This window comes from Durio zibethinus, chromosome 10, assembly GCF_047325235.1.
Source record: "Durio zibethinus cultivar Kanyao isolate XHJ-2024 chromosome 10, ASM4732523v1, whole genome shotgun sequence".
NCBI lineage: Eukaryota > Viridiplantae > Streptophyta > Magnoliopsida > Malvales > Malvaceae > Durio > Durio zibethinus.
This window is the reverse complement of record NC_143171.1, coordinates 7,508,631-7,649,511: the sequence shown is the minus strand read 5'-3', so window position 1 is coordinate 7,649,511 and position 140,881 is coordinate 7,508,631. Positions and strand designations below refer to the sequence as shown.

At 31.4% G+C, this 140,881-nt stretch overlaps 13 protein-coding genes, 2 non-coding genes and 1 pseudogene across 32 annotated transcripts; 7 read left to right on the top strand and 9 right to left on the bottom strand.

The window, feature by feature from the left end:
- Window positions 1–28,651: 28,651 nt before the first annotated feature.
- On the bottom strand, window positions 28,652–29,524 carry LOC111293269 (DNA-3-methyladenine glycosylase 1-like; annotated as a pseudogene).
- Window positions 28,737–28,808, top strand: TRNAD-GUC (transfer RNA aspartic acid (anticodon GUC)). The gene has a single exon. It is a non-coding gene; the product is annotated as a tRNA-Asp (tRNA).
- Window positions 28,844–35,231, top strand: LOC111292762 (sugar transporter ERD6-like 6). The gene is made up of 18 exons (XM_022885318.2): window positions 28,844–30,263; window positions 30,352–30,414; window positions 30,521–30,610; window positions 30,837–30,896; window positions 30,981–31,046; window positions 31,145–31,210; window positions 31,295–31,370; window positions 31,824–31,888; window positions 32,007–32,099; window positions 32,291–32,371; window positions 32,472–32,556; window positions 32,999–33,045; window positions 33,149–33,211; window positions 33,291–33,350; window positions 33,521–33,586; window positions 33,689–33,748; window positions 34,606–34,720; window positions 34,830–35,231. Exons 1-18 carry the CDS (start codon window positions 30,069–30,071, stop codon window positions 34,940–34,942), a joined length of 1,464 nt encoding a protein of 487 aa, XP_022741053.2. The 5' UTR covers window positions 28,844–30,068; the 3' UTR covers window positions 34,943–35,231.
- A 244-nt stretch (window positions 35,232–35,475) lies between these two features.
- Window positions 35,476–37,665, bottom strand: LOC111292656 (uncharacterized). Its single transcript, XM_022885142.2, has 4 exons — window positions 36,945–37,665; window positions 36,017–36,106; window positions 35,854–35,921; window positions 35,476–35,760 (listed from the first exon to the last, which is right to left on the bottom strand). The coding sequence occupies exons 1-4, from the start codon at window positions 37,596–37,598 to the stop codon at window positions 35,625–35,627; spliced, it is 948 nt and encodes a 315-aa protein (XP_022740877.2). The 5' UTR covers window positions 37,599–37,665; the 3' UTR covers window positions 35,476–35,624.
- A 24,070-nt stretch (window positions 37,666–61,735) lies between these two features.
- On the bottom strand, window positions 61,736–63,708 carry LOC111292867 (GATA transcription factor 18-like). The gene is made up of 2 exons (XM_022885478.2): window positions 62,890–63,708; window positions 61,736–62,781 (listed from the first exon to the last, which is right to left on the bottom strand). Exons 1-2 carry the CDS (start codon window positions 63,340–63,342, stop codon window positions 62,482–62,484), a joined length of 753 nt encoding a protein of 250 aa, XP_022741213.1. The 5' UTR covers window positions 63,343–63,708; the 3' UTR covers window positions 61,736–62,481.
- Window positions 63,709–70,399: 6,691 nt separating this feature from the next.
- LOC111293040 (ADP-ribosylation factor-like protein 2) lies at window positions 70,400–77,719 on the top strand. 2 transcript variants are annotated; one of them, XM_089766652.1, is made up of 15 exons: window positions 70,400–70,670; window positions 70,771–70,910; window positions 72,118–72,255; window positions 72,646–72,742; window positions 72,842–72,976; window positions 73,599–73,689; window positions 73,792–73,897; window positions 74,007–74,149; window positions 74,229–74,308; window positions 74,410–74,754; window positions 75,381–75,595; window positions 75,686–75,796; window positions 75,946–76,108; window positions 76,387–76,467; window positions 76,824–77,719. In XM_089766652.1, the coding sequence occupies exons 11-15, from the start codon at window positions 75,531–75,533 to the stop codon at window positions 76,959–76,961; spliced, it is 558 nt and encodes a 185-aa protein (XP_089622778.1). In that variant the 5' UTR covers window positions 70,400–70,670; window positions 70,771–70,910; window positions 72,118–72,255; window positions 72,646–72,742; window positions 72,842–72,976; window positions 73,599–73,689; window positions 73,792–73,897; window positions 74,007–74,149; window positions 74,229–74,308; window positions 74,410–74,754; window positions 75,381–75,530; the 3' UTR covers window positions 76,962–77,719. The 2 variants fall into 2 exon arrangements, with proteins under 2 accessions (XP_089622778.1, XP_089622779.1); XM_089766653.1 differs by lacking the exons at window positions 70,400–70,670; window positions 70,771–70,910 and adding an exon at window positions 71,732–71,980 and having other exon boundaries at window positions 72,842–73,689.
- A 269-nt stretch (window positions 77,720–77,988) lies between these two features.
- Window positions 77,989–81,643, bottom strand: LOC111292794 (uncharacterized). Of its 2 annotated transcripts, none has more exons than XM_022885373.2 (9): window positions 81,486–81,639; window positions 81,118–81,189; window positions 80,678–80,752; window positions 80,348–80,431; window positions 79,346–79,415; window positions 79,177–79,268; window positions 78,917–78,958; window positions 78,738–78,818; window positions 77,989–78,386 (listed from the first exon to the last, which is right to left on the bottom strand). In XM_022885373.2, exons 1-9 carry the CDS (start codon window positions 81,510–81,512, stop codon window positions 78,261–78,263), a joined length of 669 nt encoding a protein of 222 aa, XP_022741108.2. In that variant the 5' UTR covers window positions 81,513–81,639; the 3' UTR covers window positions 77,989–78,260. The 2 variants fall into 2 exon arrangements, with proteins under 2 accessions (XP_022741108.2, XP_022741110.2); XM_022885375.2 differs by lacking the exon at window positions 77,989–78,386 and adding an exon at window positions 78,393–78,532 and having other exon boundaries at window positions 81,486–81,643.
- Window positions 81,157–82,596, top strand: LOC111292795 (uncharacterized). Of its 2 annotated transcripts, none has more exons than XM_022885379.2 (3): window positions 81,157–81,268; window positions 82,032–82,214; window positions 82,295–82,596. In XM_022885379.2, exons 1-3 carry the CDS (start codon window positions 81,218–81,220, stop codon window positions 82,373–82,375), a joined length of 315 nt encoding a protein of 104 aa, XP_022741114.2. In that variant the 5' UTR covers window positions 81,157–81,217; the 3' UTR covers window positions 82,376–82,596. The 2 variants fall into 2 exon arrangements, 1 of the variants encoding a protein (XP_022741114.2); XR_002690545.2 differs by lacking the exon at window positions 81,157–81,268 and adding an exon at window positions 81,778–81,928.
- A 1,196-nt stretch (window positions 82,597–83,792) lies between these two features.
- On the bottom strand, window positions 83,793–85,509 carry LOC111293085 (protein RADIALIS-like 4). Of its 2 annotated transcripts, XM_089767284.1 has the most exons (3): window positions 85,112–85,509; window positions 84,675–84,742; window positions 83,793–84,142 (listed from the first exon to the last, which is right to left on the bottom strand). In XM_089767284.1, exons 1-2 carry the CDS (start codon window positions 85,381–85,383, stop codon window positions 84,721–84,723), a joined length of 294 nt encoding a protein of 97 aa, XP_089623410.1. In that variant the 5' UTR covers window positions 85,384–85,509; the 3' UTR covers window positions 83,793–84,142; window positions 84,675–84,720. The 2 variants fall into 2 exon arrangements, with proteins under 2 accessions (XP_089623410.1, XP_022741542.1); XM_022885807.2 differs by having other exon boundaries at window positions 83,793–84,742.
- A 4,620-nt stretch (window positions 85,510–90,129) lies between these two features.
- Window positions 90,130–90,201, bottom strand: TRNAQ-CUG (transfer RNA glutamine (anticodon CUG)). Its single transcript has one exon. It is a non-coding gene; the product is annotated as a tRNA-Gln (tRNA).
- Window positions 90,202–90,399: 198 nt separating this feature from the next.
- Window positions 90,400–97,068, top strand: LOC111293023 (uncharacterized). Of its 6 annotated transcripts, none has more exons than XR_016345705.1 (16): window positions 90,400–90,672; window positions 90,805–90,966; window positions 91,123–91,302; window positions 91,399–91,456; window positions 92,054–92,104; window positions 92,403–92,485; window positions 92,836–92,923; window positions 93,197–93,322; window positions 93,411–93,485; window positions 93,652–93,720; window positions 93,991–94,106; window positions 94,627–94,739; window positions 95,596–95,670; window positions 95,752–95,872; window positions 96,057–96,123; window positions 96,930–97,068. XR_016345705.1 is itself a non-coding variant. In XM_089766648.1 (16 exons), exons 1-16 carry the CDS (start codon window positions 90,407–90,409, stop codon window positions 96,964–96,966), a joined length of 1,692 nt encoding a protein of 563 aa, XP_089622774.1. In that variant the 5' UTR covers window positions 90,400–90,406; the 3' UTR covers window positions 96,967–97,068. The 6 variants fall into 6 exon arrangements, 4 of the variants coding, with proteins under 4 accessions (XP_089622774.1, XP_022741456.2, XP_089622773.1 ...); XR_016345704.1 differs by lacking the exon at window positions 96,930–97,068 and adding an exon at window positions 96,263–96,574; XM_089766648.1 differs by having other exon boundaries at window positions 95,591–95,670.
- Window positions 97,069–97,309: 241 nt separating this feature from the next.
- On the top strand, window positions 97,310–108,585 carry LOC111293024 (FAD/NAD(P)-binding oxidoreductase family protein). Of its 3 annotated transcripts, none has more exons than XM_022885722.2 (16): window positions 97,310–97,572; window positions 97,687–97,848; window positions 98,097–98,276; window positions 98,509–98,566; window positions 99,025–99,075; window positions 99,351–99,433; window positions 100,406–100,493; window positions 100,974–101,015; window positions 101,108–101,182; window positions 101,337–101,405; window positions 101,758–101,873; window positions 102,410–102,522; window positions 107,280–107,359; window positions 107,549–107,669; window positions 108,054–108,120; window positions 108,232–108,585. In XM_022885722.2, the coding sequence occupies exons 1-16, from the start codon at window positions 97,310–97,312 to the stop codon at window positions 108,365–108,367; spliced, it is 1,704 nt and encodes a 567-aa protein (XP_022741457.1). In that variant the 3' UTR covers window positions 108,368–108,585. The 3 variants fall into 3 exon arrangements, with proteins under 3 accessions (XP_022741457.1, XP_089622776.1, XP_089622777.1); XM_089766651.1 differs by having other exon boundaries at window positions 97,440–97,572; window positions 97,679–97,848; XM_089766650.1 differs by lacking the exon at window positions 99,025–99,075.
- A 2,759-nt stretch (window positions 108,586–111,344) lies between these two features.
- LOC111293101 (Clathrin adaptor complex small chain family protein) lies at window positions 111,345–114,449 on the bottom strand. Of its 4 annotated transcripts, none has more exons than XR_016345703.1 (9): window positions 114,311–114,448; window positions 113,815–113,940; window positions 113,647–113,689; window positions 113,386–113,447; window positions 113,115–113,211; window positions 112,415–112,485; window positions 112,239–112,299; window positions 111,834–111,925; window positions 111,345–111,677 (listed from the first exon to the last, which is right to left on the bottom strand). XR_016345703.1 is itself a non-coding variant. In XM_089766646.1 (9 exons), the coding sequence occupies exons 2-8, from the start codon at window positions 113,881–113,883 to the stop codon at window positions 111,880–111,882; spliced, it is 477 nt and encodes a 158-aa protein (XP_089622772.1). In that variant the 5' UTR covers window positions 113,884–113,940; window positions 114,311–114,448; the 3' UTR covers window positions 111,345–111,677; window positions 111,834–111,879. The 4 variants fall into 4 exon arrangements, 3 of the variants coding, with proteins under 3 accessions (XP_089622772.1, XP_089622771.1, XP_089622770.1); XM_089766646.1 differs by having other exon boundaries at window positions 112,211–112,299; XM_089766645.1 differs by lacking the exon at window positions 112,239–112,299 and having other exon boundaries at window positions 113,815–113,918; window positions 114,311–114,449.
- LOC111293100 (uncharacterized) lies at window positions 113,962–115,105 on the top strand. The gene has a single exon (XM_022885833.2). The coding sequence runs from the start codon at window positions 114,228–114,230 to the stop codon at window positions 115,026–115,028; it is 801 nt and encodes a 266-aa protein (XP_022741568.1). The 5' UTR covers window positions 113,962–114,227; the 3' UTR covers window positions 115,029–115,105.
- Window positions 115,075–121,003, bottom strand: LOC111293099 (vacuolar sorting protein 39-like). 4 transcript variants are annotated; one of them, XM_022885828.2, is made up of 13 exons: window positions 120,547–121,003; window positions 119,850–120,061; window positions 119,631–119,762; window positions 119,407–119,550; window positions 119,102–119,214; window positions 118,309–118,732; window positions 117,702–118,031; window positions 117,598–117,636; window positions 117,157–117,378; window positions 116,786–117,028; window positions 116,075–116,521; window positions 115,822–115,926; window positions 115,075–115,659 (listed from the first exon to the last, which is right to left on the bottom strand). In XM_022885828.2, the coding sequence occupies exons 1-13, from the start codon at window positions 120,974–120,976 to the stop codon at window positions 115,459–115,461; spliced, it is 3,042 nt and encodes a 1,013-aa protein (XP_022741563.2). In that variant the 5' UTR covers window positions 120,977–121,003; the 3' UTR covers window positions 115,075–115,458. The 4 variants fall into 4 exon arrangements, with proteins under 4 accessions (XP_022741563.2, XP_022741564.2, XP_022741565.2 ...); XM_022885829.2 differs by having other exon boundaries at window positions 115,822–115,920; XM_022885830.2 differs by lacking the exon at window positions 117,598–117,636.
- A 963-nt stretch (window positions 121,004–121,966) lies between these two features.
- On the bottom strand, window positions 121,967–124,235 carry LOC111293102 (protein AE7-like 1). The gene is made up of 5 exons (XM_022885838.2): window positions 124,028–124,235; window positions 123,641–123,746; window positions 123,331–123,430; window positions 123,085–123,130; window positions 121,967–122,369 (listed from the first exon to the last, which is right to left on the bottom strand). The coding sequence occupies exons 1-5, from the start codon at window positions 124,137–124,139 to the stop codon at window positions 122,269–122,271; spliced, it is 465 nt and encodes a 154-aa protein (XP_022741573.1). The 5' UTR covers window positions 124,140–124,235; the 3' UTR covers window positions 121,967–122,268.
- Window positions 124,236–140,881: the final 16,646 nt, after the last annotated feature.

Genomic DNA, 140,881 nt, shown 5'->3' with positions numbered 1-140,881 from the left:
AAGTGGTTTTCACAGGTCTTTTGCACTCTCCTTCTTACTAAAAATGAACAAGACAGCAGCTTTTCTTTCAATATCATGGCACATGGGGTGACACCACATAATCTGGAGGATTTCCCTCTTCCATGGCCCTCTACTCAAAGAAACTTCCTAGTTGAGGTTCAAATTTGTCGTGATTGTTTATTGTAAAGGACTTTCAAGATAAAGATGATCAAAGGTATACAAAGTTGGTTTTTCTTTTGACATATTTCGATGCCCAATTCAGTTTTTTTATAGATTAGTACAGAGATTAAGTAAATGAAAGAGTGAAATAAAAGTAAAGAAAGAGAACTGACCTTCGTGGAAGTCATCTTATCTTTGTATATATATGGGCATGACACTATTATCTCGCGTTAAGCCCATTGGCCCTTGTAACTCATCGACGAGAGGAAATGGTTAGCCGCTGGGAAATTTGGAGAGCCAGCGGCGCCAAGCAGTCAAGCTCATGACCCACTCTATTCTGAAAAAGAGTATGAGCACTAGCTAGCTACAGGCTAGTTTCTGAGAGTGAATTGTAGGAAAGATTTGTCCTAACCAAACGTGCAGTTTCACATAAATGCAAAAGGCAGTTGAAATGGAGTGGTCCATTTTCGATGTTCTTCAAGGCACTTCATACAGCGGGAGATGATAGATTAGATTTTAGACCCACCTCCGCCCGAAAAGATCCTAGGTGTTTTCTGCCTTACTCTAATTAAGTTTCTTTTAGTTTGATATATATAAAGGGAGCATTACTTTGTTTCTTTTTTATTGGACTTTTAGTGCATAAAGTTGTAAATACGTTTGCCCTCCTCTTAGGGTATCTTGAAGCAATAAAATGATTGAAAATATTATTGATGAAGAAGATGATATAAATATTAAGATGTAAAATTTAAATTTGTTGAATGTTTGTTAAAAATTATTGTGAATTAAATTAAATTTTAAAGATTGTGTATTAATTATCTTTTTAAGTCCAAATAATTATAAATGTGTCTGTATTATTAATTGATAGTGTTAGATTTTAATTTTAATAATAAAAATTCAAAATCTGACAAATTTTAATTAAAAATGATAAATGTAATAAAAAATTTAAACTAATAAAATTCGGCATGCAGGTGCTAAGAGGTGATCAAATTAATCAAAGAAGGGCTGAAAAAGGTCCTGATAAACCGATTAATGGTCATTAATTACTTGAACGCTGGGGCATAATCTAGGTACTTTGGATTATTGATTTTCCAGTTTGAGTCGTTTGCTTTGTAATATTTGTGAGTTTGTCTCCTTTGTTTTTAGTTATCAAATCGGATTCAAGTATTGATTCGATCGAATGAATTGATGAGTAGTATTGAAATCAATTCAATTTTATAATTAAATCAATTTTATAATTAAATCGTTTTAAATTGTTATTAATCGAAGTTTTACATAATAAATTGATAAATCTGATAATTTTTTTTGAATCGGACTAGTTCAATATCAGTTAATAAGTTTAGGTAAAATATAAAATTTTTTTTTCAAATATTCAAAATAATCTAACTAAACTCTTATATTACTATTTCATCTAAATAAACTTCAAATTCTTATTTTCTATCATCAAAACTTTTGGATCCTTATATTAATGATATGTTGACATATATTTGAAATATGTGGATAATGATATTTAAAAAAAAAATTATACATGTATAAAAATAAGCGATTTAAAAAAAATGATTTAACAAAAAATTTTATTAATTGATATTATAATTAAAAATAATTATAAAAATAATAATATATAAAATTAATTAAAAAATGTTAATAAAAATGATTAATTATTTGACCATGATCTAAAATAAATAATAAAAGAAAACGCATATATGTAAAATTAATAAAAAAAAATCCACATTCATATACAAAATATAAAAATGATTTTAATTTCCTTTTTACTAATTTTCATAAAAATATAAATATTTCCTTTTTATTAATTTTATATATAGATATTTCTCTTTTATTACTTAAAGATTAGTTATTATATATTAATAAATAATATTTATATTTTAATAAATATAAATAATAATAATTTATTACTTATTATTTATTATATTTATTCAAATATAAATATTATTTCTAACTATTAAAGTGTAAAATATGATCTTAATAAAATGTTAAACAATTTCATTTCTAACTAGTAATTAATTATTTTATAAATTTTATATTTTAAAATTTGTAGTTTATCATATATCTTAAAATTTATAATTTTATAATTGAATTATTAAATTATAACTTTAGTTTAAATTTTAAAATTTTAAAATATTTATATTTTTAAAATATTATTTTATTAAACTGATGATTGACCACTCGGTGATTGAACCGTTAAACCATTAACTCGATAATTTGAAATTTTAAATGGTTTAATGTCTAACCTGATTCTAATAATTATGCTTTTGTTACCATTTTCTTAAAAAAAAAAAAAAAACAAAAACAAAACAAAAGCCCCAAGTCACAAATATGATAAATTTATTTTAATTTTACAATTACACATTCATTTTCCAATTCTATCGACATGATCAATAATTCAATATCAGATAATTAAAAAAGTAGAGGGAAACCATGCGTGTCTTGATTTAGCCGGTGCCGAAAGCAAAAAGAACATTAATTTGATGGATGCAGACATTTATTTTGACTTAGTAGTATTAAACAGCTACATAAAAAAATTATTATTTATTGTGAAGTTTTTAAATATAACATGTAAAATTAATAAAATGATACATATTTTGAAAATATATTAAGAATAAAAAATTAATTTGTGAATATATAATTTATATTAAAAATTAATAAAAAATGAATTAAAAAAATAAATATGCAAGAATTTTTAATTTCATTTGTAAATTTAAAAAAATTAAACTATTAGTATTTATCAAAAATTTAACTCTCATATTTATTGATTAATTCACAACATAATTATTTTAAAATTATTAAAAATGTACTTAATTGTTGGTTAAATATATCTTTGCGTGCACTCAAATCTTATCCTCTAGCAAGTTTGATAGATATATATCTCATAATCCTGCCCTATCACTCATGAATAGAGGATATCTTAGTCGCTTATCTTTTATTTTCTTTTAGAAAATGAAAGATTTGGAGCAAGCCAAAAAATAAATAGAGAGATTAATCACAGGACGTGCAGAACAAGAAATATCAAATCAAGACAATTACGCTCTTGGCATCTTGTAATTTTTTTTTTTTTAAATAAGGCCACTTTCATTGATTTATCCACTGGGCATTTATCTAACCATTGTCTGGTTTCCATGGTTTCCACAGCGATCCTTGCTAACTTCTGTGAGGCCTAATTTGCTTCTAGTTGTGCATGTATACATTTCCATTTAAGAAAGCTGGTTAATCCCAAATATACTTCCTTCATCTAGTTCCCGATCAAAGATAGGTTAACTTTTTGTAGGTGTGTGATCTGGCTGATGATCCCCAGTGCATCTCCCTCCAAAACAATTTTCTGCGATACCATTCCAGCTGCAAACTCAACTGCCTTGGTAGCTGCTATCCCCTCGATTACTTCTGCATCTTGTTCCCATTTATAACCACGGATAATGCTCCCAGCACCTCTCCCCGGTTTTTTTTGGCTATGAGTCCGATGCCTCCTATCCTCTTTCGTTTATCCAATGCTCCATCAAAGCTTCTTTTCACTGAATCTCCCATGGGCGCACTCCATCTGGCTACTGTCCTTGTGGTCCTAAGACTATGTTTTACATGGGCACAAGTATACTTGTTTTAAGTATCAGTCAACAAAGTCTAATGTTTTTGGTTGGTCTCAACACCCCATTCTTGATGGCTTCGTTCCTGTTCGACTATATTGCTCAACATATCACAATGATTTTGCCAAGCTTTTCCTTATTCATGCTGTTTACCTGGAAGAATATCCACTCCTTTATGTTTTGCGCCTGGGATTCCTGCCGTTCACATCCATAACCTGCTTGTGTCCATATATTCTTCACGAAAGAGCAGCCTTTTATGGCATGCATTCCAGTTTTATCCTGCATTTTGCACCTTGGACATGTAGCATAATCAATTATTTTCCTGCACTTCAATCTTTCATACACTGGTAGTATTTCATGCCCCATTCTCCATGCAAATATTTTAATCTTGCTCGGAATGGATATTTGCAATAGTCTGCTCCAAATAAGTGTACTGACATTACCTGCGATCACCCCGCCTTCTCCCTGTAGTGGGGTTGTTGGGTTTTCCTTTGAAACCAATAGATGGTAATCACTTCGTACACTGTAGTGTCCAGATCTTGTATAATGCCATACCCGCGCATTTGGTAGCCCTCAACTGCTGATAGGGATGGCCATGGTATCAGTAGCCTATTCCTCCAAGAAGCATTCTCTCAATTTGTCTTTATCACAGCATGTACGATCCTTATTTATTAAGTCGCAAACTCTCTCTGCAGATGGGATATAGCCCTCCTTAGGTTCAGGACTAAACTGTGACTCATTGGTGTCCATTTGTCTGCCCATACGTTGACACTTTCTCCATTCCACACCAGCCACCGAGTCCCAAGTTGTATTACCTCCTTTCCCATCCAAATACTCCTCCGTGTATGAAGGTGAATTCCCTAACTCAGCCGCCAGGAAAGATGTTTTTGGGAAATATTTGGCTTTGATGACTCTATACATTAATAAGGAGGTACTATGTAAAAGTCGCCACCCTTGTTTTTTGCGAACAAAGCTTTGTTGGAGCACTTCATATCCCTAAAACCCATGCCGCCAGCCTTCTTTGCCATGCACATTTGTTTCTATGATTTCCAGTTTATTAATTCTTCTTTGTCCAAAGTTTGTCACCACCAGAACTTGCTAATGATCTATTGATGTCATGGCTCAATCCTTTTGGGAACACGAAATAGGACATTGCATAGGAGGACATCGATTGTAGCACCAATTTAACAAATAACTTATTTCCCCCTTCAGAGAGCTATATGTAATTCCATTGTTTTATTTTCCTTTTCATATTCTCCAATATTCAATGCCCTTTTTTCCCCTCCCAATGAACATTAGCAGTTCAAAGTATTTCTTCGGGTTTGCTGTGATTTGTATTCTAAAAATATTCTTTATCATTTCCTTAACCCTATCACCGGTGTTTTTATTAAAAAATAAACCAGATTAATTATAGTTGATTTGTTGCCCAGAACCTCCTTCATACATCCTTAGCAAGTCTCTCATTTTCTTGCCTTCTTGTTGGTTTGCTTTAAAGAACAACAAACTAACATCTACAAAGAATAAGTGAGTGATTTTTGGGCCTCGGACACTTGCCCATACACCTTGTAGTAAACCCTCTCTTTGCTTCTTGGAAAGAAGCACCGATAAACCTACTGTGCATACCAAAAATAGGTATGGGAAAAGGGGATCCCTCTGCTTGAGCCCTTTCTTCGGGTGGATTGTTTCTAACACCAACCCATTGGCATTGTAAGTAACAGATTTAATGCAATTCATTATAAGTATTCTCCACTTTTCGTCAAAGCCCATTTTTCCCATAACAACATATGTGAAAGGCCACTTTACTCTATCGTAAGCCTTGCTAATATCTAATTTGAGAGCACACCATCCTTCTCTACCCTTTTTATTTAGTTTCATAGCATGTAAGAGCTCGTAAGCAATAATAACATTATCAGAGATCAGGCGACCTAGGACAATCACTCCGATTCTCGCTAATACAATTTGATATATCCGTTTTAATATATTTGCTAATGTCTTAGCTATTATTTGGTATAAGACATTGCATAAACTAATGAGGCGATACTAGGATATTCTTCTAGGAGTTTTGATTTTGGGAATAAGGACTATGTGTGTGTCATTAATACCTTCCAATCCTCTCCCTTCATTCAAAATATTTAGATAAAATTCAGTGACATCTGAACCTAAAATTTGCCAATATTTTTGGAAAAATAGAGCTGGCATACCATCAGGTCTTGGAGCCTTTCTGAGATGTATCTGCTTCAAGCTACATAGATTTCCTCCACTTTAAATTCAAACAAGAGCTACTCATTAATTTCATCCGTGACACATAGTGATATTGTTGTCTCTAGAATTCCCTCTAGCTCTGTTATGCCTTGAGTTTTAAACAGCTGTTTGAAATAACCCATTACTTGTTAAGATACCTGCAGTTCCCCTTCGTGCCACACTCTAGAGTTATCCTCCACCCCATGTATTCTGTTTATACGTCTTCTTTGTGCCGCCTGTACATGATAAATCCTTGTGTTCCTATCACTTCCCGAGGCCAATTTGTTCTTGCTTGTTGTTGCCAAAATATTTCTTCTTCCTCTAACAGATGTTTTAATCTTTCCCTCAATTCCACTTCCTCTGCCAAAGTTTTCCCACTTATGCCCTGCTTTTGTATTTTGCTTAAATCATCAATTGTTTGTTCAATTTTTGTGTTGAGGTGATGGAATTTGCTTTTACTTCATGTTTTAAGCCTGTCCAGTGTGTCTTCCACCTTATGCCACAATACCTTATCCTCCCCTTTTGCCCAACTTTCTTCAATTATGGTTATACATTCTAGTTCCACCGTCAACACAGCTTCAAATTGCCCTTTTTTTTTTTTCTCTTATCTGTGCACTGCCAGCTAGGCTTTGTTCCCTTCGTGTCCACCAAGATGGAGATATGATTTGATACAGAGCACGTCAAGCGTTTTACCATGTAGTTTGGGAATAACTCACTCTATGAATTTATGGCCACTACCCTGTCAAGTGTTTCATAAATCCAGGCTTTTTCTATCCTCCCACTTTCTCATGTAAAGTAAGGCCCCATAAACCTAAGGTTATGCAATTCAGTGTCCTTTAATGCAGGTCTAAACTCTACTATTATAATATATAAATCCGTGAACATACCGTCATATATATATATTAAATGAGTTGTCACTAATATTTTTTTGTTAAAGTGTGATTGATCATCTGATCGAATCTATCTTAGTTAAATAAGAGTCTCAAGATTAGCTTAGGTATCTTTAAATAGTAAATTTTGATCCACAAAATTAAATTTCAGATTCAAGAGTACGGTTATACATGAAAAATGTTATAGCACCTTCACAGTGCCCATTAAAGGATAGTACCAATTTACTTTTAAATTATTCAAGTCTTAAACATGTTTATAATTTACCAAAATATTTACTATTAAAAATTGATATTAAAATTACTCCAATAGTTTGGTAGTAATTTAAGATAATTCTCTCACCTCAAGAGTATTTATTGAGACTAGTGTCCCATTCTGAAGAGGTTTCGTCGTCGAATTCATTTAAATTTTAGTTAAATAAATAATCAAAAAACCTTCCAATAGTTTGTTAAGATTTATTTTAATACAGATATCCTAATAGTTTAGTGATATTTCTTTGTAAATTTGTTTTTTTTTTAGAAAAAATATTAAATCTTTTAATATTTTAATAAATTTTAATATGTAAATCATTTAATAGTTTGGTAGGATAAAACACAAAGTATTTTAATAATAATTTTTTGTACAATTAATTTATGAAATTCTCTAATAGTTTAATAGAATTTATAAAAATTTAAATTCATGAAAAAATCTCCAATAATTTGGTAAGATTCATGAATTCGTTTTTAGAAATATTTTTTATTATATATTTTTTATTTTTATTCTTTTTTAAAATGAAAGTTATGAAAGTATTTAAAATAAAATCATTTAATTTAAAAACAAGTAGAATACTTAATAATAATAATAAATTAAACAAATAAAATAAGTAAAATGAAATAGAAAATAAATAAGAAAATATATTAAAATAAAATAAATAAAAATGTAATTGAAAAACAAAATAATAAAAAAAACCAGCGATCGGATCGATTTTAGAAGCTGGTCATGCATGGATCCACGCAGGTTAAGACGTGGGTTATACTAAATAAAATGGTTTCGTTCGGTGCTAGTATAAAAGTCAAGGTTTTTAGTTTTTTTTTAGAATTCTTTAGCCTTTTCTTTCTCTAAAATTTCTTTTACTCTAACTTCTCTTTAAAAATCTCAAACCTAGCCACCGAAAACTAGGTTTGGTTGTCAGTTTTTGGAAAACTGGTTAGAACTTGGTCGAAAACTTCAAAGTTCACTAAAAAATTTAACCAAAATATTCAAACCTTCAACTTAAAACCCAGATTTTTTCAAAATTTTTTCAAAACCCACTTTTTCAAAAATTCTTTTTTAGGTATTCCAAACAACAAAAAAAAACCAAAAATCCAACTTAAAAACAACATAAACAAAACCCAAAACCTAACTAAAAAATAACAAAAAACCCAAAGCCTTTTTTTTTCTTTTTTCCTTCCCTCTTTTTATGTGATTTTCGCACCCAATTTATAGCTTGTTCCAGTAGAAATTCTAGGGTTTAAATTGATTTAATTTAGGCTTGAATCTTGGGATTCATTCTACTTGATTAGAGCAACTGATTTGAGGCCTTAATTCCAGACGATTTTGGTTCCTAACTTTACACAAATAGATCCTAATTTCAGAAAATTGTGTTGATTTTTCTTGCTATTTTATTTTCTTAAATACCTTGTTAAAACGTAAATGATAGAAAGATAGAAAAGGAAAAATGAAATTAAAAGTAAAAATAAACTAGATAATAATAATAATAATAATAATAATAATAATAATAATACAATATGGGTTAGACTAGAGCCTGTATCTAATCAACAAATACAGGCTCAAAACCTAAACGAAATAATACAAAAATCCAAAAACACAAATATGAACCCCTCTGAGGTCTAACGATCCAAAAGAAATTCGAATTGACAAATCAATTGCACCTTGGATGGAAATAGGTGTCTACAATTAACCCTTTTTATGCACTTCTATGAAACAAGAATGATGCAAAGACATCGACAACCATTACATCTGGCCTTGAAAGTCAAAATTTTAAAAATGATAAAGGTATCATCAAGATTGAACTACGAAACAAGAAATTAAAATAATATGTACTGAGCCAAAATTAAAATAAGTGACCGAGATAGAATTGCAAGTCAGAAACATAAAATAATCTGAATTGAGTCGATATCAAAACATGTGACCAAGATTGAATTACGAGTAAGAAATATAAAATGATCTAGATTAAATCAAAATCAACATAGGTGATCAGGATTGAACTACGAGTCAAAAATATGAAATGATCTAGACTAAGCTAAAATCAAAACAGGTGATCAGGATTAAACCAAGAGTTAAAATTATAAAATGATTTGGATTGAGTCGAGATCAAAACAGGTGACCGGGTTTGAACCATGTATCAGAAATATAAAATGATTTAGACTGAGACGAAATCAAAATAAGTGATCGAAATTGAACCGCGAGTTAGAAACATAAAATGATCTAGACTGAGCCGAGATTAAACTATATGATCGAGATTGAACCGCGAGCGAGAAACATAAAATGATTTAGACTAAACTGAGATTAAAATAGGTGATTGGTATTGAACTGCAAGTCAGAAACATAAAATGATATGGACTGAACTGAGATCAAAACATGGTAAGTAATAACGGTAATGCGAACAAATACATGTCCTATCTGAGATGCAAATGCATGAAAGTTTTGATTGTGATATTAAAGTTCTCCAGACTCTTTTTTTTGCATCCTAGTCTCTGTATGCTTCTTGTGAAAGAAATCAAATCTGTTTTTTGTCAATCAAAATTGGCACTCGTCTTTCCTTTTAAAGGAATTTTCAAAACCAATACCTTTGTCACACCTTAAAGGTTTCATCTTTTGCCTTTGTCTCTTTCCACTTTTCCAAAGTAAATGCACAATCCATCATGACATTATTCAATTCCAAAATATAAGATGCAAATTATACATTTCTCTTATTCATGGAAAAACCTCAAATAGAAAGGAAAAGACAAATATTGAAAGTGAGACATAATTATAATGAAATGAACATCATTTATTTGAAAAAGAAATTGATTACAAATGATGGCAATAGGATAAAATAAAGACATATAGGGATGGCTATTTGGGGGTAATAATGCTCCTAAACAAATAATAAGATAATCATGACAATATATCTTGAATTTTTTTAAAAATTTAACCATATGTGCACTTAGCACTTCAGAACTCTTAAAAAATTAATTGATATTGACTTTGATACACTTCACAAATGATGTCGTATCCTTTTTATCCAAGTCACCTTTACATGTTTTCAACTTAGAAAAACCACTCTTTAGTTTAAGCCACTTTTTTTAGTTTTCAACTTGAACTCTTTTTTTTTTTTTAATTTAGTTTAAGCTGCCTTTTCGGGTTTTCAACTTGAACTTTTTTTTAAGCACAATATCTCTTCACAGCTTTAAAATTTATGGAATTAAGAAGGTTATCCTTATCAATCTCTGATAAAATTAGGGCTCTTCTTGAAAAGGTCCTTTTCATAACATACAGTCATTTTCAATTTGGAGTCTACTTTAATTTGATATAATGCTGGCTTAAGAGGATTTTTTTCAACACCAACTATTCTTATCAAAATTGACGAGGTTAGACCTTTTTATCGTAAGCCCTTATTATCCTTCTTTGGTATAGTTGACCGTTTTACAGCATCGCTAATCTTTTTTTTTTCAATGAGGTTTAATTATTCATAGCGCTCTTGAACCCATTTGGCTTATTCTAATTCCATTTTTCTTAAGATTCTTAAAGATGAGATTTCTACTTTCACTAATATTATAGGCTCAATCTCGTAAACTAATGAGAACGAAGTTGTCCTAGTAGAGGTGTGTACTGATATTCGATAAGCATGCAAAGTGAAGGGTAATTTTTTATTCTAATCTTTATATGTTTCAATCTTCTTTTTCAGAATCCTTTTGGCATTCTTATTTATAGCTTCTACTATTTTATTCATTTTTGAATTGTATGAAGCTAAATTATGGTGTTTAATCTTGAACTAAGCATATACTTTTTACATTATCTTGATGTTTAGGCTCTTTGCATTATTTGAGATAATTATTTTTAGAAGTTCATATATATATAAATTATTTCTCTCTTAATGAACTTACATACTACTGATCAAGTTACATTTGTAAAAGAAGCTATTTTGACCAATTTAATGAAATAATCAATTATCACAAAAATAAGTTTATTCTTTTTTATGCTTTTGGGCTAATGGGACCAATGCCATCCATTTTTCACATGAAAAATGGCTAAGGTGGTGCCAAAACACACAAGTAGTAGGTGAAGCGTGAATCTTATTAGCATAAATTTGACATTTATGACACTTTCAAGCATAATCAGTGCAATTACTCTCCATTGTTAGCTAGTAGTGTTAGGCTCTCATAATTTATCTTTTAATCATGTGTTCATTTACTTGTGCTCCATATACACCATCATGTATTTTTTTAATAATTATCCTCATCTCAGAGGCTTGTACACAGTGTAATAGTATCTGATCTTTGCTTCTTTTATATAGAACCTCTATATTTAAGAAGAATCTTATGACCAATCTCTTTAAGGATTTTTTATCATTCTTCGTTGCCTAATCTGAGTATTGATGACTTCTTAGGTATTGTAAAATGTCATAATCCCAAGGATTTTCATCTCTTTCCTCCTAAATGTTGGCATAATATACTGGTATATACTTAACATCTAACTTGACGGGCTGTATTTCAGCATTATTCCCAATTCATATCATTACAGCCAAAATGACCAACGTATCTATAATTTGATTTTCTTTTCGAAGTAAATGTTCAAACTAGATTGTTTCAAACTACTTGTACAACTTGAAATGTATTTATGGTATGGAATAAGTTTTGAATCTCTCGTTTTTTATTCATCATTCAGTTGATAGATAACCAAAGTTGAATCCCTAAACACCTTTAATATTTTGATATTTCTATCTAAAGCAGCTTGCAATCCCATAACACAAGCCTCATATTTGGCCATATTATTGTGCAATTGAAGTTCAATATTGCTGTAACAAGGTAATAACACCTTGTTGAAGATATTAAAATTACCTTAATTTCATGCCCTATGGCATTAGTGGCCTCAACAAAATACATTCTCCACAACTTTCCATCATTGTTATCCTTCTCTAATCCAGAGGTGGTCATTAATTTTTCATATGAAAAATTGAATTTCATGGGCTCATAGCTTTTAGTAGCACGGTCTGTAAAGAATTCGATAATGACACTTTTTTTGGTCGCTTTTTAGCTCACATATATTATATCATACTTGGAAAGCATTACTTGCCATCTTACGATTCTCTTTGATAATGATGACTTCTTAAAGATGTACTTAATTGGATCGAGTTTAGTCATAAATCAAGTAGTGTGGTAAAGCATATACTGTCTGAGTCTTTTAGCTTTCTAAACCAAAGTGCAACATATTTTTTCCAGTGATGAATACTTTGACTCATACTCCGTAAATTTCTTGCTCAAGTAGTAAATAGCCTTTTCCCTTTTATCTGATTCGTTTTGTTATCCTAGTACACATTTTATTGACTTCCATGTACCACCATATATAAAATTAATAGTCTTCCCAAAACGAGTGGTACAATATTAAAGGATTTGATAGGTATTGCTTAATTTTATCAAAAGTTTTTTGACATTCTCCATTTCATTCACTAGGATTGCTCTTTCATAGGAGTTTAAATATAAGATCACATTTGAAGGTAAATTAAAGATGAATCGAGAAATGTAGTTTAATCTACCTAAAAAACCTCAGACTTCCTTTAGTGTACTGGGTGGGGATAAGTTCTGAATGGCTTGTATCTTGTCTGGGTCAACTTCAATTCTTTTTTCACTAACCACAAAACCCAATAATTTCCCTGACTTAGCTTTAAATGTACATTTGGATGGATTTAACTTAAGTCGAAACTTTTTCAACCTTTCAAATAATTTTTTGAGGTTAACTACATGGTACTCATTTTCTCAAGTTTTTGTGATCATATCAACTACATACACCTTAACCTCTTTGTGTATCATATCATGAAAAAATGTCACCGTAGCTTTTTGATAGGTTACCTTAGCATTTTTTAATCCAAAAAGTATAATCTTATAACAGAAGGTTCCTCATATAGTTACAAATGTCGTCTTTTCTATGTCATCTTAAGCCATCATTATTTGATTATAGCCGAAAAAACCATTAATAAAAGAGAAATCATATGTCAGGCTGTAGTATCCACCAATGTATCAATATATAATAGAGAAAAGTTATCCTTCAGGCTAACCTTATTTAAATCAAAATAATCTACACATATTCATACATTTTCATCTTTCTTTGGGATAGGTACTATATTGGTCACCTATTCAGGATATTTGATCACCTGTAGAAAGCTCACATTAAATTACTTTTTTACATTCTCTTTAATTTTCAACAACATTTTTTATTTTATTTTTCTCAATTTTTATTGAACTATCTCAGTGCTGAGCCTAGGCATGTTTTGTAAGATCAAGTGAACATATCTACGAATTCTTAAAGTAGATTCTCTAATCATTTTCTATCAACAACTGAAAGTGAGTTATCAACTTTGACTTTTTTTTTATTCTCATCATCGTCTAAATTGATCATTTCAATAACTTTTTTATTAGGCTCAGTAGATTTATTCTCCTCTTTAACTAATATCATCAACTTTGGAGGCAAGGTATATTCTTTAGAATATTTTTCAATGTCAAGTTCATCAATGTTAATTGAATTTTCAAAATTAAATCCTTGATTATTATCATGAATATTGTCATATTCATTTGAAGACCTGAAATTGAATGAAAGAGGAAGTATTAACGAAATGCTTTGATGAAAAAGTGGATTGAATAGAAAAAATGAATAAATGCATGCTCGTATTTTTTATTAAAATAATGGATAATAAGAGGCCCATACATAAGAAATCATCCAAATGCTTTTGGGTGTAAGCAATTGGGAGTTGCAATTACATTGAGAAAGTATCAATGATAGCAAGCATTTAGATGACACTATAGTTTTTTAGTTCAAAGTTTGTTAGGCATAGATAAACCAACACTCTTTCCCTTCGAATATTTTCATTTATCATCTAGATGGATAATTCAGCAAAGCTTTTTCAACATTTTCCTTAGCCTCTGGGTACATCTATCCCTCAAGACTAAATGTTTCATACAAGTAGGGAACAACCATTGGCATATTTCTCGCCATCTTTTTTCTTCTTCTTTCATTTTGTACTTCACATCCTAGGCTCAATCTTTCACTGTTGTTTGTAATTTTTGGTGGTTTTTTTATCCTTTATAAATTTTTGCCTAGTCTAACTCTAATATTTCAACTTTTATTAATTATCTAATTGATGACGATCTTACTAAACATAAGACCTCTACCCACAATCTTAATAAGTTTGAAAGATCGATAAGAGCATTCTACTGACTCTTTTGTAGCTTTTATGTATAAAGCATTCATGGGTTGAGTCACCAACAAGTCTTCTTTTCCAGTCATAATCACCAATTGATCTTCTATGTTGAATTTAACTTTTTGATGTAAGGAGGAAAGAATAACACTTATCATGTGAATCAATAGCTTTCCTAACAAATAACTATAAGATGAAGAAATATCCATAACCTGAAGCTTTATGTTAAAGACACAAGTTCCTATTTGTATAAGCATTTTAATATCTCCCAATATTTCACGCTTAATTCTGTCAAACTCTCAGACCATCATGTGACTATTTTTTATATGGGACATATCAATAGGCAGTTTTACCAAAGTAGACTTGGGTATAATGTTAATGGCTAAACCATTATCAATAAAGAATTTGGCTATAATGTAACTCTTACATTTAATAGTTATATGCAATGCCTTTGTACTTTATCTACCTTCAGGTGAAATCTCATAGTCACTGAAGGTTATATAATATGGTACCACTAAGTTTCCTATTAGATGATTCACATATTTTATTGACATATTATATGCCATATAAGCTTGATTTAACACCTTCAATGTGATTCTAAATTTAACAGTAATGACAACAAAGAGATTCTGGCTGACATTTTGTTCAATTGCTTTACTATAGAGTACTCATTATGCTTCATTAACTTTAAAAACTCATAAGCTTCTTTTTTGGGTGCAGATTGTGAGATATCTTTCTTTGAAATCAATTTTGGTCCAACTTATTTTTCCACCATTCTTTTCTTCCTCATTTTTATTGCACCTTTAGAGTATAACATCTTTCACTTTTGGTTATGCCACCTACACCAGTTATATTGGTAGTATTAGATTTAGGCATGATTTTTTCTTGTCCTTGGACTATCATATTGCATTTATACTTTCATGGCACAGCTTTTTCATCCTTGTAAGGGAATGGACTTGTAACTTTAAAACCCACTAGCTTGGAAATAAACTTGTCTATGATTGATCCACAATGTATGGTAGTTAGCTTTGGTACATATTAATCAATCATAGCTACTTCAACACCCTTTGAAGCTTCTATTTCTTCATACAACTCGATCTGGTAAGAATACATTAGCCTCTGTATCTTATCACAAAACTATTTACACGTTTCAATTGAATACCTTTGAGCCCTTCTGTGATACTTGTATCTTTGATTTAAGACACATCTCTTGATAGGTATATAAGTCTACCAGTTGTATCATTCTAGTCTCATATAAAGCTTTATATAAATGAATGAATGGCATTTTGATTTCTTCTACTCTTCTTTTTATTTACCCTTTATTTTTTGTCAGAGCTTTGATTGCATGGTTGGGCAATGGGTTACCACTGACATTGGGTGTTATTTTTCTACTAGTATCGAAATTTATTTTAAGTGCTTTTGTGAGATGGATCAATCAAGTGATTTTTATAAAGCGCTTAGTATAATTTTGTATAACTCATGGGAATAAGATAAATGTGGTTTTTTCTTAATTTTTCATGGCTCTCGCATACCACTATTTGGGTTGGTTAAACGGACATGAGGTCTTGTTGTAGTCTAGGTGTTTAGATTATAGGTAGGTGGTCTGATTATGGGTTGATAAACAGATGGGTAAAAAGGTCATGGTGTTAGTTGATAGGAGGAAAATGAAGCATGATTTATGGCTAGATAATATGTGGGATAAATCGATTGAGAGTATTTTCTATATTGTTATCCTTCATAACTCACAGCTTGAGTCTTACTTTCTTTTTTTTTAGGCATTCTCTTAGTAGCAGAGGCCTCACTCTTCAAGCTTAGCTTTTTTTATAGCATTTTCAATGATCTCCCTTGAAATCACCATATTAGTAAAATTTTTATTCGTATTTCCAATCATTTTTTTATAGTAAGGTGACTTCAAAGTACTTACAAACAACACTATTATTTTTTTTCTGTTAATGATGGTTATACTTGAGCAACTATATCACACCATCTTTGGGCATACTATTTAAAAGATTTAGTTACTTTCTTCTTCAAACCTTGTAACAAAAGGTGATCAAAAGCTATATTTATAATATAGTAGTATTGATTGATAAAAGATCAATCAAATTCTTTCAAGATCGTATAAAAGCCTTGTCTAACTAGATGTACCATCTCACAGCAAACCCAGTTAAACTATCCTTAAACACACGCGTGAGCAGTTTCTCATTATTAGTGTGTATTATCATCTTATGATGATACATCGTGACATGTGTGATAGGGCACTTGGTACCATCATACTTTTTAAACTCTAAAATTTTAAATTTTAGGGAGATCACCATATCTGGTACCAGACAAAGTCTGTGGCATCCATAGAACCATAAAGTCAATGCCTTCCACAGCTCATAATCTCTCCTCAATCATATTCATTATGAGATAAGTTTTAGGGTACCCTAAAGACTCAACTGTCTTTAATTTTTCCTCTGCTTCGTCTAGATTAGGGACTTGGGTTAGCTCAACTGCGTTTTCTACAAAACTGAGATTAATGTAACTCTAAACATTTTCTTAATTAGGTGTATAAGGCATTCTCAGATAGTTGTAGCTTGGGATTGTTGGTTATTATGATGAGAAGTTTTGAGTGAATTAGGTCTAATATGGACCATAACCTGAAAGATATAGTGGCTTGGTGACTTCATGTAAAACATCTTTCTCTACTGTTTTTCCTTTGTTTATCTTATTCAAAGCTTTAGGGATCTTGCTTAGTTTTATTTTGATTTCCTTTTATGTCTTTTTCAACTTCTTAACATGGCTCACATTATCTTGCTTTATTTTTCTAGATTGATCCCAGGTGTTATATGGATGTTGAGCTATATTTGAACCTTACATACCATAATATAAAATTAGTGATCTTGTTATGAGCTAACATGACTAAACAAAAATTATGAATGAATGTAATGCAATGCATGGGTAAGAAAAATATTTGCCCTTATTAAAGACTTCAACAAAAGTCTGTTTTACATCAAGTTTGATACTTTCCACTTGTAAAAATGCTTGATTTATTCATATTGGTCTTTAGCCTCCTCAATGAAATTCAACAGTCACTGTTTATGCTTTCCCGTTAGTATAACCAAAATTTTCAATGTCTTTGCCTCTTTCATCATTTCTCTTGCCCTAATTACTGCTTTGCTTATTTCGATTGCAAGATATTCTATGTATTTTTGCCTTCCAAGCTTTTTTTTTTTGCCAAACCAGACTTGATTGAACAATTCATTATACTTCTCCATGATTGCCATGATATGATTCCCTTGCATACTTAATTTCTATTCTAGTGCCTGGATATGCCTCCTAAGCATCTCATTTTCTTGTTGAGCTTCCATATAATTATCCTCCATTTAGGAATATTCTTTTCTAATTTTTATTTCTTACAAGTCAAATTAGCAATATTTATTTCTTTAGCATTCACTTGTATGCGTAATCTTTTATGCTTTTGTCACAGTTTCATCAATTTTGAAAAGGCATCATTACGCTCTCTAACAGCCTTTTGAGTCTTGCTTTCAACCTTTAATCCTTTGTGTCGTTGATGAAGTTCAACCAAATCCCTAACTATTGTATCACACATTTTGGAAATCTCTCAGACTTGGACTTTTAGCTTTTCTGCTTTATCTTTTCATGATCCCTTCTTTTTCTAAAGCCTTAGAATTTTTTATTTCAATTTCTCTTTCTCAACTTCAAAATCCTTCATTATAAGTTTTAGCTTCAAAGGCATCTTGTCTAACTCTTGATTCACTATCTGGATATGATTTATGAATGTAACCTTTTTGTCCCTCTTGGCTCTCCACACGAAATATCCCTCAGTGACTTTATTAGTGAATGATCCAGGGTTCACTTTCCTAAGCTTCTTTCAGGCCCTGATTATACTATCTATTTTTTGAAATGCTTTAGGTTCCCTATACAAACAATCAAATTGGTTGAGCCTGTATGTTAGAGGGATGAACTGTTCAGCTTCATACTATCTCTTTACCATTAGTGATACATAACCTGATACCCCCATAATCCTAAAAATGAAACATTTATCTCATCTCCACATTAATACAACATGGGTTCTTGACTCATCTATGGGACTAGCCATTTTAGTTGATAAACCGTGAGCTTCTGCAGTAAATATTCTTATTCTTTCTTGGTATTTGATTTTGACCATTCATTCTTGCAAAACTTTTTAATAGGATTTTGATTGTGAAAATAGAGTTTGAAAAAAGTAACCTTTTTGCATTCGAATGGCTCTTCATCCACAAATACAAAATGGCACGCAACTTAGAAAACACGTTTTATTATTTTGTTTTCAAAAGCTTAATGATCTGATGGTTTCTACCAAAATCACTGATGAAAGATTACATCTTCTCTCAATCTACTCAATAGATCAACCACTTTTATCTCAATATAGCCTAAGACTTTAGGAAAGATTACCATCCTATGTATTGCTAAAGCAAACACATTCATTCTTTAGTCCTTATTAGGATGTTTAACAATGAACTCTCAGAGAAACTCCAATGGAATACCTTTATGCCTTCATTTTTCTTAAACATGTGAATCTATGAGCTCTTTTCCCACCCCTAAAATATAAGCCAACTTTTTGTGATACCCTAACTTTTATTTCTTTATATATATATATTCTATCTCGATGCTAGAGACGTATACCCATTAGAATCAAATACTCTTTTACAATTGGCACCAAATTAACTTCATTAAAAATGAAACAATGATAAGAAGGGTCTCTAAGCTGTACCATCACCTTAATGAGTGAGTGTTTAACTTTTACTAGCAAGAGATATGTAACATGCCTAAACTTCTAACAAAAAGCTTGCTACCTGAAAAGAACCATGTTATTCCATATGTCTAATAGGTTTTTTAGGTCATTTTGTTTAGGGAGCAATTGAACTTCCTTTGATAAAGTAGAGATATAGCCAGGTGGTAAACAATCTCCTTCTTTTCGTTGCCTCTTTTCTAACTCTATCTTCATTTCCATAGGCGAATCACATTTAAAGAATACGAACGAGGCATAAACTTGACCTTTTATGGGTTCCATGAAATCTTTTGTTGGAAATACTTTTAGGGCATGAATAATATGCAAACTGTATGTATGTTTATGAATATGAACAAGAAGAAAAATAGACAAAAAAATCGATTAGCCACCTCGATAAAAAATAAAAAATAAACACGATAAAGCAAGTAAACTAAGAACATGACTTTAAATTTTGGATTAACTACAAAGGGCAAAGGGACATGGCTCTATCTATTGGTTAAGCTCTTAAGGTTAACTACATGTAGCTTGGATTATTTCTAAAAGGTTCCCAAATTGTTCATTACATCATTATCCATTACATACTAGTAAAGCACTCAAATCCTTGCCTATTATAGGCAATGAGCAAAAAATATTCAATTTGAGTAGAAGTATTTCACTAGTTCATGCGAAGACAAAATCTTACGAAGGCATAGGTACTTTACTCCTCCTAAAAATAGAACTCGGGTGTAAAGCTCATGTTTTGCATATGCAAATGAATAACTTATATATGTAAAATGAATAAATAAATAGCTAAATAAAATATAAAGAAAGAAAAAAAAAACTTAAATTTATTAGGCTAGGCTTGGTTAACAAAAAATCATTTACTGGCTTGACTTTCGATTGTCCCCAATGAAGTCACCAAATTGTCATAATGTATAGATCCGTAGACCTACCGTCAGACATGGATTAAAAGAGTAACCACCAATCTTTTTTTGTTAAGGTGTAATTAGCCATCTAATCGAATTTGTCCTATTTAAAGAGGAGTCCCAATATTGGCTTAAGTATATTTAAATAGTATATTTTAGTCCACAAAATCATATTTCAGATTGGAAGTACAGTTACACGTGAGAAAGGTTATAGCACTCTCAAATGCCCATCAAATGATGTATTAGTTTGATTTCAAATTATCCAAGCCTTAAACATGTTTATAATTTACCAAAATATTTACTATTAAAAATTGGTCTTAAAATTACTCCAATAGTTTGGTAGCAAGTTAAAATAATTCTCTTATCTCAAGAGTATTTATGGAGACTAGTGTCATACCCTGAAGAGGTTCTATTGTCGGATTCATTTAAATTTTAGTTAAAGAAATAATCAGTAAAACTTTTTAACAGTTTGGTAAGATTTACTTTAATGCAGATCTCTTAATAGTTTGGTGAGATTTCTTTGTAAATTTATTTTTTTTAGAAAATATATTAAATCTTCTAATAATTTGATAATATTTAAGATGCAAATCTTCCAATAGTTTGGCAGGATAAAATACAAAATATTTTAATAGTAATTTTTTTATTAAATTAACTTATGAAATTCTCAAATAGTTTGGTAGAATTCATAAAAATTTAAATTCATGAAGAAATCTTAAATAATTTGATAGAATTCATGAATTTATTTTTAGAAACATTTTTATTATTATATATATATATATTTATTCTTTATTTTTTATTTTTAAATGAAATTTACGAAAGTATTTAAAATAAATAATTTAATTTAAAAATAAGTAGAATACTTAATAATAATAATAATAATAATAATAATAATAATAATAAATTAAAAAAATTAAAATAAAATAGAAAATGTAATTTAAAAATAAAATAAAAAAGAAAAAAAAATCTATGATCAGGTCGAGTCCAGAAGTGGGTCATGCGTGGATCCACGCAGGTTGGGAGGCGAGTTATGCTGAATGAAACGGCGTTGTTCAGTGCTAGTATTTTAAGTCAAGGTTTTCAGCTTTTCTTCATAATCTTTTAGCTTTCTCTCTCTCTTTTTAGGATTTCTTTTGCTTTACCTTCTTTTTAGAAACCTAAGACCTGGCCATCGAAAACTAGGTTTGGTCACCGGTTTCTAGAAAACTGATAGTAACTTGGCTGAAAACTTCAAAGTTCACCAAAAAATTCAACTAAAAAATTCAAACCTTCAACCCAAAACCCAGATTTTTTCAAAAATCCCCACTTTTCAAAAATTTTTTTTCAAGGATTTTGAATAACATCAAAACCTAAAATCCAACTCCAAAACAATAGAAATAAAAACCCAAAACCTAACTCTAAAATAATATAAAACATAATATATTTTTTTATCTTTTTTTCTTCCCCCATTCTATGTGATTTTCATATTCAATTTATATCATGTTCTAGTAAAAATTTTAAAGTTTAAATCGATTTAATCCAAGCTTGCATCCTTGGATTCATTCTACTTGATTAGGGCGATTGATTTGAGGCCTTAATTCCATACAATTTTGGTTCCTAACTTTATGCAAACAGATCCTTATTTCAACAAATTGTCTTGATTTTCCTTTCTATTCTATTCCCTCAAATTCCTTGTTAAAACGTAAATGACAAAAAGAAAGAAAAGGAAAAATGAAATTTAAAGTAAAAATAAACAAGATAATAATAATAATAATATAATAATAATAATAAATACAATATGGGTTAGACTAAAGCCTATATCTAATCAACAAATACTAGGCTCAAAGCCCAAATGAGATAAAAGAAAAAGCCAAAGACCCAAATATGAACCCTTACACGATTCGACGATCTGATAAAGATCCAAATTGACAAATCAATCACACCTTGGACGAAAATGGGTGTCTACATCCACCATTTGCCTTTTCGATCTTACACTACCTTCTTTCTTTTCATTGCTCTATATTATCTCATTAAAATCTCCTAGGCAAAGCCATACATAACATTTTTGTTCCTCTAAACACCTTAACAAATCCCATGCAACATGCCTATCCCTTGTACATGGTTCATCATAAAACCTTGTCATTCTTCAAGTTTTCCCTTTTGCATCTATCATGTTCATATTAATGTAATGTTTTGAAAAATTACGTAAATTTAGCATTATCTCATCCATCCATAACATTGTTAAGCATTCATTTCTTTCTTCCTTTTCTATGCTGAACATTCTTTGCATCTTGTATTATTTTCTAACTTTTTACAGTTTTACATTGTTAGATATGGTTTCCATTAGGAACACCACATCGGGGTCTTCTTTCTTTAGGGTCTTCTAGAGCTTAAACTGCCTATGGGTTCCCAAGTTCATGGCAGTTTCAAGCTAAACACCTTATTAGTTTCGGAGGGACTAGTAACCAGTCACTATCGTTTCACTTTGGTCACCTCCCTTATTCACCTCTATGTCCCATTTACTCCGTTTTCCAATATTGTCAACCTTCAAATCCATTGTCTTCTCATTGCATGTTTCCTTTTCCCTATATCCACAATCGTTCTAATCCCTACCTCTTTTATTTCACGAGCTAGTTGTTTCCATTTAAGGTGTTGGTGCTTTTTATGTTCTATTATGTGCATCAAAGTCCTTAATTTTGGCTTCGCACTCTCATGCATGTTCCTTAAATAATCAGGGTCCCTTCCTTATGCTACTGTGCCTTCTTTGTTTGGCATTATTTGATCATTGAGTTTGTCACAGATTTTAGTCCATGCAACTTTACTCATGATTTGATCACTTTCCCTCCCTTGATGGCCCAATACATTATATTTCTCCAATGTGCCCACTATGATTCCTTCTGTGAGCCTTAGTCCATCTTTGTTCAATAGTATTTCAGTTTCTTGGCCGATGCCATCTTCTATCCTATCCTGATTTTTAGTGCACAATCTTTGGGCCCGTATTTCATATTGTTCTTCATTCATAACACCGAAAAATCCATGAATTTTGCTTGCCCTATCCCAAAAATCATCCAATTTATTGTTATCGTGATTACTTGCCATATTTAATTTTTGAGCCACTATTTCGCTAGTTACCGTCATTGTATATGTATTATCACTTTTCGAAACACCCTCTTAAGCATGTGACCTACTTCTTATGGTCCCTTTCTCCTATGATGTTAATTTGTTCTTTAATGGTGAAGCTCACAGCCATCCTTCATACTGTCTTGTTGACAGTGTTGCTTGACCTTTCTCCCATGTCACAGTCATTTTCAACATGCCCCAGCCTTTTGCATATGTAACAGAAACTAGGTAGTCTCTTGTAACTTAACTTTTCCCAGACTTCCAGTGTTCTAGCCAACCCTGTATTGAGTAGAACTAACCTTTTCAAAGGTTTAGTTATGTCAACTTCAATTTTTATTCTCAAAAACCTTGCCCAGCCTCTATTTTCAAGACTTGTCAATTGCTTTTAAGGTGCCTACCTTGTTCCTAATGCACATTACAATTTCTTAATTCCTTATCCTCAAAAGCAAACCTTATATCCTTACCCAGAAAAAAGTTTTTGAAAAGACGTAATCCTTGGGTTTCAAATCCTGATCATATTTGCTTAGTAAGATCATGATTTCTCAAAACTTCATAGTCAACCTTCCATAACTCTCATTTTATCTGCTGTTAAGGAAAACTTAAACAGGAATAAATTATTTTCTAGTTCTACTATATCAATCTCTTTTGCAATCTTGCAAATGAGATTCAACATTCTTTTCGCTAGCGCCCCTTGCCTGTAATGATTACTTTTTTTTTTTGTTTAAACAAAAATTAAACATAAACCTAAAACATATATATCCAAAACCATTAAAAATTTTGATGCAAAACTTTTGTTGAATGCCTTCATTTTGTGTTTCTTGTCAACTTCTTTCCCCAACATAGAACTCCTAAAAGAAAATCTTAATTATCTAAACTTAAAACACAATAAAAGACTATAAAAAACTCTTAATTTTTTTTTTTTTTTTACTCTTTCTCTCTTAATTTTTCTGATTCATTCTGATCTTCTAAATGGAAAACCAGACTTTTTAAACAATGTAAAAACTCCCTTAAATAAAGGCTTAACAACTTTTAAAAATATAAAAAGCTCTTATCAATAAAAACTCAATAATTTTTTAAAAATATAAAAAACTCATCTCAATAGAAGCTCAATAACTTCTAAAAAATATAAAAGACTCATCTTAACAGAGGCTTAACAACTTTTAAAAAATATAAAAGACTCATCTTAACAGAGGTTCAACAACTTCTGAAAAATATAAAAATATTCTCACTTTTGCTCAACAAATTCAGCTTAAAAGATTTACGAATCTTGCCTAGAGGACTTGAGATTATGCCTGAAGGTCATACAAATCTCGATAAAAAAACATATTCAACTCACAAGACTTATGAATCTCTCTCGAAAGACTTAGAAACCAATCATGGAGGTCTGACAAATCTCAATATTTAAATGCTTCTCTAAATAAAGGTTTTATAACTTTAAAAATGTAAAAAAGATTTTTATCTGAAGAAGATCAGTGGTTCATTCAAATATTCAAATCGAAAATTCGAGATTCTCATCAAAAGATTCTTGAGATTTGTATAAGTGTTCAAGATTTTCATCAAGGATTCAAAGATTCACATTTGAAATCTTAGAGATTCGCATCCAAGATTCAAATATTCTCATTTATAAAATTCAATGTCCGAAGGATTCGCATATGGGATTCTTATCTTGTGGTAAAAAAACTCCTCTAAACAAATGTTATAAAACTTTAAAACTGAAAAAGTTTCTTAACCAAGATTTACCAACTCTTCTTAAAATCATTCTCTTCATCCAAAGGTTTCAAACTTCATCTTCACAATAATTTTCTCATACAAGGATCAAAATCTTATCAAAAGGTCTTATTTTTGCGAACTTTAGTTTTTTTGAAATTATGCTTAAAGATCTTAAAAATTTACCCAAAGGTCTTACAAATCATGCCTAGTGGTCTTGAGAATTATGCCCGAATGCTTTACAAATCATATTCGAAGGTCTTACAAATCATGCCTGAAGGTCTTACAAATCATTTTTTATATTTAAAAAAACTTCTCTTTAACAGAGGTTTTGAAATTTAAAAAAAAAAATCATTTCTTTTAAAATAAAAATATCTCATCTTAGGAAAGGCTTCACCCCCTAATCAAGGCTAAACACTTTTACAAATCTCATTTTGAAAATTTTCTTAGCCCAAAACTTATCACTTTTGTCATAAAAATTTTTTCTCAACTGAAAATTGAAATCTTATACTCAACAAATTCTCCTCAATCGAGGGTCATAATCTCATATTTTCAAATTCTCAATCTTTCAAAATCAAAATCCAAAGTTAACTCAATATGTAATGAATAAGATGAATATCATGAATCCTTAGTTATGGTAAATAGGTCCTCAAACTTTTTTTCATTTTCTTTTACGGAGCTTTAGAACTAGCTAACAAGCTAGTTTTCAACAATAATCTTCATCCCCTTTTTTTAACTTAAAGCATTCTTTTTTTCAAACCATTTATCTTATCCATGGATTTTCTTCAAATTTTTTTATCTTGACCATTCTCCTTGTTCCAAAAAGTCATTCTTACCATAATAATCTAAAATCACCTATCTCTTATCCACACAAATTTATGTTGATTCAAATATAAATATCTTTACAACAAATGCCCTAATGTTCATGACAACTAAAGAAATTGCCCATATAACTATTCCATGATCCAAGAAATGCATATTTTTTTGAAAACATGTGATTGAATTTCTTAGAAATTGGTGATTATTGTATAGAATGATGAAAATGAATCTTAACTTGGTCTATTTAAGGGAATGAAATGGTTCGACACATTTGAGGTCTTAAAGGAGATTTTACCATTGGACAAGAAAAAATAAATCAGTATATCTTTATTTGGCTCACCGATGAAAAATCATCTTTTAAAGCACAATCCACTTTTGTACTCTTTTAATTTCTTGATATAGTAATTTAACATATGTCAAGACTAGCAATAATAAGTTCAAAATTTTTGGAAAAGAAAAAAAGGTTCAAATTTTAAAACAAATCTTCATATTAGGTTTCATCTTTTTGAATTTCTCAAAGATTTTCATTTGGTTCCTTCCTCTAATGACATTGCTTGAGTTTCTTTTAATCTTGCTCTAAACTGCCTTTTTGGGTTTTCACCCTAATGCTCTATTTAATCATTTTTTTCTTTTATCTTTTTTTTTTTACTATTCCATCATACAATTGAAAACTCAAAATTCATCCAAAATCAAAAGGTAATGGTGATTTCCTAAGGAAAAGCTTGTCAATTTAAATATTCACACTTGATTAAAATGGGCTTTTTAAAGGATATAACGTAGACTAGGGTTTAAGGTTCTGAAAAAAATGATAAATAAACCCAAAAATGTGTTTAAGGGTAATCAAATCAAGGACCATTTCTTTTTTCAATGAAAATTTTCTTTCACCTTCTCAAAACATGCATTTTCATCTTTTTTTTCTTTTTTTTGTTCATTTCTTTTTTCTACTTTGTTTTTAATTTTTCCACATTTAGATAAATTAAGCCTAAAATTTTGAAAACTTACATTTTGACTGTAGGCATTATTTCATTACCCTTAACTTTGCATCAATTGCTTTCTCAAATAGATCCTCTTTCATACTTCTCTTCTAGTGTAAAGAGTGATCCTTGGTTAAGATTTTTTCAAAAAGAGTTTAATAGGCTCAATGAGGGTAATAAATGGATATTTTCTTTTCGTGAAAAGAATATGAAATATGCAATTTATCATATTAGATATGGATATTTTCATTAAAAAATAATTCTCATAAGAAGATTTTTCTTTAATTTTAAAATCATTTGAATATCTCATATGCACAATGCTATAATTATTTTTTTTGTCTTTCTCTTTCTTTTTTTTTTGTTTTTGTTTTTTTTTTTTTTTTTTGCAACTCAAACTCAAATTACTACATCAAATGAAGTCCCAATGTAATAATCTTGATTTTCACAACTCACATCAAAAGATAAAATCAATGCCATCCATAGGAAAGGATTTTGAAAAACTTGGATAATTTGATTTTTTTGTAAACTTGCCCCAAAATGTGGGCAAAAGAAAATTTTAGGACAATGAAATAAAAAAAATATTGCATATATCAAGATGTGGAACAAGGATATTAAAGGATATTAAAGGATATGGCCTTTTCAGTGATTATATGTTAAGAAAGAAATTGGAGAGGTTAGGTTGCATTTAGGCTAGCCATGATACTTATCAAATTACCCAAAATTCATAATCTTTAAGAGAGTCCCTCATATATTAGCTTACAAAGATTTTGTAAATTTCATTACTCATAACCTTAATTAAGATTATCATCATTGATATCCCTCTCAATCAAGTGAAAATCTAGTTTGTGAGACTTGAGAAGTCAAGCTTTAGAATGGTTTAATTCTCAACTGAATTGGAGTATGAACTAATTATAACTGAGTATGTTCATTCTTGACAATAATTACTAATTCTCTCGAGATTATTTTCACATATAATGCAGAAATTTATACACAGACAAAATTGAAAGCAAAACTTTGGTAAAAACTCATGCATATGTCAAAGCAAAACTTAGATAATAAACTTAAAATTTTGAAATCTTTCCACAAATTGTTTGATACTTCACATATTACTCCATAAGCTCCATGGTCAAAGTGTCATTATTGATAAGTTTTTCAATTTTCTCTTTCAATTGCTTGCATCTTTCAGATGAGAGTGTCCGATTGCACCCATGTGATAATCACATTTACTATTCGGATTATAATTTCTTACTAATGGATTTGAAGTTGTTTCTAAAGACACATGGATGAGGAATTGATGCTTTATTAATAAAGGTAAGAGGTCAAGAATTGGGATTGGAATTCTCTCTTGATTTTTCTTTGACCTTTTTAGCTTGCTTCCTGATTGGGTAGCAAATTGAGTGATTTGTTGAAGGTCGCTCTATAAATAGTTTACCTACCGTCCATGCCTTTCTCCTTTCTACCCTATTTCCTGTATCCAGTAGTTGTTTCGACCCCCTCATTTTCCTTTTATGTTAAACTTAAATTCTGCCATAATCCATCTAGCTCTTCATCCGTACTCATGATGATCCTTACTGTTTCTAACTTGACTTACTCAACTCATGCTAGGACTGCTTCTCAAAATTCACTTTCTACACAGACTTGAGATCTGCTCGCTTGTATGATGAACAAGACTTACTTCCACAGAGCGTAACTCTCAAAAGATTATGATATTTTGGCCTCTTGTAATTAACAATATATAAGATAGTGAAAATTCAACATAAAAAGGGTTTAAATAATTTTCTCTAATTTAAAAGGTTGTTTTGGTGATTGGATTTCTCACTTATTGGGAATGTTTCTGGGCATTTTCGTGAAAATAAGGATTTAGTCTCAAATTTTTTCTTAAACTTTTAACTTCATCTTCTTGTCAAAAACCTGTGCTTGGAACTGACTATGGGCAAAGTCCAGCATTGTGCTGCGTTATCTTTGGGGTGAATTGTATTTCGCTTGGGCTAATTTGGGTTTGTCATCACTTCGATTCTTGGATTCTAGGGAGAATTTAGTGGGCTTTTGATCCAAACTTTTGGACTAAAGATAGAACTTTACTGGGTTTTTAATTTCCTAGAGATATTACAAAAAGTAGTACTATATTATTGGCGAACGTTATATCAACTTGTCGTTGTAGTATAGTGGTGAGTATTCCCGCCTGTCACGCGGGCGACCCGGGTTCGATCCCCGGCAACGGCGTTACTTTTTTTAAGGCTTTCTTACCTCTGGAAATTGGGAGGCCTTGCCTAATCTCCATTTTGTTAAGCTTTTCCATTTCCTTGGTTTTAGCTTCCACAAGCCTCCACATATACAACAACCAACTGATCTCTATGGCCTCCACTTCTCATAAATCCGCTCCATTTATAATGGCTTCGATAACTCCAATCCAAGATCCCCCACAGGCAAAACGTCAGGTTTGAGACCTATGAAGGGAAAATATCATAAACACATAGACTGACCAACGCCCAATGCATTTGACAGCTGTCAACATTTGGAACAACGTTTCATCGTTCGTTGTAAGGATGGAAGTATCCGACGAAACCCCAGTTAAAAACTTGTTGAAAGATACTGGGGAATCTAGAGATAGCTTGCTTTGCGAGCTGAGACCCCAATCTCTCGGAGTTTTTGCGGGGTAAAAGAGAGGACGGTGTTTGGGAGAACGCTGAATTCGTTTCCACAGAGGGAAATGAAGCGAGTGTAGAATGAGTTGGGGGCTAGTTGTTGGAAGAGAATGGATTTGGAAAGAGAGAGAAAAGGGGAGTTACAAGGAGAGAGTTTTGGTGGGGATGGGTGGAAATGAGGGTCGCAAGAATAGGGTCCGAGGTACGGAGACGGTTAAGAGCGAGGTCGACTTGGGGTTTTGTCGATAGAGATTTTGGGATTTTGGGAGAAATTGCGAAGGGATTCGGTGGCATTGTCGACGGGGATGTTGGAGGTAAGTTTTCGGATTTTGCGTGGTAGGAATGGGATTTTGGAGGATGTTGAGGGGTTTCTACAAATTTTTTTGACGGTGCTTCTGGTGCAGATAGTGGTGGTTTGCGGCGAAGGAGGGTTCACGATTGTAACTTATGAAGGATTTGGTAGAATGCGGGTTGGGGCTTTGAAATCATATGGGATATGTCGTTTTGCACTCAAATGACTGGCAAAAAAGGCGCCCCTTTGTAGGATCTAGTCTTTGAAATCGTTGATTATTGCCAAAAACGACAATCCTCAACCAAAAAGCATGGATAAGCCTCCGACAAAACTCTTTAATTACAACTATACCCGCCACGTTGGCACCACGTGTTTTTTTTCCCTCACAAAATGTTACTTTTAACCGGCTCAACACTCATCACCATTGTCATCCTAATCATTTCGTTTTCAGCTTCAATCAAAAGCTTAGAGCTTTAAGTTTTGCTGCAAATCGATCATCCCAATTCGGGACCCTTTTTGCTTTGTTTCGTCAACAGTGAAGAGGCGATGAGTTTCCGGGACGATAATGAAGAAGCTCGGGATGTCAAGAAACCGTTTTTACATACCGGAAGCTGGTATCGGATGAGCTCCAGGCAGTCCAGTGTTATGGGCTCCTCCGCCCAAGTCCTTCGCGATGGATCAATCTCCGTTGTCCTCTGCGTTCTCATTGTCGCGTTGGGCCCTATCCAATTTGGCTTCACCGTATGATAATTCTCCATCTTTCTCTCTTACTCTTTTTCGTTTCCAATTTCATGTTCAACTGTAATTTTTTTTTTATTTTAAAATACAGTGCGGATATTCTTCTCCTACGCAAGATCAAATCATCAGTGATCTTGAGCTTTCGCTTTCAGAGGTCTCAATTTGAATCACCCAAACTCCTTTCTTTTTTTTTAATTTAAATTGGTTTTATTCTCTTTTTTTTGCATTAAATTTCCTTTTCTTTTCTTTTTTGGTCGCAGTATTCTATTTTTGGTTCATTATCAAATGTGGGGGCAATGGTTGGGGCGATAGCGAGTGGCCAGATTGCTGAATATATTGGCCGAAAAGGGGTACACTTCTTAGTTCTTAATTTCTCTTATTTACCCTTTGATTAGTGCAAAGTTTCAGCTTAGAAGTTAGAACTGAGAAATTATAAATTTAATCCATTAATTTCCCAAATTTATATTTATATTTTACACTGATAAAGCATCAAATATGATCCTTGATGTTTGTTTATGTTTTTTTTTTTTTTTCACTTTAATGATTGAATGCTGCATTATCATGTTGAATTTACAGTCGTTAATGATTGCTGCGATTCCTAACATAATAGGATGGCTGGCCATATCGTTTGCCAAAGTGAGTGACTTTTGGTAACTTTATACTTGTTGCTGTGTCTCCTTTGCAATTATTGCTAACATATCACGCCATGTGCACTTGTAGGATTCGTCATTTTTATTCATGGGAAGGTTGCTAGAAGGGTTTGGTGTTGGTATCATTTCTTACACGGTAACTTGAAGCTTCCGGCTGTTCTTTTCTTGGAACTTTTTTTCATTTTTAAGTAATGCTTAAAACAGCAGTAGCATCATCATGTTAATTATGTCTAGGTGCCTGTGTATATAGCTGAGATATCACCCCAAAACATGAGAGGAAGCCTTGGATCAGTAAACCAGGTTTGTTCCACATTAATATCCATATTGGTATCCCATATTTACTTTTATCAACTTATTAATCAATTGAACTTCTTTATTGTATAGCTGTCAGTTACTGTTGGAATAATGCTGGCTTATCTGTTGGGACTGTTTGCAAATTGGAGAGTGCTTGCAGTTTTAGGTAAGTAGATTAAAATTTGTTCAATCGCCCTTCTTTCTCAGACAGAGAAGTGTTGAATGCTGTTGGAGGGACAATATTCAAACTTTTCTTACTATTTGAACAAATTTGAAAATTTTGAATATTTCAATTGTGTGCACTTGTGAGTACTTGAATTCTTGCATGTGATTGAAGTTAATTGAGATATTTGTTTTTTAGAAAAATAAATAATGCTTGTTGAAATCTCTTTTTCTCAAGGGAATAAAGCTGGTTTAAATTTAATAGAGATAGATTGTTATTAGTCTCTAAAGCAACTAGTTCTTCTCATGACAATGTAGTTATGGCATTTTTTGCATATATATTAGATTGCTGTGGTTCAGTTAAAGAGGAATGATGGTCAGTATATATCAATAATTGATCAAATTGGTTGTTTAATGCACAGTTATCATTGAAAGACTGCTATTCTTCTTCTTGTAGGAATATTACCATGTACAATATTGATACCTGGCCTATTCTTCATACCAGAATCTCCTCGATGGCTGGTATGAAACATGCAACTGCTATCATATTGATTGGGCGTTTTATGACCTCTTATCTTTTCCAGTTTCCTTTGTGTATATTATCTTGCCTGTTATTGTCTTGTAACTGGGTGGCATCCAGGCAAAAATGGGAATGATGGAAGATTTTGAAGCCTCTTTGCAAGTTCTGCGTGGCTTTGATACAGATATTTCTGTTGAAGTTAATGAAATCAAGGTATTGAACTGAATTACTGGCAATCTGTCTTTTTTCTCACTTCAGTCAAGGCTCATGCTATCTGGATTGAACAGCAAACCAAGTTGTTAGACAAAAGCTCTAGTTGACTAGATAAGGTTGTACAACCTTGTAGGCATTCTTTTCTAGTCTCCTCTTAAAGTTATGTTAAGCTTTATTGGGCACTTCTGCAGAGAGCTGTAGCATCATCAAGCAAGAGAACAACAATTCGATTTGCGGATCTCAAGCGAAAAAGATATTGGTATCCTTTGATGGTAAATTCTTTTGCTTTTGAATTTGTTATTTCATGTATAGCATTTTTCCCCTTTGTACTAAAAGTATTGAACAATTTTAATGGTAATTGGTATGCTGCAGGTAGGGATTGGATTACTGATGCTTCAGCAACTCAGTGGTATCAATGGTGTTTTATTCTATTCCAGTAATATCTTTGAAAGAGCAGGTTAGAACAACATTTCTTTGATGTTTAACAATGACTTACTATAGATGGTGGATAAATAAATGGAGACCTCAAAAGGTGTGATGGTATACGAATGCAAATTTGGTTAAGACAAACTTGTCATCTGAATAATATCTAGGGGATGTGCCGAGTAAAGCAGGAAAGAATACATTTGTCATCTGTGAGAGATTTTCTAATGTTCTCTCTATATATCTTCTTGTTGTGCTCATATGCTAACAATAACGGGGACATTTTGTTAATTACATAACTTTACCAAAATTGAATTTCCCATTTCTATCCATGTGCTCGCATTCTATAACAACCATAATGCATTAATGGTTTATATTGGTTTGATGTCTTTAACGTTGCAACAGCTTTGATTTTCATTTATTGATTTATTTTTACCTTCTGTTTCATTATTTGACTTTGCTATAAAATTGTCTAGGGGTTTCATCTAGTAATGTTGCAACATTTGGGGTTGGGGCTATTCAGGTAACTTGTTAGTTATGCATAGTCTTGTTTTGCCTTTGCTGGCGTTAATGCAAGAGAGTTTAATTAATATGATTAATCTACTAAGAGTTTGTATTCTGTGTAGGTCATTGCAACTGGTGTGACCACGTGGTTGGTGGATAAAGCTGGCCGTAGGCTGCTTCTTATGGTATGTTACCTTATATTTGATAATGAGCTAAAGTGAAGATAGCAATAAATAAGATCAATAATCTGCAATAATTTTGCAGGTATCCTCATCTGGAATGACTCTGAGTCTGCTCCTTGTTGCAGTTGCATTTTATGTCGAGGTTGGTGATGTTACGTCCATTTATTTCTCATTTATCTTTCTTTTGTCAAAATTTCTAAGAATGCCAATTCCAAGAATTAAGCAATCCTACTTGTGAAATTCTTTCTTAATCACTTTAGTACTGCCTCTTGATACCTTCTTCACCCTCTTCTTTTTCTTCACTGATTCCAGGGCATCGTATCTGAAGATTCTGACTTATATAGCATAATGGGAATACTGTCACTGGTGGGCCTTGTGGTAAGATTTCTTTTACACATGGTGGAGTGTGTGTATATATCATGTACTCTAGTTCTGTGAAGTAGATTTTAGTCTGATTTACATTTTTTATTTTCCATCCAGGCCTTTGTAATTTCCTTCTCACTTGGTGTTGGAGCGATTCCATGGGTCATAATGTCTGAGGTATTCAAATTTCTCTTGTATTTTCACTTTACCATATAGGAAACATCTTAATTAATGGTAGGATTCTGCATGATATACTACTTGATGATGATTGATTAGAGCAAGTCTCATCAGTGATTATAGAAGTTCTCTGACTATGGATAATAAATAACTGACACCAATGAAAGAAGGAAGATCTAATATCCTTTTAAGCGACCCCCTTAATATAACTATTTAGTTGAAGGAATGCATCCGCCTAACAAAACCCAAAATATTTGTTTTTGTGAGCATTACGTCTTTCTTGAGAGATAAAGCAGAGTTGGAATGGTTGAGGGTAATACCTTATCTAGTGACAATATTACATGTTTATTTGATACTGCTGCTAAACCAGGAGCATGTGCTGCTTTCAGTCATTATTTGTTTGTTTATCCTTTTCATTTGAAGGTTCTTACCATGGGTAGCATGCATGTAATGCATTTAGATGGTCTTCTTTATTGCCTGTAGTAAGATTTCGAGTGATAGGAAGCAAGAAACGAAGCTGGGATACACTTGTGTATCTTAAGGCCATGCTGTAGAAACAGCATTAAGATTCCCACATTTTGGTTGCTACGGTCTCCTCACCAGATAAATAAAGTGCTCTCTTATAATATGTTGTGGATCTCTTGTATGCATCTATGCAGTATGTCGGAATTTCTTGCTCAAGTTGCTACAACTATAGAATCAGATATTTAGCTTCTCTAAATGGAAACGGAATGGTTGAATTGTGCTTTTTAAGTCATTTGGTACTGTTAATTATGTGGTTATAGTTTTTGTGAACATAAAGTACATTGCTTCTATTGTTGCCAAGATGCTAATTTTTCCTAAAATCCATCGTTCAGATTCTTCCAGTGAATATTAAGGGTCTAGCTGGCAGTGTTGCAACGTTGGCAAATTGGCTGACATCGTGGGCAATTACTATGACTGCAAACTTGCTTCTGACCTGGAGTGGTGGAGGTCTCTCTCTCTCCTTCTCTCTCTCTCTCTCTCTCTCTCTCTCTCTCTTTCCAGTTGCATGTGCAAATACAGTTAAAGAGCCTATAATTAACCTGCTTCTTATGAGCAGGAACTTTCACTCTTTACGCAATTATGGCTGCTTTCACCATTGCTTTTGTGGCACTTTGGGTCCCTGAAACAAAAGGAAGAAGTCTAGAAGAGATTCAGTCCTCCTTCAGATAAAAATGTGTTTCACCCTATGCATTTTATCTTTCCCCTATTTGCGTTTCAAGTAAATGAGTTGTATGTGTGCAGTTCACGCCCATCATCGGATTTAGCACTCTTGTACCATGCATCATCTCCCCGGTCTCTCTATAACAGTTGTTTGTCGATATGTTGTAAAAGACATGAGCAAAAGAACGCTGCATTATTATTTTTTAGCTGAAGGATGAAAATTTTTTTTGAATAAAAATTCAATAATTATAACATTTTATGACAATGAATAACGCTTTAAAGTTTTTATTTTGGATCAGTTAAACTTTTAAATATTTATTTTAATTTAATTGAGCGTTTGTCGTTAATCAGTTTTTGTCTAAGATACAATGGATAAAAATAAATGTTTAAAGATTTAATTAATTGAAATTAAATGATTGAGGTTGAAAATAAATATTTAAATATTTACTATAGAGTTTTAAAAGAGACAGATAATTATTTAATTTTAATTGAGTGAATTTTTTTATACTTATTATTACGTTAAAGAAAAAGAGGAGTTTGTTCCAATTTATTTCATTGTCATTTTTTTGCCAGAATAATGAGAAGAAATTTCATAATGTAATCCATTGCAACAGCCTCCTCCCCCCCCCCCCCCCCTCCTCTTTCCCTTTTTCCTGTTTTCATCACACCAAACTTTAAATAAATCTGGTAGTCATTTGTCAACTTTTTCAGCTTGCAGGGAAGCCAGAAAATGCTTAAGACACCTATTGTAGACACAGGGTCGCTCCAGATGAACCAAGTGGCCTGCCTTCTTTATGCCTTGGAATGTTGTATTATCTCCTAGTTGCCTGTATAGAAATGTCCAATTAGTGCAAAGCTATCTAAAAGATTTTTTTTTTTTAAATCTCAAATCTAACTTTTATTGAGATAAAAAAAAATACTCTTTCATATTGTGAGCAAGCTCCTGCTTGAATATCTGATCTTCTTCACCCCATAAGAGATGTATTCTCTGCAAAGGTACATCAGGAATGAATGAGAGTAGGCAATTTGAATCCTGGAACATAAACATGGGAACTTCTAGGAACAAAAGGCAAATGTAAATACCTGTGATAAAAAGGGGATGGTGGCATCTTTTTTGCTAATGACCAAGGCCTCCAGGAGTTCAGCTCTCTCTTTCCTGTTAGTAAACATGACCTGTAATTCCATCCAGGCCAGTTGATCAGAAGTTTCCCAATATAACAAAAACAATTACTTTGACTTCTGTTTCCTTTTATTAGTGAAACTTTGTTTTTTAATGCATAGATCCTTTATTAAGTTTCCCATTTAGCCAACTTTTCAAAATTTTCTCCATTAATTTTGCAAAGGCCACGTGTTAGTACAGATGGGGCCAGAGGGGATGTTGACCGCAGCACAGCAGACCTGTCGCTGTACCAATTCACTCGGTATAGTAAATTTGGTACAGTTAGTTGAGCTAAACCAGGGGAGAACATTTATCCCACTCTTTATCTTCAGAATCTGACTCTCTCATGTCATTTGCCAAATTAATTTTCTTCTTCTCATGAGGGGGAAAATCAATTCCTCGTCGGTTTTAATCCAAATTGACCACTCAAATTTTGTCCGTAAATTTGTTCTTATAGTACAACACTATCCTGCTTTGACAAGCTTTGCATTCTGCTGGTTTTATTAATGAAATTATGAAAGAAATAAAAATACAAAATGTAAAAACATCGTCACACTCCATTTAGCTGTCACTTGTCAGCCATGATGGTAGATGTTTTTTCTAGAAAATTTTATTGTAATAAAAAGCATTAGTAAAAGTAACAATGAATGCAAGTTCTAACTGTAACTAATGATTTTAGCCATGGAGATATTAATTCATGCCATGAAAATCATGTGATCACCAGTCACGCAAATGTTCAATATTCCCAGAAATTTAGGTGAGGAAATATATTTCATGGCATACACTAAAAGAGTTCTGCAGAATTAGAAAAAAGAATAAAGATTTGCTGATAACAAGATTAATGGTACAAACCTCAAGGTAGTCTTTGTGAAGCCGATCAGGGAACCAAAGCTTCTTGTAAGCAGCAACTGAAAGAAGAGCTTTAAGACCCTTAACAGAATTTGGTAACAATAATTCTGAAGAAGAGGAGAACCCTAGCCTGTTTAGACTTTCCACACTTATGGAGTCAGTCATGGCCAAGATCGAGCCAGATACCACCACGGCCTCGACCAAATCAGGGTACAACTCAGCCATCTTAAATGCTACCATCCCTCCATAGCTGAACCCCACAACAATACACTTTTGAACACCAAGTTTCCTTAAGCCCTTAACTAAGTGCTCGGCTTGAAAAGTTGGTGACCGGTCTGGTTTATCAGTAATGGAGCCACCAAAGAAGAGAAGGTCGGGTACATAAACTGAGTACTTCTTTGTTAAAGCACCAACTTGGAATTGCCATGTGACTATGCCTTCTGCAGCAAAACCATGCACCAAAACAACGACTGGTTTCGTTTGTTTCTCCAAATGGGAGATCTTTTCGGTACCCTTTTTTGGTTTCTTGATTGTTTCACAAGGAACCCAAAAGTTCATGACCGTACCTGGCTCGATCTCCACTGGGTAAGATCTAACCCCTGCCATCTTCATCAGTCCATGTAACAGCGGCTTCTGTGCTGCTACAAGGTTCACCATTTTCTCTTTCTTTGGTTTTGCTTTCTCTTCCTATTTTTCCCTCTTGTATTAAAGCACTCAGTCAAAAACGTGAGAGAAGACGGGATTTAAACTACAAGGAAAGTAGGTTTTGGTTATGGGTTGTTATCAGTATCATTAAAAACGGTCTATTTACAATATTAGAAATTTCAACGCACTTCATTCAAATTAGTGGCTTGGTAGCTAGCTTGAACACTCTTTGAATAATGAATGGGCAAAGCGAAGGCAGCACAGATGTGCAAAAGGCCCACGCTCGAAAACCTCATTAACAAAATAATCCAAATCATGATTCTCTCTATTTTCTTACACGAAATCTTTTCTTTGTAATGGGGCGTGTTAGATACAGGTTTTTTAATTTATTATCCTATAAAGCTGTTTGATTTTTTATCACCTGCACTACCTGCTCTCGTCCGCGTGTCTCTAGGATTTTTGACAGCTTCCATAAATTCAGAAAAAATTTTGAAACGCAGACTTGTATAAATGAGTTTATATTAGATATAAATTTTTTTATAAATTTTATTAATGTCAATAAATTTTATAATGTCATCTTATTAATAAATAAATATAAATTTTTATAAATTTTAAAATAAATAAAAATTTGAATTTTTTAAAATTTTTTTATTAATAAAATGGTATTAAATAATTTATTAATAATATATAAAATTTATATATTAATAATATATTAAATATAAACTCATATATATTAATTATTAAAAAGTAAATTTTAATTACTAAAATTAAAATTTTAATATTTTATTAACATAATCAACCAAAATTATAAAATAAATTAACTATCAATCAAATGCCTTAATTGGACCAAGTCCTACAAGAGGCTTCTCTCCCTCTTATTTTTAAAATGATGAAAAAAAAATATGTAGAATAAGCTCCTTATACATATATCATTAATATCAATAAGAATAAGAGATAATAGAGATGTGACATTAGTTATTATCTTAACTAAAAATAAGAGATAATAAAGATGGGTTATGTTGTGAAATTAAAAAGCTCCATTATTAGTGTATTTGATAATTTCTTATATATGTATATGTATGTATATATATATATATATATGTAGATATCTTATTTCGTATAAAAAAATTTTTTTGAGATTAAAAACAGGCCTTCAAATGTAATTGCATCTAATTGGGAAGCTTCAAGCCCAATAGAAAAATTTTTAATCTTAATTTGATTTAATTTAAATTTTTTTTGTTTAATTTTGCTTGTTTAAAAAAAAGTAAAAAATCTAAAACAAAAAGGTCAAAAGTATAAAAAAAACAAAAGAGTAAAAAAAAATAGAAACATGGGATTCAATCCCAAAAATTAAGTTTGAGTAAAAGGAACCAAATCACATAAATAAATCAAGTAATTAAAGGGATTTAAAAAAAATATATTTGACAATCAATAGAACCCTAAAACTTCTGACTCAAAAATTCTTATAAATCCTATTCTAACATAAATAGAAAATAGGGCAATAGAAAGATAACTTTTAGTTTTTTTTTTTTTTTGGGATTTTATAGTTTTAGTTTATGGGTTTAGTTTTTTTTTTTAATTCTATGATTTTTTTTTTTGGATTTTGGGTTTATGTTCTTTGTTTTGGGTTGGTTTTCTAGGAAAATTTGAGGATTATTTTGACTTTAGAATTTTTTGAGGGTTTGGGGAAATTTTAGGCTTTCTGGATTACTGTTTAGATTTTGAGATTTTTTATTTTTTGATTTTTTTGGTTTGTAGTTTTGGAAAATTATTTGGTTTTGGTTTGATTATGGAGCTTTTGGATTTTTAGGTTTGATTATGGGATATTAGGTTTAGAAAGAAGTTATGGGTTTTTGGATTTTTTTTTCTTTTATAGGTTTTTATTCATATTTTTAGGTTTTTTTTAATGATTTTTTTGTGAAAATTTAAATTTTTTTTGGAGTCACGGCAACCACAGTGGTTTGGCAATGGTCGTTTTTTTGGGATTGCATGTTGTTTCTAGAGAACTTGAATTTTTTGGTGGCCGGTTAAATTTTTCGATGTCATGTTTTGGGTTTTGATCGAGATCTGAAGGGCTTTAAAGCTTTCGATGGGGGTTGTCTAGAGAGAAGTTTGAGCGAATAGGGTTATAGAGAAAGAAAGAGTCTGAAGTCTAAAGGAAAAAGCTTGAAAATTGGTTTTTATACCCAAAGCGAAATGGTGTCATTTTGGCTACAGGTTGACTTGCATGGAACTACACCTTGACCCATCTGGCAACACGACCCAATTATAGATTTTTTTTCTTTTTTTTTAATTTTGATTTTTTTATTTGATTTTATTTTTTTTTGGTTTATTTTATGTCTTATTTTTTATTTTTCTCCTTTATTATTCTAATTGAATGATTAGATTAAATATGAAAAAAGAAATTTGGTAAACTTATTTGTGATGTTTTATTTATCTTTTTACATGATTATTTATTTATTGCATGATTACATATTTAATTATATTCTTGCATGACATATTATATTATTGCATGATGATATTATTTTTGCATGATTATTATTATTGTGTGATATATTATTTTATTTTGTATAATAATTTTTGTATGATAAATTTTGTTCTTTTTTTATTTTTTTCTTTCTTTCAAATTAAAAAAAATATTTTTCAATCTTACCAAACTATCAAAAGATTTAAAATCTTGAATTAAGTCCTACCAAATTATTGAAAGACTTAATGAATTTTCTTAAAAAATATGTTTTTTTTAAAAAAACCTACCAACAAATTGAAGGATAATTCTTGACGAAAAATCTTACCAACATATTGGAAGATATTTTTGAAAATAAATTGTTTTCACAAACAAATAAATTTTCAATCCTATCAATAGATTGAGAGATAATTTTTGACAAAAAATCTTTGCAACATATTAAAAGATAAATAAAGTTTTTTTTCAACAAAAAGATAAAATGAATCCGACAATAGAGTCTCTTCAGAGTATGACACACGTCTTCATGAATGCTTTTGAGATGAGAAGATTATCTTAAATTACTACCAAACTATTAGAGTAATTTTTAGATCAATTTTTAATAATTAAATTATTTGATAAATTACAAAAATACTTTATGGCTTGGATAAGTGAAAATCAAATTATTATCATCTTTTGAATGAACGCTATAAGGGTACTATAACATTCTCACACCAAATCACACTCCTAAACTTAAAATCTAGTTTCGTAGACTAGAATATATCTTTTAAAGATAACTGAATTAAGTTTGGGATCTTTCTTTAAATTAGACAAATTCAATCAGGTAGCCAATCACACTTCAACAAAAAAGATTAATGGTGGCTTTTAAAATCTATGTTTAGCGGTAGGTCTATGGATTTATATGTTATGACAATTTGACGACTCCACTGGGGATCTTGAAAGTCAGACCAATAAATGATTTCTTGTTATCCAAATCTAACCTAATAAATTTAAGAAAAAAATTTTCTTGTTTGCATTTTATTTATTTATTTATTTATTTTATATATCTGTCACTCATTTGTACATGCATAATATAAGCTCTATACCCGAGTTTTATTCTTTATGAGAGAGTAAAGTACCTGCACCTTCGTGAGATTTCATGTCTCTACATGGGCTAACGAAAAACTCTCACTCAAATTGAATCATTTTTCACTTGTAGCCTATAATGGGTGAGGATTGAGATGCTTTACTAGTCTATAATAGACAATAATATAAAGAATAATTTTGGAAACCCTTAAATTGTCAAACTTTTAAACCTATCATATAACTAAACTCTAAGGGTCCTAAATTAAGTTAGAACCATGCCTTTCGTTGTGTTAGAAAATTTTAAATAGGACACATGATGGGACATTTATTCTGCTTGTAAATTTATATATTTTCTTTTATATATTATTTGCATACTAACCATTTTCGTTATTTTTTTATATATATATCATGTTTACTAACCCCCTTTCTTTTATTGTATATACATGCATTCACATCATTAAATCTTCCTTATTGCATGCATGCATTTCTACATTCAATCTCACGCATAACTAGATGGCTCCATAAATATCACTCTAAATATGCCCATTAATTGTGATAAATCAAGGTTCAAAGATAACTAAACTAACTCACCACCAGTGTAACACCCGAGCTCAAGTCAGACAAATGGAATAAGAAAATGCAAGCTGTGTTACGAAGTTAAAGAAGGCTCAAAAAGAAATTAAAAGAGAGCTAAGCAAAATTCTTAAAACACTGAATAAGTTAAATAAGGGAAATACTGTAAAAGAAGATGTTAGACCTAAATACCATCTCTTATAGAATATTGTTGGCCTCATGTATCCTCCTAGCTGTGGTCCACATCATATCCAATCCACTTAAAGCACTTCATCATAATAATTCACATTTCTTGCATGGTATACTTACATAGGAATGCCATTAGTACCAAATTAAGGGTAATTTCAAACTTTTGCTAATCTTGTATTTACTGAAAAGGTAGTAAAACCAGTTTTAATCCCCAACTTAGATGACCTTAAGGAGAATGAAAAGCTAAAATACAAAGCAAGTGAAAGTTTAAAAGACTCAAAGTCTAAATATAAGATGAACCTACTAGAAAAAAAACTACGAGCTGTTGAAGGTATAAAATTTTATGGCTCCATAGATTCGATTTGAAAGAAATTAATTTAACTAAATCTAGAATTTCTCTCCTAATTTTATTCTCTTAGTAATTTTTTCTTTTTTTTTAATAAATTAAGCCCTAAGTCTTTCCAAAATTATTTAACTATTAAAGTTAAAATATTAGATAAAATCTAATAATTAAATTGAATCCAAGATTTTTCATGCAAAATCTCACATTTTTTTTTTATTTTTACCCTTTTTTGTTTTTTTTTTTTTGCCAATTGATTTTAACTCTTTTGACTAAAAAAATAAAAATTAAATAAAAAATTAAAATACAAATAAAATTTAGGACTTAATTTTTTGGTCCAAAATTTTCTTTTCCAATTAGGGCTTAATTGCAAAATCAAAATTAAAATTTAAAGCCCAATAAATTTTAAAAAATCTTCAAACAAAATAAGATATCTACAGTTACCCCTCTTTGTGTATTTTCTGTAAAAAATGAATTGTACAAAAACAAAAGACATCCATTTTATCTAGGTCAAGAAAAATTGGAAAAGAAAATTGTAAAAGCTCTTCCTCAAAGGTTTAAAACTTTTTTTTTTTTTGAAAAATGCTCCCTTACAACTAAGTACAAGTTTAAATAAAATGAACCAAATCATAGAAATAAAATCAAGCAATTAAATGGATTTTAAAAAAAATATTTGACAATCTCTAACAATCAACAAAAGCCTAAAAAAAAAAAATCTTTGACAATCAATGGAACCTTAAAACTTCTTACTAAAAAATCCTTATAAATCTTATTCTAACACAGACAGAAAAAAGGGATAATAAATAAATTCGAAAGAGAGCTTTTTGGTTTTTTTTTTTTTAGGATTTTATGGTTTTAGTTTATAGGTTTAGTTTTTTTTTTTTTTTTTGGGATTTTATTCTTGGATTTTGGGTTTGTGTTCTATGTTTTAGGTTGGTTTTTTGGGGAAATTTTTGGCTTTCTAGATTATTGTTTAGATTTTAAGATTTTGGTTTTTTACTTTTTTTGGTTTCTAGTTTTGGGAAATTATTTGGTTTTGGTTTGGTTATGGAGCATTTGTTTTAGGTTTGATTATGTGATATTAGGTTTAAAGGGAAGTTCTGGGTTTTTATATTTTTTTTTTCTTTTCTAAGTTTTTGTTCATATTTTTGGATTTTTATTATGAATTTTCTAGCGAAAATTTGAATTTCTCAATGGAGTCACGATGACCAAAAAGGTTTGACGACGGCCGTTTTCTAAGATTGCAAGTTGTTTCTAGGAAACTTGAATTTTTCATTGGTCGATTGAATTTTTAGACACCGGGTTCTAGGTTTTTAGCCAAGATGTAAGAAGATTTGAAGTTTTCGATGGGTGCTGTCTAAAAAGGAGCTTGAGCGAATAGGGTTAGAGAGAGAGAGGGAGTTTGAAGTTTGAGGAAAAAAGCTTAAAATTTGGTTTTTATACCCAAGGCAAAACGGCATCATTTTGGTAATGAGTTTTCTTTTTTCTTTTTATTTTTGATCTTCAATTTAATTTTATTTTTTCTATTTTATTTTATTTTTGATTTTTTTCTCTCTTATTATTCTGATTGAGTGATTAGATTAAATATAAGAAAAGATATTTGATAAAATTATTTGTGTTGTTTTATTTATCCTTTTATATGATTATTTATTTATTGCATGATTACGTATTTAATTATATTATTGCATGATATATTATATTATTACATAATGATATTATTTTTGCATGATTATTATTTTTGTGTGATTTATTATGTTATTTTGTATGATAATTTTTGCATGATAATTTTTGTTCTATTTTTTTATTTTTTTTAAATTTTAAAAAAATATTTTTTTATCTTACCAAATTATTAGAGAATTTAAATCTTAAATTAAGTCTTACCATACTATCGAAAAATTTGATGAATTTTCTTAAAAAAAATATTTTAAAAAAATCCTACCAACAGATTGGAAGATAATTCTTGACAGAAAATCTTACCAACATATTGTAAAATATTTTTAAAAATAAATTATTTTCACAAATAAATAAATTTTCAATCCTACCAACAGATTGGACGATAATTCTTAACAAAAAATTTTACTAACAAATTAGAAGATATTTTTTAGAATAAAAGTTTTTTACAACAAAAAGATTAAATGAATCTTATAACAGAGTCTCTTTAAGATAAGACACTCGTCTTCATAAATATTCTTGAGATAAAAAAAAATTATCTTAAATTATTATTAAAATATTAGAGTAATTTTAAGATCAACTTTTAATAATTAAATTATTTGATAAATTACAAAAAGACTTTATGGCTTGGATAATTGAAAATCAAATTGATATCATCTTTTGGATGGGCGCAATGAGAGTATTATAATATTTTTCATACATAATTGTAATATCAAATTTAAAATTTGATTTCGTAAATTAAAATCTACTTTTTAAAGATATTCAAATTAAATTTAAAATTTTTCTTTAAATAGAATAAATTCAGTTAGGTGATTAATCATATTTCAATAAAAAAAATTGATAATAACTTTTAAAATTTATATGTAATGATAGATTTACGAATTTATACGTTATGATAATATATATATCAAAGCTCTCAGTGATGTTTTTTTCATATATATACTAGAGGTTATTGTTCATATTTAAATTACTTTTATTATTCAAATTAAAAATTTAGTATTTTATTAATAAATCATAATATCATTTACCAAAGCTCTCGAGAAGTTAATTGTTAATCAAAGGGCTTAATTGGACCAAGTCTTACGTATATTTGTGATATATATGCATAATTCCGAAGCGTCTAGTCAAAAACGGAGCTAATCAAATTTTCGTCTTTACAAATATCTAATTGCTTTGATAAAAATAGAAACGCAATCAACCAGAGATGCAGCTGGTTGACAAACTTTGTACCGAACCTTATCATGAATTAACGCAAAAGACGAAGACAACTCAACAACTAATGTTCCAACAACCACTGGCCAAATATTATTTTTTAAGTTCATTGTTTTGGTGGACAGTGGAAACCGATAACCTAAAATTAATCAATGCTGACCAATAACAAAAGCCGAACCGTACTTTTAGCCAGTGGCCTTTGAACAGGTCCCAGTCATCCATTTCAGTGACTGATCAAGATTAAAAAGCCCAACTAGCTGAGCCTTAAAATAAGAATGTTTTACTATGCCTGGTCTTAATGACCCAAAAGGATGTTTGTCTCAACTTTGTGTATATAAAAATATTTTAAATTTTATTCAATATTAATGAATTAGATTATATTAATTCATTAATAATTAAATATAAAATTTTTATTAGCCCTTACGATAAATAACAAAACATTAAAAAAATAATTAATAAATTAACATCACATGATTCATTAAGCCACTGGGCCTAGGTAAGGCTATCTCTTTCCTCATAGCAAGAAAGATTAAATTCTCTAACTTTGTCGGAGTTGCAAATTTGACTGCAGCAGGAATCGGTTCCTTCTAAGTAATTATTGTGCTACAGATAATTCAATTGAGATGGGAGTATTGAGGAGAAAATTCTTAAAACGTCAGTTATTAAAATAAGACCAACAAATTACAGGTTGAACCCCATATAGATAATGGTTGCTTTTATAAATCAGGATCAATTTATACTAAATATAAGTATGAGCAAATAGCATTAGTAGTTTCTAAATTTTGAATTAAAATTTTATTTTAGTTTTTAAACTTTAAAAAATTTTAATTAATTCTTAATTATCCAAACATGTATCAATATAATTTTTTTCATTTATAAAGTCATCTAAATTAATAGTAAATGCCAGCTGGTATTATGTGACAATGTTGCTAACATCTCATGTTGCAGATAAAAGATGCAAATAGAATTTTCTCAAATTTTAAGAATCAAAATAGAATTCTCACTTAATTTTAATTTAATTTTAAGTTTTGAATATTTATTTTTAATTTTAAACAAAAATCTATCTAATAAGTTATATTATAACAAAACATATAATTTTAAATTGTATTTGCATATTGTTGCATTATATTTTTTTGTTATAATATAACTTATTAAATAGATTATTATTTTAAATAGAAAATAAATATTCAAAACTTTAAATTAAGTTAAATTTTCAAATTATTTTTTTAAAAAATTAATATATTTAAAAAATAAAAAAAATATGTGTCATAATTAAACATATTATTTTCTATCCAAATAATTTATTTTTTAAATATTAAATATCTTTTATTTTTTCTTTTTAAATATATTTTATAAAATAAGTTCTATAAAAAAAAAGTTTTAGATTATATTTTTATTTTATATGAATATAAAGTTTTTAAATTTTTAATAGATTGATAAATCTATTTTTGAAAATGATCTGAAAATTTTTATATAATATTTTAAAATGATATAGAGTTTTTATTTAATTTTTTAAACCAATATGATATGTAATTTTAACAAAATTATTATGAAATTTTCAACTTAATTTTAATTTTTAAAAAATATATTTTTCTATTAAAAATATTATTTTATTGATAAATAATATCATAATAAAAATTTAAAAATATTTTAAATTATAATATTTTATAAAATATATTTAAAATATATAAAAATCAATTTTTTCTTGAATTATTTTTATCTTTTCCTTTATTTATTTTTATAAAATATATTTGAAAAAGGAATATAAAAGATATTTAATATTTTAAAATATATATTTTATGAATAGAAAATAATATTCTTTATGATTTATGAGTAAAATAATATATTTATTATGATTTATGATTAAAATAATTTTTTTTATAAAATGATATTGAATTTTTAACTTATTTGAATTTTAAAAAAAAACTATTTTCTATTAAAAAAATATAATTAATAAATTATATTACAATAAAAAATATAAAAATATAATTTTAAATTTAATATTTTATAAAAATATATAAACTTTTGAGATAATTTCCTCTTTGGTCTTAAATTATGAGAAAATTTTATTTTTACCCCTAAATTTTGAAAGAATCCTATTTTGGTTCCTTATCCGTCATGTAAGATGCTAAGTGAAGTCATGGTATTTACCATCAATTTAAATACTTCTACAGATGAAAGAATTAGATTGGTACACATTTGGACAATTGAGGATTCAATTAAAATTTTTTAAAATTTAAAGACCAAAATAGAATTTGGCCTAAAATTTAAAAATCACATATGCTAGTTACTCTCTATGTCTTATATGTTTTTTAGATCTTTGGATCAAAATAGCTATTAATTTAAACTGATCCATAGATAGAAAGATCAAAATAATATAATTGTGAGCAATTGAAGATCTAATTAAAACATTTTAAAGATTAAGAATTAAAATAAAATTTGATTCAAAATTTGGAAATCATGGTTTATAAGCCTGTAAAATTAAGATTGTGAGTATATAATCTGTAAGGCATTGACCATAGCTTGGAGTTAGTCACATGAATTCCATCATAAAAATTAAGTCTAGCCAGTGGCGTAGGCATATATAAAATTGGGTTTAATTGACCTTACTCAATTTTAAAAATTCATAACTTAACATAAGAGATTAAAAATTTTTTGTGTAATTTACTTATATTGATCCCATTAAAATTAAATATATATTTATATTAAAAAAAGATAAAAAATTTTCTTAAAATGTCTTATATTTATATTATATTATATAGAGTTATAAATTTTTTATTTGTTGCAATTTGACCATTAATAAAATGTAAAATATGATAATTTTTAAATAGATTAAAATTTTGAATTTTACTTATGCGAAAATATTGTTTACTTGCTAATGAAATCTTATCTCAATAGTAAGAAAACCTTCAAACCTTTTAAGTCTCTAGGCTTAAGTTCCCCAAGGGTAAGTTTTGTCCAAAATTACATATTAATTGATTGGTTTTTAATTTGATTTGCTTATTAATTTTTCTTTTTGATGTATATTAAAAATGATTTAATTATGATTGTAATTTTTTTAAATACATACAATTTTATAAAGAAATGGTTTATTTTTTTATCTAAACTTATGTTTATTTAATTATATATAAACACCTCATTTGTCTTTTTTTTTGGAAGAAAAGGATAAGTAATTACAAAATAAGAATGTAATGAAACCCAACTGATCTTATAAAATTTAAGGATCAAATCATAAATTTGAAATAATATTTTGTTGCCATTATATTAATTTTTTAATAAAATAACGAGATAATATACTTTATAGTTTTATAAACTTAAAACTTTTGAATTTAATATATATTTTTCAATAATATAATGTATATATGATATAATGTTTATAAAATAAAAATTGAAACATGACTCTGAACTTTTTTCTGGCTGCGCCGCTTAGTGTAGCTGCATCGAACCGCTAAATTATCGGGTATACATGGACAATACTTCCAGATATTTGGGGTTTTCTATTTACGGTTTGAGCAACCACTTTACAACACTTGCATATTTGGCCAATTTTGAAATTTGAATTCTACATTTGTGCTTATCCTTAACAAACATTCTTTTTGGTAATTAGACCTTCCCTCCATGATAATGTTTATAATAAAAATACCAATATATATATATATATATATATAAACACTTCATTTAATTTGAAGTCAATTTATATTTTAAGATTAAATTTTGATTTTATTTATTTATTTTATTTTTTGTATTGTATTTAATTTAGAGTTATTATTATTAAAATAAAAAGTTTGAGTAAAACCGAATTGGTTCAAGATTGAAGTTTTTTCAAAGTACAAAAGTTTTGATTGGAATCAAAGTTTGATCTTTAATTGAAAATGACATTGATACTTTTTTCGATCAAGAGTTCTCTTAATTTGAAACAAGATCTTTATAAAACCACCACAAAATTGAGATCAAAAGGGAGGAATTTATTCTGAGAAAATATGCACTTGTGAAATTTTTGGTTATGCAATAAATGGAAAGCAAGAAGCACTACGCAATCAATCATACAATCATCAACATCAACCATAAGCAATTCAAAGCCATGAATAGACAGGAATCAACAAGGAGAAAAATCAGCATAGAGGTAAGGCAAAGTTTTCAACGAAGCTTCCAGAACCAAATTCACAGCCTAAACCTAGCAAACAATTCTCAACACAGAAGTAATAAACCCAAATAATTTACCCAAAAAATAAGCTCTAGTCAGAAAACCCAATTCCATAATAAATCTATAACACTATCATCAAAAACAGTACCCCACAATCATAGCCAAAAATTCAAATTGAAACAAAAATCCACAAGAAACACAAAGAAAAACCTAGCAACAATTACACAAAAAGCAACCGGCTAAAAGAAATAAACACCACAATAGCTCTTCACTGTCAATGCCTGATTCTATCACCATCAGTTATTTCTTGTTGAGCAACTGCCCATAAATCTCGCCACAACAAAAAAACTCAAATAGACACAGAAAGCAAAATCAGAAACAAAGAATTGAACAAGGAAAAGGAAAAAAGAAAAAGGAGGGGCACCTTCAATGGCTATAGTGATCGACAACGGTCGATATGTTTGTTAGGACATTGGAATGATGAAAAGAGGGACGATTGTGGAGAAAGCAACATATTAAAATCTTAGCTTAATTGGATGGTGGAAAGAGGCCGAAAAGATAGTAGAATGTTGTGACTTCTTTTCTAGATCTATGTCATTGAAAGTTGTTTATTAAAAATCAGAGCCCAGTTCAAAGACGAGGAGGCCAAGAAGAAAAGATGGTGAAATTTTAAACTTGATCGGATATCGGATGGTGATGACGTGTGGTGATTGGCTACGACACCATGATCGACAACAGCAATCGAAAATCCCACAAGAGAGAGTCTCTAGAGAGACTCTAAAGAGAGAAAGAAAAGAAAAAAAAAATGAAAAAATTATGATTTTTTGGGGGTTATTTATACCTTAAGTAAAACGACATGGTTTTGACTTAAGACTAGTGAGCTGATTTGAGCCAACTTCAAGCCACTTTCAAGTCAAGCCAGTACCCCCAAGCCACTTCAACCGATAGTTGTCTCTAAAGTCAAGCTATTTTCTTTAAGCTGAGCTTTCTTTTTTGTTATTTTTTTAATTTTATTTTATAATTGTTTTTTTTTATATCTTAATTTATTTATTTAAATTTCTATTGGTTTTAAATTTTTTTATATTTTTTATTTACTATTTGTTTTTATTTGTTTTATTTGTATAAAATTTATTTATTGATATTTTTAAAAATGTTTTCAAAAAATAATAGTAATAAATTCATTAATTATATCAAATTATTTCAAGATTTTTATGGGTTTAAAATTTTTAAAATTGTGAATTCTACTAAATGATTGAAAATTTTCATAATAATTTTTTAAATAAAATAAAATTTCAATCATATCAAATGATTGAGGGATTTAAATTTTAAATTATGAATTATATCAAATGATTGAAAATTTTTATAATGAATTTTTAGAAATAAATAAAATGCCTTTAATCCTATTAAATGATTAGAAGATTTAAATCTTGAATTAAGTTCTACCAAATGATTAGAGTACTTAATAAATTTTTAAAAAATAAATTTTTAATCCTATCAAATGATTGGAGGATTCAAATTTTCATTCAATCTTACCAAACTATTAAAATATTTAATGATTATTTTTTTAAAATTTTCGTAAAAAGGTTTTCAAATAAAAATCTCATCAAATGATTTGGGGATATACATCAAAAATAAAATTTTACCAAATGATTGAAGGATTTTATTGATTGTTTTCAAAATAATGTCTTGAAAAAATATGTTAATAAATCCGATGATGAAGCCTCTTTAGAGTGGGACACGAGTTTTCATGATTACTCATGAGGTGAGAAAATTATTTTAAATTGTTACCAAACAATTTGAGTAATTTTAAGATTAATTTTAAATATTAAATTTACTTGGTAAAAATACAAAAAAAATATTTTAAGGCTTGGATAATATGAAATCAAATTGGTACCATCCTTTTATGGGTATTATGAAGGTATTATAACCTTATTTACATGTAACTATACTTTCAGACGTAAATCTAGATTCATAGATTAAAATTTATCTTTTAAAGATATCTGAGTCAAGCTCATGACATCTTTTTAAAATGAAAAAGATTCAGTTAGGTTACCAATCGTACCTAAATAAAAAAGATTGATATGATTCTTAAAGTCAAATCGAGCTATAAGGTCTACGGACTTATATGTTATGTTAGTTTGATGACTCTACTAGGGATTAAAATCGAGAGTCAGGTTAGTAAACTCATATTATCCAAAGCCTAAGTTAAAATTAAAAATTTTTTTTAAAACATTTTATTTGTTCCTAATTATATTATATTATATCATTCACTTGCATTTGCATAATATAAGCTCTATATTCACTCTTTGTCCCTTATGAAAATGTTAAGTACCTATATTTTTGTGAGATTTCATGTTTTTGCCCAAGTTAACGAAACGTTCTTACTCAAATTAAATCATTTTCGCTTATAACCTATAGTTGACGAATATTGGAGTGCCTTACTAATTTATAATAGACAATAATGTGAGGAACAATTTAAAAACCTTTAAAGTTAACATAAATCAATGTAGTAAAACATAAAAAGCTAACCTTAGGTTAGAGCTATGCCTACTTATTGTTAAAATGTAACTTAAGTTAGAACACATAAAGAAACTTTTGTAGTTTTATTTCTATGAATTTGAGTTTATACAATTTTTCATGTGTTGTTATGTGGTAAATATTAACACATTCATACATTTATCCATACCTTATTGAATTTTTATCATTCCATGCATCCATTTAGGCATCATGTTAACTTAAATAGTCATTTATTCATTCATGCATCATAGGGCAAAGCATGCATTCCTTCATTTATGCATTGTTATAAGGCAAACATTAATGCATGTCTTTCTTCATTCATGTATCATATATTCACCATCATTATAACACTCACACTCAAGCAAAACTTATAGAGCTAAAATAGGTTAGTTGAATTGAAAAAGTAAAAAAAGCTTAAATGGAGATTAAGAGGGAGTTAGAAAAAATCACTGACATGTTCAATAAAAATGAATAAAGAAAAGGCTACAGAAAAAACTCTTACTTTGCCAAATTGTCCATCCTTAGATGTTGAGGACCTTTTGTATTCACCTAGGTATAATCCATACTAAGCTTAAACTTCTCAATGGGCACAAAGATAACAACTTTTTTTTTTTGATATATCCATATGCTTACTCAAGAATGTCATTTGTAGTCCTCTAAAGAACATTCTAAGCTTATATTAATCTTACCTTTATTGAAAAGGTATTTGATCCTATTTAAGTTTCATATTTGAATGATCTTAAAGAATAGAAAAGTTAAAACTAAATACTTCTAAGGTAGTAAAAGACTCATATTTTCAAAAAATGAATCTATTAGAAGAAAGACTTTAGGCTATTGAAGGGATAGACTTTTTTTGGTCCATGGATGCTTTTGAATTATGTTTGGTACCTAATGTGGTGGTTGCACCTAAGTCTAAAGTCTTTTAGTTTGAGAAGTATGATGAAACTAAATATTTCGTTACTTATGTTATAATGTATTATCAAAAAATGGTTGTCCATACTCGTGATAAAAAGCTTGTAATTCATATGTTCTAGGATAGTCTAACAGGCTCTATCGCCAAATGATATATTCAATTTGATAGAAATCGCATCCATTCATAGAAAGAATTTGCTAGGGCATTCATCACCTAGTATTAACACATAATAGACTTAGCTTCAAACCATATTTCTTTGCAAAACATGAAGAAAAAAACAACTAAGTCATTCAAAGAGTATGCTGCCCAAGTTCAGTCACATTTGACTAAAAAAGAAACTACAATGCTATTTATGAGCACCTTTAAGGCACCCTACAATAAAAGGATAATAGGAAATACAGTAAAAAATTTTACTGACATTGTGATCTCAAAAAGGATTATTAAAAATACCATCAAGAGTAGTAAGTTTAAGGAAAAAAAGATCACCAGTACAAAAAAATGAAGGATGTCTAAACAAAAAAAAAACTGAAACCCAAGCTATGAATTTTGAGGGACAACAATAATAAACTATGCTTCATATTTACCACTTGTTCATCTTGCTTACTACCCCATAATTAATAGTATTATGCAAGCTTCTTACTAACCTTTTTCACAACCAGCTTACCCATCAAACTACTAACTAGCCTTTTAAACACATACATATGGGTCTAGTCCTATCACTACACCAGTTTTAAGGTCTAATAACCAAGTGAGTGATTTAAGAAGATTTTAAAATAATTAAGAAAAAGTTCATATTGATCCTATCCCCATGACTTACACTGAGTTATTCCTAGAACTAGTTAAAAATAACCTGATATTTATAGTTTGATTGTAACCATTGAAGCTACCTTATCCCAAATGATATAATGTTAATGTCACATGTGATTACTATAATGAGAATATAGGTCACTCTATAGAAACCTACCCTTCTTTTAAGCACAATGTGCAAAGTTTGATCTAAGCAGGCTCAATAAGTTTAGACAATTAGGGAAGTTGAATATCAATAAAAACCTTTTGACCGATCACCCAAGGGTATAATTTTAAGAATGATGCAAAAAGACTGGTTAGAAACTATTTATCATTTTTGAATTTTTTTTAGATTAATACTAAGATTTCTTTTATATATTAAATTTTTTATTATTTTTTATCATTTTAATAAATGTGGCAAATATGATGAATTTTCATGACATTTTCTCTTTCATAAATCATCATTATATGTTTTTATCTTCCCATATATTCTCCTATACCCATTTTCATATTCCAATTAGTGAATGTTCAAACAATAATGATTATAATATAAGATTCAAATTTGAAAACTCATTCATATTGATAAACTTGATCTGTGAAGATTATTTGTGCAAGTTATGTAAAGAGAGTTCAAAAGCAAGTTGTGAAGATCATTTGACCATTTATTGAAAAGCAAAATAAAGGCATCTTATAAGCATATGGTCATTTATGGTGATTTATCCACAAGTAAGTCTATGTTTAATAAATGGCCTTTAAAGAAAGTATTCATATTTGAGATGAGAAATATCCATCTTTCTTTTATCTTTCGTAAAAATGAAATTTATCCATTTGCTACTTCTTTATAGCCTATTATGATTTTTTTATAAAAAAAAAAAGCCCTAACTAAAGATCATTCTCCACATTGGAGGATAAATTTTAGGAAATATTTGTTTACAAAAAAAAAAGAGAAAATAAAATATCACAAAAGGTCTTAATGATGAAGATTGAAAAAACTCCTTCATTAAAAGAAAAATAAATGCCACAAATGATCTAAAGAGTAAAGTAGAAGAAACTATTTGTGAATAAATTCTTTTTGAAGAGAAACTAATAAAGGAAAATAGATGTAAAAAAATAAAAAGATGAAAAAATGAAAAGGAAAAAGAAATGTGGTGCTTCAAATGATGAAATGATCCTATGGTTCATAACCCTTTAAACACATACTTTAAGCCTATTTTATTTTTTTTTATAACCCTTCACCTTAGACTATATTACATCCCTTAAAAGTTTATTTTGATCCAATATAAATGCTTGAATTGAAAAGTCAAATATTGAACTAAGACATATTTGTAATAGGACAATGAGACCATAATTTGTTCTAGTATTTTGGGATTGGTTTGAAATTAGATGGGGACGTAAATAATGAATGAAGTGAAAAAAAATGAAAATAAAAAAGAATAATGAAAAAATGAGAAAAAAATGAAAAAAAAAAAAGAGAAATGAGAAAGATGTGAAAAAAAAAAAGAAAAATGAGAAAAAAAGGAAGACTCAAATTAAAAACATGAAAGGATTATTTGGGTAAAAAATACTTGAGTTAAAAATATCATTGTCATATGAAGATTCTAATGAATTGGGCCAAGGTTTGATAAGCTCAATGATTTGAGAATTTAATAAAATGAGTTTCTAAGAAAGAATTCTAAATTAGAATGCAAAATTATTTGAATATTCATTATTTGAATGTTGATATCCAACTCAAACAGTTATAGTGTTTTGCTTTTATTCATCTTTAATTCTCTTCAATAATAAATACCCATTTTCTTTAATTTTTCTTGTTCTTTATCGATTGAGAAAATGTATGATTGCATTATATTTATCATGATCTTGAAATGATGATAAATAAATTAATATAATGTTTATAAAAGATTCTTGCATTCATTTGAAAAGAAATCTAAGATGACAAAGGGACAAAAATGAAATGAGAAAGGTGAAAGAAGCTTGAGAAAATGTTTTGCAAATATGGTGATCAATTGATGACAATAGCAATGGATCAATTAATGGAGTTTGCAAATTTTAAACAAACAATAAAAAATGGATTAGTTGATGGAATTTTGTGATTTAATTATAAAATTATTAATATTAAGAAGCTGAGAAAAGAAAATTATAAATGATAAGATTAAAAGGAGATCATGAGGTAGTTATGATCGCCTAAGAGATTGAAAAAGAAAGATTTTGAAACTTGAAGAATGAAGATTCTGGAATGATCTTGAGAACTGATTTTGCCATAATTAGAGTTGCATTCATAAACATTACACGTATGTAATTTGTTTGGTAAGAAGTTATAATCTTGGATCCTAAAATGATGATTAATGAGAATGTGAAATATTTTTACTTGATGTTAAGTTTTTTCAAAGATGAGATTTTAAACAACGGTGGAAAATAATTTTCGAAGATAAGATTTTGATTCTTGATGAAAATTTTTTGAAAAAATGATTAAGGTAATAATCTTTAATTACGAAAATATTTTGCAAAAATAAAACCTTTTGATGTGATTTTAATCATCGGTGGAGGATAATTTTTGAAGATAAAATTTTGATTCTTGATAGAAAATTTTTGAAAAAATCAGTAAGGCAATAATCCTCGATTTATATTTTACAAAAATAAAGCCTTTTGATGAGATTTTGATCCTTGTATGAAGACAACTTTGTGAAGATAAAGCTTGAAACCTTTGAATGAAGAAAATGATTTCGAGAAAAGTTGGTAAACCTTGGTCAAAGAGCTCTTCCAATTTTTAAAGTTTCATAGTTTCTATTTAGAAGAGTTTTCTTCATCACAAGATGAACATCTCTGATGTGAATCCTTGAGACATTGAATTATAGATTTGAACTTTTGAAATGAAAATCATTGAATCTTGGATGTGAATCTCTAAAATTTTTAAATGTAAATCTTTGGTGCAAATCTTGAAAAGTTATGTAAATCTTGAGAACTTTTTAGTGAGAATCTCAAATCTTTGATTTGAATATTTGCATAAACCCTTGATCTCTTTCAAATAAGAATCCATTTTTATATTTTTCAAAAGTTGTTAAGTCTCTGATGAGATGATCATTTTTTTTTATATATTTTTCAAAGTTGCTAAGCCTTTATCCACGGGGTTTAATTAGGATGGGATTTTAAAACTATTAAGAAAATCTCTTTAAATGTGAATCTTTAACGAGAATCTCAATTTTTTTTTTGAACGTGAACATTTGAATCCTAGATGTGAATCTCTAAGATTTTCGAACAAAAACCTTAATCTTGGATTTTAATATTTAAGAGTTTCAATTGCAAATCTTTAAAATTTGAATATGAATTTCTAAAATTTTCAAATGAGGATATTTAAAATTTTAGGTGTGAATCTCTAAAATTTTTTAAATGTGAATTTTTGAATCACTTGAAATTTTGAATCACTTGTGAATTTTTGAATCATTTGTGAATCTTTGAATCTTTTGCAAATGTTTGAATCTTTGCGAATCCTAAATCTCTTGTGAATCATAAATCTTTGAATTGCTTGTGAATCTTTGAATCAATTACGAACTTTTGAATCTTTTATAAATCTTTGAATCACTTGCAAATATTTGAATCTCTTGCGAATGTTTTAATATTTACGAATATTGAATCTTTTATGAATCTTTGAATCATTTGAGAATCTTTGAATCACACGTGAATCTTTAAATCTCTTGCGAATCTTTAAATCTTTTACAAATCTTTGAATCTTTGTAAATCTTAAATCTCTTGTGAATCATTGAATTTCTTGTGAATCATTGAACTTTTATGAATCTTAAATTTTTGCAAATCTTGAATTTTTTACAAATCTTTACAATTGTAAAACTTTGAAATTCTTTGCAAATCTTGAATCTTTTAAGAAATCTTGAATTTTTAAAAATCTTTAAATTCTTTGTAAATCTTGAACTTTTATGAATCTTTGAATTCAATTTATTTGTGAATCTTTGAACTTTTGGGAGAACCTTGAATGTTTTGCAAGTCTTTAAATTCAAATTGAGAATCTTTGAATTTAATTGCAAACTTCTAAATTTTAAGTTGGGAATTTTTGAATTTCAAATTGCAAATGTTTAAATTTTTAGTTGTGAACTTTTGAATTTCAATTATGAATTGTTAATCTTTATTCCAAATGAGAATATCTAGATTTTATTTTTTTTATCAAATCCGGATGTAATAGGTATCTATATCTTTTCATAATTCTTGTTTTCATAAAAAATGCATAACAAGGAGCAATTATAGACATCTTATTTAGGTCGGGGCCAATTCACATTTTAATATTAGGCTTTGATTTTTTTTATTTATTTATTTTTGGTATTGTACTTAGTTTAGAGTTGTTATTATTTTAAAAAAAAGTTCGAGTAAAATTGAATTGGTTCAAGATTGGAGTTTTTTTGGATGACAAAAGTTTTGATTGGAATCAAAGTCTAAGCTTTAATTGAAAATGAAATTGAAACTTTTTTTGATCAAGAGTTCTCATAATTTGAAACAAGATCCATATAAAAACACTACAGAACCAAGATCGAAGGGGAGGAATTTGTTCTAAGAAAATTTAGGCTTGTGAAATTTTTGGTTATGCAATAAATGAGAAACAAGAAACATCGAGCAATTAATCAAACAACCATCAACATCAACCATTAGCAATTCAAAGCCATGCATAAACAGGAATCAAAAAGGAGAAAAATCAACATAGAGGTAGTTTCGGGCAAAGTTTTCAATGGAGCTTCCAGAACCAAATTCACAACCTAAACCCGAAAAACAATTCTCAACACAGAAGCAATAAACCTAAATAGATTACCCAAAAAATTAGCTCTAGCCAAAAAACCACATAACCAAAAAATAAAATCCATTACACAATCATAAAAAATAACAGCCTACAAACACAAAAAATCCAACAAAAAATTCAAATTAAAACAGAAAGCCACAAGAAACACAAAGAAAAACCAAGCAATAATTACATAGAAAGTAGTCGACCAAAAAAAACAAACACCACAATAGCCCTCCACTGTCAAGGCCCGTTGTTGTCACCATCAGTTACCCCTCATCGTGTGACTGTTCATAAATCTCGCTATAACCAAAAAAAAAAAAAAACAAACAGACACATGAGGCAAAATCAAAAACAAAAAATCGAACAAAGAGAAGAAAAAAAAAGAAAAAAAGAGAGCACCTTCAACGGTTATAGTGACAAACAATGGTCGATGTGTTTGTTGGGACATCGAAATGGCGAAAAGAGGGAAGATTGTGGGGAAAGCAACATACTGAAATCTCAACTTAATCGAACGATAAACAAAGGATGAAAAAATGGTAAAAGGTCGCAACTTCTATTTTAGATCTACGTCATTGAAGGTCATTTGTTGAAAACCAAAGCCCAGATTCAAGAGGAGGAGACTGGGAAGAAAAGATAGTGAAATTTTAGAATTGATCGAATATCGAACGATGATAGCATGTGGCACTGTTACCGACAGTGACGACCAAGAATCCTAAAAAAGAGAAAAAGTCTAGAGTGACTTTGAAGAAAGAGAGAGGAGAAAAAAAAAATAAAGAAATTGTGATTTTTGAAGGGCTATTTATACCTTAAGTAAAACGACATAGTTTTGACTTAAGACTAGCGAGCTGATTTGAGCCAACTTCAAGCTATTTTTGAGTCGAGCTGTTACCTCAAGCCACTTTAACCGATAATTGTCTCTACAATCAAGTCGTTTTCTTTGAGCCAAGTCAAGCTTTCCTCTGTGGTAATTTTTTTTATTTCATTTTATAATTGATTTTTTTTTTTATCTTAAGTTAATTATTTAAATTTCCATTAGTTTTAATTTTTTTATATTCTATATTTACTATTTGTTTTTATTTGTTTTATTTGTATAAATTTTATTTATTGATATTTCTAAAAAATATTTTCTAAATAATAATAATAATAAATTCATGAATCATACCAAATTATTGAAGGATCTTCATGGGTTTAAAAACTTTAAATTTGTGAATTATACCAAATGATTAGAGAATTTCATAATAAATTTTTTTGAAAAATAAAATAAAATTTCAATCCTATCAAATGATTGAGGATTTAAATTATGAATTCTACCAAATAATTAAAAATTTTCATAATGAATTTTTAGAAATAAATAATTTGTCTTTAATTTTACCAAATGATTGAAGGATTCAAATCTTAAATTAAATTCTATTAAATGATTAGAGCACTCAATAAATTTTCAAAAAATAAAATTTCAATCTTACCAAACAATTGAAGGATTCAAATTCTCATAAAATCTTATTAAACTATTGAAAGATTTAATGACCATTTTTTTTTAATTTTTGTAAAAAGGTTTTCAAATAAAAATCTCACCAAACGATTAAGGAATATGCACAAAATAAAATCATATCAAATGATTGGAGGATTTTATTAATTGTTTCCAAAATAATGTCTTGGAAAAATATATTAATCAATCCAACAACGAAATCTCTTTAGAGTGGGACATGAATTTTCATGAATACTCTTGAGGTAAGAAAATTATTTTAAATTGGTATCAAATGATTGAAGTAATTTTAAGATCAATTTTTAATATTAAATTTACTTGGTAACAATACAAAAAAAATGCTTTAAGGCTTAGATAATATAAAATAAAACTAGTACTATTGTAAAAGTGTTATAACTTTTCTCATACGTAACTATACTCTCGAATCTATATTTGATTTTATAGACTAGAATTTATATTTTAAATATACCCAAGTTAAGCTCATGACATCTTTTTAAAATAGAACATAATCAATTAAATAACTAATCACACTTAAATAAAAAAATATTAATGACGACTTTTAAAATTAAATCGAGTTATAAGGTATATAGACTTATACATTATGACATAACTCTAAAAATATCGTTCATGAATTGCATAGATAAACAATACTACCATTCATCTTATAATCTAGATAAACAATATAAAATCAATAAGATATGTTTTTTATGATTTTTTTGGCATGTGTAGATGTTGATATGGAGAGATTGTTATGCTAGGATAATAAATGAAATGTCAAAAAATTAAAATAAAGCTAAAGGGTATAGGAGTTTGGGTTTTGATACACACTTTAATGTTTAAATTAGTGGCATATTCAAATTCGAGATGAGGTAAATTAAGAGAGTAGTTCAATATTAAAATATTCAATTTAAGGTTTTGTATCTTTATCTTGTCCTTTTTATACATCATATCATTAATTGATAACGTAAAAGTTATTGTTGGATCTCATGCATAGCTTAACTTTCTTCCGAACCTTAGGTTTTGGTTCTTATGATATATCAATTGTAAGCCTTAAGCTTGAGGAAAAGATTTAGATAAAATTCTTTAAGTAAGTTTCATGAAAATTTTTACTAAAAATGATTAAATAAAAATTAAAATTAAAAATTAAAATCGATAAATTGAAAGGTATCGTTACATAAATTAAATATGCAAAATTTGAAAAAAAATTTTATATATTTTTTAAATAGATATTTTTAGTAAAAATATTTATAGAATTTTTATCATTAAATAAATATCAAAAAAATTTGAATTATAAATAATATTTTTAATATTTTTTTTGCATATTAGTGATTTTTACATTAAACTCTATAAATCTATCAATTTAAATTTTTTATTAAAATTTTTATTAAATCATTTTAAGAAGGAATTTTATAAACTTTATCTAAAAAATTTCATGTGAGTTGTCATAAGCTTTGATTGTTCTGTTATAACAAGTAAAAATAGATATTCTTATATTTAAATTGTAAACATCAAATTTATTTATTAAAATTAAAAATTTAGCAATTTATTGACAAATCATCTACAATAATATAAATATCTATAATATTTAATTACTTCCATAAAATATCATTTCATGAATTCCATAATCTAGTCAGAAGCTTATTAGCATTTTTGACTCACTTTGGCAAAGGGGAATAATCTACTTGGATTTGAGAATGAGAAAGAAAGTTAAATATATGCCAACTGAAACATGGTATAATAAAAAGGAAAATTTTGACTAAATTTCAACCTCACCAAATAAAACAGAAAGAAAGCCAAGTAAAAATAAAAAATAGGGTTTGCAACTTTGAATTTTGTAGCGTGTCCCAATCTGTGCATTAAAGGACAATTTGACGGTCAAGATTTAAGAATGTGACTCTGTGTTTTGGACATAGACCGAACCCAAAAAGCCTAATACGACAAATTGCATTACTATACTTTCTGAACCGCACAGTGTCCTCTCAGGCTCAGAACAATCACAAATTGTTAAACACAAAGTAATTGGACGATCAGACTTATCAGCAGAATCAAACGTAATAATTCCAATGACAATGAAATGAAAAACCCATTTTTTTTCTCTCTTTCTCTTAACTTTCTCTTTCAGTTGTGAAATTCAGAGAAATAGAAAAGAACCAACAAGCAGCAGCAGCAGCAGCAGCAGCTTCAGAGTCCACAGTCTCAGGTAAAGTAAACTTCAGTTCATTAACATGAACAAAAGGGTGCCATTTTTTTTTCTTTTGCAAATGTAAGCTAGCACGTCCTATATTATTACATTACATCAGGAGAATCAGTAATCAATCTAAGGGTCCTGAAGTGATCATCATCGTGATGATCATGATTTTGATATCTGATAATAAGGGGAAGAGGAACTGGGGCAACTAGGGGAAAAGTGAAAGTGAAAGTGAAACTCTCTTCAAACAGAGACGTTTTTAAATAAACTGAAAGAGAAAGAAAAGTTAAAGAACTTGAAAAAAAAAAAATTTCAAAAGCAACTAAGAACATAGAATTATCCCGTTCTTACTCCATCTAGAATACGGAGACAAAGGAAACAAACTAAAAAAGCAAAAAAATAATAATAAAAAATAACTTTGACTACACGAAACGAAGACCATGTAACCATCACCATCACAAACAATATCTTCATCAACATCATTATCGTGATACGTTCCAGTCATTATTGCATGATCTAGACCGTCCATAGGGTGGGGGTTTCTTTTCTTTTTCTTCTTTTTCCTTCCATTTTAACTCATCTTGTAAAGTCATGGACAAGGCTTGCTGGCCTATCTGTGACATTGAGTCTCCAAGAAAGGAAGGGATTGCCATTATCAGAATCTCGATCAGTATCTTCAATGAACCTAAATTCATTAACAGGAGGGAAACATGGCATTTTCTGGTTCTGAGAGTGATGAACCCATGAATTGTTGTGGTGGTAGCCATGATGTTGCTCCAGCATTGGAGCTGTTGCACCTGATGAGTTGTTCGCATTTGCTGCTGTAGCTCTTCTTTCTTCTTTTTTGAATCGAATTCCACAGGCATTGCAAAGTGACTGCAATTAAACAATTAAAAAAAGAATGATGAAAAATCTTTTTTTAAAAACGCAAAAGAAGTATACTTGTTTTTGAAGAAAGAATTGTTCAATTGTAAATTTGTATACCTTTGGACCTCTTGGTCCGTTCCTCCAAAGTGGTGTAGAAGTGGTGTCACAGTTAGCGCAGCGGCGAGCTAGGAGAGGATCATTGCCTGAGCTGTTACTGCTATTTCCATTGCTTCCACGGCTAACTTTTGGTGTTTGCTGTGAATAAGGTGTGTTCTTGTTCTGTAACAAGTCCCAGCAGAAGTTGGACATGCAAGAATTACCACTGCGGTGGTCATGGTGGATACGCTTGTCGTCGTCTTCGCAAAGACGAGTAGATGGAGTTCCCAAGGAGAGAGTGCAATCCACGGAAGAAGATGAAGAGCAAGTGAAAGGGTACATGTCTGTTTCATCGAAAGATTTGTGGTTTGGCATGGAAAATAACATCGAGAAGGAGTTGCTTTGGCTATGAAACAGACCACATGAACATGGACCCACCATGTTTCCCTGAGAGCTACTGCACCTGTGCATCATTTCTCAATTTTTTTCTATGATTATATGTCAAAGGCCTAACTATACCCTTTCACCTCAATTTCAGCACTATATGGATATATCAAAAAGATCAAATGGCGTTGATTCAGAATATTGATCAATCAACCAACAATTGCCAACTGAGAGAAAACAGAAGAAAAAAAGGGATTGCAGATGAAGAGAAAGAAAAGCAGGGCTAATGCATTGAAGAAAGAGAATGGGGTGGTGGGAGTTTATAGTTAAATGGTAATGGCAGGGGAGTATGAGCCTGACAGTAAAACTGAGGGGCGAAGTGCAATAATATAGCGTTTGAACAAAAACTTGGAAGAGAGAGAGAGGTTACTGGTACGAGAGAGGAGGGGACTGAGAAGAGTTATTGTCTGGTAGCTTTATAAGCTAATAAAATGGCGAAATACCAGTCAGCACCTGCAGTCCACGTTTGTTGTCAAATGCAAATCGAGAGATGTACATGCGTATATAGCAAGAGAGAAATAAAGATATAGACAGATGGGGACCCAGGTTGCATGTTACAGAAAAAGTGAGATAACACTTTTAAAAACCCAAAATAAAAAACTAACTATATATAATATATGTAGATGTTGTTAAATACTACTACTCTTATATAAGCCTGTCAGACTCAGGGGGGAAGTGTAAAGAATTAAGGCTACTATTTGAAATTTGTAATGATGGAAGTGGGTTTTTTTTTTTTTTTTTTTTAATATGTCGTAAAAGAAAATGGTTGGGGCCAATTGAATTTATACTACATACTGAAGGGTGAGGTGAACGGAAAAAGGGGGGGGGGGTGCTCCTAACAAAGCGAGGGAGGCAGCTGGGTTGGTCATTGGGTAGTCAAAAGAGCCCACGTGACTAGCGGGAACAGTCTTCCATGGATCTGCCTTCTCCGATCACGAGGCCCTATTAGTCTCAAACCCAATACATCAAAACCTCTGTCCGTATCCGTATCTCTGCCTCTCTGCTCTGTCACTGCCAGCCTCCCAAGGAAAATGGAATAGTTTCGCCTGCCCTTTTCCACGCTCCTTCTCACTGCGTTTGTCGTCACGCTCCAATGGCTACTGCCATATGCCCCCAAAGGTATATTCATTCTCAGGTTAAGGTCTCTCATGGTCCCCATCAATATATTACCCAAGATTGTGATCGATCAAATTGTTTTGATCATACTTTTCATTTTGTTCATTTGAAAGGAAAAAAAAAACAATGGAAGTTTGAAGTTTAAATTGTTCTTTCCCAAGTTGGCCATAGAAAAAGTTTACAGAAAAAAGGTACATAAGACAGTGAATAAATAACCTTGATGTAGATGCCATGTATAGAGACATATTTTGTAATTCCCAGAAACATTGATGAATTAATAGTAGTTAAATTTTTGTAGGTTTATGACATTTGAAAGGTTTTATGTCTTAGTGATCAGATAGCTGAATTTAGATTCAATTTCTCAACCAATTGAATTTGAATAATAATGTCAAAGAATGACTGTTCTTGACTAATACTGTCTAAAGATCTTCATCAATATAGGAGGGCAATGTTGTTCACCACGCACTGGTTTTACCCGTGGGCGAAAAAGGAAGTAAAATGTGAGTTAATGTACGAGTGAGATCAGTTGTTCAATGGAGCAATGACCACTGCTACCGAACATGCCCACTTCGTTAGTTGTTTTAGGCAGTCCAATCCATCAATCTTACAATCCACAATAACATGCCCTCCCACGCACCAAAAACAACCAGTTTCTACTTTCAAGCTTACTACAATCAGTGCCCGTACCCTGGAATCACGTGAACTTCCCCACTCCAAAACCAAAGCCAATTTCGTCATGATAATTTCCTCATGTGCCGTATCCAAAACCCATCAGCACCACCACCCCATAAAGCTTTTTGGTTTCTAATCGTTGTAGTAATACAAGTATTTTGTCTTAGCACAATAATAGAAGATCCGAACATAAAAAGAAAGTTAAGGGAAAAAAATTAAAATTAAAAAGTATTAAAATGAGATACTTTGCAATCATCAAAGTAACAAACATCTCTGTTTCTACTTGGCTTACCGAGAGAGAAAGAAAGATCTTTGAGTCAAAGATGAAAACCCACAAAAAGGAAAAGGTCAAAAAAATTAAAAAAATAAATGTAGAAAATGAGAATTTTAGAAAACAAAACAATCAGAAATGACCCCACATCCATCATGGCCAGACCCCGAATAAAAAAAAAAACCTTCTGAAGAATATGATCAAAAGATTCAAAAAAACATGAAGAGAGAGAGAAAAGAATCAGATCGTCTAGAGATTGGTGAGGCCTTAGTTCGACAAACGGGACGACCACCGCTTTCCAAAAGATACTCTCTCTCTCTCTCTCTGTTTTCACTTTGTAAAGCACGAAAAAAAAAAACTGCGATTAGCCCAAGACGCTAAGCGTTGGATTGTTTTTTTGGTTTTTTGGTTTGCTATTTCCGATCATCTTTTTCTGCCACGAGACCCACAATTTCGTGGGGTTTTAAAGTTTTATGTAAACGTGAGAACACGCACTGGAGAGGAGAGTGGAGGAAGAATTGAGCAGATTAAGACTATGCTCAAATGCCTATAAATTCGAGTAATAAATGAGGATCTGTTTATACTCTTTTTAATGGAAACTCTGGGATTTGCTTAACCATCTCAAACCACAGAACATGATTAGGTTTTGGATACGCTTTTATTTTACATGCTCAACTAATCGTGATATTATGTGGCTCGTTGGATTTGGTGGGGTCCAATTTTGGGCAAGGGTTAGAGTTTTATGTCCAACATTTCCAAGGAAATCAAAGAGATCGTATCAGGGTTTAATAAATTCTTTGATCAATTCTCCAGATGCCACGTGGGAACGTGGAGATGGATTTATTTATTTATTTATTTAGTAGTTTGGGTTTTGCGTTTGCATGCCAATGCCATGCATGCAAATGTGTCAAACAAGGAAAGACTTGTTCACAGTCTTATAACAGGCTTTTATATTTAACGTTCCTCAAAAGCAACGAGAATACAACTGGAATGTCTCTTGGGAGAGTGGGATTTTTTTTTTAAGTGAAATTTAAAAGGAGGGGGTGAGGAACTTGGGGATTCGTCTAGTGATCTTGTTGTTGACAAGATGTTCTTTGCCAGATAAGAATTTAAAAGTAATAAAAATAATTAATTAGTTTTAATTGGAAGGAAGGGTGGAAGGATTGGAAAAGAAAAAGGTTATAAAACAAAAAGGAAAATGAGGACCCGACGACCCAATGGACCAACATTTCGGAAAAGGAGTGTTTGTTTGAAGAAGAACAAGAAAAAAGAAAGGCAAAACCACCTAATAAGCCGTCCTATGAAAGATAAGCTGTTGTCAGTATCATGACACCTAAGGAACACTGTAACCTCCAATTGTCTCCTCCAAGGAAGTCTAAAGCCAATAGCCCTGCCTGTAATCTAAAAGATTCATTCAAATTTCGCTTCTTTCTCTTTCTCTCCTTCTCCTTCTTTTTCAACTGTCTTATGAGTTTATCAAGTTACTATATGCTTAACGTAAAGATTAAACTCGACGCACCAATGACTAACTTGAAATATTTTAATATGTGGATAAATTTTTATTTTCGTACACATGCAATAACATGTTTGTGTGCACTAAATTACTATTAAGCAAATTATGGACACAAATGAAAGACATCTAAACTAACTTCAAGGGTATCCCATTTGTCTATAATTCTTAAAATAGCTTAAATTGCGTTTAAGCATGGTGTTCGGCACTCGTATATTAATTCTATTAATAGGCTTCTTTTATCATAATTGAAATCTCAATGATAAATTTTTAGATTAATTTATTTATTATTTTTTGTTTCTTTTATCGTTAAATTTCTTTAAATGTTTTTTTTTTGGGTAATAAACTTACTTTTTTATGAATAAAATTTATTCAATTATATAAAAAAAGACAGTAATCAGTAACAAAATTAAAATTTCTAGCCAGCTAGCTAGCATATATTTGTAAGATAAAATATATTGTGTTTATATAATCATTTCTATTCAAAATGTAAATAATTATGTACATTTTCATTTCTATTGGAAACAATATATATTTCAGCTCCGAGGTTTAATGAGCAATGAATGTTATATAAACTAGATTAAAAAAGTTGTAGAAAAAATGATGTCATGTAGACTTGGCTATTTATGTTTTCATGTAGTGTTTAGTGTCGCGTTTGACACATGTAATGACATGAATTATTAAAACACAAACACGACATAAATTATAAAATATTTTTAAATTTTAAACACGAACACAATGCATTTAATATATGTATTACACGCGATACGATATGATTAACATTTATATAATTAATTTATTTAAATACGACACGAATAAACATGACTAATATGAATATATACGAATATATATGATTAAAATAATAAATAACTAAAACTACCCATAATTTATAACTTAATAAATTTGACATATTAATAATATAAAAAAGTACTTACATATTTAAAAAAATAAAAAATTTAATACTAATTTAATATGTATTTAATATATATAAAATTTAATTTATATTATATAACTATATTAATTTTTAGTATCAAATTCAAAATGATAAATTATTAAAGATTAAAGAATAAAATAATAATGTATAAGACTAACATTAATATTAATATTGTATTTATATTATTAATATAAAAATAATTTTATAATAATTATTAAATGAATATCATAATTAAATATTTAAAATAATTTTTTTATATTAAATAGCTAATTAAGTATCATAATTAAAAAATTAAAAATTAAAATAATTTTTATATGTTTATATTAAATTCAAATAAATATAAAAAATATATTAAACATGTTAAATATATTAAATATGTACTCGTATGATAAAATTAAATTAAACGTATTATTCATGTCATGTTATATATTTAAATGAATTAACACATATACGACATAAATTGTGTCGTGTCGAAATTCTTGTTGACACGAATAAATACGAAATATTTTTTTTAAAATATATATGTACTTTTTTTCGTATCATTTTTACATTATATCATCGTATCGTGTCTAAAATTATCACTTCTAATATCATGTAATGGAGTACTACTTACCATAATTTCTTTGAAAATGAAAAAAAGGGAAAATTAAAAAAAAAAAAAAAAAAGGATTGATAAAAAAAACATGAGTGAATGCCTCAGGATGGGGATAGGTATCATGGGGCTGGATCTAGTCTCCTTTGACTCATTTGTATGCATGTTCTTTACGAAAACCAATCTCTGTTTATCCTTCCATTTTCTTCTTTTTCTTTAAATACTTTGAATCTCTAGATATAACCTTTTCCCCTGTAACTAAACACATTTTTCCAAAGCCAAACATTATATTTTAATGCTTTAAGCTTACGCTATGGGCACTCTTTTCTTCCTTTCCTTCCACAAATTTTTATTTCTTCTTCTTTTTTTTTTAAATATATTGAATCACAACGTTGAATAAACAGTAAATTCCTTTAACAGGTACAACCTGCAGGGATTCCGTTTTCAATATTTGTTGACTGGTCTTTTCCAATATCTTGTCTGCTGCATCTTTATTCCCCTGGCGAAGAAGAAAAGGTTATGATCAGCTGGCAGAAAGCTTTGCAATTTTAAGTTGTTTAAATCACAAATTCCACCTTAGCCCCTTGTCCCGTTGATTTTGGCAATATAAAGCGTGACAAACGTCAGACTTTTTTTTTTCAAAGACATAACCATGATATCTTTATAGACGAAAAATGACAATTGATCATTATCGGATTCCCAGTTTGAATTCAGGGCAAAGCTCAACTTTTTCTTGTAAAATCTGTTGGAAAACACAAACTTGTACAAAATTTTGTACATTGATACAATATAATTTTATATATACTAGAGTAAAACAAAAGATGTTGGTATTCAAAATCTTAGCCCGAAATGCGATGATCTCCATATCAGAAAACCCACAACTTCAGGATCTTTGAAAGGCTTTTTTTTTTTTTTCAACTTATGATCAAGTAGCAAAAACCAAGAACACCCCTTTATGAAGAAAGTTATAATTGTTGTCAGAAAAGAGTATTATTAGGCATCTGAAGAGTGGGGCTTTGGAATCAGTCAGAGTCTATTCTGGTGCTGAGCTACAGTATTCTTCTGGAGATCTTTTTTGACGCTTCAGAAACTTGTCAATTGGAAGTTACTTCCCTGTTCTTCAACATGGCAGCAGGCTTTGTTAAAAGAACAATATTGATTAACTATATATACAAACAACGAGAGTTCAATGGCAGCTGGTTAAGTGAACAGCTAGTTCCTGAATCCTGAGATTCCAGAGATGTGCCTAGGATAGCTAAATTTGGACCTGCTTCAAATTTTCCTGCTCTTTGTGGCCTTGCCGTCTATAGTACAAGTAAGAATATTATACAAATCTCAACAAATTGAGGAGTTCCTTTTTTCCTCAAAACTTACTCGATCACTTTAGGTGCAATTTGATAACTTAAATTACTTTGAATAATATATATTTTAAAAACAACAAAATTACTGTTGAGGCTTACATTGGGACTAAAGAAAACCCAAAGCTTAGATGGGCTGTACATTGAAAAAGCCTATACGACCCAAATTTATATCTTGGGGCTTTTGTTAGGTAGTTAGTGGAAAGAAAACGCAACACAATGGATAAGCCTAGATAGCCCAAATTTGGCAGTGTGTGAAAGGATTCTCGTTGTGCCATGGGCAGGCATTGTTTAAGGCAGATTCGGCATGAGCAGAATCCCTCCAATAAAATACTTTGACATGATTACCTATACGGGTCTTTATTATTGAAGTATTTTTTCCAAAAATCCGTTATGATATTATAATATCTTTATTATTACTTCATAACAAAAATTATCAAACGGGCTTTCCTGATTGTTGGAGTACTTGGGATTAAATTAATTGGGTCCAAGCAAAGCGCCAAACCTTTAAAATGTAAAAACCCTAACAGCTCAACTCTCTCATAAGCCTTCTATTGCCGCCTCTGCCCACCAAAACGTTATATTTGGGGCTTGAATATTGTCTTTTTTTTAACATAAAATTTTGGGCTTTATTATTTCAATCTATTTCCTCTCTAACGTCTTTAAAAGGAGGAAAAACCCGGCTCTCCCTCGGCTTAAACCCCAGCCGGTAGCTCAACTCTTCGTCTCCTTTGCTCCTTGAAAGAACAACGGAGACAGAAACTTACATAGACTCCATGGAATTCAAAGTTCAAGAGTTGTTAAAAGAGTCTCGTCTCAAGTGTTCACCTCCGCTTACTAAGCTCGTTGACGACACCGTTTCCACCATCAAATCTGCCATAGACAAAATTCCTGAAGATCTTCAGGTATAAAAAAAAAATCTGTTTTATTAATTAATTTTTGTTTCGTAAGATTTTAAGGGAATAATAACGAAAATTTGTGACGGTTACTGCGGATTCGGCCCAGGGTTTGTGGGAGATATTGGTGCAGACAAAGTGGAATTTAAATTTAAGAAGCGAAGGTCTATTGACATTGGTGGTAGTTAGTCAATAGGCTGCATAGCAAAGCCAGATGATAATGTGGATCTTCTCCGCCGGATACCAAAGGTACATTTCTCTTCAATTTGCAGTGTTTTGTTTACTATAGTATTCAGTTAACTTATAATAATGCATATGTTCTATGTGTAGTATATGAAAAGTTTACGTGTAATTTTGTTAGTATATGCAATTGGGCCATATCACTCGAATTTTGTTTTTTCTTTTATTAATGAGTTAGAAATGGTTACTATGGGTTTAAATTGGGTTACATAATCTTTGTATTAATATTAAGTTGAAGTTGTTGGTATTCACTAGCTTTTTTTTTTCTTTCTTAAAATTAGTAGGAGTGTTTTCATGAGAAAGACTATATAAATCATTGACAAAAAGGGTAATGTTATGAATGATCTATAAACTATAATGAAATGTTTAATGTGGTACTTGAATTTTAAAAATTTTTAATGTGTTACATGAATTATAAATTTGTTAACCAATGTGACACTTATCTCTGACGTAGTTAATTTCAAATAATGATACATGACACATAAATAACCCTTCAAGTATCGCATTAATTAACAAATTTATAGTTCAAGTATCACATTAAAAATTTTTAAAGTTCAAGGTCAATTCGTAATGTTAACCCTTTTGTGAAGTTATTCTTTTCCCTTTTATCTTATTCAGATAGTTGAAAATTTTTTATTTGTGCGGATTTAGTTGGAAGGTTCTGGTAATTGGCCAATGGATGATGTGTCAATTGAGAAAATTAAATCAGTTTTCCTTGCAGAGAGTTAAGTCAGGGTGTCAGCCCTGGTCGCTAGGCCATATTAAATATAGCAAATGTTTTTTTTTTGGGAAAAATCTAGTTAATGAAGTGTTATGGCAGTCTCCAGAATAACTAGGGGATGACATGTACTGCTACTGAGGAAGATGTGGATGTTTTCACGAATGGATATGCATTTGGTCTTAGAATTTTGCATGAGACAGGCCTAAGTCCGGTGAACAGAACTTATTTCTTGTTTTAGTTGGGCGTGACCAAATGAAGCGGGTTCATCTGCTGATAAAAAGCTTTTTGTTCGTAGTCAACATGCAAGCATGATTAATAGATTGCAGTTTTGTTACCCAATGTTTGGGTCAGTTGTTAGGTGCAGATTTTGGCTTGTGTTAATTTGTTGAGTCTTTTCTTTTGGTTTTTAATTATTGAAATTTATTTTATTTGGCTGAAAGAAAATAGTCTGAAAATTTCCTTATTTTTGTGGATTCTGTTTTAATGTTTGCAAAGGCTTGCAAAACGGTGGCTTGCTTCACATCTCTTTTCAGCTTGCTTGGCAGAGGAGGCTGTCGGACTATTAGTTGCCTAATTCATTTTGAAGCCTTTACTATTTAATTTTCCCTGTTCGTGGATCACCGGATTCGTAAGGTTTGCTTCTCTCTTTCACTTTGAAGTTGCATTTAGTAAGAAATTTTCTTTTACCTCTTATACATTTAACATGAAGTTTTTCTTATTTTGACTATGTATGCTGGTAGACCTGTACTATACTTTCTTAAACACATTGTCTTGTGTGGTTAAGCTTACTTGAATCTGAATTTCTAGTTTTAATTTTATATGGAATTTGCGATTGCAAGATTACTAAAATTATAAAATGATTAGGATGTAGCTTACTTCATAAGTATGTAGGTAATTGACATATATGGCTCTCTGCCATTGATTGATTCAGCAACAACGTGAAATTACTGCTGTGAAGGGACTACATTAACTGACAATTGACATTCCCTTTGGCTTCCCCATTTTTCTTACCATGAATATCAGGTTCTTGCAACTACTAACAGAACAGGATTAGGCCTTTTCTCCATTGGTTGTTCATATAAATGGTGATCTGAGCCAAAATGGTGAGAAAGAGATTGATGTAAGTTCTATAGTTCAGAAAATGATTAATTAAGAGTATATGATATATATTGTTCCCTCATGTTTGTTCTTTATTAAGTGGCCACTAATTTGTATGCAGCTTGTCTAGGATAACTTTATGCAAAGTAGAAAAGCTTATGAGGAAAACACCCAAAATGAAAGTAAGGCCATGTTCTTGGCTACTGCTTATGACAAAGCATCCGAAGTTTGGACCAAATGCTCGCCAAACCCATTGGTTAGTGATCTCTTTGAATTGAATTTGGTTGCACTTCATCTACCTTGAGGCTTTATGTTTCTGCAGCTGGATGCCTGTACCTCATGAAGCTTTGGATGGGGGCTTAATTAAAACACCTAGGGGCCAATCTGTGGACTGGTGATTTATCGTAATGGTTGCTTTCCTGCTTGGTGTGTGAGGGATGGGATGTGTAGATTATTTGTAATTAGATGGTTGTTCAAAGACTATAAATGCCCACTTAATGCTGAACCATGTTAGATTCTTTTTATTTCTTCCTTGATCATAAGAATCATTTAAGAATGAAAGTTTATCTGCATGTATAATGATATATTCATGTATGTTCCCTCCACCCCAATCTTTTTTTATCTGGTGCCCTTCTTTGACAGATTGTGTCTCGACAATTCAGTTCATAGAAATAATCTATCTTGTAGGACCACTAGTTTGTAAAAGTTGAAATGAATGAGTCTGTATGACATTGTATTGAGCAATTTTCGAAGACACGCACCTTTACTTGGAATAATTTGTGCTGGCACTTTTGCAACCCTTTGCACCCATATGTTGATAAGTACTAGTAGTAGAGCTTTTTATTTCTTACAACTGATGCATTTTGGCAATGCAAAAGGAGCTTAAAAGGTTGGTGGCCTATGCTTGAAGTAGTGCAAACCTGTTGACAAAACTCATTGCAAAATCAGACTGATTCCCATGGATGGGAGGTGCATTATACACACTTGTCGACTTTTAATATTGCACTCCTGTTTTTCTCCTTTAACATGATTGTTAACCTATACTTATATTGGCCAATTTTTGGCTTGCAGTGTCTTTTCTGAACTCTTCTAAGCCTCTATGATGCTGTTATCCTTCTCCATGGAGACAGATTACCTTACCCCAAACGTCTTCTCTTCACATCTGAACTGGACCCAGGTATATTCTTGGGAAGGCAAAAGTTTGCACGACTATCATATTCTTTTTTTTTTTTTAGGTATCAAAATTATTGTGGAATTATTAGTAATGTAATAATGATTTTCTCAAGGAGACACGGCACTCATGGCAATGCTAGCAATGTTTTCCACCCTTTCCTATTGCCTGCTGATATGAAGGGCCGCTTAGAGCATCTTAAAACCAAACTAATGGTAAAACTTTTATCCACTAAGGTGCTTTGTCGGGCATGTAGAGGCAAGTATTTAGGAAAAAACTTTGATATTGATCATAGCAGCATTCTTCTTTTGTGCTTACATATTCTTTACATCTGTAGAAAGAGTTCTCCTACAGATTGAAGTTGTGGTATGATTCTTTCGCGGGTGATGCTATCGGTCTACATGGGAACAATCAAAGGTATGATTGACTATGCATTAAATTTCTGGTGATGGTAGTTCCTGATGTACAACAGTGTACAAATCATACTGAATTCTGATCTATACTTTCACATTTCAAAGAAACGAGAAAGAGAGGAAGAAGAATTAGAGGGAAAATATCGAGTCGGTTTGTTGAGAAATGGAGGAGAACTGGGGGAAGGATTTTTGAGAGATGTTTATTTGCTCAAGGCTCCCAGGCTTTCAAAAAAAGGGAAAATGGTTTAGAGAACCCCCAGACTTACAGCAGAAATAGCAGGCGCGAGCGCGAGCAAGGAAACTCATATTTTACTGGATCTTGAATCTTCAACTTTGCAGCAAAGGTAGTGGCTAAAAAAAAAAAAAACTTTGAAGCAAAGGACACCTTCCTCCAGAGCTGTACCCCTGTGCCTGCCAACAGATACAGCAAAATCCTAGCAGGGTGCTGAGGTTGGATATGGACTACGAACCCTTTCAATGCTGTTGGTTTTACTGTTCTATGTAGGCAAAAAACTACAAGAAATTTTACTTTTTAACCTTTTAAAATTATGTTGGTCAGATATAAGTTCAGTACACAGAGTAAATAGGTATATTTTAGGGGAGAAAATGGAGTGAAGATTTGCTTAAAGAATATGCAAATTGATTATTCCAATGACCTGTTGATTTATTTGTGTAGGAGTCGATTTTAAGAAATGAGTCTCCAACTTAAATTTTAGTTGTTATTCAAATGAATAAAAATATATATATGTTAATTTTTTAAATTTTTTAAAAAATTAAAAAAATTTCACTTATAATGTATTAAATAATTTCTTAAAACAAGGAACAAAGTAAAAAATGCTGAGTATGGGATGTAACGCTAACTAGCGCATGTATTATTATTAATTATTATTATTATTATTAAGCAGTGAAATTATTATTTGATAAAATGCATGTGAATATTTGTTTATTTTTTCATTTTTTAATAACAATTATTAGTAATATTAATAAACATAAATCGTTAATTATGAAAAAGAATTTATAAAAAAAATTAGGAAAAAGTTGGCAAAGAAATGATATCTCAATATTTCTTTTTCCAGCAAAACGGCATTGTTTAAAGTGAAAGCAAAGCAACAGTCTACTTTCGCACCAAAAAGCTCGAAATCAAAATTTCCCGATCTGCTGATGAATCAAGAGTTTTTTCTTTCTTAGCTTCTTTCGAGCTTTGCTGTGACTTGTGAGTAGAAGAAATGGGGCTTCTTAGTATCATTCGAAAAATCAAGAGAAAAGAGAAAGAAATGCGAATCCTTATGGTGTAAGTCTCTTTTCTCCCTCTCTCTTTTTTTTTTTTTTTCTTGCTCATTCGAAAATTTGTATTCGTAATTCTATCAACTTGTCAGTGCAGTGGGCTTGATAATTCAGGGAAGACCACCATTGTTTTGAAGATTAATGGAGAGGACACAAGCGTCATTAGTCCCACTCTTGGCTTCAACATCAAAACCATCACCTACCAAAAGTAAAATTTTCCTTTTTCACAATATTTAATCATTAACTAGCTAAGCTCACCAAGTATTTGAAAATACTGTCCGGGTTGTTTTTCTTTCTAGTTTTCTTTTTTATCAGAATAATGAATGTTGAATTAGATTTGATTTTGGGTTTTGGCAGATATACTCTGAATATATGGGATGTAGGTGGTCAAAGAACTATAAGATCATATTGGAGGAACTATTTTGAGCAAACTGATGGTCTGGTGTGGGTTGTTGATAGCTCAGATCTTAGAAGATTAAATGATTGCAAAATGGAACTTGATAATCTTCTAAAGGAAGAGGTATGGTGTTTTGTTTGATTTGTTTTTCCCATTAATCTGCTCCTTTGAATTGTCTTATATAAATTCTCTTTTAACAACAAAAACTGGGATTCAGAATAGTACACATTTCAGTGAAGGTATCTATCTTGCTATAGCAGTTTGAGGTTGTTGCAATGAATATTTATCAGAAAATGAAACACTGCAAGCTATTGCCTGGCAAAGCTTTCTGGGGTTTGTGGCTGAGGATTTCTTTGTGGACTATTTTCTTAGGAGTTAATGTTTTTTTCCTTGTGTTGCAGAGGTTATCAGGAGCATCCTTGCTGATACTAGCTAACAAACAGGACATTAAAGGTGCTCTTACACCAGCTGAAATTGCCAAAGTAAGGCTACCAACTCCTAATTGCTTTATTAATTTGTTTTTTTTGAATTTTGGTGTTTGTTAGATTGCAAAAACTGAGAATGCTACATTTAGTTCTTTCTTTGTCAAAGGCCGAAACTGGTTTTGCAATTTTTTTGTGTTTGGATGTGGCACCTGCTTTTCCCAAAGTTTTTATATGTATGCCATGTCTAGACACTAAGCTTTGTATTATAAGCTTTCTTTTATGGCTTCCATTTCAGATATTTTGAGCCATTAAGCCTTTACGTAAATGCTGATTTATTTTAGGCATGTGAATGTTGTTAAAAGTTGTCTACTTTTTACTGTTTTTTTCTTGATCTTGAACATAAAAATGTGCAGCTGCTGAACCTGGAAGCCATGGATAAAACAAGGCATTGGAAAATTGTAGGCTGTAGTGCATACTCGGGTGAAGGGCTTCTTGAGGGATTTGATTGGTTGGTTCAAGATGTTGCCTCCCGGATCTACATGCTTGATTAGCCTGAATCTGATTGATGTAAAAATGCTATGATGCTTCATTTTGGCAGGAGAAATTTGTGGCCAAGGATTTCAAAACCCAAGTACCCTTCTTAGGTGACCTCTTAAGCACAAATATAAAATTTATCAATTTTTAAGATTTGAAATACATGCTTGCACTTTGTATTTAACAAATCCATCCAATCTGAGTGCTACTCTTTGTTTTGATCTCTCCCCTAATGCATTATGAAGAACTTTTCTTTTTGTCTCCCTTTTCACGATATTTTTATGTGATGGAGTCGAGGAACAAAAGTACAAGAAAAGGAAAAAGAAGTAAGCTCCTGGAAAGTAAGCTGCAAGCTGGAAGCAGGTTTCTCTACAAACCGAGATTGTTTCCTACACCAGACCAAACGAAATCGACTAACAGAAAGGATGTAAGAGAGAGTTATAGAGAGGAAAGACAAGTAGCAATTGTAGTTGTAGGCATCATAGCGAGCAAAGAGCTGATAGAGAAGTACGGCAACTGCTTTCTGAGATGCCCGAGTCTGTTATCAGATCCTCTTTTCCTGTTTCAGACTGACTCGTATTCGAGGCTACAGCCATTCAAGCCTCGCATGTTAGGTGTCTGAAGAGGACCATTCAGTTTAGGGTTTTCTTAACCGCTGCCTGCTATTTATTCAATTCTTATGGGCTAAAAGAATTGTCTTAAGGCACTTGGTTGTAGGCTTTAGCCCAATGTTTTATTTTTATTTCATATCACATATATCTCCTTTCCACTTTAATATTAACAGGATAAAAATACTACTTAAATGCAATCTTTAATGATTTTTGTGTTTGTGTCTCTGTGTTTCATTTTATTTTGTGTTAAGCACAAAAAATATCAACTCACACATGAAACACTTTTTTTTTTTTTTCAAATTTATATATGATTTTTTTATAAGATTTTAAGCTGTGTTCCTTTTGTTAGAAGATACATTGCATTAGTCATGCATGAGGCCTCATGCCATAATATTGATATAAATAGGCATCAAATTTTAGAAACATGGTGACCTTTGGTCGGCTTAAACATATTGGATTTCATTTCCACAAAAAGAGTTTTACATTTCCTTTCAGTTTTTTTTTTCCTCCCTGTATTAATGTATGTTAACAAACAATAGTTAACAAAATGTATAATCTAGAAAGAGGTAAAAAATAAAGCAAAATTATTGCACCATCTGCCTAAGGAAAAAGAAAAACTCCATTAGAAAGGGCCTAGCTACATGCAGACTATTTTGATGGAGATTCAAGCCCCCGATTTGCACATGGCTTGAAAATTTCACTTGTTCACGATATATATCCTTGGTTCACAATCTGAACGCCAGGTGTTAAACCTTCTTTAAGTAGAGCTTCCTGTATAAGTTTTTCAGTGAGAGATTTTGATAGTCCCATCACAGTATCAGCTGCACCTATCTGCCAAACACCCAACATATGCTATGTCATAGGAATTTTTCAAAGGCAAGTGCCAAATACCATATCATCTTGACCAGGTACCCTAGGATCACTTACAGCTCCTTGATGGAGCAGAACGGACCCCCCCAACAATGTTGAGGTTGATCCTAACATCCAATAAAACTACAAAATCAAAATCTGGAGATACAGGTGCACCAGATTGTTGAAAATGAAGGTTAGGACCAGATAATTTGGGGGCCTTAAAGTTAGTCAGCCATGTCTACGGTGTTCATTACGTGAAGTAGGGGAAAAAGGAAAAAAAAAAACATGTTGAATGATAGTGGGAGACAGCAACAAGAGAAACAAGCTCACCACAGAATCAACAAATGGCAACGTTAGAGGATGTTCCAGCATTAGACCTCCAGCAACCTTGAATGGGATTCCTTCATCAATCTGAGCACGGCTCGCCATCAAGAAAGACTTGAATCAGGTGGAAAAAAAATAGCTCAAGAAAAGAAAATCAAGCGATTACATGTGTATATAAATTTTACCAGGTTATCCATCACTTCATCTGGTATGTCGTGGAAGTAAACCTGTAGCACAATAACTAATCTTATTCTCGTGGGACAGAGTAGCAATTGACTTAAGAAAGGTAGCACGGATCCAGTTTCAATTACAAAATGCTTCGATTGACAAGAGTTTATTCAGAAAAGAAAATTAAAAATAAAGGAAAAGAGTAAAGATTAAAATGCAATTCATCACTGCTCTTCACCAAAAGCAGAAGCTAAATATATTTGGAATTGAGTAGTACCTCTGCACTTTCCCATCCACCTTTGCTTGCTCCGGTTCTAAAGTTAGTCACAAGAACAGATCCTACCACTGCTGCATGGCCCCCAGAATATCCTGCAACCATAGATTACCTTTAAATCCAGCTAATTCTTGTAGTTGCAAGACATCAGATTGAAGCATATTAAACAAACCTTTGATGAATTCTCGTGCTTCTTTCTTGCTGCATGGTTTTTCTCTGATCATCCCTTTATAGACCACCACCTACATATACAGGTAAGAAATAACCTTACATAATTTCCAAGGACAACAAATAAAAAGACCAGCAAATGGTGATACTATTCTTATGCTTACTAGTGACATGTTTTATAGAAGGCAGGCCAAAATAATTAACCAACAGAAGTTCTGATAGACGTGATATATGCCAACTTAGCACCAGTTAAAGATATGAGGAAACAACAAATCTATGAAATAAACAATGTTCAGACATTTTCCTAGCTAACTATGTTGTCTACCAGGAGTCAGAAACTAACATGTGATACACTCCTAGATAATACATGAGAAGAAAAGTTGACGTCATGGTGAAAACTATCATAATAATTACATCTACCAATCTTTAGCGTTACTCCCTCTGCCACCAATCAAAAGATTGTTGAAGGAGGACTATATGTTTGGATTAAGTAAATCTCTAGTGAGACTCGGATATGCAGGCTACTTGGGTAGCATTATTGGAAGCTAAGACAGGAACAGGTTCTCTTCTAGTAGAGCCACACCACCTCCAATAAGCATCTTAGCTGATGTGGGATAATGTGAAAAATCTATCAGGCTTATAACATAAATTCAAATAGCTAGATAAGTGGATAGGAATCAAAAGATCCAGTTGTCATTAGCTTGTAATGAGAGAGATCCAAAATTAGGAATCAGCCATTATTGCGCTGCTATCCATTATGATCTAGGAGTAGGACAACAAGATACGTGATGAAATTGCATTACCAGCACACCAATCAGATTTAAGGCGCTTAATTATAAAACTGGTGTTAGTTATTGTCTAATACTAAGAGCATGCACAATAATTAAACTCTTTTATTTTCACGGCTGACATATGAATGCTTTTTAGTCAATGATTCTTCGTGCTTGTTAGCTAAATCATAAGAAAAAAACCTTTAAATATAGAATGACAACATGTTAAAGAATACCGTATCTGCAGTAATTAACAATGTTGTGTGAGCGTCTTTCTCTAGCATACCAGTGTTCTGAAGCCTTGACATGATGGCATTTGCCTAGGAAAAAGAAATTAAGGTAAGAGTAATAATAAAACTGTAATAACTTGTAAAGCCGTCAAAAGGACAAAAACTGCGGAATGGAATGAAGAAATTCCTTGTCTACTCATCTAAACTATTGATTTAGGTTCTATTCCATGAAGTCGATTCACAAATAGAAAATGAAAGAGTAAAGCAAGAGCAACAGTGCACTTTGTGAGATAACTGAGAGTTATAATAGCTACAACAAAGCAAAAGAAGTCATACCTTTGCCTCAGCAAGAGCTGTTACCAATTCTTCTGGCTTTTCTTTTCTAATGCTTTTCTCATCTATATCTGCAGTCTAAATCACATATGCAGTTAAATTTCTTCCTACTTTACTAAATGAGAAAAAGAAAACCCCTCAATAGAATTCTTCACCAGAGAAAATCCAAATACTTTTCCAGCCCAAAAGTTCAAAAAAAAAAAAAAAGTTCATGCTTAAAACCCTGATTTTAGTAACAAAGTTAAGGGTGACTTGTTCAAGCCAATGAGAAAAATACATAATTCTTCAATTCAGAAAAAAACCCAAATTGTTTTTTAAACCCAACTTTTGTCCTTTAGTTGGAACCAGGGGTGACTTGGTTAGGTATGCCAATTCTTTTTTGGGTCTTTTTTCCTTTTAAGAACCCTTTGAAAATGATATATATAAGTAGCTTAACAACATACCATGATTGTGAACTCATAACCCATTTCAGCTAGAATTCGTTGTCGAGCCATTGATGAAGAACCCAATATCAACTGTCATCCAATATCATAGTAATTGATTATGAAAGAAACAAAAAGCAATTTATGTCAAGACTATGGAGGAGCCAGTGAGGTGGACTCTCTCTCTCTAGCTCTCTGTTTCATTGAAAAAAGAATAAACTTTTTATTCCCTGAAAAACAAAGTGTTCCTTTTCATCAATATTTGTTTCAATCCAAAATACAAATGAACAGCCAAGAAAATGCCTGGAAATGAATGATGATTGCCAATTATCAGTTTAAATATTTACAAAGCTTTTAAGCTGAATTGAAGGTTGAACAGTGAAACGAACCTTAAAAGATGATTTCCCAGCAGCCATTTTTTTCTTTCTTACAAGCTCCGCTTTCTTAGGGATGCTGCTTGATAAGCCGTGTCTGAAAACATCACATCCACAGTTCACTTGCTTACGGTTCGTTTAATTCCTTCTCCAGAGAAAGTCAACCAATTACAATTAGCCAGGCCGGCTCAGGCTGTCTTCCAAATTATCCTAAACTCTTCTTCTTCGAGACCATGTCTACTGTACGCTGTCGTTTCGCTCACGTGACTTGGAAAAAAAGCCTGCCCTTTATTTGAAACTTGAAACCATTCGTTTCTAACTTCTTTCACAAGCACCGTTCTTGTCGCGCAAGCTAGTAGAATTGGCTTGTACGTCAAACATTGTAGAATATTTTTATCTCGAAGTCTCTCTCTCGCTTCAGCTTTTCCACATTGATCTTGGTTTTCTTTTTTCTTAAGGTTTTTTCTTGTTTCTGAACATCAAATTTTCAGTCTCTTTTGCTTGAGACTTTTATATTGTTTTGCTACGCTAATTGTTCAATATTAATATCTTCCTTGTTAGGCGCTAGCCAGGATGGAGTCCGAGAAAAACCAAGCTGAAATCCAAACCCCTACTTCTTCATGTCAAAGGGTGAAATCTGATAAGAATGCAGGGTTCGTGGCTAATATGCGGGATCAGTTCAGTGAGTTTATTCATGCTCCCATTGATGAACACAAGGCTTGTTTCATAGAAACCTTTCGTAAGGTAATTATATTACTAGCAATTTTTATTTTTTTACGTGCTGTTCTAACTTCTAATTAATGGCTTATTTTGGTGCGAAACAGGCAATTGACGACTGGGACTGGAATTGCATTGATACGTTTGATAACTTTACAATTCTTTTCCCTTTTCAGAAGAAAGACTAGATCCGGCCTTAATGAAGCTGAGAGCTCTTTCTATCTCTTGCCATGCTTTTATTATTTGGGATGTGAAAGTTGGGTGCAACAGTTTTTCAGGAAAATGTCGAACATAATTTTTTATATATATATATATATATTTCGTAGTGGCATAGCAGAGAAGGTTATGATTTATTGCTTTTTTGGTGTAAAAACACTGTTTTAATTAGCAGATTATCTCTTCATATGAACTATGATATTGTTGTGTTCTTTCTATTTATAGCCAAAATCATAATCCTCTATCTCCTCTCCTCTTTGCTGAACTTTAACATTAACAGGTGTTTGGATTGAGGGGAGAGGAAGAAAAGGAAAGTAAACAAAATCTCTGATCTTTTATTTGGATAAATATTTAATTTAAAAGGAGGAAAAGAGGTGAAAATCAAATAACATTTGATTTTTTTTGTAAATTTAATTTTTTTAATACTCTAATTTAGAGGAAAAGTTAGAGAAAAAAAAGTTAAAAAAATTTTTTTTATAAAAGGACTATTATGTTCATTATTTTATTAATACTAAAAATCAAATAAAAAAAATTTAAGCAGATCATAATAATCATATAATTTTTTCAAACTCATCTTTTTTTTCAAGTAAATTTTATAAATATCTTTTAATATAAAATTTTTTTATGATTTTTTGTTGATTTGATTGTGATGAATGGTTTAATATAAATAGATATATTTTTTGAGTTTATTAGATGTTAAACTAACTTAAAATTTATCAATGCATATTTGTAAAACATCTTCATATTTCACTTGATTAAAAACCATTGATATAGTAGTAATTGTGAGGTAAGACAAGATAGCAAACATATTATGATAAAAAAATGCTCTAAAATTACAAACAATGAAATATTATAATTGAAAAAAATTATTATAATGAATCATTTCTTCTTCTTTTTTTTTTCATTATTTATCCAAATAATGGTTGTTAGAATTCATTTCCTTTTTTTTTTTATTAATTTTAATTATCCAAACAAGGGTTATTATATCATTTACTTTCTTTTAAAAAACTTTTTTTTTCTTTCCTTTCTTTTTTTTTGTTAATATTTATCTAAATATAGCGTAAGATTGCGTTTCTTCTCATGTTATGATTACTCCAATGGAATATGATTACTTAAAATGTGATCGTTGGAAATTAAATTGATGAGAAGATAACACTATAATGTTTGATATATATATATATATATTTATATGAAAAATGTTAATTAAAATCATAAGAAAGTGATGTTTTACTTTCTCACAACATGGAAAGTAACTTTCTCACCTTTCATGGAATCACATTATAATCTTTTTGTGAAGATGTGATGCTTATGGGAAAGTTACATTCTCAAGAATGTAACATATCAAACAAGAGAATCTGCCTCTTACCAATTAAAATCCCAAGAATGTGAGTACATGCCACCATATCGAACGCCTCCTAACATTAATTTTAAGGCAATGAAGGGTATACAGATTACTAGATCATCTATGTTGGATGAGAAAGATATAAACAGAAACCAAGAATTTGGCCTGGTGGAAAAAAGAACAAATAAAATGAGTTGTATGACATTAAAAAAAAAGGGTCAATAGGTAGATTTATCATTTACCATAGTGTCCATATATGAAGGTGGACAGATAAGATCATTACATCAAAAAAGGAGGAAAAGAAAGACAAGAAATAAGAATGTAAGGGGAGATAAATGACAGCCTTTAGATTAGTGCGTAGCAAGTGCACTTGGAGCAAGGCTTGATTGATATTAACCTGCAGCAAAAAATGTACATCAATCAAATGGTAATCAGCATTTAATCTTTTAATTGCAACTACAAATATATATATATATATGATTATTCCAGTTTTATTAGGGATTACGAAAATTAAAAATGAGTATATACTTATTGTACATTTGATTAAACTGTCAGACCGGTTATTAATTTCGAAAATATAGAGAGCTAAATCATCTACTTCATCAGCAGTTAAATGCAAATCATCTCAATATTAGCATACAAATGCAATTAATGTCATGCCAGTATGGTTAATATCATATCAATAAAGATAACGACAGAAACTCATTCGATAATATCATTAATATCGGATTGAAATTTAAAATTTTAAAAAATACAAATAGTAATATTTTCACTGAAGATAACGGTAGAAATTCAGTAATTTCATTAATATTGGATTAAAATTTAAAATTTCCAAAAATAAAAATAGTAAAATCTTTTAAATCATTATAGATCGACTAAATTCGCATTTTAACTTAAATAAAAAGACTAATAGCACAATTTGACCTAACTTTTTCAGCAAATAGCATCGTCTACTGTTGCATTCGCCATTCTCCACTAGAGCTTTAGATGCTTCAGCCTGTAGAATTTGAAAAAATAAAAATAAAAATAAATTAGCTCAACATCAATAGATAACTCTAGTGTTACAAATTTGGTAGGGTATAGAATATTCTTAATACTTAGAGATTTATCTGAAAAAAGTTTGGAATGAATCATAATTCACAGTGAACTACTATTACTTATCAGAATGAAAAATGCAAATACGTTTGAAGTGCAGACGAGATTAAAATCTAAGGGCTTAATTTTATATATTGAATTTCATTCCTGTGGCAGGGGAATTTGAGATGATGCTTCATCCACCTCACTGGTGCACTGCCTTTTCTCTCAAGCAAGTTGATGCTTCTAAAAATCTTTTAAAATCAGTAAATATAAATATATAAAATTTTACCTCTCCTCTTCATTGTTGATGCCATTAGCCCTGCTGCTTCCTCCATTTCTTCTATACTTAGGAAGTGGTACTTCGCCTGATTCGATGCGGTTGATGTCATCTAAAAGGATTTCATACTGCTTTTTTACTTCCTGCTCGTTTGTTCCTCCGACTAGCTTGGCTATTTTTTTCCATCGATCAGGAATATCCTTGTCGTATATTGCCAGACCATTCTCAAACGATTTATTCTGCTCAGGCGTCCAATTTGAGTTGTAGGAAGAGGATGATCCCATTTTGTTACCAGAAAAAAGGATAATCTTGTTGCCAATGACCAAAGCCTTGATCAGTGCCAATCTGACGAAGAAGAAGTAGAAGAAAAAATGGAAGGGAAATCCTAAGATAGAGAATTATATGGCAGAAATGTATTCACTGTTATTTAAGATATATGAGAAATAAATGAGCCAAAGAAAACTCCAATTGGGCAGCGGATAATCAGGAAACAAGGCTTGATAGGTTGATGCAAGTTGCCAAATAGAATTTTGCTGCATTTATTATATAATAATTAAGCAAGAGAGAGATGGAAATTTGAGATCAATATTCCAAGGATGGATGGTCAATTTCTTCTTTTCCAAGTCTATTCGATTCATATATAATTTATCAATTATAAGTACGATGTTGTGATAATTTATTAGCATGTTGGATTTCTTAAATGGATAATTAATGCAGTTAACATTCTTGAAAGAATGAACCTAGTGATCACTGACCTGTTATAAGTATATTATACCTAAATCATTTTGAACTTGTCTTATCAACTATGGCTAACTAGGTTAATATAGGAGACAAAATTTCAAAACCACTCCATTCTTCAAGGAAATTTGAGGAGGAAAATGTGGAACAAGGTTGCTGAAAGCTGTGAGAATAATCTTGGAACTTTGCAGGAAGAAGTTATGGAAAACTTAACTCTTTTCTGCATATGCTTTTTTTTTTTTTTTTTTCATTTTATAATGCGTCCAAAGGAATCTTCTGTTTTATTTCAGATGATTTAAGGGTGTGTTTGGATGAAAAAGTTTAAGAAAAGATTTCATTTGTAGATAGATTTTTAAAATTTTTAAATGAAATTATCTTATTTGACAAAAAAAAAATTTAAAATTATCAAAATTTTTTGAATTTGAATGAGGAATTTTGGAATCTCAATTTTTTTTTTTCAAAATTTCTCTAAGGAAATAGAATTTATGAAATTTCTTGATTTTATAGTAAGGATCAACATTCACTATGTTTTCTTTCTTTCTTTTTTATGCAACATTTGTTTTCTTCAATTTTAACTACAAAAAACTCATCATATATATATTTTTTAATTTTTTATAATATTAGTAATACCTACATATTTTTACAAATCAATAACTCCCATATTAAATTTTTTTTTTTAGTGTTTTGCTTTTCTATCTCTAATATCATTATTTTATCTATTATAATTGCTTTTTATCTCATTAAAATCAAATATTTAAAATTTTTTTAAAAAAAATAATTATCTAAACAATGTAATTACAAAATTTACTATTTTAAAATTGATGCATTTTAAAATATTAACATTCTAAAAATTTATAAAATTTTAACATTTTTTATCCAAATGCATCCTCTTTTTCTTTTCACCACGAGTGAGACAATATATGAAATGGTCTATAGTAGTTAAGCACTAAAATTCCTGCAGCTTCCCAACAATAGTAGCCTCTCACAATGTGCAAACAAGCCTTGTGACTTCAAGGACGGTATTGGCATTACATATTGTTACTAACATTAATTTTTTTTTAATCTTAATAATAACTGCTAATTTTGTAGTTTGATCTCCCAAAAAAAATCTTCGAATCTTTATCGTGAAGAGCCAGGCGAGAGATGAATCACGGGCCAGCCAAAACAAATCAATTTCAAAGCATGCCCTGACATCTATCTGTGTTAAACAAGAAAAATCCAAATCCATAGATGGAGCTGTAGATATTGGTTTGTCAGGTAGCCTTATTAAACTTGTTTAACTGTACTTATTGCTTAGCCAGATCATTCAATCTCATCCTCAGTTATTAATCTTTTTTTTTCCTGTCAAGTTGTCATGTTTTTATGGTGGCCAAATTCAGTGAACATTAATTTCTAGTCCTCGAGTTTGATGGTTGGCCTCATCCAAATAAAGAGAACTTCAAAACTACAAGCTGATTGTTGAAAATGATAAGGCTATGAAGGTATCTCACCTTTATCATCACAAACATATGATTATTATATTATAACTAATAATCATAATTTAAAATTATAAAAAATTTATGTAGACACCATTTTATTTTTTTTATTATTATTATTTTTTTTCTAACAGTGACTCTAACAATCGCTTATAGTTGTGCTACCAGCAACCTTGACAATCACTAACAACCGTTCTGATAATCGATAATCGCCTAATCTTAGGTCACCAAAATCTCAGATTTTTTAAAATTTATCTTCTTTTTGCTCTATAAACAGAGCAATAAAATTAGTGATAAAGAGAAGGAGAAAGAGAAGCCCAGAAACCCTGTAAACAAAAAAAAGAGAGGAGATCCTGCAAAAAAAAAAGTTTTCAGAATAAATTTTTTTTTTTTACAAAAAAAAATCAATACAAAAATACAAGCAAACCAATAGTCCCTGGAATGAGAACCTAACGCCAAAGAAGTACCTGCAACAAAAAAGAAAGATCGTTAGTTTGAGCTTTGTTTTCTAAAAAAATAAAAAAGAGAAGGGCAAAACTTTGAGTCCCGATCTACGTCGATCGAAATTGTTTCTGGTGAAAAGAACACCAAATCTAAAAAGAAGACAAAGAAATGAAGCTTCTGGCTATTTTGGAAGCTTTTTAGTGCCGACGATCGACGACCGACGGTAAAGCATGACGGTCGACATGACGGACTGCTACCAACTGATTCGTCTAAAGAGAAAAGCTCTGAGAAAGGGGAGAAAAAAATGAGAGAAATTTTTTTTTAGCTTTTATAGAAGACTGGGACTCAAAACGACGTCGTTTAAGGAAAAGGCTGAAACGATATCGTTTTGTTGAAGGAGAGGATCCGTGGGTGAACTCGGATCTGACTCGGTATCCGCGCAAACTGACCCATCGACTCGACACCCCTTAACCCTAAGCCTCTTCGATCTAACTGAACTGACTTTAATCGCCTCTGCCCCGAATCGCTAGACCGAACCGAACTACGTTGATCGGACCGTTGACTGGTTCGGTTCAGGTTTTTTTTTTTGAATTTTTTTAAAAATATTATTTTTGTTATTTTAAATTTTATTATTAATATTTATGCATGTTAAAATGTTTAAATTTGCTAGATTAAATTTTTGTTGTTTTATAATAATTAATAAAAATAAATAATGAGATATATAGTAAAATTTTGTGATATTTTTATTAATAAATCTTATAAAATAATATAAATTAATAAAAAGTGTAAGAAAAAGGAATTTTTATCCAACGATGAGATTTGCAAGTATTTTGAGTAGTGATACCTACGAAATCTTTAGGTGAAATTTTTTTTTAAAATATTATAAGTGTATTGGAGTGTTTATAAAAAAGTTTTTAATACAATAAAAAATTCTCTTTTTCTTAGTAAAAAATAAATAATAAAAATTAACTAATAAATTAAGAATAAGAAATAAAAGTGAGGAAAGAGGAAATATTATCTGAGAATAAGTTTCTAAAAGTATTTCGAGTAGCGATGCTTTACAAAATCCCTAGGTGAGAAGATATTTTTTAAAATATTATCAGTGTATTAGAATATTTATAAAAAATCTTTAATATAATAAGAATTCCTCTTTTTTTTCAAGTTTTTAATTGAAAATATTAATAAAATTTCTAAACAAAAATAAAATGTGTGTATTGACGTATTATCATTTGTATTGCATGCATTGCATAGTTCTTTTGCGAAAAATAAATTTGAGCTTTCGAGAATGAGATTCTAAGGTATTTCAAGAAGCAATGTCTAAAAAATTTCTAAATGAGAAAAAATTCTTATAATGTTACCAACATACTAAAATATTTTAAAAATTATTTTGATAAAAAAGTTATAATTTATTTTTCTCGAATAAAATTAAAGCACAAAATAATTAAAAAATTTTTTCCAACAAATAAAAAATAAAAAAAAAATTTTTCAAACACAAAAAATATGACTATTTTTTAATCAAAATTAAAGGATAACACGTAGTTAAGTGGTATCATTTTTAAACGGACGCTGTGGAGGCGCTAATCATTTCTCACGCATAATTAACTCCCGAATCCAGACTGTTCGTAGACCATAAAATTAGTTTTTTTAATAAATTTTAATTAATTTTAAAATTTTATTAAAATGATAAATTTTAATAGGTGGTCAATCGCACCTAACCAAAAAAGATTGGTAACAACCTTTTTTTTTTATTTTTTTTAAATTCGTCAGGCGGACACAAAACTGTTACGACAATTTATATAAAACTCATAATATTATTATATAATTTTTTATTATGATTAAATAATTATAATATTATAATAAAAAGAATTATAGGTAAATGAATCCTTATAAAACATGCCTCTGCCAATAAATTTTAACTTCTAATTGTATTTTTTGAAAATTTGATAATTTTAAATATGATAAAAAATTATATTAATAATATTATTTAAAAATTTAATAAAAATTTAATAAAAATTATATATAAATTTAATAAAAATAAAAAATATATTTTATTATTTCATATCAATATGAATTATAATATAATAATTTTTATATTTTATATATATTTTAAAAAAATAAATATGACACATATACAAAAGTTATCAAAATTTTTTCTCGCTTTTCTTTTCTTCATGCTTTACCTAATTTTGTTGAAGAGAGTTATCTATGGTGTCAATTGTCAACTTCTTTGTAATCCTAGTTTAATAAAAAAAACTGCTAAGCTCATAAGAAAAAAGAAAGAAAAAGTTATCTATGGCGTCAATTGTCAACTTCCTTGTAATCCTAGTTTAATAAAAAAACTTGCTAAGCTCATAAGAAAAAAGAAAGAAAAAAAGGTCCCACCGAGATTTGAACTCGGGTTACTGGATTCAGAGTCCAATGTCCTGACCACTAGACCATGGGACCGGAGTTATTTTAGGCATCACAAATATAATAATTGGATCTACCAAATGGAAAAAATAGTGAAAATGACAAAACAATAGTTTTTCTTATCTCTTTCAAAAGTTGTCGTAAGGGTCCCACGTCAACCGCCTGATTGGCAGATTCCTTGTAGTCGAAAGAATCTATGCTCACTAAAAATGTTTTTGGTGAAGTTGCGAAACCGGCGGTTATGGAGATGTGGCGGAGGGGCTTTAGCAGCAGCTTCAAGGCTGCCACGCAAGCACTAAAGGAGAAGAAATGGGACGCATTGGTGATCGGCGGTGGGCATAATGGGTTGACAGCCGCGGCTTACTTGGCTCGTGGCGGCCTGTCCGTTGCCGTGCTCGAGCGACGCCACGTCATCGGTGGGGCAGCCGTAACCGAAGAACTTATTCCTGGGTTCAAATTCTCTCGCTGTAGTTACCTCCAAAGCCTCCTCCGCCCCTCCGTTATCAGGTGTGTGACACTTATTTTTCCGTTTTGAAAACTAGTAAACAAGAAACTTTAACTTTTGTTTTTGTTTTTGTTTTTGTTTTTTTTTATTTTTGTTAATAATATGGGTTTTTTGGTGTGGCAATGAAATTGAAGAGAGCTAGAATTAAAGAGGCATGGCTTGAAGTTATTGAAGCCGACGGCGACGACGTTTACGCCTTGTCTCGATGGGCGTTACCTGCTATTGGGACACGATGATCAACATAATTACTTGGAGATATCAAAGTTTTCAAAACGTGATGCGGATGCTTATCCAAGGTGTTCGTTTTTTTTTTTTTTTTTTTAAAGTTGTTTTCCAGTTTCTCTAATTAAATTCAATTTTAATTTTTTTAGAAAATTAAATGTAAATTCCTTAATACATTTTTAGTATTTCAAATTCTCTAATTTTCAATTTTAAGTATTAATTGTCCACAGATATGAAAACCAGCTATATAAATTCTGTAAATTGATGGACTTTCTTTTGGATTCACGGACTCCTGAAACCTTGCACTGGGATTCAACCTTTACTGATCGGCTGCGGGATAAGTTAGAGAAATCAGCGTTTTGGGTTCGCTGCCTGAGGCATATTTTGGATTTGGGGCAAAAGGATATGGTGTAAGTCATATTGATCTTTCTTGTGGATAAGTATAGATAGTAATTTTCTCATAATTTTATTGTAGTTTCCTAATTTATGTTCCAATATTTTCGCAGAGACTTTGTTGACCTTTTATTGTCCCCTACATCAAAGGTTCTAAATAAGTGGTTCGAGGTCATAATTATCCTAGTTACTTTCTTTTACTTCACGAGAGATGATATATCCTGCTTAATGCTTGAGATGATGAAATTAGTGCTTGATTGTTTGTCAAAGTCTACATGTGCCAACTGAAAGCTTCTAGTTAGTTGAAGTTATGATATCAGGCCCAAAACTGTTTTGGTGGTTTTCAATAGTTGATGACTTGATTAAAATCAATTGCTGAGCTCAGAATAAAAATGTCAACCGGCCAACCCCAGATCTATTCCTGCATTTGTTTGTTATGACCACAAGTCTGGCTTTCGTTAATGCTCATAGTCCTTACTCCTTATATCCTTAAATGGTATATGCATACCATTTCAAGCTTTGATAACTAGCAATCTACGTGGCTAAGGTCCTTAATTAATGTATGTTTCAAACTTGAGATGGAACAATTAGCATTTGGTTTTTAAATGAATTAGGAAACTTTGTGGTGTAAAAGTTACATTTGGGTTATGAATTTATAATCTTACATAACTGAGCTAAGTGATTGACTATTAGTTTTTTAATCAAGAAACTTAACGTTGATGCCAAGAATGATTTTTATCATCTTATGGGTTGTTTGGGTTTTGGCAGAGTAATATACTGAAGGCAGTGCTTGCTGGAGATGCTATTGTCGGAAGTATGGTAAGACCTTCATACTTATTAATGGTTGCAAGTATATCTTGACATTTCCTGTTAGACAGATAATGGTAGAAAATTAAAAGTGAATTGGAAATCTTCTGTGTTTAGATCATATCAGTAAATAATAATGCCCCATTCTTTAATGGACTGAAAGTAATTCTACATGCTAGTTTTATATCTATATCCTGATTTAGCCACCAGGATTTCCACCCTCTTCTGAAGGGGCTTTTGAATCTACATGATAGCATGATCCAGTGACCTTGGGCATTAATAATTGTTATTTTCAATTGTTTTCCTGTAGGCAAGTATTCATACTCCTGGGAGTGGATATGTTCTACTGCATCATGTGATGGGTGAAACTGATGGTGATCGTAACATATGGTCGTGAGTATCTCAGAGGCAAATTTAGTCAGTGGACGGATAACCAATTTGGTCATCTAGAAAAATGAAAAGACTACTAATTACACCAAGCTTGGGTTGAATTGAATTCCTCCTTTTAATTTGTGGAATAAAATTGAGATTGCAGTCTCTTTTCATCAATGCCCTCATAGGTTAGATCATTTATGGTAGAATGCATGATTGATGACATTGTTTTGCATGATACTATTTAGATTAATAACAAAGTACTTTCTGTTTGATGGTAACTATTGGGATGCTATTGAAGAAATTCTCCTGGTTTATGTCCTGCTCACCGTAGAGTAGGCTTAACTCAATGCACTCAACATGTGCTGTAGGCATGTTGAAGGCGGGATGGGCTCCATATCCATTGCCATAAGTAATGCTGCTATTGAAGCTGGAGCTTCTATCATGACAAATGCAGAAGTATGCCTGCCCTTCTTTCATTGCATCAGAAAGTTGGAATTTATGACTCTACGACCTAACACAATTTCTCAATAGTTTTTCTCTTTTAATTTCTCTAAACTTCCCTAATGTATTATCGTCATTATTCTGTCGAACAAAGTGTCATTATTTCTTAATCTTCTTATGCAACTGGTAGGTGTAAAACACTTAAATTCTTAACTAAAATGGAATAACCTTTTTCTAGATTAATGTTGAGTATCCAACAAACTCATTGGCTTGTTCATGCCTTTCCAGTTATTCTATGGAATTGTTTACTTCTGGTTCTCCGCCAAGTTTCGTATCTCTTGCTGGTTTTCAATTCTTCATTTTGCTGTACAGGTGTCACAGTTAATGATTGGAGATTCTGGTACAGTAAAAGGGGTTAGTTCACTGCTTGGACTGACATAATGGATAAATCTGGAAGTGTTTATTCATAAGTAGATTACTCATTACCATATTGATAATCTAGGTGTTGCTAGCTGATGGGACAAGAGTACATTCTTCAGTTGTTCTATCAAATGCAACCCCTCACAAGACCTTCCTGGTATGATTTTCTAGTGTTAACATGTCTCCATGTCTGTTTCACGAATTGAAGAAGTATTGATTTAAAAGTTGATATGTTAAGAAGAGATGAGCATCGGAGAATTACACTGGTAAAAGATGAAAAGGAAGATTCCTATCAAATTGTTCTCCATGTCTTTTTGATGCAGGGGTTGGTTCCTCAAGATGTTCTCCCTGAAGATTTTCTTCGTGCTATCAAGTACTCTGACTATAACTCTGTAAGATCACTTCACTGTACGCTATCACATCTTTTAGAGATGGTACCATGGGTGAACCTACATTTATGCACACATTTCATTATTCTCATGTTGTAGAATACGAAATTTTTTATCCATCTTTCTGCTTGGTTGCCCTAGTTTGATGATGATTTCCGAATGAAAGTGACCAAAAAAACTTACTAGGCGAAGACTTCCTTATGCACACTTTTCCTAGTTTCTGTATTTGGAATTTATTCAAGAATCTAGATTTGCTAACACTGAATGGAACAGGGAACCACAAAAATCAATGTGGCTGTTGATAAATTGCCCCAGTTCCATTGTTGCAGATTAAATAATCCAGAAGTCGGTCCGCAGCATACAGCTACTATTCACATTGGTTCTGAAAGGTATACTAAATGTAATTGCTCAGATCTTTTTAATAAAAAAAGAGTTAATGTCCATATGCCGGACATACTCTTATGGTGAGGGAATTTTATTTCATGGTCTCTTTGTCACCTTACTGGCAATAATCTTGAAGCATTATGCTGTTAAAATAAGCACATACAAAGATGGTCTCATTAGTTTGACAGCTTGCCCTGGCTTCTACCTGCCTAGCTTTCAATAATATGGATTTTAGGTAGAAGCAATAATAACAATGCTTGTAGCAGGTCCACTTTGGTTAAATATTAAATCGTATCATTTTACATTGCCTCTTTCATTTCGGGGACTGGTAATGATCCTGTATACAGCTGCATTGAACTATTGTTTAAAGGCTAAACATTCTTAGCGGTGTCCATCTGCTTGTCTGAAGTTGCAACTTTATGTAATTTTTTAAACAGTATTATTGGCTTTTAGGGGATTACACCTTATAATGTTATGACTTCATCTTTTTGTTTTTTCCCCATTGTTCACTTGGCACTGTAAAAGCATGGACGATATAGGATCAGCTTGTCAAGATGCTTGGAATGGGTTACCTTCAAAACGGCCTGTTATGGAGATGACAATTCCTTCTTCATTGGACAAGACTGTTTCTCCACCTGGTATAGAGAACTTAATCTTTCTTCTGCGTTTCTCCATTCATAATGTGCTCAACTTTTTTAAATGATTTTCTCCTCCGGGTATAGCAAACTTAATCTTTCTTCTGCCTTTCTTCATTCATAATGTGCTCAACTTTTTTAAATGATTTTGTCTTTGAACCATGCCTCTATTGAAGTTACAATGGTAAATTCAATTTAAAATCTTTTAGACTTTTATCAAGAAAAAGTCAAAATTTTCCAATTGAAGTATTTGGATAATTTTTATTCATTTATTATATATTAAGATTTTGTGGCTATGGTTGAGCCATGTCAAGTTTCTGTGGTAACTCCAACAGAACCAGTCTGTTGGTTCAGAATTCATTTCCCCATAGCAAAGTTAGTTCAACAAAACATTCTATGAATTGATCAAGTCCAGTCTTCCTTTTTCTTTTACAAGAAGTGATTCCAAACTGAAAGTAGCAAATAAATGGAGATTGCATCTCAAACATCTTGAAAACAGGGGCTACAGTGATGAGAAAAGCAGACAGCCTGTAATTAGCAACCTGCCCATTTTCCCTAAAAACCTTTAAACAAACCTAGAAAAATTAGGATAACTTGTATGGTAAAGTTTAGTTGTATGCATATGGATTAGAGTTGGGCAAGAAGGATACTTTTTCTTTCTTTCTTTGGTGGGTTCAACCTGCAAAAGGGGGGGGGGGGGGGGGGGGGGTTATTGGAGAGAGACAACTTACAATTATCAATTGATATAGAAATTCAAGATATCGTAGATAAGTCATCTCCTCTCAGCTATTAAGTTATTTTATTTTATATCTACATGTTGCATTTGTCATTAACATTGGTGCATTTCCGTGTAGGAAAGCATGTGATTAGCTTGTTCACGCAATACACACCCTATAAACCCTCTGATGGTAGTTGGGAAAATCATACATACCGAGTAAGTTTCAGTTATTTAGTAACAGTATGTCTTTGTTCATGTCTAAGTTGTATAATAGCAAAATTACTGCTGTCTTGGTAGGAATCATATGCACAGAGATGCTTTAGCTTGATTGATGAATATGCCCCTGGCTTCAGCGCATCAGTTATTGGTTATGACATGCTCACACCACCTGATCTTGAAAGGGAATTTGGTCTAACGGGTATGTGTACCATTCAACTTTTCATGATGTACAATGAGAACTGAAAATTTGAATGCATGTACCTCTTTTAGCTACAATCTCATTCTTCTTTGGACCTAGGCTATAAAAGTGAATTTGGGATAGATTATCTGTTGACTATAATCTAAATGTTGAATTTTCTGTATCTTTTATGTATACATGGCAGGAGGAAACATTTTTCACGGTGCTATGGGATTGGATTCACTATTCTTGATGAGACCTGCAAAAGGATGGTAATTCTTTGACATTTGAGAGTAATTATCATATGGAATGATCCTACTGCAGAAAATTAGTTTGATTTCAGATATATCCACATCTTTGCTTGCGTTCAAAACTTTGTAACAAGAAGAAAGTTTACTTTCTTTACTTCAGGTCAGATTATAGGACACCGGTAAGAGGACTATATCTGTGTGGAAGTGGAGCACATCCTGGAGGCGGAGTGATGGGTGCACCTGGACGTAATGCTGCACGCATTGTCCTCCAGGATTTCAAGAAGCAGTTTTCTTAGGAATTTTCTAGTAGCTTAGTTTTCCGGGTCCTTCTTGTGTCAAACTTAGAATGAACAATTAAACTAAGCTTACAATTGACTGCTTATTCTCCCTGAACTCTGATACTATCAATTGGCACTTTATTCATTATGGAGCTCCTTGTGGCTCCAGCATCAATATATCTTCGCCTTACATATGATGCCAATGCCACTATGTTCCTTTAGTAGCCATCATTGATTGGTGTCGAGAGTTTGTTAACCTAGTTTTAGGTCTGAAATGGGGGTGACCGTTGAAAGCGGCTTGAGATGGCGATAAAGAGATACGGTTAGGTTTGCGGATAGTGAAAATTTTGGATAGGTTACGTGTTGGAGAGCTCGGAGAAAAATTCATTTTACTTGGTAGGGGAAAATTTTTAAACTTTTTTTTTTTATAAATGAAGAGATTTAAATCTTTGTCAATGCATTTATTTTTTGGGCTTTTGATGAGGGCTTGGGCCGTTTCTTCTTTGGGCTTGGTCCACTGATTTTCCCAAATTTTTATGCTTTGAACAGGCTTGCCCGACTGTTTCCGAGCGCCAGTGCCTGTTAATATTTTTTGGAATTGTTAAATGCGGAGATTCGCTTCCATTGAGCTGTCGGCTGAACCCACATGTCACCTTACTAAATAATAGTAGTAGCATCTAAAAACGGCAACGACTGACATGGATTTCGTTATCTTGATTTGATTCTCTTCCTGGTACCAGCATAAACCATACCAAACAAACATTTGCTACACCCGCATTCTCGTTTTTCAAAACAATTTTCAATCTCTCTCTCTCTATTTTTGGCCTCCAATCAATAAGCAGAAACAAGCTACCCCCTCCCCCTTGTAATAAGGCTTTGCCCCTCCCCTTGAAACCAAAAAAACCAAGCTCACTTCAGAGTTCAAAGCAATGTGGCGAAGGAGCTTGAGTAGTGGCAGTCAAGCGAGCGCCTTGCACGCGCTGAAGGGGAAGAATTGGGACGCGCTTGTGATCGGAGGTGGCCACAACGGCTTGACGGCGGCGGCTTACTTAGCTCGAGGTGGACTCTCGGTGGCCGTTCTAGAGCGACGCCACGTCATCGGTGGAGCGGCAGTGACCGAAGAACTCATCCCTGGCTTCAAGTTCTCTCGATGCAGTTACCTCCAGAGCCTCCTCCGTCCCTCCGTTATCAGGTTCTCAAAGCTCATTTTCCATTTTATACTACTATTTTATTTCATTTAGAACAATTTTTTTGGTTTTTTAGAGTAAATGAGTCGTTCTTCTTATTGTTCAATTGAGTTTGTTAGAGAACTAGAGTTAGCGAGACATGGATTGAAGTTGTTGAAGAGGAATCCATCGTCGTTTACGCCTTGTTCGGATGGAAGATATCTTTTATTAGGACCTGATAATGAGCTTAATCATTCTGAGATCTCCAAGTTCTCCAAACGCGATGCCGATGCTTATTCAAGGTACTTATCTATTTTGATCTCCTTTTAATCTGATTGATTTTCCTTTAAAATTTGAATTCCCTGCTTACATGTATCTATCATGTATGTATGTGATGTGTTTATGTATGTGTGTGAATAATGTTATTATTTCTTGTATGAAAACAAGATAATTATGAATCCTATTCGGAGATAAATTTGAATGGTAACTCTGTTTTTCTTTTTCTTTCTTTTCTTCAATAATCTGTTTTACTGTTTTTTGAATTTTATAGATATGAGAGCCAGTTAGAGAGGTTCTGTAAACTCATGGATCCACTTTTGGATTCACCGCCTCCTGAATCTTTGCAAGGTACTTCATCTTTTCAAGATCGCTTCAAGAATAAAGTACACATCTCAGCCTTTTGGACTTGTTTGCTGCACCAGGCTGCTTCCTTGGGGCAGAAAGACATGGTGTAAGATTTACTCTCCCTAAGTTGGAGTGGTTTCTGATGTTGTCAATGTTGCTTCACGTTATTATTGTAATAGAAAGTAGTTAGAAACTGGCTGACAGGATACTTTCTTCAGTCAAGTTCATACAAAGTAATTAACTAAGTAGCTGCTTGCACGTTTCAATTCTGGTCAGTAAGTCCAGTCCAGTGAAACCAGTCTAGGCCTTACATCATGTCTATTTATTTACTTTTACAGGGATTTTATGGATCTTTTATTGTCCCCGGCTTCAAAGGTTTTGAATAACTGGTTTGAGGTTGCTGTTTGATTCTTTAATTCCCTTTTTTTATCCTTTTAACTTCATGGATTAAAATGATCAGGAAGTTTGTTTTTATTTCCTTGCATGGCATAAGTGAAGTTGATTTATGGTGATTTCAGCATAGTTTTGTTTTATGAATATTTTGCCTTGTCTGAAACTAGTAACTTGAATAAAGTTTGAGACTGGTGGGATGCTCATTTTCTTTCTCTGTAGTAGCTAAAGGATCAGACATTACTGTATATGTGACAATTTATGCCAATTCATCAAAAAACATTCCATCTGAGACCAAAGAGTACTGATTTGGAGGTTTGAGTGAGATTTACGTTTTTATAGTTTTCCCTTTTAGTGAAAATTGTGGGTTCAGATCTTACCAGTTAGAAATAAATGTGTTATTATATAAAAGGGTTTAAAGTTAAATCAATTTACAGTTCTGTTGTTGGCTGTGATATGTACAGACAGATGTTCTGAAGGCAACCCTTGCAACAGATGCCGTGATAGGCAGTACGGTAAGAACTTTTAATAAAAGTGGTAAGACGCCTCAGTTTTGACATTTACATCAGTCTATATAATCAGTCATGAGAGGGACATATTCTATACCTTAAACATGCCGTGAAATTTACCAAGCAGTTTTTTTTTTTTTTTCTTTGTTTTCAGAGAAGACTGATATGGTGGTGGTTGTTATCAAAATGGTTCAAAGGATGAATAAATGAACAGTTTTTTTCTTTGGCTACATTTTAAACCTTAGTAGATCATTTGACTTCTACTTTAATTTGTACTGCAGGCTAATGTTTGCACACCAGGGAGTGGATATGTTCTGCTACATCATGTGATGGGAGAAACTAACGGTGATCGCGGAATTTGGTCGTATGTATATTATTGCTGAATTTGTCTATTAAGTTGGGCATCAGCAACATAGCAAGCCTTGAATTGGTCCATTATCCTTCTCCTATTCTTTAGAATATATGAATGTATTTTTTCTAACAGCCACATGCTACTTTATATGTCTTGACTCAAGAACCATTGAAAGAAAAACTCAGTAAGAAAATTTTGTGATTCTAGTCTAACCAACTCACATTGGTAAGATTACTTGACTACAAAATTTGGGGTAGCTAAGTTTTGCATCCACTATAAAGATTTGTTTTGCCTTATCTTCTTTTTCTTTTCTCAGTAAGTTAGCCATAGTATCTATAACATAATGAGAGAAGTGGTGCTAATGTTTAAAGTGGCATTGGCTATTGTGGTATTTTTTTACTTTTAGATGTATTCAAGTTGATGGAACTTACAAATCTAGGAGCGTATAACCACAGAACTTTCAGTGCATCCTCTATCCTAAAGAAACAAAATGGTGGAGAATATTAGGCATTCAATTGATGCTTTCCAGTGATTAATCTGAACTTGCTTCTAACTTTTCTGCAATATCATCTAAATTGTTCATGTTGTCTGTAGAATGAGCCTTTTGTTTCTTCTTGTGTAACCAAAAGTAGTGTGATCATGATGCTCCTAATAAACTTTCTGAATTACAATCCAAAATTGAGATTTCATACTGTTTCCTCCTTACCAAGTGATGCCAGTGTGTATTTCATTTTGGCAATTAGGGTCCATGCCAGGTAACCCTTTCTTATGTCAAAATTCTGTTGGAATCCATGCTACTATGGTCCACAATGAATACTCAATTTCCGATTTCTGTTCAATATTTGTTATGCACTTATATACTATGGTGACTCATCCCCTCGTTGGGCTTTGTTCTTGTCCTGTTCAAGTTAACATTTATTCCAGTGAGCCAAAATGTTTTTTTAAATTATGCTAATGCACTATATCATGATAACAATTTTGTAGATATGTTGAAGGTGGAATGGGGTCAGTATCCATGGCTATCGGGCATGCTGCTAAGGAGGCTGGGGCTCATATTGTCACAAGTGCAGAGGTATAGTTGTCTGAATCACTTCTCTAGCTTTCAAATTTCTCCTTCCTCCTTATGACTGAATGGAACTTATTTTATGAAGTTTTATTTTGATGCCTTATTTGATTGTACAAATACATTGAATCACGAGATCCTTTGCTTTTTTCATGCTAAATTGCTATGTCTTGGTCAAATTGATTTCACCTTCCACTGTCCCAATATGAAGCAAAGACCTGGAAATTGGTTACTTTCACGCAAGTCACCATATATCATGCAATTTGTGGAGGATTTCCTTCTCCTTTTTAACTACCATTTTAATTCTTTAATTTATTTTTGATGTTTACACTTTTTTTAGGAGAATGCATGTTGGCAAATGATGTGGATTCTGGGTTTAAACTTGACATATGGTCAATATTATCTTGAGTTCTTGACTAACTGATAAAAGGCAGGAGAACTTTATGCTTCTATTCTCACCTTCGCTATACTGGTTATTGTATTGTCAAGGTTTCACAGCTGGTAGTTGAGGACTCGGGCAAAGTGAATGGGGTTAGTTTTACTGCCTCTGTTTCTGCAATGCAACAGATCTTTAAGCTTGAATCAAACTAATTAGATGCTGTAAACATGACTAACTTGTTTAGGTGTTGCTGGCTGATGGTACACGAGTGCATTCTTCAAGCATTTTATCAAATGCAACTCCTTATAAAACTTTCATGGTAAAAATTTTAGTGAAGCTTATTCAATTGTGTTGCTGAAAGAAGCAGAAAATTGGTGTTGTCAACATAAAGTAGAAAGCAGCCTGTCTACTTTACTATGCTTTTAAAGCATACTTTTATTTGATTATTTGCTATCTTTGAAAATCTGTTGCAGGAATTTGTGCCTAAAAATGTTCTTTCTGATGATTTCACTCGTTCCATTAAGTACTCTGATTATAGCTCTGTAAGAACCTGTCTTATATTCTTGTATTCCATTGCAGCTTTATTAAATGGATTTTGTTCTCTGTCACTTAATCAGCTATGGAATTGCTGGCCAAACAAGCAATCGGCTATACTATTACAATTTTTAATACTTAGTAAGCTTGGATATAGATCAATATATATATGCTGATAAAGAATATTTACAATGTGCACCTCCATAAGTGTAAAATACACTGTAATTTATGCTTAGAAACCGTGATAGTGTCATGAGTTCTTTCTCTTGACAATTACCAAATGTGCCATCGAGCAATAGTTGCAAAATATAGTAATACTGCCAGGTGCTAAACATTTTTCGGTGTCATTTATTGAAACAGGGAACTACAAAAATAAACTTAGCTGTTGATAAATTGCCTGAGTTTCATTGTTGCAAGTCAATTTATCCTGGTTCAGGTCCTCAGCACACTGGTACCATTCATATTGGTTCTGAGAGGTATGCTACTACCCCTTAAGCTTGTTTTTAAATGCTCCAACTAAATTTGAAGCCTCCAACTAGAAATTCGTTCTCACCTTTCAAGTCCAGGCTGAGTGCCATGTAGATGCATGTCATAATAGTGGCTTCTTTTAGAACTGTTACCATAAAGTGTGCTAAGGAAACAGAACATTGGATCCATTGACAAATGAAAGGCAGATAATAATAATCTATGTGGCACAAAACAATAGGAGTCAGATCACATTTGCAGATAGAGATGCCAAGATCGAAGAAGTTTACCACTTGGCAATTGGCATCATAATCTAACTTGCTATTCTGTCTCACAAGCTTAAATCATTATTAGATGTTATATGTATTGTCTGATGATGCACATCTATTTGTCACTCTTAAACTGGACCTCCAAACTTAATGATCCTGGCAATTGTCATCCTAACTCTTATCATTACATTTACCATATCTTCTCTATGTTTAGTGTTTAGAACCCAAGCTTAAAGATATCTGATGCCTACTTTTATTTGTTCTGTCGCTTTTTTCAGCATGGAGGAGATTGATTCAGCCTGTCTAGATGCAGTTAATGGATTGCCGTCAAGAAGGCCAGTCATTGAAATGACAATTCCATCCGTACTGGACAAGACAATTTCTCCACCTGGTACCCACTTTTGGCATCTTTCTATCTGCATATTGTTGGATCCTTTTCTTCTCTCTCTCTCTCTTTCTCCCTTTATTTTCATTCTGAGCTTTGATGATATTTTTCTACTAAAAGTGAGATTAGGAATTAAGTTAAAGAAAGAATTATTCCTTTATACTGTCTATAAGCTTCATGCCAAAAGCGTCTTCTTCTCATCTACAACTTCTCTTTGTTTTGTATTTTGAACTAATGATTTTTATGTTAGACCACAATCACTCTATTTCTTAACTGTGGAAATCTAATCTTTATTATTACTTGATTAGTTGATTTTATCTATTTTAGTTAAGTCTTTTTAGAATAAGAAGTGATTTGGGTAATTACACCAAATCCATTAGATATTTTCCTATTATGTGTAGAGAATAAATTACTCCTTTGATTAGCTGTTTTAATGCATGAAAATCTTGGGTTTTAAAGCTGAGAATATTCAGTGTTTAGCCTATATATTTTCATGCAATTCTAGCATTGCAATAAGAAAAATATAGAAGAAGAAAATAGTTTTATTTTAGAGATTTCTTCATGGTATCAGAGCATGATCTGAACTTTTGAAAATTTTCACTCTAAATCCAACATTGCCAGTGGAATGGAGAGCCCGACGTTGGAGGTTACCTCTAACTTCGGAGCTAGCGTTTCTCAATCACTACAGAACATTACTACTCCTATTCGAACAGGTTATTTAGCACAAAAAGGTAATTTTCTAAGTGACTTGAGTGTAAAACTAGAGAAATCAAATTTATGGATTGTGGATTTAAAAGCTTCAGACCATATGACAGGGGATGCATCTGTATTTAGTAAATACAACCCATGTCATGAAAACTTTAGAGTTCGAATTGCTGATGGGTTACTTTCAAAAGTAACTGGTACAGGTTCTGTTATTATTTCCAAAGGATAACACTTGAATCTGTTTGTTCCAAATCTAAGTTGCAATCTACTATCTATAAGCAAATTTACAGGAGACCTTAAGTGTGTTACTAAATATCTTTCAAATATGTGTGAATTTTAGGATTTGGATTCGGGGAAAATGATTGTCAATGCTAAGATATATGTAGGACTCTATATCCTAAGAACTAATGATTCTGAAAGACAATATCAAAAGACCTCTTGTGTGGCTTCATCTTCCAATAATAATAAAAATAGTACTATTATGTTGTGGCACTATCGGTTAGGTCATCCAAATTTTTTTACCTCAAAAGGTTATTTCCTTCAATCAAAATCTTAACAACTTTTAGTGTGAAGTCTGCCAACTATCCAAACATTCTCGTACCACATATCCTGATTAGCCTTACAAACCATCCTATCCTTTTTCAATGATACACAGTGACATTTAGGGACCCTCCAGAGTAAATACCATTACTGGCTCTAAATGGTTTGTCACATTTACAGAGTTGGGTATTCCTTATGAAGGAAAAATCAGAAGTGGGCCAGCTATTCCAAAACTTCAACAATATGATTCAAACTCAATTCAAAACCAAAATCCAAGTGTTGAGAACCAACAATGGGAAAGAATACTACAATTCAATTCTTGGATCATATCTAATGAAACATGGAATAATTCATCAAAGCTCATGTGTCGACACTTTTCAATAGAATGGCGTTGCTGAAAGAAAGAATTGACATTTGTTGGAAGTTGCAAAATCCCTCATGATGGCTGCCCATGTACCTAAGCATTTTTTGGGTGAGGCTATTCTTATTGCTACATATCTTATAAACAAAATGACTACTCGAGTCTTGAAATTTCAAAGCCCTTGCCAATCCTTTCTCACTTCTTATCCTGACCTTCGAATCATCTTGTCTATTCCTATTAAAGTGTTTGGATACACTGCATTTGTTCTTACCAACCAACAAAACTGAAGCAAATTAGATCCCAAATATATCAAATGCATATTTCTTGGATACTCTCCGAATCGAAAAAGATACAAATGTTGCTCACTAGTAACAAAGAAATTCTACCATTCTATGAATGTTACCTTTTTTGAAAATCAATCTTACTTTTCCAAATTTTTCATTCAGGGGGAGAATCCAATCACATGGGAATATCAGTTTTGGGAAGATCCTATTACCGAACCACCAAACACTTTTCAAACTCCTTTTCACGTCCAAAATATCCAACTAGATCTTCCAAGCCCAAAGTCTAGACAAGGGAAAACAAACAAAGAATTGATTATCTATTCAAGAAGACAAAAAACTCAGACGGATATAAGAGAATGTACACCTTCAAAGCAAAACCAAGAATTTGAACCGATTCCAGAGATACTTGAAACCAACACAAGCAACACTCTTATTGAACTTGATTCAATTGAATTTTTTTATGATCTTGATCAACCGATTGCTCTAAGGAAAGGTGTGAGATAATGTACTCAACACCCAATCTGTAATGTGGTTTGTTATGAAGGTTTATCACCCAGTTATTGGGCTTTTGTTACCACACTAAACAATTTGCAGATTCCCAATAATATTTATGAAGCACTCATGCAACAAAAATAGAAGATGGCTGTTTTGGAAGAAATCAAGGCCCTAGGAAAGAACAAAACATGAGAGATTTCAGAACTACCAAAAAGGAAAAATCCAATTGTGTGCAAATGGATTTGTACTGTCAAGCACAATGCAGATGGAAGTATTAACAGATTCAAAGCTCGCCTTGTTGCAAAAGGATTTACTCAATCTTATGGTGTTGACTATGAGGAGACATATGCTCCAGTTGCTAAATTTAATTCAATTCGAGTGTTATTATCATTGGCAGCAAATCTAAATCGGCCACTCCATTAACTAGATGTCAAAAATGCATTTCTTAATGGCAACCTAGAAGAAGAAGTTTACATGAAAATCCCTTAAGGATTCAAAACCTATGACAATTTTGCCAAGGTATGTAAGCTTCAGAAGTCTTTATATGGTCTCAAACAATCCTCACGTGCATGGTTTGATAGACTAACAAAAGTGGTAAAGAAGTATGGTTGTTCACAATGCCAGACCGATCACACCATGTTTGCCAAACATTCACCTAAAGGAAAAATAGTCATTCTTATTGTCTATGTGAATGACATTATTCTTATTGGAGACTATGTGGAAGAAATTAGCAACCTAAATAACCTTCTAGCCAAAGAATTTGAAATCAAAGATTTGGGACATCTCAAATATTTTCTTGGCATGGAGGTAGCTCGCTTAAGGAATGGCATCTTTGTTTCACAACGTAAGTTTGTCCTAGACTTACTTAAGGAAACTGGAATGTTTGAATGTAAACCTGCTGATACCCCTGTGGACACAATGAATAAGTTAGGAATGGAAGAAGGAAGTCCACCAACAGATAAGGGTAGATATCAAAAACCTGTTGGGAAACTCATCTACCTCTCTCATACAAGACCACATATTGGCTTTTCAGTTAGCATGGTAAGTAGATTCATGAAAAACCCAACCAAGTAACACTTGAGGGCTGTGTATCAAATCTTATAGTACCTAAAGCAGAGTCTTGGCAAAGGGTTAGTTTTTTAGAAGATATCACATCGAAATGTTAAAATTTACACTGTTGCTGATTGGGCTCGATCTGTTATTGACCGAAGATCAACTACTGGTTATTGTTCCTACGAGTGGGGAAATTTGGTTACTTAGTGAAGCAAGAAGTAATCTGTGGTGGCTGGAAGTAGTGCGGAAGTTGAGTTTAGAGCTATGTCTCATGGCATATGTGAGGGAATTTGGCTGAAAAGATTGATAGGAGAGTTAAAGGTCTTGGCAGAAGAAACCATGAAGATATTCTGCGATAACAAAGCTGCCATGGGACTAAACATGTGGAGATTGATTGTCACTTCATCAAAGAGAAGATAAGAGTAAGGAATTGTTAGATTAGTTTATACTCCCACATGCCTCTAAAATGCAAACATACTAAAGCTCTCTCTCAAAACAACTTTGAGAATCTAAAGTTCAAGCTGGGCATGATTGACATCTACCACATAGCTTGAGGGGGAGTGTGGAAATCTAATCTTCATTATTACTTGATTAGTTGATTTTATTTATTTCAGTTAGGTCTTTTTAGAATAAGAAGTGATTTGGGTAATTACATCAAATCCATAAATTACTCATTTGATTAGCTGTTTTAATGCATGAAAATATTGGGTTTTAAAGCTGAAAATATTCGGTCTTTAACCTATATATTTTCATGCAATTCTAGTATTGTAATAAGAAAAATATAGAAGAATAAAATAGTTTTATTCTAGAGATCTTTTCAGTAACGTTAATTGTGCTAGTTTACTGATAATCCAGGTTGAATGGGGCTATTTTTCATTATGGGTATAAGAATCATATCTTAAACAAAACATAAGATTTATCTTATATCAGAAGTCAACTTGGAAGCTAAAAGAATCTAATAATTTTGTTGCCAATCTATGTCAACTGTCAAATGTCCGCAGATCACAGTGAAGTCTTAGAAATATACCATCTTCAGGATATACTGTTTGGTTACTTTTCCCTCTTATGAATATATAATAAATATTCCCTTGTAGCAAATGCTCCTTGCAAGATTAAACTGACAAGCTGCTAAAACTTGTCATTGAAGTCTATTTGCATGATAACCATTCAGGATTTATGCAGTATGTTTCATTTTGCTTTCATATAATGTATTCGTGTTTGTTTATCCTTACATAATCATTCTGCTTTGATGTATCAGCATGTGAAGCATCACCTGTTTCAGATTTATTGCTTATAAATTGACGGAATCTTACCTATTTTCATAGGTAAGCATGTCATTAACTTGTTCATCCAATACACCCCTTATAAACCGTTGGATGGCAGCTGGGGTGATCCATCGTACAGGGTGAGTAAAATTTTATCCAAGTCTCTCCCAAGCATAGGTAGGATGTATATCATTGAGGAATTTTCAGAACTTGTTCTCATTGGTAATCTTTTATTTACTATTTAGCTGCTATTGGTGGGCAACGGTTGAGTGCAGGAATCATTGCCCCATTGCTGACCATTCCTTCATAATTTTATGTTTATATTGTAGGAATCATTTGCGCAAAGATGTTTCACCTTGATTGATGAATATGCTCCGGGGTTCAGCTCATCTATAATTGGCTACGATATGCTAACTCCTCCTGACCTTGAAAGGGAAATTGGCTTGACAGGTACTTTATATCCATAATTCTGTTTCTGTACCGTAATTGGACAAAACTGCTATTCTGATGCTGATATTTATCATTTCTGAATCGAAAGTATTGCTTAGGATGAATAAAGAATGGTTTTCAAACCTAAACTTTCTTTCCTGCTTTTGTTCAACTTCACTAATCATTTTTACTCAAGACTCGCATTCAAGGTCAGGAAGAAAGTATTGCTTGTAATTTGCCCATTTTCATAGAATTCCATTTCCACATTTTTTTCTTCTATCAAGGGCATGGTATTCAACTTTAGTCTTCTGAATGTCAATACTATCATCGTCGTTTGTTTGTTTTATGTTTTAACCTGAAGCCGAAAGCATTGAATTTTAAATCCCTCGCTTTCATTGTCATTAGGAGGAAACATCTTTCATGGTGCCATGGGATTAGATTCTATTTTTCTTATGCGACCTGTTAAGGGATGGTAAGTCTGATTACTCACTTTTCCTTTTATCATTACAAGAGTACATGTTTAAATTTATCCAAATTTCTTTATATTATTGTTATTATTATTATCACAAAATCGTGGATGCAGGTCGAGTTATAGGACTCCGTTGCCAGGCCTTTACTTGTGCGGGAGTGGTGCCCATCCAGGGGGTGGTGTGATGGGCGCACCCGGCCGCAATGCGGCGCAGATAGTTCTTCAAGATTTCAAGAAAAAACTGAATTGATTTTCAGAAATTAGCTCTGCTGTTTTTCATTATGCTGTCGGAAATAATATCCTTTGGAAAATTCAGATCAAATCACATTCATCCTCGCTTTAAACGAATCAATGATGTTGAATTAAATTTACGTCCTTATGTCATTGTCGCTTATAAAGCTGAATCATTACTAGAATATATTTATCATGAATCTAACATTTTAAAATTGAAACAATATTGTTTATCTCTCTTTCTCTCTCTTTGTGTGTGTGTGTGGATATATATATATTAAAACTGGTAATTTAATTAATAATAATTATATAATTTTAATTTTTAATTAAAAAAAATATGTTTTAATTATTGATTCTAATCATTTTTATTATAATAAATATACTAATAATATAAGTATTAATTATTAAATGCTTATTTATAAAAATTTATTTATATTATTAAATTATTAATTATCTAAAATATTGTTTATTTTAGAAAATAATGTAATTATTATGGTTAATATTGTTTACAATATTAATATTTATAATTTACATTATTATAATAATATTATTTAAAATTTAACTATCATTATTTATAGTAATAAATATATTATTGTTTTATTTGAGGATTATTATTTACACATTAACAATTATTCAACACACTTTTATTTTAATATTTTATTTTTTACTCAATACACCTCACTTTCAAAACACAAATTTATCAAAAAAATCCACACATCCCTTCCTCCCTTCTCTTACACCCCATATCCTCTCTCTTCCCAATCGAATTTAAGTTCAAATCAAATCAAATTCAAAGAAAATTTCATTCATTTAAAATTAAAAAACATAAAATAAACAAAATTCATTTTTTTTGCTTTTTCATTTAATTTCATATTTAGTTTTATAAAATTTTATATTAAAATATTTGAATGCGATTATAAACTTCTAAAAATAACTTTTCAGAAATTTTTAAAAGATTGTGAAATTGAATGTCTGAAATTCTTTAAAAACTTCAAAAAATTTAAAGTTTTCAAAAACTGATATCCGAAAACTTTTAAGAATTTTTAAAAATGAATTTTATTTTAAGTTCTTAAAGGTTTCTAACAATTATTTTCGAAAATCTTTAAGAGTTTCTAAAAATAGAATTTCAAAAATTTTAGTTGTGAATTTTGATAACAAATTATTTTTTACTGGGAAGAAGAAGATAAGAAAGCACCGAGCACATTTTTGGGAAGAAAAAGAAGAGATTAGAAGAAGGAACAAGAAACAAGTAAGAAGGAAGAAGCAAAGAAGGAAAAAGCTGAGAATTGACAAGGAAGAAGGCACGTTTTTGAGAAGAAGACAAAAAGGTAATTAATTAATAAATATTTAAATAATTTTATTAAAAGTTAAATTTGTAATAAAATTTGTGGTGTATTGAAAAAAAGTTGAAATGCAAATAGTTCAGTTTCTTTTATTTTTATGATTATACTTAATAATCATTATGATATATAATAATGATGTTAATTAATAATTAAAAAATTAAAACATTATTTTAACTAATATACTATTATTTTCCAATAACATAATTATTTTAACAAATCGTCATATCATTTAATTAAAATAATAATTAATATTAATTATGATATTAAATAATTAATTAAATAATTCAAATACTTCTAGTTTTAATATAAATAAGTCACTAATAATTATCTATATATTAATTAAGAAATAATTTAAACTAGTATATTATTAAATGTTTTACTTTGTTACTATATTATTTTTAACAATAAATTATTTTATATATAACTATTAAATGTAATTAAATCATTAAAATTATATTATAATAACAATTAATAACATAGTTAAATATTTAAAACTTAAAATAATATCAAATACTTAAGAATGTTTTAATGTTACGTAGATTATATTGAATTAAAATAGAGGTATGCAAAATATATTAATATAGTACCATCCTAACATATAATTAAATATTAAAATAATTTACTATTTCATGTTTATTTTATGTAATTTAAAATGACTTACTTTGATATGAAACTTAACTAATTGACTCATGTAACTACTTTTAAGAGATAATATGCAATAAATCTAAAATTTGAATCTAAAAATGTTCATCTTACTCATATTTAATAGAAAACCCAACTTAAATGTTAATCTTACTCATATTTAATAGAAAACTCAACTTTTTACCTTAATGAAAAAAGAGATGAATATTACATTGTGAGTATATGAATAGGGATGATTATAATTTTTAATTTTTATTTAATACATAAATAAAAATAAGTAATATAACACATTCTCTTTACTCGTGCCCTACATATATATATATATGTATATTTATATATATTTAGTAAATATATTTTTTATTAAATAATATAAATTATTGTTTTAAATTAATTAAAATTAATATATTTTTATTATAAAATATATATTAATATATATTTATAAAAAAATTATCTAAATATACAAGATAAAAAATATATTTTTTATTTTTTTAAAAATTATAAGAATGAGAATTATCTTATACCCATTAAATACTTATGGGAATAGAAATAAATTTAAAATACCCGTGAATATAAATACAATGATGAATATAATATAAAAATTTAAGGATGAAAATGAAAATAGAGAGTACTCTATCATTCCCTTACCCTACCCATTGATATCTTTGTTTGAATCCACCAATTGTAATTATTTTCCCTATCCATAACCTACGACCTTTTTTATAAAATAAAAAAAAAGAACTTCATATAATATTAATTACTTTATAAATGTTTAATAATATTAAATTTATCTATAAAATTATAAAGATTTAAAAATATAGATAATTGAATATTATAAATACTAAACATAAAACTCAAATAAGAATATAGTAATATCTTAGTGTTAAAAACAGATATATTAGTTTTGGAAATTTTCTTTTACTTTTTTTATTTAAAAACAGAAATTAAAACATGACCATAAATGTTTCTAGTGTTATCTCCAAAAAGGCTAAAAAGAAAAAATGAAACAAAGCATAAAAACGAAGATCAAAATGAAAATAGTGGTAGTAAAACACCTTGTTACATGTAAGCAGAGAAAAATTAACTAATGAAATATACAACAATACCTCTACACTTTTGATTATGTGGACCAATATGAAAATTAAATCTCTTCACTCAAAGCTTTTAAGCTTTCACCATGTAAAACCCTTGACCACAGAGTTGGTTAAAATCATAAGTTATCAACTAACGATGACAAGAAATAATTCGAGGACCGATTTTAACAGCATTCGAATGTGGAACTACCTACTTCGCCAACCAGACGCAGACTTCGGAATGAGTGTGATAGCATTTGAGGCAGCTTCTAACCTACATCACGGTTAAGGGTTATCTGTTAATAAAGTATAAATACAATGCAAAAGTGGAAAAACTCGCATCATGTATACATGCTTTCCACTCACGCAAAGGAGAGAGAGAGAGAGAGAGAGAGAGAGAGAGAGAGAGAGAGAGAGAGAGAGAGAGCACTTAGATATCTCTTCAACTGCCTTCATAACTTCTGCTGAACTTGTTTCTAGCACTTGACCTCCAAAAATGATCTCATCCAGGATTGTGTGTATCTGCAAAGGATTATTGAAGATTTGAAAAAAAAAAAAAAAATTAAGATATTGACCAAGCCTATTTTGGTGGGGAGCAGAAAATGACCAAAAAAAAGCAAATACATTTAAATCAGAATGTTGTAGTAAGAAAGCATTCAACTGACTTTAAATCAGTTTTGAGTGCAAAGATATGACGTTATTGAGCTTATTCTAAAGGCGGGCTTTGTCAGAAATTAAGGAATCACTACAACATCAACAATATATGCTATTAAGTCAAAATACTAAGGAACTTAGGCAAAGCTTTACCCAAGCACCATAAGAAGGCTTTCCCTACCATCAATTAAGGTTTGGAACCTGAAGCATACCCAAAAAATATTTTCCAACAATGTCATCTCCTATAAGATTAGCTGTGTTATCCTCTTGCACTCAAAAGAATAAACAATATAAATAAAGATGAACTTTATGTCTGGCACTAAATAAATGCAGATATTAGTGATGAGAGGATACAACCTTGCTGTAATTGAACACGATGTCAAGCTCACAAACATTCTTGAAGCATTTGTCCAACGTTTCCACAAAAACTGATTGCATCACATCCAAAGTAAGTAAAATGATCCAATATTTGAAATAAATATCGGCAATTATTGTTATATCCAGCTTTCTAGTGTGTAAAGGAAATGCATGACAAATAAGGTAAATTGTTCACATCAGAAAATATGCAACTTTGGAGCAAAGAATCCATTAAATCTTACAGTTTAATAACAATAATTGTTAACATCGATCATCCATGCAAAAAAGATGGTTATATACACGTTAACATCTAGAAAACATATTGTTGCAATGCAATCAAACCTTTCCACTTAAAAGACACCTGAGGTAAACTCAACTAAGTTGGCTGATAAAACAACAGTGATCATTGATTCCAGCATACATGCAAATCAATTTTATTTTCTTCTTTTCACTAACTGCTCAAAGAAGAAAATCTACTTCAAAAAAAGGCATATCCAGACTGAATTCAACTTGAAATCATCACAAAGACCATCAAAATGGATCTATTCAGGTTTACGAAAACTTTTCATATCTATAATGCAAGTATAAGCATTCAGAAATCTCCAAATATTGAGTAAATTGAAATCTTCTTTTGGAAAGGGCCATAACGCAGAAGAAAAACATTTCAAAGATAACTGTACAAGAAATTTTCGAAGCGTACCTTGTATCAAGTCAAGCACGGCTAGCTCATTTTCAGAACTATCAAATACAAAGACAAAGTAAAGAGTAGCAAAATGCTTGTACACAAGGCGACTATCCTGCAAGTGAGAATTATAAAACAATAAAACAGAGTTCCAAAGCAGAGGTATAATAAAGCTATGGCAGTTATTAACAAGATTTAAATAAGTTTGAGTTGGCATCTAATCTTAGAATAACAAGGAAATAAAAATTTGAATTAGAAATCAAGAAAATTAGAAAATAAAAGAAATTACCGGACCAAAAATTGATTCCGCCTCTATGAAATTGCTTACGTTCTCAGCTCTACCGCACAAGACTGTTCAAAGATCAAAATCAAAACTGAAAGTTAAAAAAAAAGACAAATAACTCTAAGTACGAACTCAAGAATGATCGATTAGGTGGAATACTAAACGAGATCAGAAAAAATGAATCTAAGGTTCATGCGATTCAAACAGAGCAAAATTCAAATTAATCACAGCTAAAGTAATAAGAAGAAGAAGTTGAGAGATAGGAACCAGCAAAAACGCGGCGTATAAGCTCCTGCTGCTTCTCCACTGGCTGATTTCAACGAAATTCATAACCACGTCGATTATTGCGAAGGAAATTGAAATCGTTAATAACTTTATTTTAAAATAAAAAAAATGATAAGAGTAAAAAATCTCAAAAGAGGAAGAGAAGTTTACCAGATATTCGTAAAATTTTGCCAGTCGAGGCTTGCCTTGAGTGTTCATCACCATCACAGCTTTTATCATCTCCGCTCCTCTCTCACTCCTCTCTCTCTCTCAAGCTAACAAAATAGAATTTTGGATCTGTGAAAAATTTACATAAAAAAATATATAGTCCCAAAATTTGATAAATGGACAAAAAAAAGTCATGGATCAATAAGAAACCAAATTAAGAGCACGGGGTTACATTCGGAATATAATCCATAGGGTTAAATAAGGAAATTGACAAACAAAATTGTAATGTAATATAATAATAAAATAATCCACGTCGTCTCTGCCCTGGACAAGCCCTATACAAAGAGAGACCAGTTATAAAAATGGAGGGGAAGAGATTTGACGTTGGCGGCGCAAAAACAACGGAGTAAAAAAAAATGGCTACTCAAGGAGACGATGAAGACGATATAAATCCCGTTAAAATGATCTTGCCTGATGAAGATCAAGGGAAGAGCCTTACTATGCTAAGTGACGGTACAGCGAAGCAACAACTGCAGCAGCATTATATCCGTTCGATCGAGTCAATGGTGGTGATTAGACAGCTTCCTTCTGAAGGGCTCTCATTCCAGCTTTGGCCAGCCGCTACTACGCTTGTTACTCTCCTTGATAACCACCGCTGTCACCCTAGCAAAAGCCCCCTCACAACAATCCTAACAGCTTTATCAAAAGGTGGTGATAATATTCGGAAACTGAAAATCCTCGAGATTGGGTCCGGTACTGGCCTTGCTGGAATCGCCGCAGCCGTAACGTTAGGAGCTAAAGTGACGGTGACAGACTTGCCACACGTCATCCCCAACCTTCAATTCAACGTTGACGCGAATGCTGACTTGGTAGCTCAAAATGGTGGGACCGTCAACGTGGCTCCATTGAGGTGGGGAGAGGATGAAGATGTGGAGGCTATTGGGCGGGAATTTGATCTTGTTTTGGCTTCCGATGTGGTTTACCATGATCATCTATTCCAGCCGTTGATCGAAACGCTGCGTTTCTTGTTGAATGGAGGAGGTGAAAAGAAAGTTTTCGTTATGGCTCACTTGAGAAGGTGGAAAAAGGACTCCGCGTTTTTCAAGAAAGCCAAGAAGTTTTTTGATGTTGAGACTTTACATACAGATCCTCCACAGGAGGGGACTAGAATTGGTGTTGTTGTTTATGGCTTTTTTGGGAAAAATCTAAAATGTTAAAAGAGGTTTTCCTTTTTCTTTGTTGAAAGTTTATGCACTTATGGCGTGAAATCTAATACACAGCATTTTCACACTAATCCAATACAGTAATTGTATTTTTACAGCAAAAGTTACAAAAACCCATCGTGATCGATTCGAGTACCTCGAATGAGGTGCTACAACAACAAAGAAAGAGAAAAAAAAGTCTCCCAGACAACACATTTACATAAATCCCCAAAATTAATTTAGGCGTGATTCATGCTTCTCAATCAAATAATGGCCATACTCCTATTTCCATTGCCGTGTTGCTTCAACTTAACAGCTGCATCACTGGCGTGGAATTACCAGAAAAGCACAAGGTACGACTCCTATAAATAAATGCCACCAAAACTTTTGATTCTGGAATTTGAGTTGCATCTTGTCATCTTGTCAATATGGATGCTCTCAAACATCATCGCTTCCTTATTGGTGAGCCTTTTGCTACTGCTTTCATACTCTGCGAATCTCTAAAGCAAACAAAGTGGACCAGTGTTTTCCCATTTGGATAGACAGCAAATACGCTTGTTCCTATTTTCTTGTTGCAGAGAGAGCACATACTGTCACTTGAGATCTTAACCACCGCTTTTCGTTGGTCGTAGAGTTCATCTTTCACCTGTTTCAAATATGACTTGAGACAGATGCTTGGATGAAAGAAAATCAAAAAAGTATTCTTCGAGGATCCCACCATATTCATGAATATACATATACATATGCTAAAGGGAAAAGTCATTTTATGTGCTGAACTGTTTTTTGTCAAGCAAAAAGATTTACAAACCTGTAGGTTCTCACTCTGCCTCAAGCTCTTGATAACAGAGAAGTTCCTGTATGCTTCACTGGATTTTTTCAGAAGAGGTCCCAGAAACGGAAGCAAGTTCTGCAGCTAGAAGACAAATATCTTAAAGAAAAAGCTTAAGATTGATACAGTGATGCCCAAAAGGAAATCTTACAACTTAGATATCAATGACCATATACACTCAGATGCAATTGGTTCAGCAGCTTTGTAAGCAATTCAAGATTTTAGAAAATACCTGTAGTTTAGTCTCCCTCGGTAAGAGTTTGAGTGCCTGAGCTCCATTGATTCTATCCCACCTTCGGCTCAAAAGATCAAGTACCTGATCAAGCATGATAGAAGAACCTCCTTCCCCACTCGATTCTTCAGCATCACCATCACTCCTACCACTATCAGTATTGCTGGGACTAATACGCATATCCTCTGCACCTTCTATTGAGGCTATTTTCTTACGTCCTCCTTTACCTTTAATTGAAGCTGAAGAACCAAGCTTTGGGATGCTTGTATTTGGGGATGATACCAAATTTGTGATTCTCTTTTCGAAGTTCTTGGTTGTTTTTTGAGGATTCAGATAAATCTGTAAAAGAGTGAGGTATATATTGCCGGAAGATTTTATTGGTGGTTGATGAACCACAGACTCGTAAACCCGATCACAATAGGCCAGTGCCAGTTCAGGTACTTGAAGCTAAAAAGGTCAAGAGGAATTCATTTACTAGGGGCATATTCACAATGCAGAAGAATAGATTTAAAAGAAAAAGAACAAAAGGAAAATGGGAGGAGGGAGTGAGAGAGAGAGGCATTAATGAACTAAAATATATGCAACTCTTTTAACAAAAATAAGTGTTGTTATAGCAGCCTTAGCTTAATCAAAGGTTCAACAACTTTTAGCTTTTTCTATTAACCATCTTACTTAAGAGATGGAATGCGGATGAATCATGCCAGAAATTACCTTATGTACATATAGTGATAGTGCAAGCTCATGTTGGTTCATTTTTCCCAACAAAATCGCACGCTCTTCAAATAGAGCATCTGGAGGAAGACGTCTCAACAAAGCCTCTGGATTATATCCTGTGATGCTTTCCAACGCAGACAATAATTTCTTTCGAGTTGGTAAATAAGCCTTCTCATCCCATATCTGTTGAGCACTTAACTCTGAGTACCATTCAAGTACTTCAGAGAGATATATTTGTACCTACAATAGTCATTGCGACTTATATGAGGTGCACTATTACCAACACAAGTGGCAACTATGAGAACTCCAGTGTCCTCAAATGACAACTGAACTTAGTTATTTTTATAACAAACAAAAAGAGTCTTTACCATTTCATTTTGCAGGTTCCCTGAGATCCCATTTTCATTCATCGCAAGCATAAGCTCCAAGTATCTGCCCTGCATGTTTGGAGCATGCTGCTTCAAATAAGAGTTGACCAAGTCTGCCGGAATATTTCCAGACAAAAAAAGCTCAATGGTTTGTGTTGGACAGCTTTCAAGAACAAGCATCGAGAACTCAAGGACAAGCATGGGATCTGTGCCACAGAGAGGCTGCAAATAAAACCAGACAAAGTGTTCAGCATATAGAAGTTTTATCACAGCATGTTCAGCACATTGCATCAAATAAAAGCAATATATATGCCAAATGCTAGCGGAATATGGTCCATAAGGTCAAGCCATAACAAAATTAACATTATCTTCTCATTTTATTCAGGGCAAAACTTCACATAGTCTCCTTCACAAAGTAGAAGATTATCTTCCACATTCCACCTGACATGCGTTGCCCAAAAGGCCCAATGCTTCCATAACCTGAAGATAATTAGCATCAATAAATCATGTTAAATACTTAAAATACAATAAACTGATAAACTGACCTTCAGATATTCAATAATTGCCTCAGGACTGAACTTTTGGATAAGCTCAGCTTGTGATTGATTTGATTTTGACTCTTCTACTAATTGGTGTAGAAGTTTTAGAGCTTCACGATGCATTGAGTTACTTCTGTAAAGGTCTAACAAAGCTGCATAATGATTTCCTTTTTGAAGAATCTCCTCACATATTTTTACATCACAGTAGTTAAGACCTTTCAGCAATTCTAAAGCTGCCGATGATTGTCCAGTAAGAAGCAGGGATTGGAGGAGGGCTGTATCAAGTATTGCAGCCATCTCCCTAGCAGCGGAGTTAATAGGAATGTTACCACGCCCCTAAGGGACCAAACATAACGTTAGATCATTCAAAAGGAATAGACCATATAAATTTTGAAAATATAAAAAGAAATTGGATATTAACAAGAGTGATTACAAGAATTTTTCATCAATATATTGGGATTGAGTGTATGAAAATTTAAGTTGGTTTCTTTCCATAAAATTGTGCACTTCTGCACAAAGCAGAATTTCAACGTACAAGTTTACATAGAATCACAAAATACGCTTCACCTTAACAAACATTAATGACAAACACAAAATGTGAAATTAGCCTCACCTTATTTGACTTCTTAAATCTAGTCGATGCAAAATTATCCCCAACAGCATCTAAAACTACCTCTTCTGTTCCCTCAGCAGCAGCCTTCTCTACAATACTGTATCTCTTCTTCTGTAGGAACTTAATAAGAGCCATGAGAGTGTTGTGGCTCATTTTCTTGAACTCAAGTGCTGCATTTTCATCAGATTCGGATAGTTGTGGAAGCAAGGTTTCCAGATCATCCGACAGACCAGATGAACCTCTTGATAGATGTGAAGCATTCAGAGAAAGGTCCATCAACTTCTCCGGTTCTGGAACTGAATTTGTTTTGGGAAGAATAATGGATGGATAAAAAGAAAGCACATAAGTAATATCTACTTGAGATGCCAAAAAGTGCTCCATTGCCTCCTCATAGCATCCATTGTCAAAAAGATAATGTGCATATCTGCAACAAGGTGACACAAACATTTAACCAGAATGTATCACTTGAGGAACATATAATAAGCCTGAATAACCTATAGATATTTATGATTTATGTACCAGGGAAAAAACTGTTTTCAAGTAAGAAACAGATGTTTTATATGCAATTTTTTTTTAATAATATCTTGAGAATGGTAAGGAGCATGACATTGAAGAGAAAATAAAGGCTGCGTCCATGTGCAAAAGTATTCTAAAATGTGTATACTGATGATGTGGAATTTTAAACATGATATAAGCATTGTGAATAATTCAATAATTCTTATTAAACAGGATACAAGCCAATTAACTTGATAAAATTGCACAAAATAAGATCTGTTAAAGGGGGAAAATCCACCTTATATGAATTGATCCCTCCTTTGCAGCTCTAAGGCTTGCATCTTCTGGTGGAAGCAGCTTACACAAGGCCAATGCTTCCTCAAAATTTCCAGATGCTGTTAATTGGACAATCTGCAATAAGTAGGAACCTTTAAATGCAATATCAAAGCACTTATTCAGAGTTAGCATATGCATGCCATAGCCAAAAGCATAAAAAGTTACAAGAGAAGGGAAAAATATGATGTTAAAACATAAGCAACGGGTAAAAAAGAAGGATCAAGGTTCACAGGAAATCATTAAACTTCTTAAATATACTAGGAGTACCTGTGCACCAAGAGGAACAGGGAAGAGCCCATAAACAGAATTTTCTAATGCTACAACAACAGCATTGTTACTTTTAATAACGTGACGAGCATTATGGAGGACAATTGTCTGTATCAATGGATATGGAACTCGAAGAGATCGAATCTGCAAAGATTAGATAAGTGAAAGCACATAAATATTAAGATAGGCAAAACCCAATCTTCTTTGGCATTTAGTCACACTACCTCAACCCGCCTCGGAAACAGAGCTATTGCATATGGCATCTGGATGACAACAACAGTAGGAGCTTCTGACCAACATATTCTATCAGCTTGAAGAAGCTTTCCATTTTGATCCACAAAGACTCCAATATTTTCCTAAGAGACAGCAGGAAAAACACTCGGTTTTACTCTTAACCAAAAGAACTATGATGTCAAAAATAGATTATTAAACTAAGTCAGTACCTTCCCAAGAATAAGTTCTCCAGAGGGAAGAGCAACCACCAAAGGTGGAGCTATCTTCCCCGAAGAAAACACCTCTGACAATGCACCATTCGTGGCGTTTAATATCATGTATTCCTTTCTAATACCTAGACATATGTTCTCACCACACCATGACATTGACTTCACTGTATCTGGTACACCAAAATCTTTCACCTCCACAAACCCTCGCCCTCCTATACATTAATTTTCAAATCAACTTCATTCAACAGTCAGCAGGCAATAACCATTAATTCCGCAAATATAAATCCAATGAATATCAAATTAAAAAAAAAAAAAAAGAGGTCAAATTAATAAGGCTTGTTTGATTATTACTTTTGCTATTTGCTCTTTTATTTATAAAAGTTTTCTAAAAAGCAAAACCCTAATTAACTAAAAATAAACAAATGATTCAAATGCCACACTAATTTTAATTAATTACTCTGGATTATATTAAAATCATGCATTTATTCTACAGAAAAAAAATATACATTTTAAAAATTTAAAAATGGTTTTGAATTTTTTTAATCACAAATCCAAAAAATCGAACGGTTAGAAAACATTAATTTACTGGTAACCGAAAAAGCAAAGAGAGAGAGAGAGAGAGAGAGAGAGAGAGAGAGAGAGAGAGAGAGAGAGAGAGAGAGAGAGAGAGAGAGAGAGAGAGATTCAAAGAAATTACCGTCGTGCCTGAAAATACAGACTCTCTTTTGCCTAGCAAAGCATAGGAAGCCTCTACGGTCGTCCCAAGAGTAGACATTAGCGCCTTTAGCTTTGGTGATCACAGCAATGGTTTCCAAATTGGGGAGCCGATGAAAAGCGATCGATTCAGAGAGGGATAACAATAGCTCTCTCGATTCCAATACTTCCATTGAAAGCAGAGCCTTCTTTGAAAACCCTGCAACGGTTCTCTCCAGTGCGTAAGGTTCCTTTCGCAACGCGTGCTGATCGGACGATGGAGATCTGTCTGCGCCGGAGGAATCTGGACCGTAGATTCGAAGGGATCCATCGGAGCAGCCGAGCAGGAGCTTCGAGCCGTAGGATTCGATGGCGTCGATTTTAGTGGGACAATCGCTGAGGAGCTCAAAGGAATCATAGGCGCTGTGCACCATTTTTTCGGTTTGTGTATGGTCCCTTCTGAAATCATTGGAGTTTTGCTCTTGGGAATAAACATTGCCAAACGGCATCGTTTCTTTTTACCGTACGTAAGCACCGGCCCGATGCGTTGGCATGAGGTACCGCTTTTTTTGTACTCGTAGAATCCAATTACATCCCGCCACGTCATATTCAACAAGCAACAGATTGCCATGGACCTGGAACCAATGAAAAAAAAATAAGATCAAAGATTAAGCGACAAATATCCTTTGTCTTCTCTTTTTCGGTTGCTTTGGTATGATTTTCATAATTTTGAAAATTTTTAAATCATAAAACCATAATTTGAATTTTAAAAAATTAAGTGGAATAGCAAAAGAGAAATTGAAGCTTTCCTCCTTTCCATCCTATTTACAATATCCAGAACATATTTATAACTATGGAAGTTTTAGAGCAACCGAAACATGTTTCTTGTTTCTATTAAATGTAGAGTATGGACTCCCACTGATTACGAACGAGGCTGAAACTCGCGCCCTTTGTCTCATAAGACTAACCAACTGAGATATGGGACAAACACAAAGATAATAAGAGAAAAACCGTGTATGGTAACAGGCATGTGACATAAACCAAACACCATATAACTTTGCAATGTTTGGTCTTCACTCTTCAGTCTCCTCTGATTATATTTCAACACCTGCAACGTGCCTAATCCAAATATGATAGCCTTTTCCTAAATAGTCAAAGTCATCAGTCATCACATTTCAAATAAATGAATATATATATGGTAGTTAAGGTTACAGTTAGCTGCTAAAATGGCCATTGATGGATCAGAAGAGATTTATCACTCAATGTTCAGCCTTCTTCATAATTTGTGGTGGCTTTGACACGGTAAATTGCATAGAAAAATTGAGGAAACAGAAAGATAAAGCCAACTGGATTCCATTATACATTTCCAGAAGTAGATCCGAGATTTCAGACAACAGATACTGTTGCATAAGACAAACCACTACTAGAAATCTAACATGTCATGCTTCTGAATTCCATTATACATAAAAAAAGGTTCCCATGCTCTTAATTGTTACAATTTGCCACATGAAGGAAGGCAATGTGATAAAAGAAACATGTAGCACCATTAGTTCCCTAGATAGAGAGGTATCCTAGACGCACTCTGCCGGGTAGAAAAACAAGGACATGCATAAAGCATATACATTCAGCAAATGAAAATTACATCACAAAAAAGCCATTTCTTATTGCATTTAATGCTGCTGATGTTTCAACTGTACATAAGCTTTAAGCACAAGAGTGTACTTGGTCAAAGTTCATTGGAGTAAAGGCACTCGTCCACAAGTTGGCGAAGGTTAGGATTCTCCAAGGCAGCGGCAACTCTTTCTTTATCGTTCAACTGCTTATTAACTGAAGAAAGAAGAAGGTGAACATTTTAAGAATATTAGACCAGGGAGACTGGAGATTGTAAGATGAGAATGGTGAAACAGACCAGCTGACTCTATTGACATAACACATGCATGCTAGAAATCACTCACAAAACATACAAGTTTTAATAGGCTTTGTAACTCACAAGAGCAAGAAAAGTTGAGGTAGAGCAAACTACAGCAGTAGATGAATGACTCAAATAAATGTATGATTCTCTTAATCTATTATTTCTCTCACCTTTCTAGGAAAGAAAATCCCTTAGCTTTTGTTCAGAAAGAACAACTGAACAAGCTAAAACATTAAAATCCCAGTAAGTCCAAATCATATCAAAGAAACTTTATTAAAAAAAGACCACCTATATGAATCTACAGACATCTTTCCACCTTCAAAGGTAAATTCACTGTTAATTTCTGCATTGCCAGGTACACTAATAGCCATGTAGGAGAAAAAATCAATAAAAAGTGATAACAATCCCAGATAACATATTTTACCGTAGTGAGTTTCCATGTTAGAATTGGTTTTGCATTAATGATCAAAATATGTTGGTTAGGATCTTCAAGTTATCCTAAATAAAATTTTATCTCCCAGTATGAAACTTAAACAATCAATACCCAAACTTCAATAAGATGATTTCATTTTCAAGATAAGTACTAAAAATGATGCTAAATAAACTTCTACTATTATTTTCGAACTTCACCTGATTCTTCATCAGCATGAGATCCAGGAGCGACTTTAATGTCAACCTATAAAGATAAATCATTAAATCATAAGAGATTTCCGTTAATGGTAACAAAAAAGAAAACATCCCGACTTGTAAAACTTGGAATTTTACATAAAAAGGAAGAACCAAATGCAATAGAATTTCTTCTTTTATAAATTAATTGAGAGAAAAAATAAATATAAAAATCTAAAATTCACAACTTATTATTGAACAGAAACTAACCTTAAAATGTGGAGGAAAACATGCCATTAGTTTAACCCTTAGGCATAGACCGATTACAGTAGCCATGCTGCAATGCTGAATGGTGGGAGTGAAAGTTATCCTAAACAATTGATTCACATCATAAAAAAAAATGCCAAAGAAATAACTTTAAGAGGCAACCAAAAAAATTAAAATTAAACCATAAATTCAACACCAAGTTTTAGAAATTAAACTTAGAAAACTTAAATTTACCGATTCTAAGCACAATTTCAGTCAATTGTCACAAATTTGTTTAAAATCAAAATCAAAATTAAAGTGAGAAAATACTCACAGAATTCGGCCGAGTTTCTCATCAACGGTGATTGATTCCTCGGAGAGAACACTAAGCTGCTCCAATGAATACGGATGTTCTGGATCTCTAATATCCCTCACATAATTTAAACTTCCAGTCAAAGATAACAACAAATTTTTTTTCGTTTTCTTCAACTTCGATTTTCAATTACCACCAAAAAATTAAGAAAAAATGAAAAAGCAAATATATAATTACTCTATTTAATTTCAGAAGAAATTTAAGCAACCAAAAGAAGTAAGAAATGCAAATGAAATTTAAATCTTTTTTTTAATTGTTGAGCAAAAATAGATCAAGATCAGAAAAAAACAAGGAAACTAAATAGTACTCCTAGTAGAAGAAGAAGAAGAAGAAGAAGAAGAAGGATATCATAGATTTCAAGGGGATCAACGGCGTCATCACCGTGAGGATCTTCGCTACGAGCGACTCGTTCTTTCTTGGCGTGAACCACTGGGTTCGCATTGATCAGACCCAGAGTCATCTTTGCTGGTTCTTCGTTTTCTACGGTTTGGTTCACGAACCCTCTCGCACTCGGGTCTTCAAGTTTAGCTGGAAGAGAAGGAAAAGTACTTGACTAATTGGAGGGGTTGATTACTGATTAGTTTTTTAACCCAATGGGTACTGCCACGTCACTTATCTTTTTTGTTTGGTGGGATCAAGTTAAGGCCATGCTTTCTGATCTCGGCACTGATCATGTTGGGCAAATATTTTCGAAATGATGGCGCAGCAGAAAATTTTTTCCAAGTGGTAGATAAAAAAATTTAATTTTTTAAAACAAATCACGGAAATTAAAAGTGTAAATTACATATTAATATTTATAAATTATTTAAATTTAATTCAAATAAAATTTAAATTTGATTTGATTATTATTAAATTGAATTTACACTCAAATAACTTGACTTATTAAGCTAAATTTAGATATCTTAATATCTAATTTAAGTAGTTTACGAATTCAATTAAAATTTTAAATTTTAATATTTTTTATTATTTTAATTAAAATTTATTATTTTATCTTTACATATATCAATTTGAGTTCGAATATATAATCAAATTTAAAATCAAATATGATAATCGAGTTTATTTTTATTAAAAAGGCTTAATCAAACAAGTTTGAATAGTTTGATTTTTATTTTAAGTCGAGTTTAAACTTAAAAATTAAAAGCCGATCAAGTTTGAACTAAATTTTGAATAATAAATTTTAGATTGAATTCGAATTTAAACTTTTTACTATATCAATTTAACTCAATTACACCTTTAATAGTAGTATTATGTGAAAATAATTATGATATATAGTAGGCTAAAGAGAAAAAGGTGACTTATGCTCTAATTAACAATGAGGTCTAAAAGTGTTTTTATCAAAAACTCATTTTCACGATAATATGAAATTTTTTTAATTAATTTTTATTAGTTAATATATGAATATTTGATCATTGTCGATTTAAGAAAAAGTATATATATTTTTTCAATCAAATAAATATAAAGATAACAAAAATTAAGCATAAATTAAAATTTTCAAAAAAATAAGATAAAAAATTTGAGTTTTGCAATAAAAAAATAATTTTGCAAACAAACATAAAAGTTCTTTAAGAGGCGTTTAGTTTGTGAAATTTTGGATTTTGAAGAAATGTGTGATATTCGAGTATTTGTATGATTTTCAGGGCATCACGAAATCCAGCCATTTGGTTGGGGGAAATGTTCATTTATTAAATCATATATGTTTACCATAATCTCATTGATAAACCGTAGGCAACCTTTCATTTTGTTAATGTGCTAACCTTGTCTTTATCATCAAATGAAATACAAAGATTTTTTTAAAAAATCAAATATACTCAATTATGGTATTTAATCACACAGTATGCCGTAATTGAGTTTAAATCAAATACAAAAAAATTAACTTTCATTTATAGTGTTTAATTGCACATTATGTCGTAATTGACTTTAAAAAAACCTCCAATTATGATATTTTGTTGGAAATAAACACCTTAATTGAGTGAATATAAGAAATGAAAATAAATTTTAATTACTTCATTTGTTTAATATAAATGCCTTAATTAAGTGAATATAAGAATTGAAAATGACTTTCAATTACGACATTCGCTTAATATAAACGCTTTAATTGGGTGAATATAAGAATTAATTGAGAATTTTCATTTACAGGGTTTGTTGAATACAAATGCCTTAATTGAGTGAATATTTTTACTCAATTACAGTGTTTATTGGAAGAAATGTTGTAATTGAACCAACATAAAAAAATTTAAATTACTTAATTATGACATTTCATTTAGATATACGTCGTAATTGAGTATTTTTTAAAAACACAAACTCATTCACTTTCCATTCTTGAAACTTGAACAACTAAACAACTAAAACCCTTTAATGAGAAACAAACCATTCACAATCACATTCATATACTAGATTGTTATTGTTTTCTACATCTTTCTCGTTGTCGCTGACCGTGTAACCATCACCACTATTGCACATTGTCTAACTTTGGCAAATGGAAAATTATTTTTATTTTTCTCTTTTATTTTGTATATGGATGTATTTTTCTTCCTTTTCATATATTTTTATATTTATATACATACCTTTACCACCTTTACCACCATCGCACACCCTCCATACACAGCATGTATAGTTTTTACCCCACAAATTATATATATATAAGATAAATATATGCAAAGGTTGGTGTTTTATGGTTTGCCGATTGGTTTTATGGAAAATGGGTGTTTGATGAATGTGGTTTGTAATTCGTAATTTAATACCATGGATTTGTAGACAAAAAGTTAGGTGAAAGCACACTTGTCTACTGGAATAGTTTTATTTTTTCCTCATTTGTATTGTATAGACTTTTATGATACAATGAAACACAGTATGACTTGTTTATGTATTTTATTATTAGTTTTTTTTTGTGTATTACATATTGGTGTATTTACTATGTATTTACTATATTGCATATTGGTGTATTTACTATATAAATATATATTCTTTCTAGTTGGTTGTATTGCATATTGGTTTGTTTTTTACATTTTATATACTTATGATCAAAATCATAGGTAGTATGGCTTCAGAAGAACATATGTCTCTCTTTACGAAAATGAAGAAGACATACCCACCTTGAAAAAGAGAAAATCTAGGGGACATGGTAAATCATTTAAAGCGAGTGAAAAACAATTCATGTGGAGTTTAATCAAGATAGGCAACCTGTGTTAAGTGGAGGTGGAAAGTTGGTTAACCACATTAGAGCTATTGTCCAGCAAACTATATCCATTAACTACGCAATTATAAGATGGTTCCAGATTATGAAAATGACAATATAAGAGATTCGATTGTAGTAAGTTTTTTCAATGATTTTCAAAGTAATTCATCTTTATTAGTAATTGTTTATGGAATAAAATTACTACTTTATGTTAATTTAATTTAATCTTTTTTGTAGGAATTGTTTGACATCCTATTCAAGTATAAAAAGCTTGTATTGCAATATGCTAAAAAAATATTCAGAGACTTTAAGAGCAAACTAACAACCAAATATATTTTACCGTTTGCTAAAAATTTTAAATTGTTGTATCATTATCTTACAACATATGTAGATGTTATCAGTGATGTAGAATGGTAGTAATTTGTTCGAGATTGTCTATCAGATGAATTCTCGGTATGCATATCCATTTTTTTTTTTGTTTTTAGAATATATTGTTTAATATAATTTTATGTTAATATGTCATTGACTTTGGTTTTTTCCTTTTTAGAAAATCAAAGAACAACAAAAGAACATATGGGCCCAACAGGTGTATCACCATCAAACATAAAAAAAAGGTTATGTAAATGTAAAACATAATCTTGTAAATATTCAAATGCTTTTATTATACTCATAGAGGAATGTTATGAACTTCATTAAATGAAAATTATAAACATATATTGATTAATGGTTTTAGGAAACATCCAGCTCAATAACCAAAATACCAAGATGGGATGTTTAGAATAAATGATATATGAGTAAAAATGGTTTGTATGGGAATGAAACAACTAAAGAAATGGCTAAAAAGATAGAATAAATGATATATGAGTAAAAATGGTTTGTATGGGAATGAAACAACTAAAGAAATGGCTAAAAAGATTGTTAGTTTATTTTGTTTTTATATCACATATGCGTAATGGGCTTTTAAGCATGAATAAATATTGTATTTAGTTAGCTACTCACTATCATGTTGTGTTTCATGATGAATTTGCTACAAGATATGAATTTAATAAGCTGCAAACTAGTTATAGTGAAGATCCTTTGTCCTTAGCTTTAGGATCAAAAGAGAAACTTGGTCGTGTTTAAAGGGTTAGGAGATTTATCTCTCCATCATAGTTCTTCATGAATCAATTGAAACCATGCTTTACAAAAAATGCTGAATATAAAGCAATAATTAAGTAGCAATAGTAGTTACTTGATAAGTAAGAGCAATGATTTAATAAGTGATAGCACCAAAATATATAGAGATTTTACATGTTAAAATGATGTTAAAATTTAAATTTTTGGATGATTTTTGGTGCCTTTCATGCTATTTTCATGATTTTAAGGTTTTTAAGTTGAAGATTAATTTTCATGCAAGCCATGCATGTAATCATGCAAAGCTCACATTTGGCCCCACCATGCGAACTCTATGCCACCCACATTGATACATATTTAAACATACATAAGCCCACTTAAATCTCAATCCATTCGGCCAAGATGAAATTTAAAGATAATCATGTTTCCTTTGTTTAGCCAAAAAGAGAATGCATTACACAATGACTCTATAAGCTCCACCACATTTGGCCAAAGCAAATCCAAATGAGCTATCATGTATTTCTTCCACAAGGGTGACTAGATGTATTCAGCTAAGATAAAGTTAAAGCTTACTGTTATAATGTCTAGATCTGGGGATCTATCGCTAGACATTGACTTGAAGGAGTCGCCACCAATCTTTTTTATCTAGGTACAATTGGCCACCTAAGGAATCTGTCCTTTCAGGGAACACCTAAGTTTAAAGATCCCTAAAAGAATAGGTTCAGGTCTACTAACCAGAACAGGGTTCGAGAGTTCGGTTACGTGTGAGGAAGGTTATAGCACCCTCACAACGCCCATCAAAAGATGGTACCAGTTTGAATTTGTGTTATCCAATGAGCCTTAAAATTTTATCAAGTAATTAATTATTAGAAATTATTCTCAATTGACTCTAATACTTTTAGCAGAAAATTGAAAAAATTCCCTTACCACAAGAGTATGCAAGAAAAACTACTGTTTCACTTGCAGAGGCTCCATCGTTGGATTATTTAACATAAACAAAAAAAAGAAGAAAAGAATGATTGTTCTTGTGTAGGAAAAATTGATACTTTCAACTTTTCTCCAAAAATATTCTTTTGAAACTTTAATTTCGAAGAAAATTGATATTTTCAACTTTTCCTCAAAAATTTATTTTTTGAAAATTTATTTTTAAGGAAAATTGATACTTTCAACTTTTTCCCAAAAATATTTTTTGGAAACTTTTATTTTCGAGGAAAATTGATACTTTCAACTTTTCCTCAAAAACCTTTTTTGAAAATTTATTTTTTTAAGAAAATTGATACTTTCAACTTTTCTCGAAAATATATTTTTGGAAACTTTGATTTTCGAGGAAAATTGATACTTTCAACTTTTCCTCAAAAAAAATCTTTTTTTTGAAAATTTATTTTTAAGAAAAATTGATACTTTCAATTTTTTCTCAAAAAAAACTTTTTTGAAAATTTATTTTTAAGGAAAATTGATACTTTCAACTTTTTTTCAAAAATATTTTTTGGAAACTTTGATTTTCGAAGAAAATTGATACTTTCAATTTTTCCTTAAAAAAAACCTTTTTTTGAAAATTTATTTTTAAAGAAAATTGATACTTTCAACTTTTCCCCAAAAATATTTTTTTAGATTTTATTTAAAGAAAATAAAATAATAAAACAAAATAAAAGTGAAAATAAAAAAAAAAGTAAAACAAAAATAAAAATAAAATAAAGATAAAAGAACATTAAATAAACCTAATCTAATAATAAAAAAAACAAATTAATTAATTAATTAATTAAAAAAAAATCTGGAATGGCTCGAAGAAGGGCTCGGCTCGGTTTGGCTCAAGGAAGAAAAACGGCTCAGAGAAGCGGTTCGGGATGTCGGCTCGGCTCGGCTCAGCTAACGGCTCGGGGAGGCAGAACACGCGTAGGTCGAAAAACGGGTAGACGCTTTGGTCGAGTTGGATCTTGGTAAAACACGCGGATCATCTGGGTTATTAAACGCAAAAACGACGTCGTTTTGAGAGTGTATATAAGGTTGTTTCCTTTATTTTTTCGATAGAAACTTTCTCTCCTCTCTCTCTCTTCCTTCATTTTCTCTCCCTTCTCTCTAAAACGATCGAAGAACTCCGGTTGAATATTCACCGAATTCTGGAATTTTTTACCAGAATCTGAGTTTTTCATCGAAAGTTGATCGAAAAGTTGATCGATTTCTGGGAATCGTCACCGAAAATTAGGTAGCTAGCCGAAAACTTCAAACTTGACTGAAATTATTGTCAAAAAATTCAACTTTGGCCGAAAAATTCAACCGAAATCTGGAATTTTCTAGAAATTCTAAAAAAAAAATCGTAAAAAATTCTCCAAAAATTCCTACTAATTCCTAGAGTCATTCTAAACGCACCAAAACCTTTCTAACCTTTAAATCTTTTCTTTATCTCTTTTTCTCTCAACCAGTATCCTTTTTCCTTCTGTTTTTATGTGTTGTATTATGTGTTCCAGTACCTATTTATAGGGATTGATCAGAAGAGTTTCTGATCAATCTTTATTCCTTTTTGGATGGAGATTTAATCTTTGAATCAAATCTGGATTCTAATTGAATCTCCATTCACAGTAAGATTCTTCAAAGTCTTCAATCTCAACCCCAAAAAAAAGAGAAAAAAAATCAGATAAACGAATAAAAAGAAATTAACAGATAATTAAAAATAATAATAAGATAAATAAAAAATATTACAAGATAAATAATAAATAAATTATAATATAATAATAAATATATAACTAGATAAATAAAATCCATATATAAATATTAACAAAAATAAATAAATAAATAAAGATATACATATATTAATACATAGTAATAATAAATAAATAAATAATAAATACATAAAATACAAAGAAAAAAATATAATAAAAATATAAAATAATATAAAATACAAAATAAAAGCCAAATTAGGCTTACCCATTTGGACCAGGCCCAATTGATCCGGGCCTAGACCAAATTGGGTGTCTACAACTGCCCCTCTTTGTACATTTTCTGTGAAACAAAAATTACGCAAAGACGTAAAAACCCAATCAAGACTCAACTCGACATTTTTATTTTATTTTTTTTACTTTTTTTTGTTTTTTTTTGTTTTTGTTTTGTTTTGTTTTGTTTTTTGTTTTTGACCAAAGCTCCTCTAAGTAGAGGCTCAATGACTTTGAGAAACATAAATGGCTCCTCTAATCAAAGGCTCAACAACTTTGGAAAAATAAATTACTCCTCTAAGCAGAGGCTCAACGACTTTAAGAAACATAAATGGCTCCTCTAATCAGAGGCACCACGACTTTGAAAAGTAAATTGCTCCTCTAAACAGAGGCACCATAACTTTGGAAAGTAAATTGCTCCTTTAAATAGAGGCACCACGACTTTGAAAAGTAAATTGCTCCTCTAAACAGAAGCACCACGACTTTGAAAAGTAAATTGCTCCTTGGCAATCATGTCCAAAGGAGTTGAAAGTTATGTTTAAAGGAATTTCAGGAGATTATACCGAAAGGTCTTATAAATCAACTATGATACCAAAAGACATCTTATTTCAAGAATTAGGAACTTACCTGACAAGTTTCTTCTCAACTTTGAAAAATATCTTCATATCTGTCTTTTCTATGTGGGATCTTGAAACACCCCTGCTTCTTGAATTTATACACTATATTTTCCTGAAAGTAGTGTATGCTATGCAATGCATATGAATTTTAATGCATGCTATGCAAATGTTGGCCAATTAATTCCTATTCAATGTATGGTATTCAAGTTTTTCAAGCTTTTTTCTTGGGCATCAAGCCTTTTGATTATTCAAAGATCTAATTACACTGCTCTTCTAAGATCGAACCAGTGTAGCTCTCAATTGTCTTTTTCACTCACATTCTTCCTGTAAGAAATCCCTTCCCAAATTCAATGTCCTAATCAGGAATTGAACATCTTGATTCTGCCTTTATCACTCTTGACTTATTCAATGTAATGTAAAAATCTTTTCATGTTGTTATTCATTCATCAATCATTATTTCAAACTCAAAAAGTAAGAATGCATTTGCACATTTCTTTCATGGTGGGGTACTAAGAAGAAAATAATATGAATGATTGAGAAACAATCATCAGAAAAAGACATAAAGAATGAAATAGAATGTCTCTTATTAGTAAAATGTTGGTTAATTTTGGCCAAGAAAGAATTACAAGGATGAGTATGGAGACAAAGCCCAAAATGAACAATCAGATAATCATGATAACACATCTCAAAGTTTTTTTTTTTTTGAAAACCCAACCCTCTGATGTATTTAACAACTTGAAACTCTTCTGAATTTGCTAGCCTTCTTGCCAGCGGACTTTTAAATTCGATGCTGTATTCTCCTTATCTAAGCTGCCTTTTCAGGTTTTCAACTTAGACAAACCCCCTATGACTCAAACCGCCCTTTTAGGATTTTCGCCTTGAGTCCTTCTTTTTCATTCACTTTTTCTTTTTTTTTATTCATTTTTTCATTTTTCATTTTTTTAAGCATAGTATTTTTTCACAGCATCAGAATTTATAGGATAGGGTAAATCATTTTCATCCATCTCAGTCAATATTAGCGCTTCACCCGAAAAAGTTTGTTTCACTACATACGGCCCTTCCCAATTCAGAGTCCATTTTTCTCTACTATCATGCTATTTTGAAAGAATTTTTTTCAAGATCAACTCTCATTCTCGAAAGCAAAGGGGTCGAATCTTCTTATCATGAGCCTTCATCATTCTTCTTTGATATAGCTACCTATGGCACAGTGCAGTCAATCTATTTTCTTCTATGAAATTTAACTGCTTATAACGTTCTCGAATCCATTCAGCTTCTTCCAACTCAACTTCTTTTAAAGCTTTCAAAGAGGGGATCTCTACTTTTACTGGTAGTACAGCTTTCATCCCATAAACCAAAAAAAATAAGGTTACCCCAGTAGCGGTACGAACTGACGTTCGATATGCATGTAATGCAAATGGTAACTTCTCATGCCAATCTTTGTAAGTCTCAATCATTTTTTCTAAAATCTTTTTTATGTTCTTATTGGCTGCCTCAACTGCCTCATTCATTTTCGGACGGTATGGTGTCGAATTGTGATGCTTGATCTTGTATTAAACACATATTTCTTGCATCATATTACTATTTAGATTCTTGGTATTGTCTGAAATAATTTTCTTTGAAAATTCATATCTATAGATGATCTTTTTTTTTATGAACTTGCAAACCACAGAGCGTGTCACATTTACATATGATGCTGCCTCTACCCATTTCGTGAAGTAATCTATTATCATAAAAATGAATCTGTGCCCGTTAGAAGCCTTTAGGGTGATTGGATCGATGACATCCATGCCTCACATTGAGAATGGCCATAGTGGTGCTATAACATGTAAAGCAGATGACGGAGCATGGATCTTATCAACATATATCTGGCATTTATGGTATTTACGAGCATAGTCAATGCAATCATTCTCTATCGTCAACTAGTAATATCTTATTCTCATGATCTGTCTCGTCATCATATATCCACTAGTATGTGCCCCACATATTCTATCATACACCTCTTCAATAATTCTCCTTGCTTCAGTCTTATTTATGCACTTCAATAATACTTGATCCCTGCTTTTTTTGTATAGGACATCTCCATCCAGGAAAAAGCTTATAGCCAATCTTCGGATGACCCTTTTATCATTTTTTGTTACTTGAACTGGGTACTCTTGATCTTTAATATACTATAGAATGTCATAATACCAGGGTTTTCCATCATCTTCTTCTTCTACATTAGAGCAATAAGCTAGTATATCCTTAACATCTAGTTGGATGGGTTGAATGTCAGTATTGTCATTAATTTGAATCATTACAGCTAGAATAGCTAATGCATCAGCAATCAAATTCTCTTCTTGAGGTAAGTGGTCAAACTGGATATCTTCAAATTATTTCGTCAACTCTAGAATATACTTATGATATGAAACGAGTTTTGAATCTCTCGTCTCTCATTCTCCTTTCAACTGATATATAACTAGAGCTGAGTCTCCAAACACTTTCAGTACTTTCACTTTTTTATCTATAGTAGCTTGTAAGCCCATGACACATGCCTCATATTCAACGATGTTATTTGTACAATTGAAATTTAACCTTACTATTATAAGGCAGTATTGTTCTTCTAGAAAGATCAAAATTACCCTAATTCTATGCCCCAAGACATTAACAGCTCCATCAAAGTACATTCTTCAACATTTTTCTCTATGCTCCCCTTCTTCCAGTTGGGAAATAGTCATTAAGTCTTCATCAGGGAATTCCAACTTCATTAGCTCATACTATTTAGTAGCACGATCTGCAAGGAATTCTACTATAACACCCCATTTTATTACTTTTTGGCTCACGTATATAATATCATATTTTGAGAGCATTACTTATCATCTAGCAATTTTTCCAAAAAAAGAAAGCTTCTTGAAGATATACTTAATGAGATCCAGTTTTGCTATGAGCCACATAGTATGATAGAGCATATACTGTCTGAGTCTTTTGGCAGTCACGCTAATGCATAACATATTTTATCCAATGAAGAATACTTGGATTCATATTCCGTGAACTTTTTACTCAGATAGTAAATAGCTATTTCTTTTCGGCTAGCCTCGTCTTGCTATCCCAGTACACATCCCATTGAATTTTTACATACAGTTAAGTATAAAATTAAAGGTTTCCCTGAAACAGGTGGTACCAATACTGGAGGGTTCGATAAATATTGCTTAATTTTATCAAACGCATCTTGACATTCTTCATTCCATTTTTCAAGATTATTCTTACGGATAAGCTTAAATATGGGATCATATTTGTAAGTAAGCTGAGAGATAAACCGAGAAATGTAGTTCAATCTCTCCAGAAAACCTCAAACTTTTTTTGACGTGTTGGGAGGTGACAGATTTTGAATGGCTCGTATCTTATCTGGATCAACTTCAATTCCTCTTTCACTGATCACAAAGCCTAGCAACTTCTCTAACTTTACCCCAAAGATGCACTTGGCTGGGTTTAATTTGAGCTAAAATTTTCTCAACCTCTCAAATAACTTTCTGAGGCTGGTGACATGATCTTCATCCTCACAAGACTTTGCAATCATATCGTCTACATACACTTTGATCTCTTTATGCATCATGTCATGGAAGAACGTTACCATAACCCTTTGATATATTGCCCCAGCATTCTTTAACCCAAAAAGTATGACTTTGTAGCAAAAGATTCCACATATGGTCACAAAAGTAGTCTTTTTTATATCATCTACAGCCATTTTTATTTTATTATACCTCGAAAAACCATCCATAAAAGAGAAAATTGAATGTTTAGCCGTGTTATCTACCAGTGTGTCGATATGAGGCAAAAAAAAATTATCCTTTGGGCTAGCCCTATTCAAGTCTCGATAGTCTACACATATTCGTACTTTTTTATCTTTCTTAGGAATTGAGACTATATTGGCTACCCATTCTGGATACTTAGCCACTTGTAGAAAACCTGCATCAATTGTTTCTTCACCTCTTCTTTAATTTTTAGTAGCATTTCGAGCTTCATCCATCTCAGTTTTTACTGAACTGGCTTACATTCTGACTTTAGGGGTAACCTGTGCTCCACTATCTCTGTGCTCACCTTTGGCATATCCTGGTAAGATCAAGCAAATATATCTACAAATTCTCAAAATAAGTCTGCCAATCGTTACCTATCTCCTGATGAAAGTGAAGTGCCCATTCTGACCTCTTTTTTATTCTCTTCGTCTCCCAGATTCACTAAGTCCACTACTTCCTGATGAGGCTCAATTGGCTTATTTTTTTGTTCAATCATCCTCATTAGGTCCGGAGGCATAACATATTCTTTAGAATTCTTTTCATTGTCAAGTTTATCAATGTTAATTGAATTCTCAAAGCTAACCTCTTGATTGTTATCATGATTATCTTCATGTTCATTTAAAGACCTGAAATTGAATGAAATGGAATATGTTGGCAAGATGTGCTTGAAAAGATGAAAATAATGAAGACACAAGAAGAAATTAATGAAAATGCATCCTTCATATTTTTTATTAGAAATAATAAAAGACAAGTGGCCCAAATAAAAAAAGATCACCCCAATGTCTTGGGCAATAGCTATTGAGATGTTACAATTACATTGTATCAAAATTAAAAGTCAAAGGCATCTTGATGGCACTCCAATTATTCAACTCATAATCTGGCGAACAAAGACGAACCCATTCCTTTTGATTAAGCCCCATTTCATCTTCACTTATAGCATTCACATTATGAGTCGACAAAAGATTTTCACTAACATTCGGTGCAGTCACCCCTCCCATATCAAAGCAAATCATTCCATCTTTGATCAACTATTGCATTTTGTGTTTCAGAGTGGTGCAATTTTTGGTGAAGTGACCAGTAATCCCATAATGGTAGTCACAGTGGGCTGTGGGGTCATACCACTTGGAGTAAGGTGGTTTGAAGGGTTTCAATTTACTTGGAGTAATCAAATGACTATTGTAAAGCTCTTTATATAATTTTGTATTGAAATTGGATCAAACACAGATTTTTCACGGATAGTTTGTTGCTCCCATGAACCACCAATAGGGTTGTTGGATGATTTTGGAGTCTTGAGGTAGGCTGAGTGTTAGGACTGTACATGGTATTTTGAGGCCTATGAGGGGTTGATATGTTTGGAGGTATGGTGATTGTACAAATGGTTGGTATGGGTGAAGGGAAGTGTTATTTACAGTAGGGTAATATGGCCAATATTCTGGTGGTGAGTAGGGTGGATAGCCTCTAAATTACTGTTTATCAAAGCTCACAGCCTGAGCTTCAATTTTTTTCTTCTTCGAGACTCTCTTGCTAGATGCTTCATTTTCTTCTAGCTTGTCATTCTTGATGGCACTTTCAATAATTTTTTCTAAAATTATCATATCAGTAAAATTTTTCGTTGCATTTCCTATCATCTTTTCATAATATGGAGGTTTTAAAGTGCTAACAAATAGCACTGTAATCTTTTTCTCAATCAGAAGAGGTTGTACCTGAGAAGCAACATCCCTCCACCTCTAGGCATATTCTTTAAAAGATTCGTTTGCCTTTTTCTTCAGATTCTGTAAAGATAAACGATCAGGGATCAAATCGATAATATATCGATATTGACCGATGAAGTCATGTGCCATATCGTTTCAAGAGCGAATACGGGTTCTGTCTAACTGAACATACCACCTGGTAGCAAAGCCTGTAAGGTTATCCTGAAAAACATGCATTAAAAGTTTTTCATCATGAGCATGAGCTGCCATCTTTCGGTAATACATTGTGATGTGAGTTTTGGGGCACTTTGTACCGTCATATTTTTTAAAATTTGGTACTTTGAACTTATGAGGAATAATCACATCAGGGACTAGGCAGAGTCCAGCAGCATCAACTGACCCATAAAAACTGAATCCTTTCCCAGCCCGTAGCCTTTGCTCTAGCATACTAATCTTGGAGCTTTCCTGTGTTTCCATTCTTAACTTTTTTTTCTTTTTTTTTTTTAAATCATCTAGATCAGGAATTGGTTCTGTTACATTTTCAGTAAAGATAGGGTTTACATAGCTATTAAAATACTTTGGGTTGGAAGCTGACGGTATTCTAAGATATGTTGGATATGTGAAGTGCTGCAATGAAACCTCTTGAGCAGATTGGGCTTGAGGTGGGCTAAAACCTAAAGGATATAAAGGGTCAGCCACTTCTTGCAATGGGGGAACTTGTTGGCTTGTATTTTCTTCAACTCATTTTCCTTTATTCATGTTATTAAGAGCGTCCAAAATCTTGCTCAACTCACTTTCAATATTTTTCTGTGCTTTTTCTATCTTTTCAAATCTATGAGAATTTTTTTGCTCCATTTGCCTAGCTCTGGATCTTGTGTTGTATCGATGGGCAGGGTTCTTGCTAGATGAAGTTATCCTGGACCCTTGAGTACCATATCTTAGAATTAGTAAATTTACATGACTATCACATGGTTACTTTGTTAAGTGTAATGAATGATAATGCAATGAATGAAAAATGCATGTATGCAAAGAATATTTGCCTTAAAAATGGTATTCAACTAAAAGATTTCATTTATTCTAAAAAAAAACTTTTATCTATATTGAGTTTATCATCCTAGAATTATAGCCATAAAATTGTTTGATCTGTTCATACTGGACATTGACTTCTTCGATGAAGTACTTCATTGGGTGTCTCACAAAGTGCTAATACGGATGAAGAACAAACTAGTTGTTCAGTGGAGTCCATGAAAAAATTTGTTGAAGATCATTTTTCAAGCAAATGTTTTTTATGCCACTTTATGATATGCGTATGAACCAATGCAAAAGAATAAGAAAAAGGTTAGTATACCTAGAAAAAGAATAGATAACTAAGTAAATTTAAACATCACACAGAGTAAAAGGGATGAATCATATGCTTTTGGTCAATTCTAAAAGGGAAGAGTGATGGCTCTATCTATAGGTTAGGCGCTCTTAAGGTTCACTATCTGCGGTTTTAAGGTCAAAGTCTAAAGGTCCTCAAATTGCTCATTACATCCTTGTCCATCACAGACTAGTAAGGCACCCTAATCCTTACCCATTACAGGCTACAAGCGAAAAATGTTCAATTTGAGTGGAAGTATTTCGCTAGCCACTACGAAGACATTAGACCTCATGAAAGCAATAGGTACTTTACTCCCTCCTAGAGGGACAGAGCTCGGGTGTAGAGCTTATGTTATGCACATGCATATGAATGACATAATTAACAAGGTAAATAAACATGAATGAATAATAACACATATATACAAAAAGGTTCAATTTTATTAGGCTCTTGGATAACACAAATTATTTGCTGGCCTGACTCTCAAAGTCCCCAGCGGAGTCGCCAAGCTGTCATAATGTCTAGATCTAGGGATCTATCGCTAGACATTGACTTGAAGGAGTCACCACCAATCTTTTTTATCTAGGTACGATTGGCCACCTAAGGAATCTGTCCTTTCAGGGGACACCTAAGTTTAAGGGTCCCTAAAAGAATAAGTTCAGGTCTACTAACCAAAAAAAGGTTTGAGAGTTCGGTTACGCGTGAGGAAGGTTATAGCACCCTTACAACGCCCATCAAAAGATGGTACCAACTTGAATTTGTGTTATCTAATGAGTCTTAAAATTTTACCAAGTAATTAATTATTGGAAATTATTCTCAATTGACTTTAATACTTTTAGCAGAAAATTGAAAAAAAATTTTCACCTCAAGAATATGCAAGAAAAATTACTGTTTCACTTGCAGAGGCTCCATTGTCGGATTATTTAACATAAACAAAAAAAAAAAGAAAAGAATAATTGTTCTTGTGCAGAAAAAATTGATACTTTCAACTTTTCTCCAAAAATATTCTTTTGAAACTTTAATTTCGAAGAAAATTGATACTTTCAACTTTTGCTCAAATATTTATTTTTTGAAAATTTATTTTTAAGGAAAATTGATACTTTCAACTTTTCCCCAAAAATATTTTTTGGAAACTTTGATTTTCGAGAAAAATTGATACTTTCAACTTTTCCTCAAAAACCTTTTTCGAAAATTTATTTTTTAAGAAAATTGATACTTTTAACTTTTTCTGAAAATATTTTTTGGAAACTTTGATTTTCAAGGAAAATTGATACTTTTAACTTTTCCTCAATAACCTTTTTTGAAAATTTATTTTTTTAAGAAAATTGATATTTCAACTTTTCCCGAAAATATTTTTTGGAAACTTTGATTTTCGAAAAAAATTGATACTTTCAACTTTTTCTCAAAAAAAACATTTTTTTTAAAATTTATTTTTAAGAAAAATTGATACTTTCAACTTTTTTTCAAAAATATTTTTTGAAAACTTTGATTTTCGAAGAAAATTGATACTTTCAACTTTTCCTCAAAAAAAACCTTTTTTAAAAAATTTATTTTTAAAAAAAATTGATACTTTCAACTTTTCCCCAAAAATATTTTTTTTTGGATTTTATTTAAAGAAAATAAAATAATAAAACAAAATAAAAGTGAAAATAAAAAAAAGAAAAGTAAAACAAAAATAAAAATAAAATAAAGATAAAATAACATTAAATAAATCTAATCTAATAATGAAATAAATATATAAATAAATAAATTTTAAAAAAAACCTAGAGCGGCTCGAAGAAAGGTTCGGCTCGAAGAAGAAAAACGACTCGGAGAAGTGGCTCGAAACGTCAGCTCGGCTCGGCTAACGGTTCGAGGAGGCAGAACACGCGCGGGTTAAAAAATGGGTCGAAAAGCGGGTCGACGCTCGGGTCAGGTCGAATCTTGGCAAAACACGCAGATCCTCTGGGTTATTAAATGTAAAAACGACGTCATTTTGGGAGGGTATATAAGGCTATTTCCTTAATTTTTTCGACAAAAACCTTTTCCCCTCTCTCTCTCTTCCTTCTTTTTCTCTCCCTTCTCTCTAAAACGGTCGAAGAACTCCGATTGAATATTCACTAGATTCTAAAATTTTTCGTCGAAATTTGAGTTTTTCGTTAGAAGTTGGTCGAAAAGTTGGTCGGTTTTTTAGAATCATCACCGAAAACTTCAAACTTGGCCGAAATTGTTGCCGAACAATTCAACTTTGACCGAAAAATTCAACCGAAATCTGGAATTTTCCAAAAATTCCCAAAAAAAAAATCGAAAAAAATTCTCCAAAAATTCCTGCTAACTCCTAGAGCCATTCTAAACGCACCAAAACCTTCCTAACCTTTAAATCTTCTCTGTATCTCTTTTTCTCTCAACCAGTATCCTTTTCTTTTTATTTTTTGTGTGTTGTGTTTTGTGTTCCAGTACCTATTTATAGGGATTGATCAAAAGAGTTTCTGATCAATCCCTATTCCTTTTTGGATGGGGATTCAATCTTTGAATCCAATCTGGATTTTAATTGAATCCCCATTCACGATAGG

What these genes read in the sequence shown, in the direction of transcription:
- LOC111293101 (XM_089766645.1), bottom strand. Translation starts at nt 113,883, where the DNA reads ATGATAAAAGCTGTGATGGTGATGAACACTCAAGGCAAGCCTCGACTG. An exon ending in CGGAATCAATTTTTGGTCCG is followed by an intron (nt 113,212 to 113,385) that starts GTAATTTCTTTT and finishes TCTCACTTGCAG; the next exon opens with GATAGTCGCCTTGTGTACAA. An exon ending in GCAGTTGAAGAGATATCTAA is followed by an intron (nt 111,678 to 111,833) that starts GTGCTCTCTCTC and finishes ACCGTGATGTAG; the next exon opens with GTTAGAAGCTGCCTCAAATG.
- LOC111293023 (XM_089766647.1), top strand. Translation starts at nt 90,407, where the DNA reads ATGGAGATGTGGCGGAGGGGCTTTAGCAGCAGCTTCAAGGCTGCCACG. An exon ending in GATGCGGATGCTTATCCAAG is followed by an intron (nt 90,967 to 91,122) that starts GTGTTCGTTTTT and finishes AATTGTCCACAG; the next exon opens with ATATGAAAACCAGCTATATA. An exon ending in AAGGGAATTTGGTCTAACGG is followed by an intron (nt 95,873 to 96,056) that starts GTATGTGTACCA and finishes TATACATGGCAG; the next exon opens with GAGGAAACATTTTTCACGGT.
- LOC111292656 (XM_022885142.2), bottom strand. Translation starts at nt 37,598, where the DNA reads ATGGTGAACCTTGTAGCAGCACAGAAGCCGCTGTTACATGGACTGATG. An exon ending in TTCACAAAGACTACCTTGAG is followed by an intron (nt 36,107 to 36,944) that starts GTTTGTACCATT and finishes ATGGAATTACAG; the next exon opens with GTCATGTTTACTAACAGGAA. An exon ending in CTTGCTCACAATATGAAAGA is followed by an intron (nt 35,761 to 35,853) that starts GTATTTTTTTTT and finishes ATTTCTATACAG; the next exon opens with GCAACTAGGAGATAATACAA.
- LOC111292794 (XM_022885373.2), bottom strand. Translation starts at nt 81,512, where the DNA reads ATGGCTGCTGGGAAATCATCTTTTAAG. An exon ending in CTGGGAAATCATCTTTTAAG is followed by an intron (nt 81,190 to 81,485) that starts GTTCGTTTCACT and finishes ATTGGATGACAG; the next exon opens with TTGATATTGGGTTCTTCATC. An exon ending in TGTTAATTACTGCAGATACG is followed by an intron (nt 79,416 to 80,347) that starts GTATTCTTTAAC and finishes CTGTATATGTAG; the next exon opens with GTGGTGGTCTATAAAGGGAT.
- LOC111293099 (XM_022885828.2), bottom strand. Translation starts at nt 120,976, where the DNA reads ATGGTGCACAGCGCCTATGATTCCTTTGAGCTCCTCAGCGATTGTCCC. An exon ending in CTGTATTTTCAGGCACGACG is followed by an intron (nt 120,062 to 120,546) that starts GTAATTTCTTTG and finishes ATTAATGTATAG; the next exon opens with GAGGGCGAGGGTTTGTGGAG. An exon ending in GAGAACTTATTCTTGGGAAG is followed by an intron (nt 119,763 to 119,849) that starts GTACTGACTTAG and finishes GCTGTCTCTTAG; the next exon opens with GAAAATATTGGAGTCTTTGT.
- LOC111292795 (XM_022885379.2), top strand. Translation starts at nt 81,218, where the DNA reads ATGAAAGAAACAAAAAGCAATTTATGTCAAGACTATGGAGGAGCCAGT. An exon ending in ACTATGGAGGAGCCAGTGAG is followed by an intron (nt 81,269 to 82,031) that starts GTGGACTCTCTC and finishes CTTCCTTGTTAG; the next exon opens with GCGCTAGCCAGGATGGAGTC. An exon ending in TCATAGAAACCTTTCGTAAG is followed by an intron (nt 82,215 to 82,294) that starts GTAATTATATTA and finishes GGTGCGAAACAG; the next exon opens with GCAATTGACGACTGGGACTG.
- LOC111292762 (XM_022885318.2), top strand. Translation starts at nt 30,069, where the DNA reads ATGAGTTTCCGGGACGATAATGAAGAAGCTCGGGATGTCAAGAAACCG. An exon ending in CTATCCAATTTGGCTTCACC is followed by an intron (nt 30,264 to 30,351) that starts GTATGATAATTC and finishes TTTAAAATACAG; the next exon opens with TGCGGATATTCTTCTCCTAC. An exon ending in AATATATTGGCCGAAAAGGG is followed by an intron (nt 30,611 to 30,836) that starts GTACACTTCTTA and finishes TTGAATTTACAG; the next exon opens with TCGTTAATGATTGCTGCGAT.
- LOC111293100 (XM_022885833.2), top strand. Translation starts at nt 114,228, where the DNA reads ATGGCTACTCAAGGAGACGATGAAGACGATATAAATCCCGTTAAAATG.
- LOC111293040 (XM_089766652.1), top strand. Translation starts at nt 75,531, where the DNA reads ATGGGGCTTCTTAGTATCATTCGAAAAATCAAGAGAAAAGAGAAAGAA. An exon ending in GAAATGCGAATCCTTATGGT is followed by an intron (nt 75,596 to 75,685) that starts GTAAGTCTCTTT and finishes TTGTCAGTGCAG; the next exon opens with TGGGCTTGATAATTCAGGGA. An exon ending in ATAATCTTCTAAAGGAAGAG is followed by an intron (nt 76,109 to 76,386) that starts GTATGGTGTTTT and finishes CTTGTGTTGCAG; the next exon opens with AGGTTATCAGGAGCATCCTT.
- LOC111293085 (XM_022885807.2), bottom strand. Translation starts at nt 85,383, where the DNA reads ATGGGATCATCCTCTTCCTACAACTCAAATTGGACGCCTGAGCAGAAT. An exon ending in ATCAACAATGAAGAGGAGAG is followed by an intron (nt 84,743 to 85,111) that starts GTAAAATTTTAT and finishes CAAATTCTACAG; the next exon opens with GCTGAAGCATCTAAAGCTCT.
- LOC111292867 (XM_022885478.2), bottom strand. Translation starts at nt 63,342, where the DNA reads ATGATGCACAGGTGCAGTAGCTCTCAGGGAAACATGGTGGGTCCATGT. An exon ending in ACGGACCAAGAGGTCCAAAG is followed by an intron (nt 62,782 to 62,889) that starts GTATACAAATTT and finishes GTTTAATTGCAG; the next exon opens with TCACTTTGCAATGCCTGTGG.
- LOC111293102 (XM_022885838.2), bottom strand. Translation starts at nt 124,139, where the DNA reads ATGACTCTGGGTCTGATCAATGCGAACCCAGTGGTTCACGCCAAGAAA. An exon ending in GTTTTCCTCCACATTTTAAG is followed by an intron (nt 123,131 to 123,330) that starts GTTAGTTTCTGT and finishes TTATCTTTATAG; the next exon opens with GTTGACATTAAAGTCGCTCC. An exon ending in TCATGCTGATGAAGAATCAG is followed by an intron (nt 122,370 to 123,084) that starts GTGAAGTTCGAA and finishes TTCTTTCTTCAG; the next exon opens with TTAATAAGCAGTTGAACGAT.
- LOC111293024 (XM_022885722.2), top strand. Translation starts at nt 97,310, where the DNA reads ATGTGGCGAAGGAGCTTGAGTAGTGGCAGTCAAGCGAGCGCCTTGCAC. An exon ending in AGTACTCTGATTATAGCTCT is followed by an intron (nt 101,406 to 101,757) that starts GTAAGAACCTGT and finishes TTATTGAAACAG; the next exon opens with GGAACTACAAAAATAAACTT. An exon ending in AAGGGAAATTGGCTTGACAG is followed by an intron (nt 107,670 to 108,053) that starts GTACTTTATATC and finishes CATTGTCATTAG; the next exon opens with GAGGAAACATCTTTCATGGT.